The sequence below is a fragment of the Labeo rohita genome, chromosome 12, assembly GCF_022985175.1.
Source record: "Labeo rohita strain BAU-BD-2019 chromosome 12, IGBB_LRoh.1.0, whole genome shotgun sequence".
Classification (NCBI taxonomy): domain Eukaryota; kingdom Metazoa; phylum Chordata; class Actinopteri; order Cypriniformes; family Cyprinidae; genus Labeo; species Labeo rohita.
In genome coordinates, this window is record NC_066880.1 from 30616373 (window position 1) to 30747186 (window position 130814).

General features: G+C 35.3%; 6 protein-coding genes across 9 annotated transcripts; 3 read left to right on the plus strand and 3 right to left on the minus strand.

Moving 5' to 3' along the window:
* The first annotated feature begins 6176 nt into the window (after nt 1-6176).
* lrrc45 (leucine rich repeat containing 45) lies at nt 6177-17727 on the plus strand. Its single transcript, XM_051125142.1, has 18 exons — nt 6177-6291; nt 6806-7069; nt 8873-8934; nt 9029-9099; nt 9334-9512; nt 11880-12008; nt 12090-12202; nt 12281-12339; nt 12416-12493; nt 12579-12714; nt 14203-14280; nt 14356-14467; nt 14572-14642; nt 14720-14812; nt 16374-16466; nt 16556-16729; nt 16812-16959; nt 17109-17727. The coding sequence occupies exons 2-18, from the start codon at nt 6838-6840 to the stop codon at nt 17303-17305; spliced, it is 2025 nt and encodes a 674-aa protein (XP_050981099.1). The 5' UTR covers nt 6177-6291; nt 6806-6837; the 3' UTR covers nt 17306-17727.
* Nucleotides 17728-19164: 1437 nt separating this feature from the next.
* On the plus strand, nt 19165-26718 carry rac3b (Rac family small GTPase 3b). The gene is made up of 6 exons (XM_051124296.1): nt 19165-19344; nt 21395-21466; nt 22056-22173; nt 23574-23636; nt 23740-23899; nt 25792-26718. The coding sequence occupies exons 1-6, from the start codon at nt 19310-19312 to the stop codon at nt 25920-25922; spliced, it is 579 nt and encodes a 192-aa protein (XP_050980253.1). The 5' UTR covers nt 19165-19309; the 3' UTR covers nt 25923-26718.
* A 2833-nt stretch (nt 26719-29551) lies between these two features.
* Nucleotides 29552-36960, minus strand: dcxr (dicarbonyl/L-xylulose reductase). Of its 2 annotated transcripts, XM_051124294.1 has the most exons (9): nt 36852-36960; nt 36662-36769; nt 34862-34959; nt 34527-34681; nt 34405-34447; nt 34223-34322; nt 32377-32441; nt 30586-30703; nt 29552-30240 (listed from the first exon to the last, which is right to left on the minus strand). In XM_051124294.1, the coding sequence occupies exons 2-9, from the start codon at nt 36711-36713 to the stop codon at nt 30137-30139; spliced, it is 735 nt and encodes a 244-aa protein (XP_050980251.1). In that variant the 5' UTR covers nt 36714-36769; nt 36852-36960; the 3' UTR covers nt 29552-30136. The 2 variants fall into 2 exon arrangements, with proteins under 2 accessions (XP_050980251.1, XP_050980252.1); XM_051124295.1 differs by lacking the exon at nt 36852-36960 and having other exon boundaries at nt 36662-36845.
* A 657-nt stretch (nt 36961-37617) lies between these two features.
* Nucleotides 37618-54050, minus strand: rfng (RFNG O-fucosylpeptide 3-beta-N-acetylglucosaminyltransferase). Its single transcript, XM_051124584.1, has 9 exons — nt 53630-54050; nt 49284-49795; nt 44380-44428; nt 43977-44079; nt 43119-43272; nt 41488-41573; nt 40831-40996; nt 39266-39351; nt 37618-39184 (listed from the first exon to the last, which is right to left on the minus strand). Exons 2-9 carry the CDS (start codon nt 49707-49709, stop codon nt 39118-39120), a joined length of 1137 nt encoding a protein of 378 aa, XP_050980541.1. The 5' UTR covers nt 49710-49795; nt 53630-54050; the 3' UTR covers nt 37618-39117.
* Nucleotides 54051-55743: 1693 nt separating this feature from the next.
* On the plus strand, nt 55744-62729 carry sgca (sarcoglycan, alpha). Its single transcript, XM_051123589.1, has 9 exons — nt 55744-55854; nt 57090-57218; nt 57298-57452; nt 57591-57660; nt 57747-57945; nt 59741-59903; nt 59976-60184; nt 60282-60308; nt 62083-62729. Exons 1-9 carry the CDS (start codon nt 55818-55820, stop codon nt 62225-62227), a joined length of 1134 nt encoding a protein of 377 aa, XP_050979546.1. The 5' UTR covers nt 55744-55817; the 3' UTR covers nt 62228-62729.
* A 2336-nt stretch (nt 62730-65065) lies between these two features.
* On the minus strand, nt 65066-86627 carry col1a1b (collagen, type I, alpha 1b). Of its 3 annotated transcripts, XM_051124048.1 has the most exons (51): nt 86413-86627; nt 85027-85215; nt 84585-84610; nt 84337-84363; nt 83787-83882; nt 83115-83180; nt 82695-82739; nt 82460-82513; nt 82256-82309; nt 82097-82150; nt 81881-81934; nt 81492-81545; nt 81312-81356; nt 81169-81222; nt 80754-80798; nt 80312-80365; nt 79989-80087; nt 79531-79575; nt 79327-79425; nt 78704-78757; nt 78511-78618; nt 78370-78423; nt 77195-77293; nt 77051-77104; nt 76820-76918; nt 76661-76714; nt 76478-76531; nt 76327-76380; nt 76160-76213; nt 75936-75980; nt 74610-74708; nt 74421-74528; nt 73960-74067; nt 73720-73773; nt 72995-73048; nt 72793-72900; nt 72649-72702; nt 71944-71997; nt 71636-71797; nt 71427-71534; nt 70911-71018; nt 70751-70804; nt 69543-69650; nt 69090-69143; nt 68892-68999; nt 68745-68798; nt 68521-68628; nt 68165-68441; nt 67854-68044; nt 66501-66743; nt 65066-66389 (listed from the first exon to the last, which is right to left on the minus strand). In XM_051124048.1, the coding sequence occupies exons 1-51, from the start codon at nt 86492-86494 to the stop codon at nt 66243-66245; spliced, it is 4332 nt and encodes a 1443-aa protein (XP_050980005.1). In that variant the 5' UTR covers nt 86495-86627; the 3' UTR covers nt 65066-66242. The 3 variants fall into 3 exon arrangements, with proteins under 3 accessions (XP_050980005.1, XP_050980006.1, XP_050980007.1); XM_051124049.1 differs by lacking the exons at nt 72995-73048; nt 73720-73773 and having other exon boundaries at nt 72793-72873; XM_051124050.1 differs by lacking the exons at nt 72649-72702; nt 72793-72900.
* Between the last annotated feature and the right edge of the window lie 44187 nt (nt 86628-130814).

A 130814-nucleotide genomic window follows, 5' to 3' on the forward strand; every position in this document is an offset into this window, starting at 1 on the left:
TTATTTAACTTTTTTATGTAAAACTCTAATTGAGACTACAAGATATTAGGGGAAAAAAATGAATAGCCATTGGCGATGAAGAGCTATAAGGGGAAAAAATGAAGAGCCATTGGTACGTGACAGGACCTGGGCTGGCTTTGACCGGGAACATGGCCACTATATAACAGTTTTCTCCATATCTGTGCCCTGAAACAAGCAAAAATAGTTTTTATTATTGCTACATTTAGACATGGAAACTTCCTGGAGTGTCTTCATACTGTATTAAAATCTTAATTATTTATATAAATCACAAAATATTTTTAGTTCAGTACCTTAAACCATTCATGGCACAGAATTTTGCCCAAATCAAGTCTCTTCGTTGGCTCACGCTGCAGGCAGGAGCAGATCAGTTGGCAGCACTCTGTGGAGAAAGACACGAGACAAACTGATTATTACCTTTAACTTCATACCGTCATTAATCTAAACTCTACGACATTACTGGAGTTAAAAGTCTGAAAATTCCTGCATTGTTTACACTTTTCTATTTCCAGTCTTGTTTGTCCTCTGTGATTTAGAATTACAATTATCTTTGTTGTCATGAAGAACTCACCTTGTGACAAGCCAGCGATGAACCATCGGTTCAGATCGATCATTAACAGGTCGTGTTTGTCTGGAAATCCCCCGCATACTAGCGAGAACAAGAGCACTCCCAGAGAATATACTGTCGCTGGCTCCCCGTGGTACTTGCCCTCCGCTACAAACTCGGGTGGAGAGTACACTGGTGTGCCTGTAAGAAAGGGATTTTGTTATGTGCATTGCATCTCCACAGCATATTGTCTAGGTGTCCATTAGCTGATACTTGAGTGATCTCTGTTCTACGACTTCATCACATACCCATGAATGTAGTGTAGGCCGTGCTCCGAAGGAGGTCGCCGCACCCAAAGTCAATCAGTTTGACCTCTAGGGTGTTTTTATTGATCAGGAGGTTTTCCAGTTTGATGTCCCGGTGCAGCACTCCACGTTGGCAGCTCACGAGAGCGGCTTGAGTCGCCTGCCGCACGATAACCCGAGCCGTCTTCTCGTCGATTCGGCCTCCGTCACGCTGCACGAAATCAAACACGTCCTCGCAGGGAATGAGCCGCTCCAGAACCATGATGTAGTATTTACCCACATCCATCCAGTCCAGCAGCTGGATTATCTGGGGAACTCTGGAGCCTGCATTCGCCATGATCAAAAGAGCGACCTCTAGTGGAAGAGGTTCAGGCTAACAGAGAGTTTTTATGATGGTTAGATGGAGGTGAGTTCCTAAATACTGAATACAGTGACCACAATAAAGCATAGTCTACTTACAAAGTTGATGTATCTGGTATCCTCTGATTTCTTGACAAACTTCACTGCCACCTGATCAACAAAAGAAAGAACAAACATGTATATTTGAGAGTTTGAAAAGGTCAACTGCTCTAAACACTGGACATAAGATACATTAGAACAACAAATGCAAAGAAATGAAGATAAGAAATTACTAGATGAGTAAAAAATAAATAAAATGATGATACCTCAAGGCCGTCCTTCACACGCCTCCCTTCGTAGACGGCTCCAAATCCTCCTTGACCCAGCTTGTTGCCAACTTCATAGTAGGAAAAGATGTCTGTAAAAGATAAATAAGAGCATTTTATATTAAAAATCAATATATACGCATGCATTTTTATGAAGTCAAATTTGTTGAAATTCATTTGGATATTTTTGTGAGAAGTAAAAATTATCAAAATGTTAGGGTAATTCTTCAAATTGCAAATTAAAGAGCGCTTCATACCTGGGCAAGGATCAAATAAGGACTTGGTGTGGCCTGGAGCTTGGAAGGCCTCAGCACTCCAAACAGACTCAGGGTGGGCTGGAGCTTTAAAGGCATCCCCATTCAAGTCAGACTCAGGGTGGACTGGCATTTGGAAGGCATCAACAGCCCACTCGAACAAGCTGCCGACTGGAGTTCGGAAGGCATCGTTGACACTCCAGTCGGACATGCTGCAGTTTGGAGTTAGGAAGGCATCGTCGCTCCAGTCGGACTCAGCACGGACTGGAACTTCAAAGGTATCACCATTCAAGTCGGACTCGGGGTGGACTGGATCTTGGGAGGCTTCATCGCACTTGTGGCTGACGGTGCTGGCTGGATCTTGGAGGGCGTCCACAGTCTGGTCGGCCACGTGGCAAGCTGGAGTTTGGAGGGCTTTTTGACTAGGTCTCTTATGGCCAAAAAGCACCTTCCAGACCGACTTTTTCTTTTTACATTTCTCCTCCTTTTCTTCTCGGTTCGCCCCATCCTCATCACAAGCACCTTGCTGCACTGGAGCTGCACTGGCATCATCATTCAAGTCCAACTCAGCGCAGGCTACAGCTTGGCCTTGGACACTGGAAATCTGGTCTAAAGATGGATGACATCAACCAAAATTATTTAAAAATTAATGTAAATTATATTAACACTGTTTGACATATTAACACTTTATAACAACTCTAATATAACTAGCAAATTGCTTAAAATGCTTAACATATCTATTGCATGTGCCATGTACCAAATAAATAACACACAGTTCAGTTTTTCAGTGCCTGATTGAGAAAATGGATTCTGTACTATGTAATGTGTCCCTAAATTTCATTTTTATTTAGTGCTCAAAAACTAGGTAAGTGTATACTCCTGTATACTGTATACTGTATACTCCTGTGCTTAAGCAAATAAATGCATTATTATATTCTCATAATATGTCATGTAACATACTTTCAGTGTTTCTCCTGGACTGAAGCGCAGCTGCATCAGTGTCCTCATCATCAGCTGAGCTAGTCATCTGGGTGTATTTTTGACTAGCTTTGCTGTGACCAAATAGTGCCTTCCAAAACCTCTTAATCTTTTTACATTTCTTCTTCATTCTTCCTCCTTTCACCTCATCCACATCAATAACCGGCTGGCGTTCAGGTGTCAGAAGTGGATGGGTTTCCACCGCATCGTTGAAAAATTGTGGCATTGTACATTGGTGTAAATCGCACACTTGTCCACAATTTTCAGCTTTTTTGCAGTGTAATTTTAGCAGTCTCATTTTCACTGCTATTCTCTAAACTGCAGATGAGCAAAATTGTAGACTAAAGTTGCAAATGAGCAAAAAGCAATAAGTTGTAAGACGCAATTCACCGAAGACGAGTTGCAAAGTTGCAAATGACCAAGAATAATAAGAAAGCAGAGTTCCAGATTCTAATCCAATTACTGTCACATCATTTTAGAACGCTGCAGCAAGGTAGGTGGCGCTCATTGGTCAGTTTCGCTCTGTGGGCGGGGCCTCCACTCAAGCGTGGATCTCTACACTTGTGTACTTAACATTGAGGATTTATTTGGGAAATCATGCTTGTTTGATGAATAAATGCTTTCTATTCATCTGTGCAATTAAAAATATAAAATATTCAATTGTGTTGATAATCTTTTGCGCAGTAAATAGTGACTATAATGTAAACATACGTATATGTAATTGAAAGCATTAATTAAAATCGCTTTCGATGGCATTCATATTTAAAATAAATCTATTCGTTCTTTTATACACAAATATTCTGTTTATATTGTGCTGTAAGTAATGTCTGTGCTGTAAATTACTAGCAGACTATTTTACTCAAAATAAACACAATAAACGGTTTTTGCGGTTTTGACCACCACCAACGCTAAATTAGACTGAAATTCATTAGTTAACATAACCCAACAAACATGAGACGTCTACCCGACGTGCAGATCATGTCTATATTACGACAAAGACGTTGAAATGACGTCGTTTGGAGGTCGTTTGCTCAGTGGGAATTATCCAACACCATACATACACACCGGTGATGTCTAAAACTTAAGTGCTGTTTGCGGTATTTCGCATGGAATTAAATAAATGATTAAGTGCATCATAATTATTTGTTTTGGTCATTCCACCCTCAATTCTTTATGAAAATAAATGATAGTCTTACCTGTCTGTCTGCGGCATCAAACTTTTCCACAACATTCTCTGCATCAGCTGGAATATTATGAAGTTCAGGGAAAATCAGTCTTTTGTCAGAAACTGTATTTCTGAGAGAATCTTGAGGTAAATGTAAACGGCTGAAGGAGCGCCAACATTTTGGAGGGAAAATCTTGACTTTACGTGACCACGCAAGCTCGTGAAGTGGCGCCAATCGCTATGAAACTTCACAGAAGTGAATTATTATATATATTAATAAATGTGACTGTAATATTTTAATGTTGTGTGAAATTTTGTTCATTCATTGAAGACCGACATTGTACAAAAAAAAAAATGAAAATGGCACTTATGTTAATTTAAAACACATTAAAACATTACACACACACACACACACACACACACACACACACACACACATATATATATATATATATATATATATTATTATTATTATTTTTTTGTACATAAACACCAGCAAAGCAATCAGAATTAAACAAAAAATATCTGGACACTTTTCGGTTGTCAAACATTAGTGGAACTTTATCAAGGTTAAAGTAATGACCTACACCTGTGATGACTGACTGACAGTTTGGTTAAAATGCTGGTTTAAAACAACCAAAACCTTCTACAATAAACTGTGTTTTACAAAGAAGCAAAACTATAGATGACCAGTGCCAATTTAAAAAACAAAAAAGAATCAATTTATCAATGTAATAATTCAAACATAAAAATATTTATTAATAAATCACTTTTTAAATGGACAAATTAACAGACATATTTACAATTGTTTATTTAATTGGTGTTTTTATTTTAATAAAACAATAAATACATATTTTTAATGTATAAATAAATAGCAATTATTATACAAAAAATAGACAAATTCTAAGACAATATTATAAGATAATATATAATAAAAAATAATAGACAATTACAAATAGACAAAACTGCTTATTGTTCATTCAAGGGCTTTTGACATTTTTTTTTTTAATTTTATAATTAATTGAATAATTGAACTTTAATGAAAACAACTACAAATACAACAAAATATTTTACATAAAAGAGCACATATATCCTTGCATGTCAGCGGCAATGCACATATACATGTATAAAAAAATGCAACAAATAAATAAAAGTAAAAAAAGAAATAAATAAAAATAAAAAATAAAATAAACAATAATAATAATAATAATAATACACAAGAAAGGCTTTTTATATATAGAACAACTGTATAGTCTTTTTTGCTTTTAAATTTGTACTTTTTTCTATTGTCTCCAAATGTATTTTAATATCAACTTTAAATTGTTCAAAATTTGGTCATTTATCATTCCATTTGGCTTTATGAATATAGTAACGGGCAATTATAATAATCAAATCAAGAAGGCTTTTGACAATTGTGCATTTCTATATATTTGGGTATCCACCTTTTTCCTATTTTTATAGAAGTAAGCCTATGGGTGAAAATGTAAAACTGTTTTCACTACAAACCAGTGTGTTCATATTTAAGATAATACATTAAAATAACACGATAAGTCACACCAATTTGCAAAATCAAGCAGCAAAACGAGCTCTTTTGCACAGCTAAAAATGGATGCAGATGAAAGCGGAAGCTACACCTATAAAATTTGCAAATGGCCACGCCCACTCTTACGGGAAAAATGAGGTAAAAGGGGGTGATTTGCTGTTTTTAAAGTCACGTGTTCCTTATGTGCCTTATAGTAATTAACCCCATGTAAGACATCAAGTCAGAAGAAGATCTTCTGTGACATATATCTTGATATTATTTATCACTTCACCATCATAACACAATTTATTCTGTATTGTACAGTAGATACAATACTTTGCTTATTTTGATTTATTTTGTTTAGTCTTGTGGTAACTGCTTAGTACTATATCAATTAAAACGGTAATCATTTTCTCATGAAGCTACTGTACTTGCTAATATTTGCATCAGGTATGTTGAAAATGAATGAAGAAACATTTCAGCTTGTCAACCAGAATCTTAACTACATCCGAATAACAAACGTTTATTTTATTTATCTACATTTAACAGTGTTAAACAGTGTTAAATGTAGACACTTGTAATATAGCTTATATTTTCTCTTGTTGTGATACACGGAAATCTTGCTAATTTGCCTTGTTTCTTGTCAGAGAAATTTAACGCAGTATGTGACTCCTCTAAAACTACATATCCCACAATTCCGTTGTTTCAAACCGGAAGTCGTTGTACTTCCTGGATACTTTAAACTGTCAAACGAAACAATAGTGAAGACAAGAGGCTGAACAACATCTGCTGCCAAAACCCTGAATAAAGTCATGAAATTTAACGGCAGAAAAAAAGGTTAGTTGTCATTTTATGACCCTTCATTTAGTGTAAACCGAGTGTTGGCAGTAAATGAGTTTTGCGCGTCAGTTTCAAATTCAGTCGGATCTTCAGCTCTTCTGCACTCGATTGTAATTGTAGACAAACAGCGTATTTCTGCTTTAAGTTTCATCTTTTTTTACATGCATATAATGTAATCTGAAAAAAAATAAATCATTCACGTTTTTGTTTTATAATTTAGCATTTTAGGAGCAGACAGTAGCAGTGTTCCACTACTTTGTAGTACTTCTCTTTTTTAGCTGTGATTAATTTTTGTCATAAATGTAAAAAGTCAGAGAGTGGATTTAACTGCCTGCATTTGATCTGAATCATGCAATAAGAATATTATAATGGTTTGCATGCAAACACAGTATAAGTCAGAGACTGTTTTCAGTGCAGATTGTGATTCCACTCATTCTTTCTGTTTTGATGACACTTGCTATTCCAACCATACTGTCCCCTTTGTCTGTTGTATGTTTTGTTTCCTCTACAGGCCAGTGAGAGGTGACGGCGCTGCAGACGGTCATGGAGGATTTCAGGAGGTCGTACCTGAGGCTGTGTAAGGAGGGAGGAGTAGACACTCAGGAATCGGTGCTGGCTCAACTGCACGACACGAGAGCGGCGACAGGCAGCTGCAGACTGGACCTGAGCGGGCAGAGCATCACCACAGACACCTGCAGCGTGCTGGGAAGAGTTCTGCAGAACGACACTGTCTTCACGGAGATCGTCCTCAGCGACTGCATGCTCAGTGAGGAAGGTGGGTGCTGTAAACTAAGGAAACTCACAGACTAATCAAAAGAATGAACTGTCATATTTTATGACAAAAAAAAATAAACTTAAAAAAAAAAGTTGATTTGTAGGACCTTTTTTGCATTGTGACATTCTTTTCAAAAAAATAAATTTAAGGCATTTAACGTATTAACATGATTGATACATTTTTTACATTTTTTTTTGCATCACAAAAATGAGAATTTATGCAGAAAATGTGCATAATCACTATGAAAATAATGTCACAATGCAATTCAACATGAAAATAGAAAGAAAATCTGAAACTTTGAAGTCTTGCATTGGGATGTTATATTCATAAGAATACATTTTTGGCAGTTTGTAAAAATTACTGTCACACAAGACTTCAGAAAAATCAGAGTATATTAACATGATTAATGTTAATATTGATTACATAAAATAAAAAAAAAAGTCATTTTGACATTATTTTCATAAGAAATAATTTTTTGGACAGAAATAATTTAGTTTTTTGGGGGATATTTGTGGGTACAATGCATATAATTGCCATTTAAATAATGTTATAAAAAATGTAAACTTTTTATTGCATAAACAAAAAGGTCCATTTGCAGGACCATTTTTGTTATTTTCATAAGAAATAATTTTTTGCAGTTCATAAAAAATACTGTCATACAAGACTTAAAAATCAGCATAAATTACAGGCAGTGCAAGAAATATTAACATGATTAACATGATTAATACAGATTAACATGAAAATCCAAAGAATTAAAATCTAAACAAAAAAGTCCATTTGTAGGACCGTTTTTTGCATTGTGACATTCTTTTCATAAAAAGAAATTTAAGACATTTAACATTTTAACATGATTAATAAATCTCTTACAGATTTTTGCATTACAAAAATGAGAATTTATACATAAAATGTGCATAGTCGCTATGAAAATAATGTCACAATGCAAAACAACATGAAAATTGAAAGAAAATTAGAAACTTAAAAGTCAGTTTGTAGTTATTTTCATAAGAAATCATTTTTGGCCTAAACACTAATGTCATACAAGACTTCAGCATTAGCATAAATTACAGGCAGTGACCTTTGCAGATTTTTGCAAAAATCTGGAAAATCCAGAGAAAGAAAATATTGCATAAATTTTGTTAAGTTTGTTGAAGCATTTTTACACTGAGACATTATTTTCATTAAAAAGAATGTTATGGCAGTTGTAAAAATTACTGTTATATAAGATGTATTAACATGTACAAATAAATCTTTAGCAGTTGTTTTGCAATAGGAATGGGTAAAATGTGCATAATTACCATGAAATATAATAACATGATTAATACATCTTTTGAAAGTTTTTGCATCACATAAATGAGACTAGGTAAAATGTGCTGGTTGGCATGAAAATAATATCAAATAAACATGAAAATTAGAATTAGAAATAAATCAGTTTGACAGTGCAACAAATATTAACAAGATTAGTAAATCATTTACAATATGCAAATGCAATGCAAAATAAACAAATGAATATAATTAATTGTAAATCTGTGTATGAAATTTATAAAACTACTTTTTAAAGATAATACAAAATGTAATATTTAAAGTCTTGGGTTTAAGGGTGAAATTAAAAAAAAATTTGAACAATTTTGTGAGATTTGCTGAAATGTTCCTGAAAACATAACATGAATCTTTTAGTTGAGGGCATAATTATGACACTGATGTTTGCATGAGCTGATTAAGTTATTACTAATTTATTACAGTATTTTTCTACAAGTACTTTTGTGTAGTTGACACTCAAAACCACTCATATTATTCCATCTACAGGTGCCAAGCTGCTATTAAATGGGCTTTGCTCCAACACCACAGTGAAAGTTTTGGATCTGAAGGTACATTTTATATATGTTTTATAATATATACTTATTTTCACTTCTATTTTTACTCGGTCTGTAATACAGCACCTAAAAATGCATTTCTTTTCAGGGGAACAACATGAGAGGAACAGGTGCTGAGGCTTTGGGACAGTTATTAGTGAGGAACAAGATGCTGCGCAGGTAAGGGATTTTTTCTTTTTTTTTTTTTTTTTTTTTTTTTTTTTTAAGAGTAATCTGTGTATGGACACCTAAATGCCGCTTCAGAAGAGCTTCTATGCCACCTTTGCAGTCTAAAAGTTGCATTAGATAATCGCATTGTTTGGCACCCTCTTCGAGGATTAGGTTCTGTTTGAAAGTAAAAAGTATCAATGAAATATTGCAAATGTCAAACTATCGTTTGTGTTTTGCTTGGAGACTTGTGCTGGAATGGAACGCTCTGGGAATGTGGGAGGAAGGATTTGCTGTATTCTGTGAAGGTCTGGCCTCCAGCACCTCTCTGACCCAGCTTGACCTGCGCAATAATCAAATCAACCACCAGGGAGCGGCGGAGCTCTGCATCGCACTCAAGAGGAACTCGACTCTGCTAGAGCTGGGTGAGCACAGGAACACATTCCACAATCACTGTCTGTCAACAAGCACTGTGTTGTTGTGCTGTTGTCCCAGTTATTTTGAGGTTGATGATGTAAATGTTTAGCAAAATAACACATGCTTTTCCTTTAAGCCTCATTTGCTTGCACTGCACTACTGCAGTATTTATATTGCAGTCTTTGTGAGATATTCACACTGGCTCACTGTCTCTGTGTACATCAATATTAATAAATCTGTGCAATCATTTAAATATTTAATACCACTTTTATGTTTCTTAACACATCTGTTTAACTTAAAAATATCAGTCACTGATAAAGAAAGATCACATGGGATGGTTTATGCATGGCCTATACTTGGTCTGGTAGTGTATAGATTTTTTTTAGTCTCACCAAGGTTGCATTTATTTGATCGGAAATGTAGCAAAAAAGTCAAATATTATTACAGTTTAAAGTAGCTGTTTTCTATGTAAATCTCTGTTAAATTAATTTATTCCTGTGATCAAAGCTGAATTTCCAGTTTTCAATGTCACATGATCCTTCAGAAATCATTCTGATATGGTGATTTGCTGCTCAACAAACATTTCTGATTATTAGCAATGTTGAAAACAGTTGTGCTGCACAATCATTTGGTGGAAACTAATATATATTTTATTTCTAAATAAATAAATAAATAAGCATTTGTGATAAATAGAAATATTTAGTAACATTATAAACGTCTTTACTGGTACTTTTCATCAATTTAATGCATCCTTGCTGAATAAAAGTATTAATTTTAGGGCTGTCAAATGATTAATCGCATTTAATCACATACAAATTAAAAGTTTGAGTTTGCCTAATATATGTGTGTGTACTGTGTGTAATTATTATGTAGATATAAATACAAACACATTTATGTATATATTTAAGAAATACAAGTATATGTATTTATTATATTTTTTTATATAATTTATATAATGTATAAATAAAAATATTTTGTACATAAATAACATATTTCTCTTAAATATATACATTAATTTGTGTGTATTTATATATACATAATAATTAAACACAGTACACACACACATATTAGGCAAACTCAAACTTTTATTTTGTATGTGATTAAATGCAATGAATCGTTTTACAGCCCTAATTAATTTTTTTTTAAATGACCCCAAACTTCTGAACGATAGTCTATTTTTCTATTCGGGATGCACGGAAATGAAAATTCTGGGCCGAAACCCAAAATTCTGGATGCACTTGGCTGAATACTGAAACTGAAATCATAAATTCTTTTTAAAAAATAATTTACTATTTTTGTAAATAATATAAAGTAATTTTGTAAGATTTTTTTTTACAATTGAATTCAATCATTTTAATGATACTAAATTTTAAAAACACAAGCCAATAAAATAAACACACTTTTACTGAAAATAACACAATAAAATTGGACAGAAAATATAATAATATTAAATATCAATATATTATTTTTATTTAGATCTATGCGACAGAATCAGATATAACTTTTAACTAATTATCCAAATGTGACCCAGAACCACAAAACCAGTCATAAGGGTAAATTTTTTGAAATTGAGATTTATACATCGTCTGAAAGCTGAATAAATAAGCTTTTTCTTGATGTATTTGTTATGATAGGACAACATTTGGCCGAGATACAACTATTTGAAAATCTGGAATCTGAGGGTGCAAAAAATCCAAATATTGAGAAAATCACCTTTAAAGTTGTTTAAATGAAGTTCTTAGCAATGCATATTACTAATCAAAAATTAAGTTTTGATATATTTACGGCAGGAAATGTACAAAATATCTTCATGGAACATGATTTTTACTTGATATCCTAATGATTTTTGGCATAAAAGAAAAATCCATAATTTTGACCCATACAATGTATTTTTGTCCATTGCTACAAATATACTCCAAATATACTCATGATACTTAAGACTGGTTTTGTGCTCCAGGGTCACAAATAATGTATAGTCCTACAAAGCTATTATTATCAGAGCATGTGAGCAGATCAGAGGATGATATATATTAAACATATATTTTCAGCTCATATTTTTGGACATTTTTCTCGTAAATGCCATTTCGGATGATAATTTTCAGCGACCAGAAATTTGGTGCATCCCTAATATCTATATGAATTTAAATCATTACAGCAGTTTGTGTAACTTAATTATAAATATATACCATAAAATAAAATCTATAAATTAATTTTTTTTTACATCTTGAAAATTTGTGGGAATTTTAAAATGATGCTTTCTGACCTAAAAAAATATGATTACATTTTAACAAGTCATAAACACCACATTATTTATTCTCTACAATAATTATTGTCTAGAAATGTTTCATTTTGAGTGCAGTATTTGACGTGTTTAGATCTCAGATGGAACAACATCGGGCTGCTGGGCGGCCGATCTGTGCTGGAGGCGATGCAGCAGAACCGAACGCTGACCAAACTAGAGATGGCTGGAAACAACATTCCCAGCGACACGCTCCGAGCCATCGGTGAGACCGACCGCCAACAGCAGCTGCTAAACGCATTTAACACGAGCCTTTCCTTTATTAATCAAGGCTACATATTCCCAGAACAGTCCATGAACCACAACGCGGACCGACAGTCGACGCTTCGAGAGAGCCGGAGCAGGACTCACGTGCTCAGCAAAGAGATCCAGCTCCTCAAGGACGAGAAGAGCCGACAGGTGAGGGTCACTGGGATTGTTTAGTTAAACTGTGGATGGATTGAGAACTAACATCCTTCCTGTACATGTGGCTGGAAGTTTCTTAGTCTGATGGAGACCATTGATAGACAGAAGGACGAGATGGGACGAAGCAGCAGGTTGGTGTCACTAAAAACAGCGACAGACTGATGATAGCACATGATGGACGACTAACAGCTTTTGGGTTTCTCATAGAAATTCATCCATCCGTCTCGGGCAATTACAGGAAGCGTTGAGCGAGCAGAAATCATCTGTGAATTCTCTCACAGCCAAGTAAGCAGCCTTTAAAACTGCCGTGAATGTTTTAGCAACGTGAAAGTTGGGATGTTTTGCGAAGGAAAGTGTTTGTGCTGTTCAGGCTGCAGATGACGGAGGCGGCTCTTGCTCTGTCGGAGCAGAAGGCTCATGACCTCGGCGAACTGCTGACTCGAGTTAAAATGGAGAAAGCCGAGCTCAGAGACAGACAGTCCAGAGAGATCAAGAAAGAGCACGAGGTATTTACTGATTTTACACCATGTTACTGTTTCAGCTTTGTGAATACATTATTAAATCAGAGGGAAAAAATATACACTACCAGTTTTAGTTCTGTTCACCAAGCCTGCATTTATTTGATCCAAAGTACAGAAAAGAGGTACAATTTTGAAATAGTTTTACTATTTAAAATAAACTGTTTTCTAATTGAATATATTTTAAAATGCAATTTATTCCTGTGATTTCACCGCTGAATTTTTAGCATCATAACTCCCGTGATCCTTTCAGAAATCATTCTAATATCTGATTTGCTGCTCAAAAAACATTTATTATTATTATTATTATGTTAAAAACAGCTGAGTAGAGTATTTTTCAGGTTTCTTTGATGAAGAGAAAGTTCAGAAGAACAGCATTTATCTGAAGTAGAAATCTTTTGTAACATTATAAATGTCTTTATCATCACTTTTGATCAATTTAAAGTATCCCTGCACAGTAAAAGTATTAATTTCTATGATTTCTTTCCCCAAAAAAGAAAAAAAAAATTATACTTTCATACTTAAGCTTTTGAATGGTGTAGTGTATAATGTTACAAAAGCTTTTTATTTCAGATAAATCCTGATCTTTAGATCTTTCTATTGTCACCTGTTTAAATATTGATAATAATAATAATAATAAATGTTTGTTGAGCAGCAAATCAGCATATTAGAATGATTTGTGAAGGATCATGTGACACTGAAGACTGGAGTAATGATGCTGAAAATTCAGCTTTGAAATCACAGTAATAAATTACATTTTAACAGATATTCACATAGAAAACAGCTGTTTTAATTTTATGTTTTTTTTCTGTACTGTGGATCAAATAAATGCAGGCTTGGGGAGCAGAAGAGACATTAAAATGTTTCAAAACTTTTGACTGGTAGTGTATACATTTTAATTCAAAACAAAAAATACAGCATTAATCAGTATAAGATGATTGGTTATTATTAATTATAAATAGAAGTGATTATTTTTGCATCTTTTTTGCAATATATATGTTATATATTATTATACATAAGAACTATTGTATAATTTAAAAAGTGTCAGTAATATTGTTTAAAATATTTTTTAATAGTTCTAATCATTAAGGCTGCATTAAATTGATCAAAAGTGACAGTAAAGATATTTATAATGTTACAGTAGATTTCTATTTCAAATAAATGCTGTTCTTTTGAACTTTCTTTTCATCTGTGAATTCTGAAAAATAAAATGTATCTCAGTTTCCACAAAAATATTGTGCAGCACAACTGTTTTCAACATTGATAATGATCAAATCAGCATATTAGAATGATTTGTGAAGGATCATGTGACACTGAAGACTGGAGTAATGATGCTGAAAATTCAGCTGCGCATCACAGGAATAAATTACACTTGAACAGATATTCACACAGAAAACAGCTGTTTTAGATTGTAAAAATATTTCACAATTTTTACTGCTGTAATTCTTGATGATTTAACTTGTTTTTGGTTTGTAGGACAGTGCTCTGAGGGAAGCAAAGCTTTTGAAGGAGGTGAACAGTCTGTCAGAGAAGAACCTCCAGCTCAGGAGTAAGGTACAGAGGTGAAGCATCTCATATGATGAGCAGCGCGGGTGTGTGAGATTTATCCAGTATGTTTAACGCTCACAGCTGGAGGAGACGGAACGCAGATGTAAAACACAACAGGATCAGATCTTCGAGCTGAAGCAGGAGCTCACAAACACCACTGCTGAACTCAAGCTGCGTCTCGTCCAGACTGAAGGTGCCACATCACACGCACAAGTCAGCTACATGACAAAACCCTCCGGTGTCAGATTGTGTTTTAGAGTTTTAGACATTGTAGAAATGTTTTCTTCATTATATTAGAACGGCTGGAAATGGAGAAGAGGAGGTCCAAGCAGGCACTTGAAGACATGGACAGTTTACGACAGAAGGAGGTGAAGATGTGAAACCCACAGAGAGTTTTTACTTTAGGTTTTTGTTTTAGTTCTTACCTCATGTCCTTCTTCTCCAGGTGGATCATCTGACAAGACACCAGGAGGAGAATGAAAGAGCTCTTCAAGAACGCATCCTCAAACTTGAGGGACAGCGGATCCAGTTAGAAGAAGTAGATAAGATTATTCACAAAACTAACCTCAAGATTCAGGAAATATTACATCTGAACACTAAAAATGTGCCTTGTGTTGTTCCAAACCTGTATAGCAGTGTTATTTTACTATCTTTGAAATACTATTATCCATTTTAGTCATATTTTGAATTCGTTTTTATTTTTTCTATTTTAATTTTAATTTTAGGTAAATCTTTAGTAATTTTGTTGCATTTTTGTAATCCCTATTATTATTACAACTATTTTTTTGTATTTTATTTTATACTATACTATTTTATAGTTTTTGTTAGTTTTTAATTCAGTTTTCAGGTACTGGAAATGAGAAATGTTATATATTTAATGAAGTATATTTCAATTTTAAATATTTTGAATTTTTTTTTTAAATCTTATTTCAGTAACAAAAATGTTTTTTTGTTTTGTTTTAGTTAATAACTATCAAAAAAGTTATTATATAACAAGAATGTTATTACTGTTTATTATTATTATTATTATTATTATTACTCTTTTATGTTAATATAGTTTTTGTTCATTTTTAATTCAGTTTTCAGGTACTGGAAATGAGAAATTACAAAAGTACAAAAGTACATTTAAATATTTAAATATTTTTAAAGATTTTATTTTGTTTCAGTTAAAGTTTATTTATACAAGTAATAAAAATGTTATTATTATTATTTTTATTTTATTTTTGTTAATAACCATAAAACAAAAGTTGTTATTATTATTGCTACTACTACGTTGTCTATATAGTTTTTGTTAGTTTTTAATTCAGTTTTCAAGTACTAACTGGAAATGAGAAATAAAATGTTTTAATATTTTATTTTATTTGCCACAATTTAATTTTTTTTTATAATTTTTTTTTTTAGTTAATAACTGTTAAAAAACGTTGTTACTATTATTATTACTATTTTATATCTATTTAGTTTTTGTTAGTTTTTAGTTCAGTTTTCAGGTACTAACTGGAAATGAGAAATGTTCTATATTTAATGAAGTATATTTACATTTTTCAATGTTTTTCAATATTTTATTTTATTTCAATTAAAGTTTATTTATACAAGTAACAAAAATGTTTTGTTTTTTTTTTTTGTTAATAACCGTAAAAAAATATTATTATTACTAATACTACTTTATGTCTATATAGTTTTTCTTAGATTTTAATTCAGTTTTCAAGTACTAACTGAGAAATAATTTTTTTTTATATTTTATTTTATTTGCTTTTTTTTTTTTTTTTTTTTTTTTTTTTTAAGTTAATAACGTAAAAAAAAGGTATTGGAAAAATGAAAATACTTAGAACATAGTGCATAGTGCATTTTAGTTAATTTTATGGTTTTTATGTCCTTGTCAAATTGTGTTCCTTGCAAAAAATTAAATTGAATTAAATTTAAATATATGAATAATTTCAGGTTTGGAATGACATTTTTGGGCGGACTATTCAATGAATTTGAAAACTGATCTTTGCCTTGCTCTCTTTAGGCTTATTGTTGATCTTGGAATGTCATTGTCCTTAATGGTACATAATGAATATTGACAGAACAAAGAATCACATTTGCACTCTTGCGTTTAGGAGCTGAGCAGAGTGAAAGCGTCTCTGGTGACCGAGAGAGCTCAGGCTGAGGAGGAGCTGGGGAAAGTGCGGGCCCAAGTGCGACTGGAGGAGGTATGCCAAACTTGTTGAATTGTTACTACATCACTACCTGCGGTGTTGTCCGTCAAAGCTGCAAGATCCTCCGCTCGTTCCCTCTGCAGCAGCAGCACCTGAGCAGCCTGGAGGAGAAGCTGCGAGCGGTTCGTCAGTCTCGAGATGAATCGCAGAACCACTGCACCCAGCAGAAACAAACCATCGCTGAGCTGCACGCCAGAGTGGGACAGCAGAGCATCGAGATGGACACGCTCCGCCGCAGGATCGACGAGCTGCAGCAGGTACTGACTCCAGCACAGAGATGCAGTCCGCTTCAGGTTCAGTTTGAGTTCTTTTAGTGCATCATGTGTCTTTGAACCAAAGGAGCTTGCAGGAAAAGAGCAGGAGAAAGTGGCAGACGTGACGCGAGTGCGGGTGGAACTACAGGAGCAGATCGGACACCTGCAGGCTGAGAGAACGGCACAGGGCGGCCTGAAAGAGAAGATCGCAGCTCTGGAAAGAGAGATGAAGGGTGCGTATGTGTTACGATTCTTTGTATTTTTTAATTTGGTAGTGCAACTCATTTTACACAGTGAGGACTAAATGCAAGGCTTGTTTTGTGTGTTTGTTATGTAACCCGACGCCTGGCTGACGGCTCTTTGTGTTTGTGTTTTGGATCAGTTCTCAGTGCCGCCCACAGAGAGGCCCTTCTGGACAAAGAGAGCGAGATCTCGTCTCTGCTCGAGCGGTTGCGCATTAGAGAAGGAGAGATCCAGCGCATACGAGAGGACGAGGCCCAGAGAGCCAGCTTCCTCCAGAACGCCATCCTCACGTACGTCCAGGGCTCTCCTCTCCCTCACTTCAGCCCCAAAAAGTGAACTATTCTGTGATACGCTTTCCATCAGGGTGCTTTGCAAGTATGCATAAGAAATCGACTGCATGCAATGCTTTTACACATTTAGGTCGTGTGTTTTTATGAATTTGAGAGAAAAATAAAATATTTTAAGTGCGTATATTTGTTTTGGAAAAGGAGTTTGCCTTGGTGAATGATCAGGGAACGCGTTTTCAAAACATGAATTCTTAATTTTTTAATGATTTTTATTAAAATTGTTGGATCTTTTTCACAAATATATCTTTTAAAAATCCCCAATGTGCCATATAAAGCTCTTATATTATGGCGCTTACAGTTTTAAAATGTTTTCTACGGTTCTTTCATGTTTGTAATGTGTGTTGGCTACTAAATAAAATCTGTTTTGATTAAACTTTGAGCTGTTTGTATGTAATGGAATAATGATCATTCTTAAAGGAATTGTTCTTTTCAAAATAAAAATTCATATTTTGAATTAGTTTTTGTTTTATATTTTCTGTTTTCATTTGCATTTTAATTTTAGGTAAATCTTTAGTCATTTTGTTGCATTTTTGTAATAATAATAATTATTATTATTTAGTTTTAGTTCAGTTCTCAAGTACTAAATGGAAATGAGAAATGTTATACGTTTAATGAAGTATATTTAAATATTTTAGTTTCAGTTCAAGTTTATTTTTACAAGTAACATTTTTTTGTTTTGTTTTAGGTAATAACTGTAAAAAAGTTTTTTTTTTTTTTTTTTTTTTTTTTTTTTTAAATGCAAAGACTTAGAACATAGTACATAAATTATATGCAGCATAGTTCACCTAAAAATAAAAAATCATATTTTGAATTTGTTTTTATTTTTATATTTTCTGTTTTCATTTTCATTTTAAGTAAATCTTTAGTAATTTTGTTGCATTTTTGTAATTATTATTATTACTATTTTTTTGTCTATTAGGTTTCAAGTACTAAATGGAAATGATAAATGTTATATATTTAATGAAGTATATTTCAATTTTCAAATATTTTTTTATTTTAGTTAAAGTTTAATTATACAAATAACAAAAAATTATTTAATTTTTTTTTTTAGTTTTAGTTAAAAACTGTAAAAAAACAGTTATTATTATTATTACTATTTTATGTTTATATAGTTTTGTTTGTTTTTAATTCAGTTTTGAAGTACTAACTGGAAATAAGAGATATTATATATTTAATGAAGTATATTTAAATATTTTTAAATATTTTATTTCAGTTAAAGCTAATTTATGCAAGTAACATTTTTTGTTAATAACTGTAAAAAAGTTATTATTATTTATATATTTATTTATTGAATATTGAATTTATTTATTATTTATATATATATATATATATTGAAAAATGCAATAAATCTTTACCTTGTAACGCGTCCTTGAGCCTTTATGAAATGGAGAAGGAAATGTGCTCACCTTCAGGCCATGCAAGATGTAGATGATTTTCTTCATTAGAACAGAAACAGAGGAAGTGTTATTATAGATTATGGACTCATATTTTAATTAAAAACGTCTTGATGGATTTATTTAATCCTTTGTCTTCGCAAGATGTGAACTGATGGACTGGAGTGGTGTGGTTTACTTGTGGATTATTGTGATGTTTTTATCAGCTGTTTGGACTCTCGTTCTGACGGCACCCATTCACTACAGAGGATCCATTGGTGAGACAGTGACGGAATGACGCATAGATTTTAATGTGCTAAACAATTAAACACAACACAACCATTAATTAAAAAGGTAAAATGACCCTATTTCCAGTATTTAGTGTCCAGTATTCAGTCCTGTATGTAGGCGGTGAGTCGATGCTGTGTGGGCTCCTGTCCCTTTAAATTTCTTCGGCTTTCTCCGGAGAGCGTCGGCGAGGTTCGCTGTCAAAACCGCTGCTGCAAAGAGGGCAGTGACCGTATTTTTGCAGATATCTATCATTTCTCGGGTTAAGTGTGAGCTGTGGCATAATAAAACACGTTTACGGCCGTGAAGCGAAGCAACCTGTGTCTCCACAAATGCAAGCTATTAAATGCGTGGTGGTCGGCGACGGGTGAGTAGTGCTTTTGGGAGCTGATGGAGAGGAGCATCCATGGAAAACCCGTGTGGGCTATTGCAATGCATTCATGCCCAGTTCTGGCCTTTGCAATTGCATTTTTAATTATTTGCTCAGCGTAACATCCTATATTTGATCCAAAGCGCGTGCACGTGTGCGGAATGCATGTAAAGCTGAAATATGATCGGGATCTGTACAGCTATTGTAATGGGCGCATCACAACGTGATACATTAATAATTGTTTCATGTCTTCGTGTGTTATTCTGAATCGTTAATGCATGTGCGGATTGTCAGCATGCTTTGTTTATTGGAGATTAAATGAACAGGCTTTGAACAGAAATGTGTCATTGTCGTTCACTGTGTCAGGGAGTGTGTTTCATAGGGTGTTGTACTACTGACCCATGTTGAATGGCAAAAGCCTGAAGCAGAAACGCTATGGTTACCACTCCCTGTCTCGAGATGCGGAGTCCGAGTCATTCCGCGAATCGGTTCCTTTGAAGAACCGGTTCGGGAACGTGATTCGCAATTATTTTACATCATTGCGTGCAATTAAATGCAGATGTAATTATGATTAAATCAATTTCTAAGAAAAAAAATAAAAGAATAATAAAGAAAAGAGATGTTAAATCGACATCTTGAGAGGTAATTACACATTTTGTGCATTATAAATAAATAAAAAAGAACATATTTAAGGCTTTACAGTAATTTGAAGTATGTTGTTTCTGGTGGTGACCTTTTTCTATTTTAAAATGAGTACATTCTATTTAAAATTAGAGTTTATTGATGCCCATATACATGTGTGGATAATGAATCTTCCGTATGTAATATGCAAACTGATAATGTACACTACCAGTCAAAATTTTTTGACCAAGCCTGCATTTATTTGAAGTACAGCAAAAGCTGTAAAATTTTGAAATAATTTTACTATTTAAAATAACTGTTTTCTGTTGGAATATTTTTTAAAATCTAATTTATTCCTGTGATTTCCAAGCTGATTTAAAAAAAAAAACAAAAAAAAACATTTATTATTATTATGTTGAGAACAGCTGAGAATATTTTTTTCAGGTTTCTTTGATGAATATAAAGTTCAGAAGAACATTACAAATGTCTTTATCATCACTTTTGATAAATTTAAAGCATCCTTACCAAATTTAATTAAATAAATTTCTTTCACCAAAAAAAAAAAAAAAAAATTGGACAAATAATAATGTTACAAAAGCTTTTTATTTTAGATAAATGTGCTTCTAAACTTTCTATTCATGAAAGAAATTTGAAAAAATGTACTCAACTGTTTTCAACATTGCTAATAATCATAAATGTTTGTTGAGCAGCAGATCAGCATATTAGAATGATTTGTGAAGGATCACGTGACACTGAAGACTGGAGTAATGATGCTGAAAATTCAGCTGTGCATCACAGAAATAAATTACAGTTTAACAAATATTCACATAGAAAACAGCTGTTTTAATTAGTAAAAATATTTCACAAAATCACTGCTTTTGCTGTCTTTTGGATCAAATAAATGCAGGCTTTAAAAAACATTACAAATCTCACTGTTCAAAAACTTTTGAAATCGACATTATCATATATCACATCATTTCAGTTTCACTTTTGTGTTCTTTTGAACAAAAACAGCCCAGTTTAAAAAATCAGTCAGGTAGTGATTCGAGAACCGCTTTGTGAACGAGTCATTCACGTGACTCACATGAACGACTCTTATCGGTTAGCGCTCTCTCAGTACACGTTTCATTGGAAATGGAGCTGTGTGTGTGTGTGTGTGTGTGTGTGTGTGTGTGTTGCCCTCGGGCGAGTGTGAATCTGGGACAGGGTCTGTCACTATCTGACATACTAGCACCCACATAAAAAGAGCACACTAGCACTAGCAGCACTAACTACTTTTAGTTGATGCAGCCTTATTCATCATGTGATGTTTTGACCTAGTGCTCTTTTCACCATCATTTCCTCTCTATATATGAGTTTTATATAAATGCACAGTAATGCATGTCAGAAGTACACAGCTTATGCTGTCTGGTGTGTGTTTCCTCAGGGCGGTGGGTAAAACCTGTCTGCTGATCAGCTACACCACAAATGCCTTCCCCGGCGAGTACATCCCTACAGTGTGAGTATATAGCGTGCATCTGCTGTTTACATAAAAATATACAAACTAATTTATTGAAAATTGCATATGTGGTGTGTGTTTGTATCATATTTGATGCATCAGGCTTTAATGATGCATATAGTGAGAACATGATGATTGCATTGTAAATCAATAAGATCTTTATTACATTAATGATCTAAATAAGAGTGGTCGCTCTATATCTCCAGTAATATGTTAGTAAGATGAGATTGAAATGATCCATATAATGCAATGCAATCCAACGCTGATGAACAAATAAATGTTCCTCAAAAGATGTAAGATGTGAGATGTTTTGGAGGCCAGTGCATGTGACGGCATTGATTTGCATTTCAATAAGACAATTAGTTGAGCGATCTATAGTTCTAATGAACTCCGTCCTGATGCTTTATAGGGAGATATTCCAAAAATGTGAGCTGATGCGACTCTGGAATGTGTTTCTGAGGAACTGCTTTATTTGTCGTAGAGATGAATGAGTGTTCAGGAATGCTTCATGGCTCAGAATCGAAGTCAGTTTCTGAACCGCGGTGGCAGTGATTAATTCTGATGTGGTTTGTCTCTGTGCCTTTTTCAGATTTGACAACTACTCCGCCAATGTGATGGTGGATGGGAAACCGGTCAACCTTGGCTTATGGGATACAGCAGGACAGGAAGACTACGATCGCCTCCGTCCCCTCTCGTACCCGCAGACGGTGTGTGACTTTCAGATTCTTGTCATTAAAATGATTGTACTCAGCCCTGCGTCTGGAAATAATTCTGCTGATTTGCAAAAAAATATCCTAATATCACCTAGTTTAATGATACAATAGTGGGATAGTAATATAATTAATACACAACGATTTTAATTATGTATTAAACATACATATATATGTATATATATATAGATATATATATATAGATAGATAAATTTTAATTATTTATTAAACATATAAATATATATATAAATGAATATATGCTGTAATATTTATTAAACCAAAATAAAGGACCTCAAAAGTCAAGGGAATTTTAAGATCCAATACATATTTTACAGCTTTATGGACATTCACCCAAAAGTTTAATTTTATTAAATTAACTCAAAAAAAAAAAAAAAAAAAAAAATTAGTATTAGTTAATTAGTTAATAATTAGTATTTATGTGCCCAAATTATCTCTAACAAAATAATCTTGTTTTCCCCTTTCTGGGCAGGTGTAATTTTTTGCTCTCTCATTTATTTTGTTTTATTTTATTTTATTTTATTTTATTTAACACTGTCATTCAAAATTTTAGGATCAGTACGATTTTTAATGTTTTTTTAGAGAATTCTTTTATGCTCATCAAGGCTGCATTTATTTGTTCAAAACACAGAAAAAAAAGTAAAAATGTAAAGTATTATTGCAGTTTAAAATAATGCATATTTTAATGATTTCATGTGACACTGAAGACTGGAGTAATGATGCTGAAAATCCAACTTTAATCACAGAAATATATTACATTTTATCATATATTCACATAGAAAACAGCTATTTTAAATTGTAATAATATTTCCATTTTTTACTCTATTTTTTTTCTGAATTCTTCCAAAATTCAGCTTTTTCACAGGAATACATTTCGTTTGAAATATGTAAATAGATGTAAATTAAAGTATATTTACATAGAAAAGAGTTCTTTTAAACTGAAATAATATTTTACAATATTACTGGGTTTTTTTATCAGATAAATGCAGCCTTGATGAGCATAACAGATTTCAAAAAAAAAAAAAAAGCTGAGAAAAAAATAACACTTAAAAATACTTTTCACAAAATAAGAATAAAGATTGATTTTAATTAAGATTAGATTTTTCAGGAATCCTGAATCATGTATTTATGGTTTTTCTGCTTATCAAAGAATAATACAATTCTTCTTCCCCTTACAAATGGTGGTTGAAAGCAAAAATGCTATGAAATGCATATTTTGTGAGAAAGTGCTCCAGCAAAACAGACACTAGCTGTGGAATCAGGTCTTCAAAATGAATATGAAACAAGTATTGGATTCATTCAGCAAGTACGATGCAGTGCTGTGTAATCGAGTTGTGAATATCATTATGAACAGCATTTCCCCTCTGTTTTCTTTGCAGGATGTGTTTTTAATATGCTTTTCACTGGTGAGCCCAGCGTCCTTTGAGAACGTCCGTGCGAAGGTTGGTGCATCTCATTTTTCATTTGTTTTTGAAAGCAGAGCATGCAAAACAGACAAAAACACAACACAAGAATGTAATATATGACTGTACGTTTGCGCTGCAGTGGTACCCCGAGGTGCGACATCACTGCCCCAACACACCCATCATCCTGGTGGGCACCAAACTGGACCTGCGAGATGATAAGGACACCATAGAGAGGCTGCGGGACAAGAAGCTGTCGCCCATCACCTACCCGCAGGGTCTGGCCATGGCCCGAGAGATCGGTGCGTACAGACAAAAACACTTGATTAATGAATGAGAGCGGGAAAAGTGTACGTCCGGTAATGCGGTTATGGAGTTGGGCTCTGTGAGTGAGTGGGACGCTGGTTATGTTGTCATATGCTGGAGTGGGACGAAGCACAGAGATGCCCATTGTCTTAGCGCTGGAGGTCCAGCATGAGCCGGCAGCGCGGAGGAGGAAACACAATGGCCGTTCCTCCGTCAGCTGATAGAGAACAGCTCTTTGTGCTGCGGCAACAAGCCTGAGTCTGAATGTTTCTCAAAGCTGCCACAAACAGGAAAAAGCTGACTGATGCAGGAATAACATTTAAACGTTTAAACATTTGAGAGAAGTTAATGATTCTATTCAGCAAGGCTTCATCAAAAGTGACAGTAAAGACATTTATAATGTTGCACAAGATTTTGGTTGTGCAGCACAACTGTTTTTAAAATTGCTAATAATCAGAAGGATCATGTGACACTGAAGACTGGAGTGATGATGCTGAAAATTCAGCTGCGCATCACAGAAATCAATTACATTTGAACACATATTCACATAGAAAACAGTTATTTTAAATTCTAATAATATTTTACAATATTACTGTTTTTACTGTATTTTTAACAATTCAATGCAGCCAATTCAAGCAGAGCTTGAGAAAAAAAAATTGCACACACCCCAAACTTTTGTTTGAAAAATGTCTGAATAGTAGAGAATAGTATGGAAGCTTGTTTCTGCCACTAAATAAAAAAATTAAAAAAGGTTATTGTGACTTTTTATCTCACAATTCTGACTTTATAATGCAATTGCAAGTTAAGAAGTCAGAATTGTGAAATATAAACTTGAAATTCTAAGAACATAGTCTTTTTTTTCTCCCTCAGAAATGGACTTCGTAACTTGCAATTGTGAGTTTATATCACGCAATTCTTAGAAAAAAATCAGAATTGCAAGAAAAAAAGTCAGAATTGTGAGGAAAAAAAGTTAAAATTGTGAAAGTCAGAATTGCAAGTTTGTATCATGCAATTATGAGAAAAAAAAGTCCAAATTGTGAAATAATTATATCAGTATGGCAAAAGAAATTCTAGTAATATTTAAATATTTTTATTTTTATTTTACTTACAACTGCAAAATTACATTGCTAATATTTATGGCTAATATTTATTTATTTTTCAGACAATAAACCATCAACCTTTTATTTTGACAGAAAACTGCAGGGTGATATGGAAGCCCGTTTCCACCGCTGCATAAAAAATAAAAAAAGAATTGACTTTTTTTCTTCGAATTGCATGATATAAGTCTTACAATTGCCAAAAATAAAGTCAGAATTGCAAAATAAAAACACGCAATTCCACAATTCTTTGAATTGTGAAATACAAACAACTGTGAGTTATAAAGTCCAACTTTTAGGGGGAAAAAAGATTATGCAATTTTATATCTCACAATTCTGACTTTGAAGTTGTGTGTTATAAAGTCAGAATTGTGAGATATAAACTTACAATTCTGAGAAAAAAAAGTCACAGTTGTGAGATAAATTAAAAAAAAAGGCAGAATTGCGAGTTTCTATCTTGCAATTCTTACTTCATAACATGCAGTTGCGAATAATAGTCTGAATTGTAAGTCTTTTTTTCATCTTTATTTTAGTTACTTCATTTCTCAGAATTGTGAGACATAAACTTTATAACCTGCAATTGTGTTTAAATCGCACAATTCTGAGAATTGTGAGATAGAAACTTGCAATTACCTTTTTTTTTTTTTCATTTAGTGGCAGAAATGTGCGATCAAAGGGTGTCCTTTAGAGTATATATTTTCACCTTGACTCAAGTAAAATTCTTCCAATTAGAACAAAAAACACATTTTAGCTAAATGTGACGTTCACGTTTTGTTGTGTTTGTGCCGCAGGTGCCGTGAAGTATCTGGAGTGCTCCGCTCTGACTCAGCGCGGTCTAAAGACTGTATTTGACGAGGCCATCCGCGCCGTCCTCTGCCCTCCGCCCGTCAAAAAACGCGGCAAGCGCTGCACCCTCTTCTGAGCGAACGTCACTTCCCGGCCCCCGCACCAAACTACAAGATTTTTAATCAGCCTCTTGGAAAATATATTGTACTCCTCTCACAGGTTCGGTGACAGCCGTCCATGAAGTTCTAATGCACATTACATGTATATGAACCATTGGCTAGACGCGTCCAGTCGGAGGGAAACCTCGCGTAGATGGCTTTTGTTTTCGGCGGCCTCGCGCGCCCAGAGACGTAATATTCCATTTCATATCGTTTCTATGAGAAGTTTTAGTGGTCCAGTGTAATTGTCGACATACTGTAAGGAAGTGTTTCTTGGTGTTGTAAAGGAAGCGTGTCAGAGAAACGGCAAAGTTCTGTTGATTTAGACGGTCTTGTACAAAGCTAACCGTTCGCAGTATTAGCGTCGCGTTAAAGTCAACGTGAAACGGACTTCACGACCCGTTTTACATCTGGAATGAGCGAAACAGGATATTCAGCGTGTACCTCGAAGTTGAGCTTTGTACCCAGCGAACAAAAATTTGTTCCAAGAAAGAATTATTTCGAAATGTTTTCTTAACTTTTTTAAATGTTATTTTAATAACTTTTTAGGTACTGCAAAAGTTAAAGGAACATTCCATTTTATTATTTGAAACATTATGAGAACGTTACTGTTCAATGTTCTTTCAACGTTCAGTTTTTAAAATGTTTATAGACCATAAGGAAACATTTGATTTGATTATTTTGCAAACATTATGAAAACTTTTAAATGTTCTCTAAACATTCTGACAATTGTAACATTTAAAAAACAATGTTTCAAATCAAACATTCCCTGAATGATGTAACATTTTTAATAACTTCGAATGAACATTGTAACAATGTTACAGGAAGAACATTTGTTCAGAATGTCAGTGTTAACATTTTGAGAACATTTAGTGTTTTTTATTTTTTATGTTATACATTAAGGACACATTTATATAATTTTGTGGGAATGTTCATTTGAATCTTTTCTGAACTTTTTGAAATTAGTAACATTTAAAAACATTTTGGGAATGTTACTTTTGAATGTTCTCTGAACATTCTAGTAACATTTAAGAAAAATGTTTAATGAACAAAGTGTAAATGTTTTTGTGCAAACACTAATAAAGAGCAGATCGCTCTGAATGAACACTGTATTAACGTTACTGGAAGAACGTTTCCTGTTAGCTGGGTATATAGTCATTACGTTTTGACGACAGATTGCAAAGATGAAGACTTTGATCTTTGGAATATTGCGCACGACTGAATGACGCGCTATATGACCAGACGCATAAATGAAGAACTCAAACAGGGTGTGTTTGATTTCATGTTGACTTTAAAGCCTGATGCGTTCATGAAGACTAGATGTTCCAAACACTGGAGAAGGAAACTGTGAAACTCGCACGTGGTGTCTCTACTTTCACGTGGATCTGAACTAATTGATGCGGTTAGTGAATACACTGGTTTTGGATTTTCTTTCTTTTCTAGTTTTCTACGTACAGATTAAGCACCGATGAAGGGTTTTATGGTACAGCTTCACGATCCCAAATCTCGGCGCTCTGTCTGAACAAATGCCCATCGATGGCGATGGCGATGGCGATGGCGGCGGCGGCGGCGGGTGTACGAGGGACTTGCATGCCACGACCGGAAGCCTGAAAAGACACGCATGGGCGTTTGTTCTTGATCGTTCCCTTGTTCAGTGGTGTCTGCATGTGGCGTGAGTGTGGCGTTCGTCCGTGACGTGCTTGGCTGTTGGGTTCGAGTCTTCGCGATCGCAGCCGTATCCTGCATCGGTGCTCCAGCACTTCCTTTCTCTCAGCTAACTTTGTAAATAACTCAAAATGGACAAAAAAAGTTGATCTTCACAGCTGCCAAAAGACATTTCCATGATGTAAGATAGTATATTTACACAAATGTTTTAGATGAGGAATGCATTAATTAATAAATCTATTCATGTTTTACCCTTACCGTCACTCTCTGCTTTCATTCATTTGAATAAAAGTATAACAGAATCTAATGCACATGTCTTGTGCAAGTCTTCTGAAGCCAAACAACAGCTTTGTGTGAGAAACAGACCGTAATGGGAGATTTTACGCTCGTTTGCAGAGCTTCAAGTCAATGCATTTCTGCTTGCTTGTTGAGGCCTTTTTACACTGTTGCAAAAAGTTGGATATACAAGCTTTTCTGCAGAAATACAGTATATTCATGTAAAACGGTATTTATTATATGCTATGTTGAAAACCTCAGCTTGATTGTTTATATTGTTGGAAAATGTAAAAGATATTAAAATTCAGCTCTAATCGGCTAAGGCATGATATTATAAACATCAACTTCATGATTTTCTGTAAAGCTGCTTTAAAATAATGTAAAATGCAAAAAGTGGTATATAAATAAATATAACTTGGCTTGGCTTGATTGACTTAAAAGTCCAAAATTTGGTCAGGAAAATCTAGATTTAATTATTACATTGTGGTATTGTGGAACCAGGGTTATAATTGTTAATTAAAACTAAAAACTAAAATCATTAAAAAAAAAAAAAAAAAATATATATATATATATATATATATACACACACACACACACACAAAACTACTAAAGCCAACTAAAATTAAAGTGAGCAATAATTAAATCATTTTAAACATTATATAAGACATAGAATAAAATATTGACTTAAAGGTCCAAAATTAGTTCAGGAAAATCTGGATTTAATTATTATATTGTGGAATAATGCAAGACTCAGATCAGAGTCAGAGTTACTATTGTTAACTAAAGGTAAAACTAAAAACTAAAATCATTAAAAAAAAAAAATCATTACTTGAAATGGAAAAAAAAATATTAGCAAGAATAAATGTAACATTTTTTCACCTAATTTTTTTTTTTTAATATTAAACTTTTATTTTATTTCATTTAGATGCCAATGCATCATTTCTCATTTTCTTTTAGTTTAACTACAATTTTATAAATGTATTAATACAATTTAATAGTAACTATTTAGACAAGATTAATTTGAAAAAATTGAATTGAAATCTGGATTTAATTATTACAGTGTAGAATAATGCAAGACTATGAATCAGGGTTATAATTGTTAAATAAAAGGAAAACCAAAAACTATTTTATCATTTAAAAAAAAATCATTACTTGAAATGAAAAAATATATTAATAAGAATAAACATAATATTAATAATATTACAAATGTAACATTTTACAAATGTTAATTTTTCATTTTTAATATATTAAACTTATTTTATTTCATCTAGATGCCAAGGCATCATTTCTTATTTTCTTTTAGTTTAACTAAAATGTCATAAAATTGAATAGTACCTATTTAGACGTATGTGACTCTGGAGCATAAGTATCACGGGTGTATTTGTAGCGATAGACAACAATACACTGTATGGGTCAAAATTATTGATTTTTCTTTTATGCCAAGAATCATTAAGATATTAAGTAAAGATCATGTTCCATCAAGATATTTTGTAAAATTCCTACTGTAAATATATCAAAACTTATTTTTCGATTAGTAATAACTTCATTTGGACAACTTTAAAGGTGATTTTCTCAATATTTTGATTTTTTTTTTGCACCCTCAGATTCCAGATTTTCAAATAGTTGTGTCTCGAGCAAATATTGTCCTCTCCTAACAAACCAGACATCAATGAAAATCTTATTTATTCAACCTTGAGACAATGTATAAATCTCAATTTCGAAAAATTGACCCTTATGACCACGGTCCATGTTCACATGTTAAGGAATTAATTTGAAAAAACAAATGATAAAATTATTTTAAAAATTCTATAAGACAGAATAGAATAGAACAGAACAGAATAGAAATAAAAATCATGTGATTGCTGATCTCTACAGGCCGTAGATGATACTACAGGACATAAAATCTACTGTATTGTCATGGCAACTGGAAGCAGAGACCTTCAGGCTCTCATGAGGAGCATATGAGCTCATTAGAGCAACAGCTGTTAAACGCTTCACTTCAGTTTAATGTCCTGCTCATTATGCAGGCTGCTCTAGTGTGTTACACTAAGAGAAAACATTCACACAAAAACACCATTTATGTTATTTACTCACACTCAGAATCCCACAGTGGACTGTCTTTTTTGTGTGACACAAAAGGAGATATTCAGCAGAATGTTCATGCTGCTCTTTCGAATACAATGAAAATGACTTGTCACAGGTAAAAGGCATCCAATCACCTTCATTCACCTGTGTGTGATTATATTCATTCTTAGCAAGCCAGAAAACCTCCGTCCACGGGCAGGATGACGCCGTTGGTCATGGCGCTCTTATCGCTGAGGAGGAAGAGGATGGAGTTCACCACATCCTCCACTTCTAAACAACACCAGAGAAAAGATGTTTAGTGTGCCGAGCAAACAGAAACACTCTAAAAAAAAAACTCAATCACTAGAGACTGAGGCTGTTGACATTCTGGTGTTTCATAAGCGTCACATAAGTTTCACAATCTGCCTCTGATGTCACTAAATCACACTTGCACAATCTTTGCTGAAGCCCAAATGCAACACATTCACTGCACTGCCAATGTGAGTCACCGTACAGAACTGTGTTCTCATAATCAATGAGATTTATCAGCGTAGTCACCTTGATTATTGAAACAACTGGGGCAAACACGATTTGACTTTCATAGTGTGTTACGGTGACCCACAAACACACACTCACCTGCAAACTTCCCCAGCGGGATGCGTGACGTCATGCTTTTGGCTTTTTCTGGGTCACTCCATCCAATCTTCCCCATATCTGTCATCACCACGGTCGGATTCACAGAGTTCACTCGGATCTGTCCAGGACACATTACATCACGTCAGCAATGAATACAGTTACCTAACACACACTTTCAGTCCAATATAGAGAAAACTCACAAAGATTAGTTTTGTTTTAATTTAACTGCAATAACAATAATAATAATAATAATAATATAATAAAATAAATAATAGTTGTTGTAATAAATATACATGTTGTTATTATTTTTATTATTATTAAAATGCATTTATGGTAAATATGTTTACCAATAACTACAACATTTGGTCTTAAAAAAAAAAGTAAATAAATATTAAAATAATATTGATTTAAAAACAGAAAATACACCATCATGGGTAACCATGTTACCAATTTTGGTGTATCTGCTGTTATATTATTTATATAAAATCTAATAATCATCATAATTTTTAAACAAATTAAAAGAAAAAAAAAAAAAAAAAAATATATATATATATATATATATAAATAAAATATTCATATTTTAAAAAAATGTATAAAAACAGAATACACATCAAAATGTGTAACTAAATCTGCAACCATTTTGGTGTATTTGCTGTTTTATATTTTAAATATTATAAATGTATAATATTTATATTAAAACATCATAATCATAACATCATAATCATAAAAAATAATATTTTAATATCATATAAACACAGCAAATACACCAATACCCACTTTTAAGTATTTGCTGTTTTTATATTTTTAATATTATTCATTTATTATTATTATGATAATTATTATTATATGATTACAACTATTAATAATAATAATAATCATCATAACCATAATAAATGTAAATAGTATTTTCAAAATATTGAAAAAAGCAAGTACACCATGTATTTGCTGTTTTTATATTTTTAATATTACTAATTTATTATTATTATTATTTTACAGATAATATTAACAATAATAATAATCATCATCATAATCATAATTTATAATATATATTTTTAAAGATATAAAAACAGAAAATACACCAGAAAAGGTAAGAGGGTTCATGTAAATTCGGATGTCACTCAGCAGGGTTACTAAATATTTTAATCATCATATTTCACTATTCATGGAAGAAGTTACTACAGTGTTCGGCCATGTCCACATTGTTCATTAATGATCCCATTTAGCTCTCAAGAAAAGAAAAATGGATTAAAGATGTTCTGTCCTCATAATGACAGGCATTATAGTTTATAGTTTAATTAATTTGACATTCCTAGAACAAACCAGTTTGTCTGCTCCATAACACATGAGCGTGCCAAGAGTGTCTACCAGTCGGGATCTATAGTCTGCTGTATAATCTGCTGTTTGTTCAGTCAGGAAGAAAAACATGATGGTGAATATTAACAAATCCCCACCATCCAACCCAAAACTGCGGGCCAGAAACAAACAACTCCACCATAAATATGCATTATCAGCTGTCAGCAATTCCTTCCACTTCTCCACATAATTACAGAGCGGTTAGCGATACACACCCCGATATTTAATCGCCCATTTGAGACGATTAGCAAACAGATTCACAGATTTAAGAGGGTGTTTGTTGACTGATGAAAAGTCTGTTCACCGCAATGCACGATTCATTTTCTCAAAGCTGTAAACAACAGACAATGAGCTCAGTGTTTGACAAATCCCATTAACATGATCTGACAAAACTCATAAACTGCACTTTAAATCAGGATTTAATAAGCAGTGATGAACCTGATACGGGCCCAACTCCAGCGCCATCACTCTGGTCAGCATGTCCAGCGCTCCTTTAGTGGCGCCTGCGCAAAACACACTCAGCTCATTACTATTTTAAATGTGCACTTCAGTATAACATTATAGGATTTGGATTAACATCTGAAATATGTGACCCTGGACCACAGAAACAGTCATAAGAGTCAAATTTATACAACATTTATACATCAATAAATAAGCTTTCCATTGGTGTATGGTTTGTTAGGATCAGACGATATTTGAAAATAATTTAAAGTTGTCCAAATGAAGCTCTTAGCAATGCATATTACTAGTCAAAAATTAACTTTGATATTTACGGTAGGAAATGTACAAAATATCTTCATGGAACATGATCTTTCCTTAATATCCTAATGATTTTTTGGCATAAAAAAATTGGTCAGTCACTCAATTCTGTGGTCAAAATTTTTTATATAATGACCCTTAACCGTGCTGTAATAAAACTCTAATCAGCTTTTCACATCCATGCATTTAGTTTAATTGTCTCAGGGCTCTTTTCTTTGTATTATCTGACCCTCACATAAAAATCTCCCATCATTGCATATTTTATGCACATGCATGAATGCGGCCTCATTAATAGTAATGTTTACATGCACCAAAATAATCTGATAATAATCAGAAAGCCTTCACATGATTATAGACCTGAAATAATCTCATCAACGGGAAAAAATTAAGCAAGTAAACAGGGAAAAAAAAACATGCAAGTTTACATGAGTTTTCGTTTTATGATCTAACGTCCTCGTAAAAAGTCTCTTCTGCTCATCAAGGCTGCATTCATTTGATCAAAAATAGAGTAAAAATTGTGAAATATTATTACAGTGTAAAATAGCTGATTTCCATGTAAAAAATCTGTTAAACTGTAATTTATTTCTGTGATGCGCAGCTGAATTTTCAGCATCAGTACTCCAGTCTTCAGTGTCACATGATCCTTCACAAATCATTCTAATATTAATTATTATTCTGGCTCAATTATTAATGATGGTTCTTACTTAATAACAATGCTGACAAAGTTTTTGCCGCTTAATATTTTATAAATATTTTAGATTTTATTTAGGGCTGTCAAACAATAAACCGCATACAAAATAAAAGTTTGAGTTTGCCATATATATATACAAATTAATGTACATATTTAAGAGAAATACGTTATTTATGTACAAAATATTTATATATATACACAATACAAATTATATAAAAGATTATAATAAATACATATACTTGTAAATATTTCTTAAATACATACATTAACTTGTGTGTATTTATATATACATAATAATTACACACAGTACACACACATATATTAGGCAAACTCAAACTTTTATTTTGTATGTGATTAATCATGATTAATTATTTGACAGCCCTCATCTTATTTTATAAATATCTTTACTGTCACTTTATGCATTCTTGATTATTGTATTTTATTTTATTTTACCCTAAACTTTTGAATGGTAATATATATTACAATGTAATGTTTTCACAAAAAATTCTGCTTTGATCACAGAAATAAATTACATTTGAACAGACATTTACATAGAAACAGCTAGTTTACATTGTAATAATATTTCACAATTTTTGATCAAATAAATGCAGCTACGGAGAGCAGAATCATAATTATTCCAAGCTTTTGACCAATAGTGCACAATCATATAAACAGAATTAGAAATGGGATTTGATTCATTCTGGCTGTAGAAAATTGTGTATGGAAACAAAATCTTTCTCTCCGGGCCCAATAAATAGGCCTGGGACAGTGATTCCAGTTGCATGAATTTGATAAATACGATTAGACGTTTGAGTTGCGGGTCAGTGCACTCACAGTAAACGGCGTGATCTCTCAGAGCGCTCTGTGAGGCTTGACTCGAGATGTTCACAATGGATCCTCCACTTCCTCTGGCCTTCATTCCTCGAGCCACGATCTGCAGCGAACGCACGCAACACCATTACAAACGTAGACAGCATTTATAAAACTCCTCCAGCATAGGTTTGGTCTCTTCTTACTTGAGCAACATGAAGTGCAGCCTTCACGTTGACATTGAAAGACCTGCGAAGGCAATCACAAATGCACTCAGCCTATTTAAACACACAAACGACAGCGTGTGAGTGATATTTCAAAGCCGTACGTGTCAAACTGATCTGGCGTGACTTCCAGGAAGGGCTGAAGTTTAGCGCAGGCCGCATTGTTCACCAGCAGATCCACCGGACCCACGTCTTTCAGCGCCTGCTCTGTGGCGTCCCAGTCCGACAGATCCACGCACACCGGCTTAATGGAGGGACACTGCGGATCAAAAGCAGCCTGTATTACAAAGAGGCCGTGCATTGTCAGAGTCTGGCTGAATGAGAGCTAGAAAGCATAAAGGAGCAGCGGGAGAACGCTAGAACGCCGATGCGCCGGGAGACAATGGATCGGTGGGCTTTTGTCTCGGGATGAGCCGGACCGTGACCGAGGGGTCGTTACCTCCTGCACCAGGCTCTCCAGGTCAGCCTTAGTGCGTGTGACAGCCGTGACCTCTGACCCACAGCGTGCCAGAGCCAGTGCCGTGGCCCGTCCGATCCCTGGGAGGCATTGAGGAAAAGTCAACGATCTGACGTATCGTTATACTCAACAACACTCATTTAGAGAGTTCAAAGCATGCATACTATGTGCTTATTATGCAAATGTGATTATGCACTTTTAAAGGGACAGTTCACAAAAACATGTGACATGTCTGACTTTATTTCTTCTGTGGAACACAAAAGATAATGGTTTTAAAGAAGTCTCTTCTGCTCACCAAGCCTGTATTTATTTGATCCAAAGTACAGCAAAAACAGTAAAATTGTGAAATATTTTTACTATTTAAAATCTCTGCTTTCTATGTGAATATCTGTTCAAATGTAATTTATTTCTGTGATGCGCAGCTGAATTTTCAGCATCATTACTCATGTGACTTCAGTGTCACATGATCCTTCACAAATCATTCTAATATGCTGATTTGCTGCTCAACAAACATTTATGATTATTAGCAATGTTGAAAACAGTTCGGTACATTTTCTCAGGATTCTATGCTGATAAATGCTGTTCTTTGGAACTTTCTATTCATCAAAGAAACCTGAAAAAAATCTTCTCCGCTGTTTTCAACATAACAGTAATAATACAAATAATAATAAATGTTTTTTGAGCAGCAAATCAGAATATTAGAATGATTTCTGAAGGATCATGTGACACTGAAGCCTGGAGTAATGATGCTAAAAATTAAACTTTGAAATCACAGGAATAAATTACATTTTAAAATATATTTAAATCGAAAACAATTATTTTAAATAGTAAAAATATTTTAACATTTTACTGTTTTTGCTGCACTTTGGATCAAATAAATGCAGGCTTGGTGAGCAGAAGAGACTTCTTTAAAAAAACATAAAAAAAATTGCAGCTGCTTGATTGCTTGTATCATTGCAAATATTATTATAAATATTAATTTTATGATTTTTCACTTCAAGTTTGAAACAATGTGTATGGAAGGCCATAATACAATTGTGACTTATCTGACAGATCTGACTTTTTGTCTCTTAATTCTGAAAAAAATAAAAAAATCTGAATTCTGAGAGACACAGAATTCTCACCTTTTTCTTTTACTTTTTTTTTTTTTTTACATCTTGCAGTTGTTGTTTTTTTAAATCTCACAATTTCAGCTTTTCTTCTCAGAATTGCACATTTATAGCTTGCAATTCAGACCTTTCTCAAAAAAAAAAAAAAAAAAAAAGGGCCAGAATTGTGAGATATAAACTCAGAACTGCAAGAAAAAAAAAAAAAAGAATTGGGAGATAGAAGTCACAATTACCTTTTTTTTTTTTTTTTTTAAGTTTTATTTATTTTCAAAAATGCTTTTTTGTACATATCATTTTTGGGTCTCATAATATTTTCTATAATGTTATATATTTTCAGATTGAATGCTAATGGAATAATTCACATACATACATACACAGATTTAATTGGTGGCAAATTCGAAATTGCTGCTTGTCTCATGAACTCTCCAAAATAAGTCTGTTCCTTATAAAAGCCTTATGGTATGACAAACAAATGGTATGGCAAATCACTGAACACGACTAATATAAATCATTTATATTATACTGTTATGTTGATTTTTGTTTTGAGGCATGGCATGTTAGTAAATGAATGGAAAAGAGTGACATGGACTGTCTTAAATATTTCTCCTTTTGTGTTCCACGAAAAACAGCAGAAATGTTTGTGTGAACTGTCCCTTTAAGCATTAAAGCTTACCTTTGCCAGCTCCAGTCACAAGAGCACGCTTTCCACTAAATGAAATCTCCATACTTGCTTTTTCCAGCCCACAAATCACTCTAGTGCTGGCGTCACGTTGCTAAAACACTGCAGAAGGATTGTTTAAACGAAACCGATGAGTTTAACAGCGTAGCAACGTTGTATCAAAGCTTTACCATTCTTCACGTACCTCTGTTCGATCGGATGTTTGTTTGACTGAGCGAAGTTCACTCGAGTGCAGCACACTGAACAGGAAGGACGTGAAAGCTCAACAAGTTCGTCTGTATTTGTCACATGATCTGCTCACATAACGCGTTTTTGCTGTGAAGACCACCCTCCACCAAAGAAGTTACTTCTTTAAATGAGGGTGCCATCGATCGGTCACACTAACACCTCTGCCTTCACTATCTACTTCTTCTGCATTTTTTTTGTTTGCATTTTGCCTTTATTAGGATAGGACCGATCAAAACTGACAGAAAGGGAAGTGGGAGAGATAGGGTGCGGGATCGGAAAAGGTCCTCTAGTCGGGATTCGAACTCGGGACGCCCGTAGCGCAACAGCGCTGTATGTTGGCTACAATAATTGGTTGAATTTTTAATAAGACTACGAGTAAACAATCAGAAGGCACTCTTATTTAAACCAGTTTATCTTCTTTGTTGCTCCTCCCACGTAAATGTTTTGTTGAGGCCCAAACATAGACTTTGAATAAACTGAAATCATTTATATACATTTCAATGAACTTTTGAAAATATGTTAGAATAACATGAATTTAAGAAGAGACAGAGTTCATTAACACTAAAAATCAGTGGTCTCAAGTGAAAAAAAATAATAGAATAGTAATAATCATCATCATCATAGAATATTCATAAAATAATAAATGGTCTTTTTAAGGACAACAGCAGATGTATTGCAGTAACAAGCCTCCTGTTCAAATCAGTCACGCATACACTGGCACATGCATAATAAATAAATTTATTAAAATGAAAATCATACTTTACATCAAAAACAGTTCATCAGATTAAAAAAAAACAAGAGGTGCAAAACAGAGTCAGCTGCAACAGCATTTGGTGCTGTCAACGGAGAGCAAAACATTTGTTACTGTTAGAGAAAGAGAAACCATAGAGTAGTTTTGGCATGTTTACGCAAACCACTGGCCTGCAGTGAGGAACGTGTTTGTGCAAATATCAGAAGGATCACGTGAACGGCTTATTAAACAACACTGAATCACCACACTCACACCTGCCGTTTCGACGGAAATAATTCAATGCTGTTTTCCTGCGTTAAACGATGACTGGATAAATTGATTACAAGTTGCTTTTTGGTCTGTATATACACATCCAACTGCTCAAGCGTGTTTGAATGCAGGTCTAGAGACAAAATGAGTGCAACTGCAATTCAAAAATGGAGAAGAGCAAGCTGAAAAGCATTGGCAGAAGATGAGCCGGGCTGCGAAATCTGGAAAACGCAATACTATAAAATGACATCAATACTGTTTTTCTCGTCCGTAGAGGCATTTTGCACAAGGCTTGCGTGGGCATATTTACGGCCCAGAGGAAAAAGACGACTCTATAAAGATGACGTCAAAGCCACAGAAATGTGTCTTGAATTATTTGAATAAAAAAATCCCCCAGTAAATCGGAGAGACAGCGCAATCCTGTCAAAACGCTCTTACCACTGGGACTCAATGTGTGTAAATCACCTGGCAATTTTCAACAAACCCAAATATGTCAGAACAAAAATGTGTTTTAATAAATTACAGCCACCCTGTTTAACCATACAAATGTAGAAAGTACTAAACAAAGACTATGTGTTGAAGGAATAGCTCAACCATAAATGAACACGTGCTGAAAATGTGCTCAAACTCAGGTCATCCAAGACAGATGAGTTTCTTCACTGGAACAAAAATTGGCTCACCAACGGATCCTCTGCAGTGAACGGGTGCCGTCAGAATGAGAGTCCAATAAGATGGTAAAAACATCACAATAATCCACAAGTTATCCACACCACTCCAGTCCGACAAAAGTTCAAAGAAATCTAGTGTGAAGACATTTTTATCTTCCAACCAAAAATATAAGTTATCTCATCTGAATCAGGAGAGAAATATGCACAGATCAAACACAGTTCACAAGCCAAAACAGTCCAAAATTGATTTGTTGTGCAGATTACTTGTGGATTATTGTGATGTTTTTATTAGCTGTTTGGACTCTCGTTCTGACGGCACCCATTCACTGCAGAGGATCCGTTGCCGAGACAGTGATGGAATGACACATTTCTACAAACCTGACAAAACAAACTCATCCTAACTTTGGTGCACATATTTTCAGCCGACTTTCATTATTGGGTCAACCATTCTTTTAACTGCATTTACACGCATATTATTTTGGTTTGAAGAGTTTGATGGAGAGCTGTGCTTGTGCAGGTCTGTGCTCTGTATTGAGGCATTCGTATCCCAGCGGTCAGTGACGAGTCTTGCGTGGGCACCACTCTGTGTCCGGATAGAGCAGGCAGTGAACTGTTTTAAACCTGAAGAGATAATGGTTGCAAATTATTCTGAAGTAATAAAAAAGCAATGTGGTTCACGACTGCATGCGTGTGTCTGTGTACCGTGTAGGGTCTTCAGCCAATGAGAACGCTCCTCCAACACTGACCACATTCCTCCTGTTCTCGAATCCACCATAACTGAGGGTCACCTATGGAGGACAGAAACACACAAACTGTGAGGATCTCTGGAGCAGGCAGGTTTTATGTAAGTGGGATATCTGTTTTCACAGATGGGGTGAATTAGGTGTGTGGGAACAATCTTGGGTCAAAGACAGATCCTGCTGCACAGGACACTAACAGACACTGCTTTATACACTAGAAGTGTATGTTAGTTTTGACAACCATGGTGATACAATATGAACCAGTCTCACTAGAATTTCACATTTTTTGGTGATTTTATTTTTTGTGATCAAATTCACAAATTTATAGTGGAAATTTGTTATTTTTAGTAATATTTACCATATTATGTATGACACTAGATGCACAATAATCATGCAAAAGAAAAGTCATGAATGAAAAAAACAGATATAAATGAAATAATATGCTGCTTTAGTTTTTTTAGGTAAAAAAAAAAAAAAAAAACGTATAGAAATTTTAATTTAAAATAAAATGCAAAATAAAAAAACAAAAATACTGCAGTTTTCACTATATGAATTAAATGGTATATGATCATTTATAAAACTACTAGTATTGAATAATTCCATATAAATGTCAACCTTACCATGAAAAAAAAGTTTTTACCAAAGGTTTTTACTATACTGATAGCACAGATGTCAACACTTGTGGTTCAAATACCCATGTGAGAAAGTTTTTAAAGCATTTTTGTTTTGTTTTTTTAGCACACTATTTTCAGGCTTGTCATATCCATAACAGCACATATTCCTCATAAACAGACACATCAAAATTAAAATAAAGTAACAATTATATTTCTGTGAAGAACCGTCGCTTCTCTATTTGTTGGGTGTTACTGCGTTTTGTTTGTGCATTTTAATTCACAGAAATTCTACAAAGTATGTCGTCTCTCAACAACGGTGTCCTTTTTTTGCCACACATGCAAAACACATGATTATTTCCCTTTTTTAAACACAGAAAACTCGTGCATAGGCATATTTTTCTGATGTTTATACTCTATTAACAAGGGTTTATTAAGATATAAACAGATGGTTTGGTATAGTGGTAACACATACATTCTCTAAGCATTGATATGTCACATCCATAACACTGGAATTGCCATTTTACAGAAAGAGCAGTGAGATTTTGATTCTTTTTGTTGTTATTATAAAATAAAAGAGGACGATCCAATATATTTTCTCACAAATGTTTACATGTAACATAACTGATGCATTTAATGTGTATTTGACTGTTCAAGCATGTGTTTATTAACTCATTCACTCATGCTTTCTAAAAGTAATTATTTTTGTGCTTAAATGGCAAATGACACCATATTGCACAAAAACCCCAAAGTTCTGCACTGTGTTTGCGATCGCAGAATCACAAAAAACTGGAGGGACTGATCAACAATATACAAGCGTAACTGTTGAAAACACTTGCAGTGTCTTTTATAGATTATACTGAACATCTGGAAAAGTCTCCACTGTTTTAGCGTATGGCCGGTTCAGTGATCTGACCTGCTGGAGTATGTTGTCTGTCGGGAGTCTCTGCAGGTTCTCCAGGTGTGAGTGAAACAGGCCCGTGTGAGTCAGAGGAACTTCCAGCAGAGCCTCGATGATGTAACCGATCGTACAGTCGTCCGGGAGGCGGATCTTCTCTGCAGTCGTAATGAAGTTTCCAAGACTGTGAGAGAAAAAGAAAGAGGAAAATACATTTTAAATAGCAACTTATACAAGGAATTTAATTCAATGTGAAAATGATGTCTTACATGTATGCCAAAAACGGTGATAACTAATAAAAGACAGTTTACTGATTTGCATGTAAACCTGTTTTAGAAGCCTATATGCAAACAGACAAACTGACAATAGGAAAAGCAGTTTACGCATGATTTCGAAATTAATGTCTTGAATATGTAATTACACATTGTTGATGTCAAAATGGTTGCACAGTCATGAGCATTGCGGACAACGCTGACAATAATGCTGAATGATGTGTTTACGTGCACAGTGGATTTTGGGTAACAGACAGAGATGTATGCATGTCAGTGAAGCTTTGCTTAAACAGTTTATGTCAATTTAAACCAAGAAATAACACAGTTTACAGCATCTCTATGAGCTTACACAATTTCTGACAGGATAATTGGTGTGAGATCACAGAGCAAAGTGTGAATTTACCTCGCCCATGGACTCATTTTGAGCGCTAAACCTCGGCTGATGCAGAATCCAGCTCCTCCGGTAGCAAACCAGAATTTCACCGAGACCTGCAGAAGATATTCAACATTAACTACTGCTTCTTTCTTCTGCAAGGATGCATTAAAGTGATCAAAAGTAACAGCAAAGACATTTACAATGTTACATAAGATTTCCATTTCACATAAATGCGGTTCTTTTAAACTTTCTATTCATCTGTGAATGTTGAAAAATAAAATGTATCACAGCTTGCGCATAAAATTGTGCAGCACAACTGTTTTCAGCATCGCTAATAATCATAAATGTTTGTTGAGCAGCAAATCAGTATATTAGAATTATTTGTGAAGGATCATGTGACACTGAAAACTGGAGTAATGATGCTGAAAATTCAGCTGCGCATCACAGCAATAAATTACATTTTAACAGATATTCACATAGAAATTTTAAATAGTAAAAATATTTCACAATTTTATTGTTTTTGCTGTACTTTAGATCAAATAAATGCAGCCTTGGTGAGCAGAAGAGACTTATATATAAAAAAAAAAAAGTAAAATATTACTGACTGGTCGTGTAAGCATTTTAATTCAAAACAAAAATATAACATTAATCAGTATAAGATGACTGGTTATTATTCATTATAAATGGACATGATAATTTCTGCATCTTTTTTGCATTATATGCGTTATATATTATTATACATATAACTACTGTACCATTTAAAAAGTTTGAGGTCAGTAATATTGTTTAAAAGAATCAAATTAAATGTTTTTAATAGTTTTATTCATTAAGGCTACATTAAATTGATCAAAAGTGACAGTAAAGACATGTATAATGTTACAAAAGTTACAATCTATTTCAAATAAATGCTGTTTTATTTATCAAAAAATCCTGAAAAAAAAAAAAAAAAAAAAAAAAAAAAAAAAAAAGTATGGCGGTTTCCACAAAAATATTGTGCAGCACAACTGTTTTTAACATTGCTAATAATCAGAAATTTTTGTTGAGCAGCAAATCAGCATATTAGAATTATTTCTGAAGGATCATGTGACACTGAAGACTGGAGTAATGATGCTGAAAATTCAGCTGCGCATCACAGAAATCAATTTCATTTTAACAGAAATTCACACAGAAAAAAGCTGTTTTAAATTGTAATAATATTTCACAATATTACTGTCTCTACTGTATATCTAACACAAATCCAGCCTTCGGTAAGCTTAAAAATGTTATATGACAAACATGTTTCCCAACAGTAACTTAAAATATTTAGACTGAGAACACTTTATCATAACATTAAATTTAATTTAAAAAATCTAAAATATTACGATAATTGTAAAAGTGGTGTATCAAATTCCCTCTTTATTTGGCAACAGTTCTTTAAGTTGTCAGACTTAAAAAAGACACAAAAAACCCTTTTTGCAAAAATAATTTTTGCAGAGAAAATGTTTCTGTGATACAAGTCTCACTTGTCTTTTTTCAGGCAGACTTTTCTCACCATATTCTGACTATTTCTTCTATGTGGCTTGTTTGTGGTTGAACAAATTGACTAAAGTTGCCTTGTTGCTGCCCTGCTCTCCTCCACTGAACCCTTTCATTTAAGCCAAAAGGCAAGACAGGCTCACCGATCCGTCGCTCTTGACCCTCTCGGCGGCCTCTATGGGATGATCCAGACTGGGTCTGCCCAGATACACATCCTGTGTGTGAGAGTAGGACGACAGCAGCTCCAGCAAACTGGACAGGATCACATAGTTATCATCATCCACGTGACAGAACCACCTGACAGAAACAGAGAAAACACATGAAACACAGACTCACTGCCGCTCAATAATTACCATGTTTTTGATAATCTCTCATGCTCAGCAAAGCATATAAAAATATGGTAAAATTGTGAAATATTATTACAATTTCAAATAGAAGTTTTCTATGTGAATATCTGTTAAAATATAATTTATTTCTGTGACCAAACTTGAATTTTCAGCATCATTACTCCAGTCTTCAGTGTCACATGATCCTTCAGAAATCATTCTAATATGCTGATTTGATTATTATCAATGTTGAAAACAGTTGTGCTGCACAATATTTTAGTGGAAACCAGCACACATTTTATTTTTGAATAGAATAGATGGATAGAAAGCAAAAAAATGCATTTATTTGAATTTTTTTGCAACATTATAAATGTCTTTATTGTCACTTTTTGTAATGCATCCTCGATGAATAAAAGTATTAATTTCTTTTCTTAAAATCTTATATACCCAATCGTGGCTTCCACAGAAATATTAAGCAGCAAAAAAAAAAAAAAAATCACCCTCATTCTCAACTTTTGACCGTAAGTGACTGAAAACGACTGACACGTCGGCTGATAGAGGAAAGTGCTGTATGATGAGTGATTGTACACTATGATTCAATGCTCTACATGTCCATTAATAGCTCTTGCATGTAGCAGCATGACAATGTAACGTTAGATGAAAGATGAACTCAACTTTTTCTGTGACTCGATGAACTTGTCATACTCCACAGACATCTTGCAGCACAGGGCCTGACGCGTATGAGCCGCCGAGCAGTTGGTGTTGATGATGTTCAGGCCTTGAGGACACAATGACATGACAATGACAGAGCACTTATGATTGATATGACATGAAATTATTTCACATGACAGTCCATGTCATGATGAAATGAAGCATGAATATGTGGATTTTCTACCTAGGCATGGCTCAGGATGGTCGGCTAGTCCATTAGAGAGATTCTGCAATTGTATCTAGATTTTATTTTCCTCTTCACTTAAAGCTTTAAAATGATTTTAAAACAAAATCTGCTTAGAGCAGGTTTAAGTGTCCTGACAACTTTCTAAGACCACAGCCCATCTTGAAGTCTCACCAATCTTACCTGCTTTCTGTCTGAGCTCCTTATCCTCGCTATCAGTGAAGATGAATGTCTGAAACAGACAAAGTCAAAGTTCACCGCTACATGAAAACACAGCGTTCACTCGAAAACTGTCTGTAGACACAAGAACTGTAAAGACGTGTAAGGTTGAAATCATGTTTACATCTCTTGGTCAGGCATTTACAAACCTTTTTGTAAGCTGAACCTGTTTGACATAAAATATTTACTTCAAGTACCTGCAGAGACTCAGTTATTAAATTTCAACAATTTAATGACAGGTTTGCATGTTCACAGTTCTCTGATAATGGTCTCATGACATGCAGGAAAACTGTTATTTCAGTATCATTAAAACGCTATTATAGTTTTGCTTTTTAATATTTTGATCTTTTTTGTCTTTGTACCTTCCATTTTCATTTTCATTTTAATTACAGTTTTAGTAATTTTGTTGGCCATTTTTTAAATGTCTATACAATTTTGTCTTTTATATTTATTTCAGTTTTAGTTATTTTAATACAATTAACTATTTTTTCATTTTTATTTCAAGCAACACCATTTTTATGATTTTATTTTCTAAATATATAAATACATAATTTAATTTAATTTAATATTTAATTTCATTTCATTTGTTCATTCACAAATCCAATTTGGTTTCCAGCTTGTATGCATATGCACACATACCCAAGTTTATTATGCAGGATGCATACGAGTATCTGAATGTATATCAGGTATTTCAGCAATGAAAATGCTGACTGCTCTGTGCATCCTGACCCTATGTTCCCGCAAAATGTCCAAAACAATCTGTAACCTGCACAGGCCACAAGCGTCTGGAGCCGAGCACCGTCCCTCATGAAACGCCTGCGAGGGACAGAGAATCTGTGTATCCAGCACTGGCTGACTCATGATGATTCTGGCACACAGCATGTTTGAACAGGTCCTCTTCAAAACAGGGAAAACACAAAATACCACTTTGTCCTGCCATTATTGGATATAAAAACCCTGCCATTATTTATTTACCCTCATTTCACTCCAAACAGATATTCTAATGAATATTTTGTTCCATATAAGAGCAATTTTTGAAGAAGTATATCTTGAATGCATCATGAAAGTGAATGAGGAGTAAGGAATCTAAAAAAAAAGGATGCAAAAGCATCATAGAAGTATCATAAAACATTTTTCTTTCCTCACACAAAGCTATCATATGACTTTAAAGGACTTAAAACAAAATGTTTGTAATTTTTTACAGATAAACCTGAAAAATGCTGCAAAAACTTATATGGCGAACATTTGTAAATAGATGAACATTGGAATGTGTTTAAAAATATACTCTAAAATATACAAAATTCAAAATGACGGTTTCTAGAGGTAAAAACTATGAATTACCACATAATCACAGTTAAAAAAAAAAAAAAACTGTAAATGGACATTCCCAGAAATCCCTGAGTGACATTAAATATGATTATATTTATATCAGTATGTTTGTTTCTTCTTATTTATCAGTACTATACAATAAAGTGTTGATGCTACATTAGACATTTAGTAAAGGTTTCTTGCATTATTTTAGTGTTTTGTGTAACCTTTTACTGTACAAGCAGTATTATCATGCTTATTAAAGTTTTTACAGAGGGATTTGTTCATATATAATTTACTTGATTATATACAACATTTCATTCCCCCCAAAATGGTTAAAACATATTGTTTTCTGTCTGTATTTTCTGAATTATTATTGAGTGACAAAATGAGATACCCAAAATTCCCTCTGTAAAACATTTGACTCCAATGTCAAAAAAATTAAATTGACTTCATCCAGTGTTTAGATTTGTGTACTATATGCAGATTAGCACACATTTCGTTAAATAATGCCACATTTGCATATTTAAACATTTTAGAAAACTTGCAATACAAACGATTAAAATAGAATCCAGAAAATTAATGGAAAACAGATTCACAAACAAAACTGAATTTGAGAAAAATAATAAAAAGTATTTCACAGGGCCTTAAAAACCATGTCATTTCTGTTAAACTTTTAATAAATTGCTGTTAAATTCTGCAAGTTTCATGATTTCAATTAATCAGACATGCTTTTTGTTAATTTTTTATGTGACCACTAAAATAGAGTCTAGAAAAATTAAAATGAAATTTAGGATAAAAAATAAAACAGATTTCATAGGGCCCTCTTTATTTCATTTGTGTCTTCTATTATTAATAACAAAGCTAAAATAACAAGAAATGACGATGTCATGATATAAATTGTTGTTGTGAAATAAAATGACTATATCATGAAATCAGATTTGGCTTTATCCTTTAAGTTAACTTACCAATACCACACTTACCAATGATCTCCACATACCTGTAGACTCGCTGGTTGTTCACCATAATCCTGTGTAGTGGCACTGGCATGTAATTTTGTTCAAGTGGGGATGAAATGCTTTGTTTTAATAGATAAAATAACTATGATCATCTATTATTCAATTAATTTTCTATGTTTTTTTCGTAGCATCGGTTCAGTAGTAGTATCGTGATATTTTAGTCAGGTATCGTATCGAAGTCAAAATTTTGGTATTGTGTTTTTGCCACCAGCGTACCATCCGGTAATACCTGAAACACTGTCACCATATGTTTTATTATGGTGAAACAGCCGTCAGTTTTTAAATTTAACAGGACTTTTTTTTCCTCCAGGCTCCAGCACTGGAAATGAAAGGCAATCCTAATATTTTCCAACACTTGGGACATCTGAGTTACTCTTTGGAAAACTGAACAAAGCCACTTTGAGAATGTTTAGGACTGTTTTTGCCAGCGTTGAGGATTAAAGCTTTCCATGAGGACAAAATCATGCATTTATTATCTGTAGACGCTCACTGGACTGTTTTCAGAAAACGCAACTACAAAAAAAAATCTCTCAAAGTAGAAAGTCATATAAGGAAAAAGGCTGGTGGACTTTGTCACAAAATCTGAGCAGTGCAAAACTAACAGGGGAAGAATGTTTCTTCTGGCATGAGTTGGCATTTAATACTGGAGCTGTTTTTACCAAACACAATCTCGCTTTATGAGCGAAGCGGAGTGCTTGAAATTTCTCCTGGGCATTTGGCTCCGTTGTGCAACGGCAAAACAATGGCGCTGCGCTGTTTCACAGGTTAAGTCAATCTCGGGGCCCCTTTGGGCCCCACGCTCGGCGCTCCGGAGAGGCCTCGGGAAGGGGGGGGGGGGCGTCTGCCGCCCGGCGCCTCCGGCAGTCAAGTGAAAGTTCTTGGATGAAAGCAAACACACGCGGTCTTGTGTCTGTGGTTCTCAGGTTGCTGAGGAACTTCCTCTTCCAAGGGGGCCCGAGGGGCACCGGGACCAAACCCCCCGTTAAACAGCACACTGTTAATGCAGCAGGCACACGGCCAGAGAACAGCTGACACACACTTCCTGATCACACTGTGTGTATTCACACCCTTAAACACAGCACCGATCAACCGCAACACGCTCCAAAATCACTGATCTGGACACCAACAACCGATGAGTCAAACCAAGCCCTCTACACATTCACTTTTACTTTTAAAGACGGAAGCAAAGATTGTTTAATGTTTATGTTTCTTCATGGAAGCAAATATTATTTACTTAGGATTCATTAAGGCTTTGAAACATTCCAAAATATCCTGAAAATGTTGCACTACATATCAGTACTATATTGGTTATCAAATGATAGTAGATTTTTTTTTTTTTCAACATTTAGTGGAGTTGTTAAAAACGTTTCATATTAATTAAATTTTAATTAATGAATTAATTGTTCATGCTCATTTCTCTTATTTTACATTCAAATGATCTTTGCCACAGCTACGGATTTAAAAAAAAAAAAAAGTAAAAAAATATTTTGCTTTTTTGTAAAGCTACAAAATGTATCCAAAATTTTGTGATAGTATAGCAATATGTCTATACAAATAACAATAATAATAAAATAATTACTATAAATATATATTTTTTGTTTAATTGTTATTTTTATTATTACTAAATAAAAGCAACATTAAAAAAGCAAATAAGGACACTATTATAATATTTCACTGAAGAATTAAAGTTTTTTTTATATATTTCTTATATATATTTTTATAAGTTTTATAATTAATCAAGCAGCCCTACTTTGCCTAATTTTTTAATCTAAATGTTTTTAAAGTTAATTTAATAAGAGTGTAATCTAATAGCAAATCTCAAAACAAAATATATTTTTTCGTACTTTATATTTTAATGTTGTGATACCTACATTCACTTCCAGCATTTAAAGTAACTGGTTTTAATTTTTTTTTAATTTTATTTCTTATTTATTTACACAAAATAGTACAGATTTTACCCATACCATGAAAATACATATTGGTATCTTAACCTACTGTAAAAAACAAAAAAAAACAACAACAACAAAAAAACATATTTCCAAACCTGTAAGACCTTTGTTTATTTTCAGAACACAAATTAAGATATTTTTGATGAAATCTGAGAGCTTTCTGACCCTGCATAGACAGCAACACAACTACCACATTCAAGGACGAGAAGAAATTGTTGAATAAAGTTGATATTTTTTGTTCTCGTTGCACACAAAAAGCATTCTTGTAGCTTCATAACATTACAGCTGAACAGTGATGTCACATGGACTATTTTAACGATGTCCTTACTACCTTTTTGGGCCTTAAATGTAGTAGTTGTGTTGCTGTATATGCAGGGTCAAAAAACTCCTGGATTTCATCAAAAATATCTTCATTTGGGTTCCGAAGATCTTACAAGTTCGAAACAACATGAGGGTGAGGTGAGTAAGTAATGATAATTTTCATTTTTGGGTGTACTATCCCTTTAAGAAGATTAAAAAAGACTGCATTTACCTCCAGCGAATGACAGAATAATTGACTATTTACACGCAGATGATTTAAACACTTCCCTACCTGTTCCTTGGCTCTGGACACCCAAGTCTGGGACAGGAGCTGCAGTCTGGACTTGTGGTATTTCCTGGTGGTCTTAACAGCAATAAAAATGTCTCTCAACTCCAAAGAGTCTTTAGAACGGGAGCCAGGGGAGCTGGCGCGTGCAGCCTCTCTCTCTGACATCCTCTGCGGGTCCTCGGGTCGGCCTGCGGGAGGAAGCGGGTGAATGAAACCACCGTCCTTGGCATCGTCGCTTCCTTGGCCGGGGTTCCCGTAGAGGTCGTGTCGACGTCCGGCTCCGGCGGGCTTGGCACGGGGCCGGGGTTGGGGCAGATCCGTCTGACGCTGAGGAGGTTGTAATGAGGGAATAAGGAGCACCAGTAGGGCGCAGAATGCCAGGGAAAGCAGGAAGCAGATTTTGTTGGTGCCGACATGAGATAAGTGCATTCTTCCTGTGCTCAACGCCAGCTCAACCGCCCGCGTCTGCCTGACTCGCCACAACAGCGCCCATCCTCACTGCATCACTGCGGACCCTGCGTAAACAAAACCACATGTGCATCGCAACACATTAAGTGTCATTATCTTATAGGATGAGTTTGTTTCTTCATCAGATTTGTAGAAATGTGTCATTCCGTCACGTGCTCATCAGTGGATCCTCTGCAGTGAATGGGTGCCGTCAGAATGAGGGTCCAAACAGCTGATAAAAACATCACGATAATAATCCACACCACTCCAGTCCATCAGTTCACATCTTAAGATTTAGAGGAGTTTTTACATTTTTTGTTTTATTGTTGTGATCAATGTTTTTATGACTGTTCTACTTCCTTTTTTGTGATTACTGTTTTTATTATTGTTTTAATATAATATTGTTTTTTATGATTATTCTACTTCCTTTTATGTAAAGCACTTTGAATTACCTTTGTGTATGAAATGTGCTATATAAATAAACTTGCCTTGCCTTGCCTAAGACAAAAGCTTTAAAGTATTGGACTTGGTGCTTGATCTTTGCAGATTTCTCTCCTGATTCAAACCAGACCACTTTTTCACAAGTGTTATTATGGATTAAGACTCGGATTTTAGTTAAAAATGTCTTCATGATGGATTTGTTTCAGCTTTCGTCTTCTCAAGATGTGAACTGATGGACTGGAGTGGTGTGGTTTATTATGGTGATGTCTTTATCAGCTGTTTGGACTCTCATTCTGACGGCACCCATTCACTGCAGAGGATCCATTGGTGAGACAGTGATGAAACTCATCTATATCTTGGATGGCCTGAGGGTGAGCGCATTTTCAGCACATTTTAATAAATTCATATAATTAACCTTAAATGAATCATTATCCGAACATGCACATTGTGAAAACAGCCAAATGTGCCAGGCTCTTTAAATGTTCAAACACAGTTTCTTTTATTCCCCCCCAAAGCGCATTGTGCAATCCAAAGCAAGCATATGCGTTCGGTTTCACTCTGGCACTGGCGAGCATCTGTCAACCCTAATAACAGCCTCAGCCATCAATGCGAGCCATTTCCTGTCTTCTATTTTCAGAGTCAAAATGATACCTCAAGCAGTCACAGATGTGGAGGCTGAAGGCTGCAGCGTCAGCATGAAATCATAGTCATACTCAAGACCTGCAGAAAACTCTCCTGAATGTCACGCAACTTACTGAAAATATTTAACGCTTAATATTTCTATTTATATAACAGGTAACGCTGGTGTTTTAATGTGATTGGTATCGCAAAAGTGCTGATTTAACGGTCCAACAGCAGTGGGATGCACCAGTGTTTGTATGATTCGGCTCATCTGTGTTGAACTGCAAGATGTTTTTCCACAATTCTAAAAAGAAAAGTCTGAATTGGTAGATAATTTCTCACAACTGTGAGAAAAAAAATTACAATTGTGAAATAAAAAGTTACAGTTGTGGGATAAAGCTATAACTGTGGGAAAAAGTTACAACTATGAGAAAAATGTTACAATTGTGAGAAAAATGTTACAACTGTGAGAAAAGTGTTACAATTGTAGAATAAAAAGTTACAGTTGTAGGATAAAGCTACAACTGTGAGAAAAAAAGTTACAATTGTGAGAAGAAGCTAAAATTGTGAGGAAAAGTTACAACTGTGAGATGAAAAAAGTTACAATTGTGAGATAAAGAGTCAGAATTTTGAGATATAAAGTTACAAGTATCTTTTTATTCCATGGCAAAAATAAGTTTTCATGCTAAGGCTCATTTCACAGCTACATATTCTGAACACACAAATAATATTTTCATTCATTTAGCATAATTTAACACAATTACAGCTTGATTGGACAGTACTTTTGGTGCAAAAATTGTACAGGATGATGAACGATGCCAAAAAATGTACATAAAATCATCACATAATAAATACTGAAATGGTTTATGATCATTTTACTCTTTGTTTGTTTTTTTCATGTTTTAAGATTGAAAATCTGCACCTGGGGCTAAAACCTTATTGACTTCACTCTTACTCGTGGTTACTGTTAAAAAATGCAATGCTTATAAATTATACGTTACATTATACCTACTACTATTATTTTTATTATTACTAAATAAAAGCAACAGTAAAAAAGCAAATAAGGACACTATTATAATATTTCACTGAAGAATTTAATTTTTTTATATATATTTTTTTTATAAGTTTTATCATAATTAATCAAGCAGCCCTACTTTGCCTAATTTAAAATAAAATCTAAATGTTATTAAAGTTAATTTAATAAGAGTTAAGTGTAATCTAATAGCAAATCTCAAAACAGAATATATTTTTTCGTACTTCATATTTTAATGTTGTGATACATTCACTTTTAGCATTTAAAGTAACTGGTTTTAATTTTTTAATTAAGTTTTTATTTTGTTTTAAGCTTTATTTCTTATTTATTGACACAATATAGTATAGATTTTACCCATACCATGAAAATACATATTGGTATCTTAACCTACCTTAACCTATTTTTGATGAAATCTGAGAGCTTTGTGACCCTGCATAGATTATAATAATTAATATTTCTGCAATCATTTTTCATGTTTTAAGATTGAAAATCCACACCTGGGGCTAAAACCTTATTGACTTCACTCTTACTCGTGGTTACTGTTAAAAAATGCAATGCTTATGAATTATACATGTTACATTATACCTACTATTAGTCACATACACTACCGTTCAAAAGTTTGGGGTCAGTACATTTTTATTGTTTCTTTTCTTTTTTTTTTTTTTAAGAAATTAATACTTTTATTCACCAAGGATGTATTAAGTTAATAATTAAAAGTTTATTAAAAGTTAATAATACATAATTTACATTGTTATAAAATATTTATATTTTGAATAAACACTGTACTTTTTAAACTTGTTATTCATGAAAGAATCCTGAAAAAAAAAAAAAAAAAAAAAATCACAGGTTCCAAAAAATATTTGGCAGCACAACTGTTGATATTATCCAACATTGATCATTCTAATAATAAATCCGCATATTAGAATGATTTCTGAAGGATCATGTGACACTTAAGACTGAAGTAACAGCTGATAAAAATTCAGCTTTTCATCACAGGAATAAATTCTATTTTAAAGTATGTTAAAATAAAAAACATTATTTTATATTGTAAAAACATTTTGCAATATTACTGTTTTTTCTTCTATATTTTTAATCAAATAAATGCAGCCTTGATGAGCATAAGAGACTTCTTTAAAGACTATTACAAGTCTTCCTGACCCCAAACTTTTGAACGGTAGTGTATATGGATTTATTCTTTCCTAACTATGACACTATGAACTGTGCTTAGTAAATCAAACAAAACTGAACTGACAAGGGGTTTAAAACAGTCTGCATCTGCACACGCATGTAAAATATTCATATGATGAATATAAACATAATATGACTGCAACAAATGTTCATGTTTTAAGACTGAAAAGGTGACTGGGGCAAGTTAAAACAAAAGCTTTAAGGTGACACATAGATAAAAAGGTTAAAATAGAAATAATCGGTATAGTAACATGAATAACACTTCGAAAAGTAAACCATAGTGAATGAATGATTACTGTATCCAAATACCTCCTTATTTACATGAAACTTAAATTAGTTTAAAAAAATATTACAATGTATCATGATGTCCAGGACACAACAGTGTATTGCCATTGTACCCTGTCCAAAAATCACTTCTCACAAAGTCATTTTGGGCTGAAGTGAGACGCCATAGAAAACACCTCAAACCATCAAAGACGTTTACACACGGTTTTCTTTCACTGAACGGAACTAAAAGTTCACACAAACCGCACAGAGGTCAAGTAAAGCCGCACCACTTACACGGAGTTCGTAAAACAATAAATCGCGTTTTCGTGAATGAGTGAGTGAAGCGTCTTACCGAGAGCGATCGGACGGTCGGACGGGTTTCGTGCGCTCGTCATCCTCGACACTTTAACCGAATAAACCCGTCAGATCAGCGACGCTCATCGCAGGCTGCAGTAACGCGAAAGCGAGCGCTCGGTCGGTGGTCGGTGATCGGTGATCGGTGTCGCTGCTCGTCCAGTGTAAGTCAGCGCGACTCATCCACATTCAGCTCCTTATTGTTCCTGCTTTGACTTCTTCGCTTGATGCTTCCTTATTTTAGAAACAGGCAATAAGAGCCATTTATTACAAAGTTCCTCCCACGGCGCCGATTGCAGCAGTTCAGCTCTGAATCATCGCTGCTGTGTCGTGTTGTTACTAATAACCTCCTCCGTGCCAAAGATACATTCTAACAACTACATTGTGCTTCTGTAGATGCCGAAGGCGCGTGTTTTGATATCAGCGCCCTCTGGCGGAAATGACGCGCGGCGCAACGCTGTCGTCACACGGTCCTTGTGCTCCAATTGTTGTTTTTGTACCGACTACTCATATTCCTTTGTATTGTAATATGCATGAATGTTATTCTTGGTTTTATACATTATGAGAGAGAAGAGTCGGGTGTGTTTATTTAATCAGTCTTGTTTTTTTTTTTTTTTTTTTTTTTTTTTTTTTTTTTTGTACGAGCATTTCTTTAACCTTTTCCTGAAGACTTCAAATACTGTATGTATCTGCTTTCTAACTTTTTCTAATAAGAGATCTGGGAAAAGCATACATTTAAACAAAGTGCATTCTGATTAATTTGGTTTATTTATGCATGCATGCTTTTTGGCATATATGACATAATATACGTTTTTTAGTCTTACTTAAAAAAAAACATTAAGACTAATGTTTTGACTTTTAGCTAATGTTTTTAATGTTTAATTAGATTTTTAAAAATTACTGTTAGTCTTTTTACGTTTTAGGCAATAGAAACATGTGGATTTATTCATTTATATAACTTTTGCACTGACATTGATTTGAAGTGTGTTTTCTGTAAAGAGAAAAATGAGAGTATTGTCCATTTGTTTATACAAAATTATTATTATTATTATTATTATTATTTATTTATTTTTTTGGTTAAACCAAGTACTAATATTGAATTGCAACTCAAAGAAAATGATATTTTATTTTATTATTTTTAGTATACCGTTGACTTTGGTATATTGTGAATTTAATCATTATATATGGAAAGTTCTTTATTCACAAATGTAAATGGGCAGTGGAAAAAACTACTTTTACTAATTTTAAAATAGAAATAGATCACTACCTGTATATGTTAAAAGAAACAAGAAATAACAAAGCAAAAAAACAGTAAATTAATTTAAAGCCTTATAATTATTTTTTGTTAGAATTGTAATTTGTAATTATTTGTACTTGTTTACGGACATGTGACTTTCTTATTGTTTTCCCTATTTTATTTTTTTATAGTTATTTGTTTATTGTATTTGTTTTGATGTAATTTATATGTTATTGCCTTTGTATGTTCTTTTAAAAACTGCAAATTTAATAAACTGAAAATGAAACTCAACTGAAATGGCTTTTAAAACAGGCTACATCTGCATAAGTATTTTTTTTTTGGCAAAAATATAAATAAAACATGTAAAAACATAAAAATATTGTAATATACATGCTAAAGACTATTTATTTATCTATTTATTTATTTATTTTTTTCCTACTTGTCTTTTATCAAGACAAATAGCAAAAGATGTCTGCTGCCCTCATGTGTCTTTAAGATGAAACACAGCCATTTCTCACTACTCAACCTAAGTAATCTTAGAAGTAAACTTGCACATATCTATGATAATATTGTAGTCCTGGAAAAGAAAAGAAAAGAAAAGAAAAGACAGCATTTGAATTAAAAATCTATTTACTTTAGGGAAATGACATTGGAGTTTTCACCATATTTATGTGTCATCTGACCTTTGGTGACATCAGGTGGTTTGTTTGAGAAATGCAGCTAAAATTTTCCTTATGCAAACCTACTGTAAAATTATTTTCATATGACTTCACACTTGATTTTCAGTAGCTGTAATCACACACACATTCACACACAAACACACACATACAGAAGAGGAAGTGGCGGGTGACGTGAAGGGTAAATTTAGCCCTCACTGTATTTAGGCGGGCGCTTGGGTGGGTTTCTGCTCTCTTGACCAAGTGCTTCTGTCAATCAAGGCTTGAACAAGATGGCAGACAAAGGGAGCTGGGCTTTGGCAATAACAGGCAAGTTCACTGTCTTTCTTTTGGACTCTTCAAAAAGATTTCTGAGATTTAAAACCTGGAACAAACATTACAGAAGTAGGTTTGAGTGTTTCTTTGTTTTGCCACACTGCAGTGTACTAAACGTATGGAAGTGAAAATACAAGAACTATAAATAACTGCAGGTACACTAAAAGTCAACAGTTTGTGAACAATAAGATTTTTAAGGTTTTTTTTTAAAGAAGTCTCTTCTGCTAACCAAGCCTGCGTTTATTTGATCTAAAGTACAGTAAAAACAGCAAAATTGTGAAATATTTTTACTATTTAAAATAACTGTTTTCTATATGAATATATTTTAAAATGTAATTTATTTCTGTGATGCGCAGCTGAATTTTCAGCATCATTACTCCAGTCTTCAGTGTCACATGATCCTTCAGAAATCTTTCTAATATGCTGATTTGCATATTTCATTTAATTTGCATAATACATATTTATTATTATTGTTAGCAATATTTAAAACAGTTGAGTAATTTGTCTGAGAATTCTTTGATGAACAGAAAGATCCAAAGATCAGCATTTATCTAAAATAAAAAAGAATTTGTAATATTATACACCATACCATTTAAAAGCTTGGAGGCAGTATTTATTTTTATTTTTTGGGGGGGGAAAGAAATTATAGGAATTAATACTTTTATTTAGCAAGGATGCTTTAAATTGATCAAAAGTGATGATAAAGACATTTATAATTTCTATTTCAGATAAATGCTGTTCTTCTGAACTTTCTATTCATCAAAGAAAATCTGAAAAAAAAAAAAAAAAATTCTACTCAGCTGTTTTTGACATAAATCAGCATACTGGAATGATTTCTGAAGGATCATGTGACACTGAAGACTGGAGTAACAGCTGATGAAAATTCAGATTTGATCACAGAAATTAATTACATTTTAACAGATATTCACATTGAAAACAGTGATTTTAAATAGTAAAAATATTTCAAAATGTACTGCTTTTGCTGTACTTTAGATCAAATAAATGCAGCCTTGGTGAACAGAAGAGACTTAAAACTGTTACTGTTTAACCACTTTTGACCGGTAATTTTTTCATGCTAAAAACTACAAATCTGTCAGATAATCTACACTTACTCGAAAAAAAAAAAGTTTAAAACAAAGGTTTAATTACTATATAAAACACTCATGTTTATAATAAATCATCTGAATGTAATTTCTTGAACGTGAATGGTTTGCGTTGATGTTTTTTAGTCTGCGCGGCCGGTTTTCTGCTGGTGCGGGCCGACATTCCCAAAAAAACTCCGGCAGGTCAGCTGTTTGTCTATGAGCTGCACAGAGACGTTTTCCAGAGTGAATTCGAGCCGCTTCATAAATTCTACGGTACGTCAGAATAAATATGTTAAAGCTGTTGAGCATAAGAGTGTGTTTGACAGTCGACGTGTCCCGTCCTGATCCGTAGGTCGTGTTTATAATGACCCCATGGTGTTCAAATGCAATAAGGAGCGATTCCCAGATCTGCCCCGCTGGCTCCGCTTCACCCAGAGAGACCCGTATGAGAACGGATTCCTGTACGGGACGCCGCTGCCGCAGGACCAGGGCATAAACACCATAGAGGTCAACCACGACCTTATCACTGACATTCAAAACAGATAGTACTCATTAGATTTCTAAGGGCTTGAAATGATCAACATGATCAAACTTTGCTGAGAAACCTGTCTCACATGCAATCTGCTGTTCTGAATTGTCTATCAGATTTTCGTGATCAACAAGCGGAGTTACGACACGTTTAAAGAGAGGCTGGTGATAAACGTGGGTCCTGCAGGTATGATATTGTTCCTTATAAGACTACTGCTGGATCAGTAACTCTGCATGTGTGAGATTCACAAACACGGTTTCTGTTCCTCCCAGAAAAGCAGATGCCGTACCAGGCCGAGTTCTTCATAGAGCGCAGAGAGATTGAGAAAGTGCTGCCCGCTGATGTTCAGGAGGAGATCAGACTGGACATTCAGAACCTGTGGGGAACCGGCAGACTGGAGTTCGTCAACATCACCTCTGCTCTGGACAGGGGCGGCCGCGTCCCCCTGCCTCTGCCAGGATATTTTGAGGGGTGACGATGCAGAGCAACTCTTCATAGCTATTATTATTATTATGATGATGATGATGTTGTTGTCGTCTATAATATTATTATAGAATATAATATTTTACTATATTATAGCATTATATTATTGTATTGTATTATTATAGTATATTACATATATTATATAGTGTATAATAGTATATAATAGTATATATTATTCTATACTAAATAATAATAAGCCATTGTTAAAAATATTTTCATCAATTATAAGTATTATACTATAATAATTATTTATATTATTATTATTATTATTGTTTAAAGTTGGTTTTAAATTATTAGTTTTTACCTAATATATATATGTTTTACACTTTAATAATCAAATATATTAATATTATTATTATCATATTATGATTGTTGTTAAATTATTACAGTTTCTTCTGCTCACCAAGCCAACATTTATTTGATCCAAAATACAGCAAAAGCATTAATATTGTAAACTATTTTTACTATTTAAAATAACTGCTTTCTATATAAATATATTTTAAAATATAATTTATTTCTGCGATCAAATCTGAATTTTCAGCATCATTACTCCAGTCTTCAGTGTCACATGATCCTTCAGAAATCATTCTAATATGCTGCTTTGCTGCTAAAAAACATTTGTATTATTATTATGTTGACAACAGCTGAGTAGAATTATTTTTCTGATTTCTTTGATCTACTTCAGTATTTATCTGAAACACAAATCTTTTATAATATTATAAATGTCTTTATTGTTACTTTTGATGAATTTAAAGCATCCTTGCTAAAAAAAAAAATAAAAAGTATTAATTTCTATAATTTCTATACCTTTCTATACAAAAAATGATATGGACTCCAAGCTTTTGAACGGTGTAGTGTATAATATTACAAAAGCTTTTTATTTCAGATAAATGCTGATCTTTGGATCTTTCTATTCATCAAAGATTCCTGAAAAAAATGTAGCTCAGCTGTTTTAAATATTGATAATAATAATAATAATAATAATTCTTAAACAGATCAGCATGTTAGAATGATTTCTGAAGGATCATGTGACACTGAAGACTGGAGTAATGATGCTGAAAATAATTCAGCTTTGAAATCACAGTAATAAATTACATTTTAAAATATATTCACATAGAAAACAGTTATTTGAAATCGTAAAAATATTTCAAAATTCAGAAGAGGCTTCTTTAAAAAACATTAAAATCTTACCGTTCAAAACCTTATAAAATAGCATAATATTACTATATTGTACTAAAAACATTTTTCTTAACCAGTTATAAGTATTATATCATAATAAAATATTAATATTACTTTTATATCATGTTGTTTTTGCTAAATTCTTAGGTTTTACCAATTATTGCTAGTGTGTATATTTTACTATTAGTATATAATATTACTGTAAACTAAATAATAATGATAAAGATAATAGTAATATTATTATTATTTTAATTTAACAAATTTTTGCTTAATAGTCAGGATTTTATTTTAAAATATTTTTTGGTCTTGTTTTCCAGTAAATGTATCTAAATATTCTTTTCTTGAGATGCAACATTTCATAAGATATTAAGATACTATTGTTTTCAGAGAGTATGTCTTGAATTAAAAGCGTTTTTCTTACCCCACCGGCATATTGTGTGGTTTATGATTTAAACCAGACAAAATATAAAGTTATTTATATTTAATTTTGCTTCTCAAAGTCTATCTTGGTTTAAAACATTTTTACTGTAAAAGGTTTAATAAGACATATTTTGTGTTGAATTATTGACCACACACTAATCCCATATTTTGTGATGTGTCTCAGTGTGTATGTGAAACTGGGGTCAGACCGTCCTTTTTCCAAATGTATGCTGCGACTGGAGACGGCGGAGCATCAGAGAGAGTGTGAGTCTGGAGGGAAGATCAGCGGAGACTGCAGCACCTGCACCAACCCCATCAACTGCATCACCTGGTGCAGATCTGCCCTGGTGAGACACGACACAGCAGCGTTTGCGTGATGCATACTTCACCTCCACCCTTACACGTCTTCCATCCCACAGTTTGATCTGTCCAAGCCCACTCCTCCAGCTCCAATCCCTACCGTGGGCTCGGGCGTCCTGGCGTGGGGTGGGGAGTTCAGTCCTCCGGAGTCTCCTCCTGACAGAGATTTCTTCCCTGATTACATTGTCACCATCATCGTTCCCTTGGCTCTGGTCCTGATCCTCTGCCTCATCCTGGCCTACATCATGTGCTGCAGGAGAGAGGGAGTGTACGTACTGTACAACAGATTCACCTTTTCGAAAAACAAACATTTAATGCTGTTTGAATGAGCATTCTCAGTTTTCTTTTCTCTTTCTTATTTACAGTGTGAAACGAAATGCCAAGACTCCTGAGTAAGTACCATATACACTCTCACCTCACACTGTTTTGAACATTTTTAACACTGCAGGCAAAACCTTTGTTTTTATGAGATTTAATGTGTGTTGTCAGTGTATGTACAAATCTACCCTATAATGATAAAAATCCATGCAGTGGTTTTTAATTAATCTGTAAAAATAATATCCTCTTTTTCAAATCGAGCCATGTGGTGTGGCGTCACATGACAGAGGCCACTCCCACCATAGTTGATTGACATGAGCGTCTTACCTCAGATCAGCTGTAACAGTCCAACCTCTTTGTTTCAATGCCGGAGCAGGGATGTAAGTTAGACAAGAATATCTCCGATTGAGCGATTGAGGTGTTGTGTTGCTGGATGTAATAATGAACATAGTGGTCGTCATTTACTCCCGACATCTGAGCCGCTGAAGATGCAGTGGATTACGTTTGTTTGTGAAGGGAATGCGCCTCCCGATCTACATATATCCGTCTATGTTCACGCGAATCATTCATGATCCAGCTTCACTTACAGCAGAAGTGAGTATAAGCGTTTTTTATGAATCTTTGCGATCACTTTTCCTTATAACGTGGTAGTTTGGAAATTTAGCGGCTAGACGCGGCTAAAGTAAACAAGATCGTCACTCCACAGACAGAAGAGAGGGGCGGGGCGAGCAGAGCTCATTTGCATTTAAAAGAACAACCCCTTAGAATGAGATGATTTTTGCAGAGCTGATTTTAGCAAGGTAAAAAGGGTGAGAAGAGAATTTTTAATCAAAGTATATTAGAGACTTTTCATTAAGACCCTAAAGAATCATCAACTTGTGGAAAATGGGCATCCGATGACCCCTTTAAAGAATAATGGAAAGAAAACTTACTTATATAATACTTATTGTAAAATACGCAGATTTTCTGAATGAAATTCAATACTTGTTTCCAATTCATTTTGATGAGCTGATTCCAAAAATCTGTTTTGCTTGAGCATGTCACACTTTCCCACAAAATATTATACATTTTGCAGCATTTTTGCTTTCAAACATCATCTGTAAGGCGAATAGAGTCTTGTATTCTCCTTTAATCAGCAGAAAACTCCCATAAACACAAGATTTCTGTCTGAATTAACGCCAGTTTAGAGCTATTTGTTCACTTGTCAGCCCATTTTCATACATATGACATGATTTTATGCCTAATTCTGATTTCAGTTATAGAATTGTGGCAAATGAGTCAAATGAACATATTTTAAATTATTTAATTCATTAATATTATTATTATTATTTATTTTATTGATATATCTAAACTCAGCATCATCAAATTAGGTAATGATAGGCCAGTTTTTATTTTCAAGATGCAGCGCTGTGTTATTGTTGCATTTATAGATTTCAATTACAGTACATATCTTTAAGACCATTTTCTTAAAATTATTTTTTTTCTGCTCTTCAACAACACTTACAAGCGCCAAACTTTACAGTTTTATTCCAGTCGAAATTCTGAAGGTTTTTGCAGAGGGGTTTGTTGATGTATCATTCACCTGATTTTTTCCCGGGATATTTAACAATATTTACTGATTTATCGAGTGATAAAAAGAGAAATTCAAGAATTATGATCCTGGCTGTATCCACTGTTCAGATTTCTGTTCTGGAATTGTATGCAAATCAGTGCATATTTAATTAAATTCAATTTGCACTTGTAATCCTAACTCAGAAAACATTTCTCAGTGTACTGTGAGTAATCACCTGTGGAAGTATGGTGAGATGTATTAGTTCTTACCCTACTGACCTGTTGTTGTGGTCTCAGTCTGCAGCTGTATCATCACCACACCATCCAGGATAACGCCAGCGAGCTGCGCAGGATGGCCGGCGGCGACAGGCGCACCGTGGACCGTCCTCGTCAGTGTTTACAGCCGCTCCTGATGGCGGAGCAGGCGATGGCGGAGAGCTGAGGGACATCAGAGCCGTTCTAACAGCCACCGCCGGTGGAAATATGGTTAAAGTTCACTGTTTGTGTCTTGCTTTGCGTGTCTTTGAGGAATACTTCACAAAAAAAGAAAACACCTAATAATTCACTCAAAAATGCTGTTCCAAAACCATGTGCTTTTTTTGTGAAACACAAGATTGTTTTGAAGAATCTTCACACAGCTTCTTTCCATTCAACATCAGTACACATGTTGTTAAGCTCTAGAAACAAAGACAAAAACACTATTAAACCATTAGTCCATATGAGTCGTGCTGCTGTGCAGTATATTTTTGGGTGGTTTTAAGTCGTTGTGTGATGAACTAAATGAATCTGTTAGTCACACAAAGCTTTGCTTCATAAGTCATATGGATTACTTTTAGTAAGGACCATGAGTATCACTGTCAGTGTGCACCGGTCAAATCTGACTAATTTACCCTTCTGTATAACCTTCAGTCATTTGATCACACCAGAACATTTAGATTTTTTTTTTAAACAAATAAAAATGGACATTATTTAAAAAAAAAAAGGGTGAATAGAAAATTAAATATAAATATTAATATTTTTTGGTAGTACAAAAAAACAAAACAAAAAAAAAGAGTATTGGTGCTAATACCAATCCAGAACCAGTTCATCCTACTCCAGACAATGGGAACATGATCTTTCATTGGAGTTTGTATCAGTATTCTGGATGTCTGTCACTCTTATATAAACTTTAAGATTGTATGCACTGTGATGTGTGGTTTGATGTGGAAAAATGTGTATCCTGATTAACTTTATCTGCATTTAACATTAAATACTTACACTGGTCTGTTAAAGGTGCGTTCAGTAGTTCTTTGTGTTCTCTAAGCATCGATAATACCATAATGGTGTTCAACGCTGCACTGCCATCAATCGACGTTGATTTTTACATAAATTACACTGCTAGTAGTTTTAGAGAGCTGTCCACACAATTAATCCCCTTACCTGCGTCGAACCATTCACCGTCTTTAAGACCATTTCTGCTTGTTCGGTTGTACTGGTACTATTTCACCCGTTGTCTCCACTGATAAATCACGATAATGAGTGTTTTTCATAGCCTAATTTGAGCTCTTGGCGTCAGCAAACTACACTACGTGACTAACGTAATGAGTTGGTGATTCAACGCGAGTGACGTAAACATGGCGACACACTGAGCGGCGACCCGCACCATGTAGAATTAAAACACTGTTTTATAGAAAACTACTGAGAGGAGAGTTTCAATCTCGAGTACATGTGTTTAAAAACTTTTGAAACTAAAACCAGCTTGCTGAATGGACCTTTAAAGTTATATATCCACCTTATTTTTCAATGCTGAAGTAAAACGTTTTTTGTGAATGTGTGAGACTTCCGGTTCATTAGTCACTGTATAGGAAAATATCGAGAAGAATAACAAAGTGCAGTAAATGGTAAAACGGTTTGCACTACAAAGCAGTGTGGTTTACATACATTAAAATAATATGGTAAGATCAGTGTTGTCAACTAATTTTCAGGGGAAGTTACTAAAGTTGCTAAATGATGTTGTAATGTTATTGCACGAGGACTTCATTATGTAATCACGACGCAAATTTGTGGCACTGCATCAAATCTCACCAAACTATATACATATATGTGAATTCAGATTTGTTTGTAAAATAATGTAAATGGATAAATAGTATTAAAATATAAATAACCATTAAATTATTATACACTTACACATTTTTTTTTAACACTTTAAACCAATAAAACTATACATTCTGGGCAATTATAGTTTTAAGGAGTGTATTAGTAGTTAGTTAGTGTGCTACACTCCAAGTCTGTAAACATAGGGCACAATCTAGTATGTGAATATGAAGGAATTTTTCCATATTGTGTTTTTACAGGATTTTTACCTGCATTTTAAATTACTCATTGTATTTTGTGTTTTCGGGTTACACGGTTACAGCGAATAATGATTAACGGACAATGTTACTAGTAACTTTTCTTTTTTTCTAGATATTTTTTTCTTACAGTGTACTAACTGATCAACAAGCTACTAACAAGGTGTATCATAAATGAACAATTATTTAATTATTATTTAACTTAATGTGATATGTGTACTGCTAGGCTGGTTTCCTCTTTTTGTGTAATTTAGACAGAAAACGTGTGCCTTTTTGTCATTTGAGTCACTTGTCAAGATGCTTTTGGAAGAAAAAGTTGCTAGGGTAGTCTGTAAAGTTGCTAAATTTAGCAACAAAATTGCGAAGCTGGCAACACTGGGTAACCAGTTTGCAATGTCAAGCTGCAAAACAAGCCGTTTGTACAGCTACACGTAGCTGGAAGCCAATGATACAGAAACTAGACCCATTAAATTCATAAATGGCCGCGCCTGCTCGTACAGGAAAGAAATAGGGTGGACAGGGGTCGGGAATCACACTTACAGTGTTGTGTCACTGTCTGAAATACTTTTATGAGACCCAGTTATGACGAATCAGGTCAGCAGGAGTGGAAAATTAAAATTTGGTTTGACTAGGGACATTTTTTGCTAGACTGTAATGGAAGAAGAGTCCACTAGGGGCCTCACGTCATCCTTTATAGAATATTCAACAGTATTCAAATTTGCATTGAAGATCTACTGTAGGTCTACTTTTGTTTTAAAATAGATGATTTTTTATTTTTTCCAGATATTTGACCATTCCCTCCCGGTCATCCGCATGCATCCCAAGCACAACCCCCTGGAAATAAAGTAGAAATTAAGATGAAGTTGAGTGAAAGCATTGTGGTTTGTTTAATTCATGCTTAGAGAAAGGCATCGAGGCCATGGCAAGAAGATAACATATCCAGCATCCAGTTGACCACATAAACATGCTTTATTTCAACATCCAAAATAATTAAAAACATCTCGAAATACTATACATGTACAAAATAAGTACAGATCCTTTGTTGGAACCATTGGAGGGTTTATTTCTTCTGTTTTTTTTTTCTCTTTTGCCGCCTCAGTTCAGTTTTTGTGATAAACCTTTCACTGAAAACAAATCAAACAAACGAAAACAAAAATAGAGAAGAGATGTGCATTGCATTTGGAAAGTAGAAATAAAATCTGGAAACGGGGGGAGCGGCATGTACAGACAAAAATAAGACTTCTCTAGAAACGGGAAACGGAAATGAGACGAACTGGCAATCAGTCCATCCACCTAACCTACATCAGATGAAGTGCAAATCTACAGTAACCAACCTATCCAGCTGTTTTACTCTCCTCGCCTGCTGACACTTGGATAAGAGCAATTGCATCACATTGACATCAAGACATTCTGTTGACATTTAGCACCAAAACGGCCCTGCGAGTGACAGTATTAAAAAAAAAAAGAAGAACGCTTTCGTTTTCTGGACACAAACACACACAGGACCCGGAGAGGAAGTAGCACCTTTTCATACCGGTTACTAATCGCTCGCCCTCGTTTTCCCCCCCAAAATCTTCGTACATGCACTTTTTTGTCCTGAGGTAGCCTTTATATCAAGATGACGTTGTACCATTGAGCTAACCCTGTTCCCTGTGTGATGTTTAGTGAGGTTTTCTCACGTTCGCTCGGAAGGAACAAGACACTCGGCTGTCGTTTGTCATATTTATTCAACACCAGAGAATGGTACATTAGCATTTGCTTGTTTCTCATTGTCCTTTTGCAGTGGTCACAAAAACGGCACAAAAAGTCACCAGGTGGTCGTTTCTCTTTGGACTCCGGGGGCGGGGCGTTTTACAAGGATATATATTATTTTCTTGTTGTCAGCTGACGCAAACGATTCTCACTAAGTGTCCATGATGGTGGTGATGCTGGCTGATGTAGTGGTCCTCAATTTGGGTTCGAGAACGTTTCTCGAGATGGGAATCGCACCGTCCTCAGAAAATTCAGGTTTAAGCGCATGGACCGATTGCAGCCGAATGAGAGTTCGGGCTTTTTTTTATGAACAGGAAAAGATTTGAAGATGACTGCTAGAAAAAAAACAGCAAAGTCATGTCCAGATTTTTCTTTTTACAAGAAGCAGACTGGGCCAACTTCTACGCCGAATTCCTGATCGGGAGCACCAATGTCCATAGGAGCGATATCAATGATTGGCAGACGAGATGTTTTCGTTGTCTTATAGTCAATGACTGTCTTGCCCCATGTGCCAGTGTGTGACTGTGGAGAAGAACAAACGAGAAGAAGGTTATTTGAAAGAAGAGCCCTATATAAATGACAGGAATATGGCAGAAAACGATGAAGCAGATGCAAAGATGCCGCGCCGCTCACCGTGCAGCCGTCCTCGCTGACTCTGTATGTGAAGCGGCTGTTGCCCTCCGCTCTGATCTCGATGTCGTTGGAGCCCTGCAGGAGCAGAGCCTTCTTCAGGTTGCCTGAGGCCTCGTCCATGTAGGCGATGCTGTTCTTGCAGTGGTAGGTGATGTTCTGAGAGGCCTCGTTGGACATCAGGCGCATGAAGGTCAGCTGGATGTTAACATCCTCTGGATCAGAGCCATCGCTGCCATACTGGAACTATACGGACGACACAGCAGAACGTTACTTCCTGTGCTCACCGGCGAAGACCATGCCACATTTCTAGACCACACTTTTGTATTTTTATGTTTCAAAGAGAGAAAATCTTTGTCCGTCTTTTTAATTTACTGTTATATTATTTGATTAATTACTACATTTTCCTTTCATATTAAGCCATATTCATACTTCTGAATAATCAAATTGTTAAATAATCAAAATTTGAATTCAATTATTTTTCAATAAAACAAAATGTTTTAATAAAAATCCTACAAATTTACTTTTGAATATATAGACATAAACATGCATTATTGTATACAATAGAATGTATGTTATAAAATGAAAGAAATATTTTAAATTCTGCACTACCTCTAGCTCATTAATCAAAGTTTTACATACTTAACAGTTAACTGACAATTGATTTCTTCATTTTTTTTAAAAATTAAAAATCCAAAAACAATCCATTTAGTGTGGTATTATTTATATTATATTATATTATATTATTTATTTATTTATGACCCTGGACCACAAAACCAGTCATAAGGCTCATGCTACAAATATACCCGTGCTACTTAAGACTGGTTTTGTGGTCACATTTATGGTTTGCTGGAACTAGTTTTAGACTTTTGATGCAACTGAAAATCTATATGTGCACATAAACATGTATTTTAGAGATTGTAATGTATTTCAAAATAAAGTATTTTGAATGCCGAACTATTTCTAAATGTTTTCATAAAATTCACAAAAAACTTCCTACAACATTTATTTATAGTTTGCTGGAACTGGTTTCAGACTTTTATTCTGACTGAATATGTATTTTAAACAATGTAATGAACAAATTTTAGCTTGTGGTCTTTTCTCAGACTGCATCTCTGCGTATCATATAAGATCCTGACCAGGTTTGCCAGGTTTTTACAACAAAACCCACCTAATTGCTACTTAAAACTAGCCCAGTCGCATTTCGAGGGGGATCCCCTGTTAAAAATTTCATTCCAGGGGATAAAATACATGTTTTTGGTTGGGCTTCCCCTGGTAAATTCATATTTCAGGGGCTAACAACCCACGGCAACAGTGTTAAAGTAGCCCAATTTGGCAACACTGGTCCTGACGTACCTGGAAGCCATTGGGCATGGACTCTCCGAACCAGACGTGCTTCTTCTCTCTGATGTTCTTGCTAGTGTACCAGTTCTTCATGGGAATGGTGTTCTGAGATGGGCTGACGCAGGTCTCACCAGTCTCCATGTTGCAGAAGACCTTGATGGCATCCAGAGGAGAGCCCTGGTTGGGATCCACCCAGTAGGAACCTTGCAGAAAACAGTTTCAAATGAATTTCAAAGCTTCAGAATGCATGCATCTAAACACCAGGACTGGCACAAATTTCAAAGCTCGAACAAGTTTCTTGCTTAAAGCGAGTCCACGCTTACCGCTCTTCCATTCGGGGTGGCACATCCTGAGGTCGCGGCACATGCGGGCGGGGTTGGCCTGGGTTCCTTCGGGGCTGCGGATGTTCTCAATCTTCTGGCTCAGAGATTTCAGGGTGGTGTCCACCTCAGCGTCGCGGTCGCGAACGCTAGCGTCGTCGGCTCTGTAGCCTCCGCGCAGAGGATCTGGACCCTTCTCGCCCTGGGGCATGGGAAGGAAGGGCTCGCCGATGCCGGCGGGTCCAGGAGGACCTGGGGGTCCAGGAAGACCAGGAGCACCCTAGTGAAGAGAGAAAAACCACATGAGTACATCCAATAACAGAGATTTAGCAGTAAAACGGTGATGATTTCATACTTACAGCAGGTCCCATTTCTCCAGAGCGACCACGGGGTCCAGGAGGTCCGACGGGTCCAGGCAAACCATTCATACCATCCTTACCAGGGAGGCCATTGGAGCCAGCAGATCCCTATCAGCAGAAAGAAACCGTCAGGAGTGTTAAAACGCATGTGTGCAGAAGCGTGCAGTTTCTCATGTGTGTTTTCATAGACTTGATATAAAATTCATCATCCATGTGTTACTTACACGAGGTCCAGCAGGGCCAGATGGTCCGGCGGGTCCTTGGTCACCATGGGCTCCCTAAAAGCAAGCATCAACAAAACGGGTCAGTTTATACCCTAGCTTGAGGAATCCACTACGATTGTGAGATTTTGGATATTAGGATTGACTTACGGGAGGTCCAGGAACTCCAGCCATTCCAGTGAAGCCACGGTGTCCCTTCATGCCTCTCTCTCCAGCCTCTCCAGCCTCACCCTTGTCTCCACGTGGACCAGCGGGACCCTGCATGTACAGAGACCAGAACGATCAGCCTGCTGATGAACTACTCAAAAATGAACAGCTGAATAACCGATGAAAATGAGAAAGTCATACTTGGGCACCACGAGCACCGGCAGGACCGGAAACACCAGCGGGACCAGCGGGACCCTGGGAGGAAGTGGGAGAACAAACAAACAAACAGGAAAATATTGAACATCCACAGGATCATGCTATGAGATAATTCAGCATAATATGTGTCATGTGTCATCATAGTGCAATAAAATATAGTTGCCAAGGCAATAATTCTCATTATCTTTAAGCTTTCATTTAAGTTCAAGATGAATAAACAAACTAAAAGACTATATGGATGTAAAACACACAACAATTACTAAAACTTTAAAATGAAAATAAAAACAAAATATAGTAGTATAGAATCAATACTAAGCGCTGATATGGTGCCACCTGTTGGCATGGATTATTTGTTCATTTAGATTCAAATATATATATAAAAAAAATGCAAACAGGTGGCCATTCCCTTAGAACATTTTTTTGCATATAAAAACGTACAGCCTCTCCACGATCACCAGTCTTGCCAGATGGACCAACGGGGCCAGGAGCTCCAGGAGCACCAGGGGCGCCAGGAGGACCAGAGTTGCCAGTCTCACCACGATCTCCCTACAGCAAACAGAGGAATGAAGACAAGTGTTCTTTTATACTGGAAGCACTCTCACATATTTACATATATTCAATCATTACATATGGGATAATAAATTAACCCAGATAGGGTTAGTTAATCACTTTTAACTCTTTTTAAAATCTTTATTTATTTAGATTTTTATTAGGTGTCAAAACAAGTACAGTGTACTTGTGTTGAAGTTGCATTGCTTCTTTTTACCTATTGCGGTGGGATACAGGTATGGTTAGGTTTAAGAGTGGTTTAAGAGGTAATTATTGACTACTGACATGTATTTACATGCACATATTTTTATAGACATAGTATAACATAACATGCATGTACACAATTAGTGCACTGTATCAAATTATTAATTTGAAAGTTATTACATAGTATTTTTCTCATTCATTTTGTAATTTAATGCATGCAGCTTTTATGATCTTATTAGTGACCCTGGACCCTGATCTTACAAGGGTAAATTTTATGAAACTGAGATACATCAGCTGTAAGCTGACTAAATAAGCTTTCCACTAATGTATGGTTTGTTAGGATAGGACAATATTGAGAAAATCGCCTTCAAAGTTCTTAGCAATGCATACTACTAATCAAAAATTAAGTTTTGATATATTTACGGTAAGAAATTTACAATATGTTCATGGAACATGATCTTTACTTAATATCCTAATGATTTTTGGCATAAAAGGAAAATCTATAATTCTGACCCATACAATGTGTTTTTGGCTATTGCTATAAGTATACCTGTGATACTTAAGACTGGTTTTGTGCTCCAGGGTCGCAATTGTACTTTGCACTTTTAAAAAAATAATATACAAAACATGTAATACAACATATAATATAATAGTGCATCCCTTGAGTTCACTATTATTATATTGATTATTTTAAATGGTCGTGCAATGAGATAAATTACTTTTTAAAAAGTTCAAATATTTCTATTTTCATTAACTAAACAAAGGTCAAAAGCTACATTGCAAAATTAATAAGAAAACATTGTTTTGGTTGTAGTCGTATTTTTTCATACATATTTATTTATGTATTTTTTAATGAAGGATGCCTAGGTAAGAGTGTGTGTGAGTGCGCTCACCTTTGGTCCAGGTGGACCATCACGGCCAGGAGCGCCATCATGTCCAGCGTTACCCTGCAGAGATGAGTGACATAATGAAAATGACTCCATCACACTGCACAGATTTTGGTAGCTTAAGTCTGGTTCAACGAAACTTTCGAACTCAGTCCAGTTTGCTCACCTCACGTCCAGCCTCACCAGGAGCTCCACCCAGTCCAGGAGGTCCCATGGGTCCAGGAGGTCCACGCTCACCTACAGGCCCAGTGGGTCCCTGCTTTCCTGGCTCTCCCTGAGGTGATGGGCAGATGAATTAGTATTGTGAAGAATGGCAACCGAAGTCAACACTTTGTCTGATTGACCTGCCATCGTACGTTATGATTGCATCACATTTGCTGAATGCAATCCAATGCTTGTTTCATACTAATTTTGATAAGCTAATTGCAAAAATCTGTTTTGCAGCATTTTGTAGCATTTTTGCTTTTGACAACCATTTGACTGCCACAAAGATATGATTTCTGTCTTTTTTTGTGTAATTCTCAGCCTATTTTCTCATGTATCACAGTTTTAGGCCTAATCCTGCTTTCAAGCTCATCAGGAATGCACATTAGGCTAGTAAATGGGCTCAATTCTGATTTAAAGTTGACTTCAACATTGATGTCAATATTTTAAAACGGCAAATATGGATAAAAGCACTTACAGAAGGTCCGGGGAGACCGCCGAAACCTCTCTCTCCTCTTTGTCCGGGAAGACCAACAATACCACGGGCTCCAATAACACCAGGAGGTCCAGGAGAACCAGCGGGACCCTAAAGACCAGACAGCAGAGCGAAGTGAATATTCATTTGCAGCTCACAGAGTCAGTTTGTAGCTGCGGTGATGCAGGTATATTTGTGGCATGATTACTTACAGCAGGGCCGTCGGGACCGACGCTACCCTTCTCTCCGGAGGGTCCTGGGGGTCCGGCGGCACCGGCCTCTCCAGGGCGACCAGCGGGTCCTCTCTCACCACGGGCACCTCTCTGTCCTTCTTTGCCGGCAACACCGGTTGGGCCGGGGGGTCCGCCAGCACCCTGAGGGAAATCAGAAGACATGCAATGAAATTAAATGTTCAGGCTTGTGACAAGAAATTTTGAGTTAATATTTGAATAATATTTCCATTAAGTCCATTAATGTTCACAACATGCTTTAGAGTTGGTTTAGAATGTAGATTACTTACAGAAGGACCTGGGGGTCCGACTCTACCAGCAGCACCAGGGAAACCAGTAGCACCCTATTAAAAAACAAAGACCATTAAACCATAAAACACTGCAGTATTGTACTGGAGAAAGAACATACACTGGCACCAAAAAGTATTGCTACATATTAAAAAATATGACTGTCAGAAATTTACATAAAATATCAAACAAATTTTAATTTTAATTTTTGATAGGGGTTAAATGACTTTACACTGAATAAACAGAAATAAATATAAAAATATAAATATGTATGTATATGTGTGCGTGTTAATTTGCAGAGTTTTAATATATTTTGCAATGACAATTTTGCATTTTAAGTGGCATATTTGTTTAAATATGTTTTGAGTTTCTGAATAAGTCCAGAGTGTTAAACAGAATGAAACATTTAATTAAAAATAAAACCGTAAACAAAATTTAAGTTACTTTTAATTTAAACATTAAAAAATAAAAAACTAAAATAAAAACCCTTGATAAAATTGAAACCCGTGATATAATAGAAACTACATAGGCTTATTAAAAAGAAAACTAAAATTAGGTAAATAAATTCATTAAAAATATAAAAATACAGTGCACCTGATATCAAACAGCTTTGTATTGAACATATAGATAATATGGTTATGACTTTGCATTGTCGAATTTCTTTCTTTCTTCTTTTTTTTAAATGTACTGATAGCATTGACTCTTACAGGAGGTCCAGCACCACCACGAGCACCCTTAGGTCCAGTAGCACCAGCAGGTCCCTGTCAAAGACAACAACAGACTATAAGTGAACAATATTTATATATTTATTTACAGCAGAGTATGTCCAGTGCTGCTGTCGATAATCTTACCTGTGGGCCAGCGGCTCCGACGGGTCCAGCGGGTCCAGGAGCTCCAGCGTCACCCTTGGGTCCGCTGTCACCAGTCTCTCCCTTAGCACCAGGTTGTCCGTTGGCACCCTGCATTGAGAACAGAGGAACTTGAGCTCAGTGGTTGTAAATATCACATGATGGGAACTGATTGACACATGTGGGATGAGACTGATTTACTCACAGGAGGTCCAGCAAAACCAGCAGGTCCGGGAGGACCGACCTCACCACGCTCACCCTGGGAAGACACGACACGAACAGTTATTGCCATTAAATCGCTGTCATATAATTCGAATGCAATCTTCCAAACTCCATTAAAAATAACAACACACTCTAAAATGTAACCGAAACTGAAAACAAAAGTGCTAAAATACTATTTTAGTTTTTCTACTTCAATGTGTTTCTCTAATTCAGTGTGTTAGATGCCCTTTCTTTGTAATTATTTGTGAAATGTACCAGCTATTTCTAATTGAAAATTGATTTAAGAAAATACTAGGTTCAGTTTTCTACTTCAGATAGTGTTGCAGTTTTTAAGTATTTGTGAAATTTACTAGCAATTTATGACTGAAAATTAATTGAACAAAAAGTACTATTTTTAGATTTTCTACTTCAAAATTGAACTATTAATTCAATGTGTTACTTGCTTTTTCTTTGTAATTATTTTATGCAATCGACTAGCAATTTCTGATTGAAAACTGATACAACTAGAAAATACTTTTTCGTCTTTCTACTTTCATGTTTTCATGTTTAATTGAGTTTAACCTGTGAAATCCCACACCATTTTTTCAGTGCAGTTAGAGAGCACTTCTCATTTAGATTATAAAAGTGCAATTGCATGCAATTTAGCATTTATTTTTGGTCTTTATATGCATGTTTCATGAGGTTTTTGATATCATCCTGATAACTTACAGGGGCACCACGAGGACCAGTCAGTCCTGGAGGTCCAATAGCACCAGTCTCTCCCTAAAACACAATCAAATACAACACTGATTTACTGTAGTTCTTTTAGTGACAAAAGCACATAATTCTGCATAAGCTACTGTACATAAAAGTGGGTTTTACTTCAAAACATGCAAATAGAAAAATGATTTGGAGCTAGTTTACAACAGGTAAAGCATAAATATCTTTCAATGCTACTTATCTGTTTACCTTCTCACCAGGAGCACCAGAAGGTCCAGAAGGTCCAGTAGGGCCAGTCAATCCACGCAGACCATCCTTACCAGGAGCTCCATCGGGGCCCTTGGGTCCAGCATCACCCTAAAGAGGAAGGACAACTGTTGTGAACATGCAGCAGGATATGACATCATCACCACTACAGCCCTTGTCAACATCATTTAGATTTGGCGTCCTTGTAAAAAAGAAGTGTGCTTTATCATATTAAATGTGCCCTTAGAGTGTACTTCCAATCTTAGAAGTATATACTTTTTAAAAACTACTTATTGGTGACATAAAAGGTCACTTAAGACAGTACACTTTCATGTTTCTTACACTTTTAAAAAGCATACTTTGTGTAATGTCAAATGTAATGTGGAAGTTTTACATTACAGAACATTTGAAGTTCAATAAACGCTTTAAATGTGAGTGTAAATCAGTGTTGTTGTGAGTCTTACTCTGTCTCCTCTGGCTCCAGGCATACCGCCGGCGCCGCGCTCTCCAGGCATACCCTGCAGTCCAGCGGGACCAACGCCACCAGGGGCTCCTGCAGCACCAGGCTCTCCCTAAACACAGACACAGTTCAGTGTCAGACTTCTCAAATATCACCATTTTGAGGCATAATGATATCGAACTAGGATTCTTACCTTAGCACCATCATTACCAGCAGAGCCAGGAGCTCCACGAGGACCGGTCGGGCCAGCGGGTCCAGGGCTGCCGCGCTCACCGGGGAAACCTCTGTCACCCTGCACGAGACATTCACAAATATCATTCGGATGTATTACAATCTGTACTCTAGAGCAGTGAGGTAGAGTGGGAAGAGGAAAAGCCACTATATTTAAAAGACAGATTAAATACAGATGAAATATGTGTTTTTACACTCACACACGTATATAAATATATATATACACACATATATAAATATATATAATTGTTACATATATATTGTTTCATATTAAATTATATTTAATTTATAATTTCATTTCTAACATTTTCCAAGCAGTAGTAAACATCAAAATACATTTTTTACAAATCGTGTTTTAAGAATAAGAAATGGGGTAAACTGTATCAAATCAAGCAATTAATTAATTGTCTGAATTGTGTAATTTGCACTTTAATTTATTAAATGGCTTTAATAGTAGTATGTTTTTATTTAATGCCATGTCAGCATCTTAAACTCAATAAAATAAATAAAAACCAGCAAACAAACAAATACAAGTTATACTACACAAGATTTTTTACATTAACATGATAAAAATTCGTTTTTTGGCAAAATTATACTAAATAACTCTTTAAGTGCGTTCACTTCATAAAAGAGTTTTCTACATACATTAAAAGCAGGACAATCCAGTAATGTATGTTTGATAGAAAGAGAAATAAATGGCTTTAATGAATAAACCAGACTTTTCTGGTCTCCTAAATTAGTTGGAAAACTAATTCTCAGTGGTTTTGACATAAAAATATACAGATTTTTGCATACATTTTATTAGTGTAAGTGTAAAAAATGTATGACTGGTGTGGTTGGAAATGAGACCAAGTTCATAAAATTGTGAATTACACAATTTATGCAATCATTTAGCGGACTGCTTAATATGATCTTATAGGTCTCCTACAAAATGTACACATGGACAGTTTTTATTCTTAAGATTTGCAAGAATTCTCTATTATCTTGATATTGAGTGAACCATAACAATGCATAACAAATTTGAATAAATAAAAATAAAAGTAGATCAAATAAAGATATCACGCAAAACATTATTTTTTTTTCATCTAAAAAAAGACATTAAAATATATTGTTGTGATAAATGCACATTTTGCTTCTTAAGTAATAATAATAAAAATATTTATTTTTTAAGCATTATAGTATAAAAACAAACTATGAGATTATTCTTAATGGGTGCAGTGGAGTTTGGGTGGCTACTGAGGATGTAGCTCATCTGTGGGTTTTTATATTTTTATAAGGAGATACTCACTCTTGAACCAGAAGGACCAGAAGGACCAGCTTCACCAGGAGCTCCCTGTTGAACAGCAAACATCATAAACAACACAGAAATAAACACTGCACTGAGTAGTGAGTAGTAGGTGAGGGTGGTTTTACACAACATACTGTATGTCATATTGTTTACAATATGTCTGGTTACTTTAAATTAATGTAGACAGAATACGTAACATAATTATGTGCAATAACCGCACTTACCTGGTCACCAGGTTTGCCAGTCTCACCAGTAGCACCCTGAGGACCTGGCAGACCCTGTAAGAGAATAAACATGGATGGCTTAACTTCCCTCAAACGACTAAACCAAAGTTAATCAGGCACTGATCTTAACTCGAACGATGAGGATGTGCACACAGATAAAAACACACCTGGAATCCAGGAGGACCAGCGGATCCCTGCTCTCCCTTCTCTCCAGCTGGGCCCTAAAAGATGACAGACCAGGAAAAAAATCAGCAAGAGTTCACACTGTCGTGGCAGATTTGTATGGTAGCAATCTTTCAGATGTTCAAGCACACATACAGCAGGTCCAGGAGCACCAGGAGCACCAACATCACCATCCTTGCCAGGAGCGCCCTACAGAAACACAGAAACCAGCACTGCATCATGTCTGAAGTTTACACTGTTTTTTAAGAGAGACTAAGTGTTTAAAGAAATGCTCAAAAGCTCATAAGCCGCTTCAAATCTGTGCGATTCGGTACGTACCAAAGCACCGGGAGGTCCAGCAACACCTCTCTCGCCAGCCTTACCAGCCTCACCCTAAGAGGAATACAACAACGTGTAAGAAAAAAATACACTAAAATGCTTTTTACTTTCAAATATGCGCATTCAAATATGATTCATAAATGTATGGGAGTAACCTACATCAGCTCCCTTTGGACCAGGGAATCCCATCACACCAGGGGCACCACGAGATCCAGCAGGTCCAGGGGGTCCGGGACGACCATCTTGTCCAGGTACACCCTATGAGTTAAAGAGAATCATGCACACATTACTTTAATGCAAGATTTAATATCTCATATGAGTCTTATATTGCATGCAAACTAAAACAAAGCTGTGAATTATTAAAAACAAACCAAAAAAAATTCAACTTACAGAAGGTCCAGCTTTGCCATCAGGTCCAGGGCTTCCAGGGGCACCAGTCATACCCTACAACAGTCATCATGTTTGGTTAAAATACAGATTCTTTAGGCGACAAACCAATGGTTTGTTTCTACAAACCATGAACCTATTTCTCACCTTGGATCCGGGCAATCCTGGCTCTCCTGAGCGACCAGACTCTCCGGTGGCTCCTTGAGGTCCCATTGGTCCGTTAGCACCGCGCTCACCAGGGGCGCCCTGAAATGTGATTTACATGGACGACTTTAGTGATTCAGCAACAGAAATACAGCTACAGGACCCTGGACAGCTCCTTCACAATGGAGTAATGACACTACTGCGAGCAGGACTAGACTGAATGCTGTGATCTCAAAAACAATTTATATAAAATACATCAGTTTGGATTTTGATATATGGGTTAAATGTACACTGGGTACACTGTGAGAAGAACGTTTACAGATGTAACCTTCAAACCTATGTAAACCTGGCCCATTAAAAATGCAACGTAATATTTTTACCTAAAATAAGACTATTGGCAACTTCACTACTGACCAATGAAATGAAATCATTAAGATTTAATATGATTTAATTTTTTGACATTTACACAAATCTCTTGCTTTTTTTTTTTTAATCAAAAATAGGGTAAAAACAGATTTTTAAGTCTTAATTTCTTCTTTGTAGCTCTTTAAATCTTGCTTACACCAACCTTTTAAATGGTAATGTATCATAGTTTTCACAAAAAACTGTTTTCAACATTGCTAATAATCAGAAATGAGCAGCAAATCAGCATATATTAGAATGATTTCTGAAGGATCACGTGACTGAAGACTGGAGTAATGATGCTGACAATTCAGCTGCACATCACAGAAATAAATTACAGTTTAACAGATATTCACATAGAAAACAGCAGTTTTACACTGTAATAATATTTCACAATATTAATGTTTTCACTGTATTTTTTGAACAAATGAACGATTCCAAAATGATTTCAAACTTTTGACTGGTTATATAAAGCACATTAATAAGTTAGCAGACAAAACCTTTACTGGGTTGTTCAGAGAGCAAGTTAAGAGTATATTTGAAATGTTCAAAAATCATGTGTTTTATGATGTTATTGTTTTTATTGTGTTTTATTGTGTTAGTTAGCCGTATTGTTTTTAGTTAGTTTGTTTTACTGCAGTTTGACTGAGATTAACTGAAATGCACAATGAAAAAACACATGATTTCTGAAATCTGTTTTTGCAAATGAACTCTTCAAGTACAGTCTAGCTAGATTTACAGCTTTGATTCGTGATGTGCCGGTTCAGTAATCTTACCCCGGGTCCGGGAGCTCCATCACTACCAGGAAGACCACGGTTGCCAGGGGCACCCTTTTGAAAGAAGCAAAAAGACAAAAAATAAGAGCCAAACAGAAAAAAGCATGCCTGAATCAGGCTGAACAGGTAAGTTAAACCTACACGGGCTCCAGGGGGTCCGACAGGTCCAGCACCACCGGGCTCACCACGAGCTCCTCTCTTTCCTTCCTCACCAGAAGGTCCGGCGAGACCCTGGGGTCCAACTGGGCCCTTGGATAGAAAATAGCAACTATTACTATTACAGTGGAGGTTTATGTGAATATTAGGAAATGATCTTTGCTTCAAAGAGACTTACAGGTTCTCCCTTAGGACCGGCATCTCCCTTAGGGCCTTGGAGACCAGGATCACCCTGGAAATGGAGCAGAAAAGATCTGATCTTAGTATGTGATGCTTTATTCTTCAGATTCTTTAATGCAACTAAGGAGTTAATTAAAAAATCCTGTCACACTTTAATCACCCTCATGTGGTTCCAAACCTGTATGCATTTCTTTCTTCAATGAACACACACACAAAAGAAGATACTTTGAAGAATGCTGATAAGCAAACAGTCCCATTTCTTTATCACTTCCATTGTACTTTTTGTCCATGTAAATGGAAATCAATGGGAACCGAAACTGTTAGGTTACCAACATTATCTTTTTTTGTGTAGATACAGGTTTTGAATGACACATGAGTGAGTAAACAATGGGTGAATTTTCATTTTTGGGTGATCTATTCCTTTAAAGTGCATTTGTAAGACAGGAAAGCGGTTCAGTTTCTTGTTTAAAGGCACAAAGACTATTATTTTTGAATTGCTACTACATCACACCTCCTGTAAACTCAATTTCCATTCAACTAAAGGTTGCAAAATGACATCCTGAAAGTACTGAAGTACAACTACACTTTTCACGCATGCATAATAAAATGCAGTGTACGTACGTTGTTTCCCTTGGGGCCAGGAGCACCAGAAGGACCAGGGGGTCCCGCGGGTCCACGGGCACCTGGGAAACCAGGAGCGCCAGCAATACCAGCAGCACCCTACAAAACATCATCGCAAATCAATCAAATCACAGTCTGTTGAGATTAAAACAACAGCATAAAAAAGAGATTGGCGTGAATTATAAATATATCTAAAATACTTACAGGAGATCCTTTGGCACCAGGGGCACCATCAGCACCAGGAGCTCCCTGTGCAATGAGAAAAAGATTCACAGTTAAAGCTAATGATTCTGCACACCTCCTTTGAATTAACCTGTTACATCATTGCCTTTTTATGCATTTACATCAATCTCAAGCTTCCTTTCTTCTTTTATCTCTAAAGTCAAATTTACTTGTATAGTGCTTTTCACAATACTTTTTTTTTCGAAGCAGCTTAATACCTTAATATCTTCATGTCTTACAGTCTAATTTAGTAGATAATATAGATAATATAGTTTGCACATCTCAGCTTTTCTAATAATGACTATACTTTAAATATACCACTATTCTGTTTCTGCTATGCAAGCACAGATGTTTCCTTTAGAAATGTGGATCATTTAAAATGTTTCTGGCAATGAACAGCTGTGTGATTTGAGATGGTGTTTTGTGATGTAAATACTCACAGCAGGACCGGCAGCACCAGCAGGTCCGGGGTTACCAGGCTCACCACGGGCTCCCTGAGGTCCCTCTGAACCACGACCTCCAGCAGGGCCGGTTTCTCCCTACAGAAGACAAAATTTTATTTATGGGAGGCCGACTCCAACTGGTTTCATTTATTCATTTAGATCTGATGTCTATTATGTTGGTATACTGTATGTATAACACAGCGGGCAAGGAACAAATAATTCAAATAATTTTTGCTTTGCTTTTATGAACATGTCAGCTGCAGCTGCACCAATCTATGACCATAAAAACTGAATTATAATTCATTAAGGTGTGTTTGTACCTTAGCACCAGCACCACCAGGGAAACCAGGAGCACCAGCAGGGCCAGTGGGTCCCTAATGAAGGAGAGAAATAATAAGAGAATTAAACACATTATAATAGATAAAAACAATTAACAAGACTCATCCTGCTCTGATCAAAACTGTAGTACAAAAACTAAAACATCACTAATGTCACACCATAAAAGAATAATCCTCACAATTAGCTATAACAACTTAAAATAGTGCTAGAAAAACTTCAACTTCAGATTTCAAGCAGTGGAAACATTTTGAAACACCTATTTTTTAAATCAACTCAACTGCTTGATTTTCACATCTGTCGCTGAGTACTACAGACATTAACTAGTGTTAAGTATCAATATTGAATAGAAATTCTTGAATCTGCAATCCATTATTCTAATAAATGACTGCCATATTACCAGAATGTTGATTTTATGAGACTTACGGGTGGTCCAGCAGCACCAGTGTTGCCATCATTACCGCGGGCGCCCTGCAGAAAACAAGAAAAGATTCTAATCAGCCGTATTTATGAGCCAGTGATGACACCGAATGACGCTCTTGAACGCTGCAGGAAGATTCTGTCTTTGAACAAGTCACTTTCATGTTTGCACTTGCCATTGGCAGACAGATTCAATTAGTTTTGATTATGTTAGGTTTGTGGTGCATTCTCATTTTGACATTTATGCAGGTTTACTTATGGTGAATCAATTTCAGAGTTGCACTGCACTGAATAAGCTGAATGGTACTATAGTAAAAATGTCTGCTTAGAACAGAGGCCGAGGGTGGTTTTCTAGTTTCTAGTGCAGAAGATGAAACAAAGTAGGAGCTTGGGATCAATAAGGCATGGATGTGACACTTACAGCAGGGCCGGGAGGACCAGGGCGACCTCTCTCACCGGGCAAACCACGAGGACCCTGAAAGAAGCAGATGGGAAAATGTGAGAAGAATGACATCATTTTGATGAACTTCACATGGACTTCAAATTCCGTCCGGAGTCACTCACCATGACACCAGCAACACCGCTCTCACCAGGAACACCAGGCTCTCCCTGCGATCAGAGAGGAGACACAATCAACACACGCATATGTGGAATCACATTAGCGAGTTCACATACTAAAATCTGTGAAAAATTATATTTGCATATATGAGAGCATACAAATGAAAGGAAAATGGAAAATCTAACCTTAGGTCCAGCAGGTCCAGTGTCTCCCTTAGCTCCATCTAGACCGGGGAAACCCTGTAAGACGTAACAGGAAACAAAACATTACATTACCACTAAAAATGATATTCTTTCCACACAAATAAAAAACATAGGTGGCCAATATTAATGCAGAAATAGATAAAACATGTAATAAAATGCTAAATAAAATGTATTTTAAATTTATTTTTAATAAATTAATTTGAAGCACAATACAATATGAAAAATAAAAACACATAAAAATGAATAAAATGTATTAATAAATAGATAAATATAAAACTATTTTATAATTAATGTTTGGTAATTAATATTCCTAATTTAATGATTTAAAAATACAATAAAACGGTGGAGTTATGTGCTGCTGTCATACTCACTCTGTGTCCCTTGATGCCGGGGAGTCCAGGGGTTCCTGGGAATCCACGAGCACCCTGTGAAATAAGCAAGGGAATATAATTATGATGATGGAAATAATGAGTGACGTTTAAAATGTTTTCATTCCAGTGAGAAAGCATCACATCTTATTTTACTCTGTGCAGTATGATAACAGCTTGTGCGTATAAGTGATGAAACCACGTATGAGCAAAACGCACCTGAGGCCCAGCGGCACCGCGCTCACCGGGACGACCGGCTTTGCCAGCTTCACCCTGAGGAAGAGCAGGAAAGTTGTGAAGAAGAGGCTCAAAACTGTATTATCTGACTCTGACTCATCTGATGGTCTGATTAAATGCAGCGAGGGAAATTAAACTCACATCCTCTCCATTCTTTCCAGGAGGGCCAGGAGGACCGCGAGAACCCAATGGACCCTGCGAGCAACAACGGCAGAAGAAAAATCACAAACTGCCAGTAAAATATTCCTGTTTTTGATGTAGCATGTTTCTGACTGGTTTCATAATGTCATATTGTGTCACACTGACACCAAACTTCAAAAGTAAAAGGAAGCAGAAGATACTCACAGGAGCACCGGGCTCACCAGGCTCGCCTGGGGGGCCAGTGAATCCCTGAGGGCCCTGTGAAAAATACAGATAAATACAGTTATATATCAGACACTGCATGTGTGATAGACCACATGAGGTTTATAGAAAATAAGAAATAAAACAAATAACTGTCTAAAAAGAATTGGCTATTTATTTGTTCTAACAAATCAACAATGTTTTGCAGTGTATGGTAAAATACTAGAAACAGACGTACAGGTGAACCTGGAGGTCCAGCGGAGCCACGGGGACCCATGGGGCCCTAAAAGCAAGAAAACACTACGTTAGAATAGAGAAAGAACAAATATAGACATTAAAAACCAGCATAAAACAAGTATAGTACTCAGTATATACTATATCATGCAAGCTGTGAAGATGCATTAAATACACTAGTTTTTGAATGAAAGATCCAGGGTGGTTGATCACAGATATAATGCAGGTAAATACATAATAAAAGTGAGTTATAATAAACGAGATGTACACAAAAGTGCTGAATATTTGCTGTTTAAATGTGAGGGGTCACTGAGGGCAGATTGCACGTGGCCCATTTTGTTTTACAAAATGCGTTTCTGTCTATTCAGTGTGAGTTCATAAAGGAAACTAGGAAGACAGATTATTAAATGAGAAGCTGACTTACAGGTGGTCCGGGGAGAGCAGGGCCGCTGGATTTCTCACTGCCGTAAGCCATCTGGGAAAGGAAAGACTGTGGGGGACGACAAAAACGAAAGAGTGAGGATTTGAGGTTTGTTCTGTGATCATTTTCATTGAATCATTTACTACTGAACTACTAAAGATGACTACTAAAGACTGAAGATAATCGACTCTAAGCTAATGCACATGCTATGAAATCACCTTCGTGACATGCCACATACACCTAAGTTCTGCCAAACCCTTGAAATGCAGCAGATTTTGCTTTTATAGAGCGCATTTCATTCCTGGCAACCCACAATCCTCAATGGTGGGAATGACAGGAGCTGTTCACTCAAGCTGGTACTGAACTACAGAAAAATAGAGGCTACATGCACCTCTTGTCCAGTTTAATCTGAAATTATCTGTAATTATTTTTATGAGTAATTATTTTATTATTTTAAATTGTTTTATTATAACTTTTTATTTCTGTTTTAATTATTTTATTTTTATTTCTTTTTTGAATTCCAAATAAATGGAGAAGCAGAACATAACATGAAGACTACAGAATGATTTATGTTTCTGAATACGGGCCATCTTGACAAGATTCTCTCAGATTTAATCTTGATGACATCACAAATGCAGATTCACAGTTTTATAAGATCAAAATCGGGCTGCTTACTCCGCCACCGAGGCCAGAGGTTCCAGGAGGACCAGGAGGTCCAGGGAGTCCGTTCTCTCCAGGAATACCGTCTCTGCCGGGAGGCCCTGGAGGACCCTGTCAGACAAACAGCGGAAATCCATGAGCGCCACACAATCACATCAGGAAAGCTGCACTATCTTTGCAAACTCCACACGCTGATCTATTTAAATGCAATCCGCAGAAATGCAATGCTCTGGTACACAACGTATGCCACATAAAGACTAAAACTGTAATATGTGAGACCAAACAAAACTTTAATCTGCAACTTCTCTCTTGTTAAGTTCACAGAGGTCAAAGGTCAGAGGGCCAAATAGAGGTCAGCAGGTTAAAAGCCTCCAGTGTCCTATAAATCACCCTAATTATTTCCATGTGCAACAGACTTTCATATCAATGCAAATTTGAAAACAAATGTGAAATTGGTCTTTTTTCAGTTGTACTAGACTAAGCCAGATGATACAAAACTAGAAAAATATAAATGAGTACAATGATAATGATAAGCAGCTTGTTCAAAAAGAAATAATGTACTCACTGGGTCTCCAGGTGGACCAACAGGACCCTAAAAATTAAAAAATGAGAAATATTAAGATACAAGTGTGAAATGTATATTTATATATGGTTTGATAAAAGTAACTGAAGTGATTAATAAATAACTCACTTTATTATATATAATAATTGAAGTTAAATAAACACACATGTATTAAACAATAACATATAAGTATATATACACACATATAATGTGAGGTGCATTAGAAAAAATCTAAATAAATTCACACTAACCACATCTGGAGGTGTAGGTTCAGGTTCTATGGAATACAATACAAATATGTTTCAGAATCTTAAAGCAGATCAAGTAAATCAAGCAGAGGTATATATAAGCTCAGAGGACTGATTCAGAAGCTACTTTCATTAATACGGTTGCATTGGTGCATTCATTACTATATATTCATATTTGAATGCACAGGGGCAAAATGCAGTATCTGAAAGTGCTTCAACATTTCAGCCAAAAAGCAAAAACATCCTTAATCCCTCAGTCCCATGTAAAAGCATCAGAGGTGACAGAGAATCCACATGTTTGCGCTTCTCAGGTCTCCGACATGACATCAGGCCAATGAGAGCTATTTCCCAGAGCGTGTGGTTAAGCGTTTGCACGCTTGAGGGCGACAGAGCTAGCGTGACCTCAAGGTGTACAGTATGACTGGAGCAAAGGTGGAGAGTGTACCGTCGGGGCAGATGGGGCAGCATTCTCCGTCGGGAATCTCTGGATTGGCACAGTCTGATGTATCCTCGCAGATCACCTCGTCGCACATGACCGTCCCGCTGTCGCAGACGCAGATCTGGCAGGGCTCGGGTTTCCATACATCCTTGTCGTTGTAATTCTGACCGTCCAATGTGCAGCTACCGAATGAGACTGCGAGGACAACAAACGTGAATTAGCACAGTAGAGTCATCACTGAGCTAGTCAAACGAACGGTGGGAATGATTCGAGGGGCCCACAGGTCCAACGGGGCCACAGTGATTTAAAAATGTTCATTGTAAAAGACTAAAGACACAGAAATCCTAGATGTGAACTGCCAACTAAACTAAATTAATTTAAACTAACTAAATGCTGGGAAATGGTCCTATCAGAAGTTTAAACTGACCATTTAAGTGCTTTCTGGTGACAAAAAAAAATAAGGCTTTTTATCATCTGAAGACAAAATAAGAACAATTATGATAGAGCTTCACTCTTGCATATGCAAAAAGTATTAAACTAAACAGTAAAGATGATTGCAACCCACTACAATCAGGCATACGGATCTGATGATATGCTATATTCATTATTTACTTACTTTTTAATTCATATTTTATAAAAAGTAATTAAACGAAGCTAAAGATGGCCTAATGGGGCGTGGTGCACACTGATGATGAGCATGAAGGAAAGGCCTGCATCCTCTCATCATGTTTCAGAGCCGCGCAGTACATAAATCCACCGCTTGGTGGCGCAACAGGCTTGCAAAAGCACAGTCACGCCCCGATCATTCCTAATTAATGTACGCACAATTGAAATGAAAACCAGAGGTTTTCCCTATCAAACAGAATGCTTTTTGCTTTTGCAGTTCTAAAAGGCTAAATTCTGTTGTTACATTTTAGCAGCCTTGTAAGCTGAAATTGTCAAAACTTCTATTACGCTAAATCAGTGTAATCCAAAGATAAGCGTTCAGATCCACTTATTACAAAGTATGAGAAGAGAACGAGAGGACACGTGACATTTAAACCACTGTCGTTCTCTCTTTCTCTCATCCGTGTCGCGTTTTTCCTTCAGCGCATCCTTCGCTTCAGGACGGTCTTAAAGAACATGTATGTGCACGCGCGCCGCAAACAAGCGCTCGGGGACGCAACAGAATTCCTAGTGCGCAGGCAGGATGGAAAAATTACAATTTCTAGAAGATTTAAAAAATGCTGCTGAGGATAAAAAGGTGGTTTTTTCCTCCTCAAGTCATTCCCGACAATTTTAGGTGGCAGGTCACTTGTAAGCAAGACAGCTGCAAATCCCCCTGTTGACTTCTCCAATCTCCTGAGTCAAGCATCAGTGCATCAAAAGCAGGAGTAAAAATCATATACTCACTATCATCCTCTCCTTGTCCTCTCACAACGAGGACCGCTGCGGCGAGCAGCAGCCCTAACCGGATATCCACAAAGCTGAACATGTCTAAATATTAGACATGTAGACTCTTTGAGGCAAGGAGAATCCTGTTTTTGTCCTCGATCATACACGTAGGGTCCGGTCTGTGTAACTCCAATCCAGACCCTAGCAGAAACTCCCTACTGCCTAAACAAATGTTTGACCCTGGCTTTTATATGCCAAAGTTTTGGGGAGGTGCTGAGTGCGCAAGATATCTGCTGCATGTTCAAGTCGAAGCGAGTCCCTCCTTCAGCCAAGACGAAGGGCCGCCTTCGAACATGTCAAACTATTTGGAGTCCTCATTACAACGTGGACATTTTCAAACATGGAGAAGAAGTGTGTCAGGGATGATGTCGCCATGAAAAGGAGCCCAGTTGTGTTTTGTCAGGTCCCGTTAGTGGATGGGATCATTTCATCGCTTTTTCTTACTAATAAGCATTTGTTTTAGCTGCCAAACGATGATCATATTCTGTAGTTTCATTATATGACTTGAGTTTCATTTCATTGAAATGATGGTTTGAGAGACATTGATGGAGTGAGAATGCAATGAAGCATTAGAAAGAAGGGCTTTTGCTTTTTCTAAATGTCCAAACACGGAAGTCCAGTCATCATTTATTCGTCCTCATGTCATTCCAAACTTTTAGGGAACGCAAAAAAGTAGTAGATGTTTTGAAAAATGTCTGTTTTCATTGTGAAAGTCAACTTGTTTTGGATCCCATTTTATGTGTGCATTCCACACATAAAAAGGAAGTGATTAAGTGAGTAAATGATGACAAAAAGTTCGTTTTTGAGTGAACGTGCCCTTAAACATCACATGTGTTCACACAGTGAAAATCAACCTGTTTTGGACTTGAACGTGCGTCAAGTTCATCTTCTGCATTTCACAGATATAAGAAAGTCATTAAGCAAGCAAATGATGACAAATTGTCATTTTTGGGTGAAATATTCCTTAGGCCATATAGGCCTAACTGGACCTTTCTGGATTGAAGTTTATTTGCTACACAATTTCAAGTATAAAATACATTTTCATATTAGTCCATTATGGTAAAGAATCTCAGAAAGATGATGAATAATAATAATAAGTTAATAACCAAGACTTTTTTATTTATTCGTTTTTAATAATAGTCTCAGGATTATAATTGTTATTAAAAAAAGATAATAAAACTTTTTCATTACTTGAAAAAATATATTTAATTTTAATCTATTATTATTTTTTTTTTTACATTTTAATTTTTGCTACTAACCAAGGTAACATTCTCAAGTTGAAGTACTAAAACAATTGAAAAATAAACTGAAACTTAAAAGCTACATATACATAAAAAATACAAACACAAAAAGTTACTAAAACTTCAACTAAAATTAAAATGTAAACAAACTGTTTGTCCTCTTCACAGAGGCTTCCCTTAACAGCAGTACACAAACAGCACAGCTAGTGCCATAGTTGTTATAAAATGATGTTTAATGTTATAGCCATAGACCGAACAACATAACATGAATATTTGTGCAAATGTCCACCGCATGCCTGAACATATGAGCAAAGCTGAGAGCCATTAGCTTATCCATATGCAACATGTTAAGCAGGGAAAAGACAGAGACAAACAGAGAGCGAGTGAGAGTGAGAGAGAGACAGAAGAACATCTGGCATCATATCAAACCATACTCATTGCTCTGTGGACACGTTGCAACTTCAAGAGCCATGGCCCTGTCTGACCTCCTTTCTTTATGTTTAAACATTTACTGCATGCTCACTATCATTTTTTTTTTTTTTTTTAATGCAATAGGTATGCTTAATGTAAAGACTTTGCTAATAATAACATTAGATAAAGACAAAAACATGTCTGTAACATGTAATGAGTTGAAACCAGCTGTAACAGGTACAGTCTACAGCTGTAATTTCTTTCAGTGTGCTTATTTTTTAATTCCAATTTCTCTGCATTCACAGTATGGCTTGTTGAATTATTGCACTTAAGGACACATGCACACGCCTGAGGATTGTCTTCAAATGCCCCAGGATGTTTGACTGGCTCACACGTTAGCAAAGACTTCTATCATCTTTTATTGTGTGGCTGGATATAGCAGAGTAGATGGATCCTATCCCAGGAAAACCATATGCCGATGCTGGTTTTATACAGTCAGGCTGTAATCTGAAACCTTAGTTACATCCTTATCAAAGCTGAGATTGCTTTTCAAAACCTCCTTTTTTATGCCATCACCATTCCAAAACAGAAAAGGCATATTATTGAATGGAACAATGAAATTTTACAGTCATCTCATGTTTCCATATTGTGACAGCCAGTGTTGGGGAAAGTTACTTTGAAAAGTGATGCGATTCAATTTTGCGTGACTCCCTGAAAAAGTAACTAATTATGTTACTTAGTTACTTTTTATGGAAAGTAATGTGTTACGTTACTTTTGTGTTACTTTTTAAATCTGGGCAGGGCTTGCTTCTTTGTTTTTAATATAAAACAATTCTAATGTAAAAGCCCTTTTACACCAAAAGTGAAATGAATTCACCTCATGCTGAAAGAAAAGTTCATTTATGCAGGAGATCACTCATCAGATATAAAAAAATAAAACACAAATGTAATTTTTGCATATTAGTATGGTTGAATTGCATCACCGAAGGTCAGCAGCAAAGACACTGGTTAATAAAATGGGATTAAATACATAAAAGATATTTGTTTTATTTAACATATTTAATTATTGCAGGGTTGCATCATATTCTGAATTTGCATTTCACTGTTTTTATTCAATTTGAGAAATACTGAATCTGTTTTGAGTGAGATGAATTACTGCATGTTCACATTTAGTCTAGAATACAGGAACATCATGTTTACAATCAATAAATGGGGAAAAAATAACTGCCGTTACTTATTTGAAAAAGTAACTCAAAATTCAAAAGTAATGCGTTACTTTACCAGTTACTTGAAAAAGTAATATTACTTTACTCGCGTTACTTGTAACGCGTTTCCCCCAACACCGGTGACAGCCAGTGTCTTTCTGTGTACTTTTTTATGGTCAGATAGCTACACTCCAAATTCCAGTAAATTATGTTCAGAATCAAATTTAAGACTCTACTGGGCACAATCAGCACTGTTCTGTCTTTCAAGATTGTGGTCCTTTGGTACTAATGTCAACACTGAGTGTTTTGTATGTGATTCGGAGGAGGCTGTTACTGATGATAGACATCTCAGATCAGACACTTATTGCCCATGTAGGCAGCAGACGGTGAGTGAGCTTGTTCGGTTTTAAGACACAGCTGTAATTTTGTCCTTCTGGATGAACACTTGTAAAGCAGATGCTTCATAGATCGACTGACTGACACGTTCAAGTGTCTCACCCTCTAAATGGCCTACTATATTCAAGCCAAGGAAACTATTTTTATATAAAAGAATCATAAAAGCTGTGAATATAAAAGCTGAATTTTCAGCATCATTACTCCAGTCTTCAGTGTCACATGATCCTTCACAAATCATTCTAATATGCTGATTTGCTGCTCAAGAAACATTTACAATTATTAGCAATTTGAAAACCATGATATATTTTATATAAATCAAAACCTCAAAAGAACATCATTTACAGTCACTTTTAATCAACTGAATGCTTCCTTGTTGAATACAAATATTCAACTAAATCTTACTGACCTCAAACTTTAAACTCCAAACTAAAAGCGCAGCCTAATATATTGTGGTACCTCTTTATAGTCTTTAATAAAATCCACTGACAACATCAACTGCATTGGTGACATGTTATTGTACTTGTTCCCCAACATTTATTTTAATTGTTTTTTATTTAACTATACACTAATTAACTCTAATAAGGTTGCCATTATAGCTTTTTTAACGATAGCAAAGAAACAAGCCATTTTATTTTATTAACAATGTGGTACGAATGAGAAAATGCTGCCTTTTTATTAATTTATTTACTTACTTGGTTTTAGTATTATTTTGTGCTTTTATACATGTATACCAAGCACGCGCCAGGCTGGCATCAGCATCGTTGTTGTTATTATTATTATTGTCATTTAATTCTAAGCCCAATCATTCCATCCCTGTACAACAACAATCACTTTCCCCTCTTTAAACCGTATTAACTAGCTTTCTTGATAGTGAGAAGGTTTTCTTATTGACAGATGGGAAAGACAGTGCCGATGGGGCAGGGCGAGGTTTAAATAGAAGTGGTAATTTTCAGTGTTTTTGTTTTACAGGAGCTGCAGTAATATGCGCCTCTGTGGCGAGTGTCTGGCAGAAATCAGACCGGCGGTCGGGATGGAGAATATACAAAGCCAGCACAGTCAGATAGCCCTCTCTGAACCAGGTGTCGCAGCTTTCACCCCTGATACAGCTGCATTTCCTCTCAATAATCTCAGTGTTTGTCCTCATTCATCAGAGACCAAACAAGACTTCACAATACTGCCACTCAAACGCTGATCACGTCGAGCCAAAACACACTTTTAGACCAAATTTGAATAACAAAGACACAAGCAAGCAAACAGCTACCAATAACAATATACAAACAGCTACACCAGTCAATAGTCAGAGAAATCTGAAACACATTTCTTTGTCTCCGGGCTTGTACGCTTATCTTGACAAAGTCTATTTATATTTGTATAGAACATACGCAATTCATCTGCTGTATCAGAACTGTACAACAAAAAGTGGATCAATCTGAAATTAAGAATGTTTACATGTGCAACAAAATGCTGATAACTGACAGGAAAAAAAAAAACATAAACAAAATCACAGATGTACATGTTTAAAATCATCCAGGCAGTTTGCTACAGACTGACTCCAACAATATTTAGGTTGGATTTCCTTTACAAATGACAGAGAAATAAACATACTGATAATTAAAATGAAAGTGAACAATGAAAACATAATCTTTCGAAATGTTCTGTTTAATAAACATACAAGATACTGGTATAAAAACAACAGCTATTGCAGATTTGCCCAAAAGTCTTAAAGATTTGACTGGAACTTGACTAGTTTACAAGCTAAACAAGCTTAGGTAGACCAGTAGACTACCTAAACTAGCAGAATACTGAAAATGTTTTCAACTGCATATCTGCAGTTTCACATGAAGCATAATTTACTGATATCCTGAACGACAGCATAATCACAAGTGTTACTGATTTCAATAAACCACAATTCAACAAACAATTAGGTAAATATTGAGCAACTTTAGTTTTGAAACACAGTACCAGTCTGTTTCCTTTTGTCAGTTCAGACTTTTGTAGTGGATTTTAAATGAGTCACTATAAGCCGTACCAAACTGAGCATGTGTTTACACAACACTGCTTTTAACTAAAAGCTGAAAACTTTTTAAACGTTTGGCCATTCGTTTACATTACATTACACTTTGTGGGTCTAAAAATTAACATTTCTGAAAACAGGTTTCAAAGCGGAAGTTTTTGAAAATGACGACGTTATCATGACGACGTAAAGTACATAAATGCAAATTTGCATGCGCATTACGTGTTTAATCTATAGGAATGCATATGTCAGCGTTGCCAGGTTTTCACGACAAAACATGCCCAATTGCTACTCAAAACTAGCCCAATAGCATTTAAAGAGGGGTACCCTGGCAGTGTTCCCCTGGACTAAATATCATGTTACTGGGGTCACTACAACCCGCGGCAGCAGTATTAAAATAGCCCAATTCTGCATTAAAATCACAGACTTGGCAACACTGGCGTATTTGTGCAGAAGTGTAGTATTTCCTTACAAAGGGGCATTGCTATCGACCAGCCTGACCTGCATAATACAGCATTTTTAGTCATTTTCATGGATCTGTGTGAATGGGGATCATTTTGAAGTTAAAGAGATTTACTAACAGCTTGCACCAGCGCAAACTGTCTTTTGTTGAAATAGTACAGTCAGGATTTACGAAAGACGCACAGTGAAACATTAAATACATGTTTTTTGGCAGGTTCCCCTGGTAAATTTAGCATTTCATGGCCTAAATATCACATTATTGGGGTCACATCAACCCGTGAATATGAAAAACAACCTCTGGCAACAGTATTAAAATATCCCAATTCCGCTGTAAAATTGTGGACTTGGCAACCCTGGTAAATAGAATGCAGAATTTTCCCCTCCCATCAGCGCTTTTATGGCGCTCTAATGCTAATTTTAGTAAATCTGTATGTATGTAAAACTTTTCAAAAATGCAACCACTATTCCATTTTAAGTGCATTATTGTTGTGTAAACATATATAAATAAACACAATTAATGATTTTCAAACAGGTTTCCTGAACACTCCCCCTGTTTGCCATTGGCCAACAAAAGTCAGCTCCGCCCCAAACTCACACCATTGGCTGCTGTGTCAGTTTGATCAGAACAGTCAATCAAACAGAGTGATTTTAGTGGCAGTTTAACATTGATAAAATGACACAGCCTTAAGTAAAAATGGAGTAAATGTTAAAATTATGCTCTAGATGTGACATGCAGTATGTTCTGATAGGAAATGGTATTTTTGGATAGTGTTTAGGACACAGGGAGGTGCTGGGGATTCCTCAGCCATTCTCTTTTACAAGCACAGCCATGAAACACATGAAACACATGTTTCTACTTGCTGCAGCTGAAGCGCTGAGAGAGACCGTCCACTCCAAACCCTGCCTCCTTTCTTTATTCAGTCTCTCTTCATCTTTACTTTCCCTCACTTTGCTGTTCCAAATGTCCAGTCAATCGCCCTCTAAGGGCCTCAGACAGATCTAAAGGTTTAAGCGCACGTCACAGCTCGCAAGACCGCGACAGAATAGTTTAGCGCTTGCACGGTTGTTCAGAAAATTGCTGCTGGATTACGAATGCCGTGACTTTTGATCCATATAGCGGATGTTAGGCACCGAACGAGCATTTAAGTTGAACTCCACAGACTGACAATGCATTGCCTATAAGACATAAAAATATAAAAGTCAAGTTTAAAACGTGGACTCTATAATCAGACGTCTCCGCTGGTGATGCTAGAGCAAGGTCTGTGTCTGACTAATGCTTTCCTGATACGTGTCCAACTTTTGTTTGCAAAACGTTCAACCCCACTCTGAAGCATTCCAGAAACTCTGCAAGTTATTCTAACATGCTGCATACTTTCAAAAAAATGTTTTATCATGTTCGAATTTGGCATGGCCTTTGCTACATAAGAATTAACTTAGTGTTTTGTTTGAATTTAGTGTTTTGTACAGTAAAACATTTTTTACAAGCTTGTTAAAAGAAGCACACTTTGTACAGAAATAATATACTTTAAAACTGTTTTCGACACCTAACTGCATGTTATTTACAATGTAAATGTGTTATAATTTCATTTTATATTAAATGCAATTAGTTGAACATAAAGAGTGTTTTTGACCCACTTAAGTAGGACCTAAGTACACTAAAATAGTTGTAAATAATACAAAGATGCATTTTTTAGTCTTTAAACTTAATGTTACTTGTCAGTTTTTTGCATCTGTTTCTGAAATTTACTAATTTCTACATCTTTATATATAATTTCATAATTGCATCTGTTGTCTTTGAAATATGGTTAAAGTACTGCTGAATGTACTGACAAGCATTAATGGTACACTAAAACACACTTTAATGCCATTTATTGAAATTTGCATGTTACGGGAACTGAACATATTTGTAATTAAGTACACATTTACTTTAAAATGTAATATCAAATAACACACTACAGTTAAAGCACATTGCATGTGTTTTAATATGTTAGCCAACACATCAAAATAAGTCCTTTATAGAAGTACACAACAACGATTTAAGTTGTACTTTTAAGAAAGACGTCATAAAGTGCACTTTTTTTAAAGTGTGTACTCTCTTTAAGTGACTTTTTATTTCATTAATACGATGTTATCTGCAAGTACATGTTTTTAAAAATATACTTTTAAGATTTGAAGTACACTGCAAGTGCACACTGAATACACTTAAGCACATCTATTTTTCACAAGAGCAATTCTGTAGTACAAAAGTTCTCTGTTAAAAGAAACACTAAACACACGGAATCCTCTGAGAGCAACTATTTTTACACTTCAGTATTTCTAATTTTGCATTCTGTGTATTTTTCAATTGTTCACTGATGTCAACAAGGTAATTTACCCTGATCCACCCACTCTCTCTTTTTCCCCTCCTGTTCGCCACCCCTTCACTCCCCAAGAAGTGTTCTGTATCCTCAGGCTGTAATCGTGAGATAGACAGGCTAAAGGTTACGCAGCCGGGAATCTGGGAGATCAGATTCCAACAGGTCGTCATTTACTGCTTTAGGCTTAGATGCTTTGCTTAAAATGTCTAAACAGCTTGACCAGTCTTAGTCCTGATAGTCAACAATTTTGTGGAAATCTAGGGCTAATTTAGAATCGCCCTTGAAGACGTGGACTGATAAAGAGAAGTTAATCTTAGACAAACACCTGAGGGCAAACTCTACCTGGCAAATATCTCCTCCAACAAGTGTCTTCATGCTGCCACCTTCAGTTCATTGCAACTTTAAAGTAGTCCATGTGATATGCAATAAGCTATGCACTGAATCAAAAAAACATTAAGTTGATTACAGGGTGGAAGGCCTTCTTCTGACTGCTTGGCAGTCTTGCACTTTGGAAGGCTGGAATCATTGTGATATGTAGTCATTTTGTAATCACACGGCTTTCACTGCCTCTGTCTTTAGACAGACTGTAAGCCCAACGCAGCCCCTTCATTTCATCTCTCTGGCCCGTATTTTACTGTCTCAGCGTTAGCGGTGGAATTTCGGTGATGCCGTTACGGTCAAAAGCATCTCTTGCTTCGTTCAAATGTGATTCCTTCTGCATCTGAGAATCTTCCCCATTGCCAAAAGTGACAGGAAGCTGACGGTTAATGAAAGGCTGTGTGAAATTAATTCAAAACCGGCCCACGACAACTCAGATTAGCATCGACCTCATTGCCAGGTCACTGCACGCTTCTCTCAAACCACGTCACCAGCAGAAGAACTGTGAAAAAAAAGTGCAATGGGGAGGAGGAGAAAACAGAGCTCATGGATGGTGTCACAAGGCCCTCCTCCGACCCCACCCAAACTCAGACCACCAAAGCACAGATCGTAAAGATGTTTTCTCGTTTTGTTCAAACGTCCAGCACTGCACCATCAGTGCATGAAAAGCTACATTGTGAAGTATTTAGTAAAACAGAGAGTAAAATAGTATAAAAATATTTATGGTAACTTTTTTTTTGTAAAGATAAGAATGTAGAGACTGGGGCTAGTTGCCTAAAGGCCTTTGTGTCAGTTACCACTGTCATATATTCATACAAGTAAAGTGTTATGAAATACATGACTGACTTTTTAAAAACAGTTTGTGGGCAGACATATGGAAGGTAATTGCAACATTTAAACTCACAATTTTGACTTTTTTTTTAAGAACTGTGAAATACAAACTTGCAATTTCAAGTTCTAAAGCTAGAATTGCATGATATAAAGAAACTGGATTTTATAGCTTGCAATGGTGAGTTTCTCAATTCCAAATCAGAATTGTAAAGTCGCAATTGCAAGAAAAAAGACAGAACTGTGCAAGTAAAAAGTTAGAATTGTGAGATTTTATCTCTCACAATTCTTTTCTCAGAATTGGGAAATATAAACCTGCAATCGACTATTTTCTTACAATTGTGAGTTTATATCTTTATATCATGCAATTTTGACTTTATAACTCTCAAATCCAATCAGTTCTGACAGAAAAGAAAAGACTTTTTACATTTGCAGGTTCACTGCAAAAAAGTCAGGGTAACACTTTAGTTGAGGGACCAATTCTCACTATTAACTGGCATGTGTATTTTACTAGTATATTGGCTGTTTATTAGTACTTCTAAAGCACATATTAATGCCTTATTCTGCATGAGCATATTCTAGATACCTTGATACTTAAAGGAGAAGTTCACTTTCAGAACAAAAACTGAAATGTAATGTACTCACCCCCTTGTCATCCAAGATGCCTTTCTTTCTTCAGTTGATAAGGAATTATTATAATTTTGGGGGAAAACATTTCAGGATTCCTCTCCATATAGTGGACTTCTGTGGTGCCCGAAAGTTTGAACATCCAAAGTGTAGTTCAAATGCGGCTTCAAACGATCCCAACTGAGGAAGAAGGGTCTTATCTAGAGAAACGATTGGTTATTTTCATCAAACAATTTATATACATTTTAATGTCAAACGCTCGTCTTGTCTTGTTCTGCCTGGACTCTGTTTTACCTTTTTTGTTAAGGGTGTTTGATCTTCTTTGCATGTTCACTTTGTAAAGACTGTGTCGGTACTTCTGCAGTGATGTAGGATGATTTTGAAATGATTTTTGAAGTTGAGGGAGAAAATACGATCTGAGTTTTGACATACCCGAACTGTCTTGAACCAGAATACACAAAGTTCAGGGAGAGAAAGACAAGACGAGCGTTTGAGATTAAAAAGTATATAAATTGTATTTTTTTAATGAAAATAATTCGTTTAGAGCCTTTTGAAGCCGCATTTAAACTGCATTTTGGAAGTTCAAACTCGGGGCACCATATCAGTCCATTATATGGAGAAAAATGCTGAAATGTTTCCCTCAAAAAACATAATTTCTGTACGACTGAAGAAAGAAAGAAAGGGGGTGAGTACATTATATGTGAATCTTTGTTTTGGAAATGCACTTCTTTAACAGCTACTTTACTAACTCATAACTCATACAGACAGGTTGAGAGCAGGGATGTTCAATCCTGTGCCTGGAGAACCAATGTCCTGCAGAGTTTATCTTCAGCACACTTGCCTGGAAAAGTCTGAAGACCTTGATTAGTTGGTTTAGGATCGGTGCTAAACTCAGTTGCTGCCTTCATGTGCTATCAAAATAATCATAAATACAAGTTTCCTAGCTGGAAATTGGACATGAACAGCCTCTCAGATAGTATTTACAACCGGGAAACTCAGCGATAATTTTCAGACCTGAGTTTTTGGGCCATAAACTTTAAAGATGGCAGAGGAGAGAAACATAACTATAGTACGGATAAGTTTTATCTTGCTTTCTCTTGCCATTACAGTCATGTATATGTACATATTTAAATAACCCTTTGATGCATATTTTATGAATTGAGATGAACTCCCAAAATCTACTGCTCTGCAGATTCTGGAAGACGAATTCTTCAAACAGTGGTACGAAAGGAAATGGAGCCGGTCCCTCAAGAGTCACTCTTAACCTGTCTGTCTATAAAGCCATTAAAAAAGTCTGTCTTGTATTTTACAACACTTTAGCTTGAGATTCATATTAAGTGGAACTTGTGTTTCAGGTTTCATTACTTTAGCACAGTCTCTGAGAACACCTTGTACTTCTGGAGACTCCAGGTTCACAGTTTTGGAAAGTGGTTTCACACCTAATCTTTCACCCTAAGTCTTAAAGTAATATCTTTTCTTCTCAACCAGAGACTTCTGCCCCAATGAGCATTGCTTGTCCAATGCCCTGCATTAATTTAGCAATTTCTATAGCATTGCATCTTTCTCATGAACATTTAATAATTTGTGACTTTTCAGTGTTAAAAACCTGCTTAAAAATACAGTACATTAGTAATATTGTGAAATATTTTCACAATTAAAACAGCTGTTTTCTATGTGAATATCTGTTCAAATGTAATTTATTTCTGTGATCAAAAAGCTGAATTTTCAGCATCATTACTCCAGTCTTCAGTGTCACGTGATCCTTCAGAAATCATTCTAATATGCTGATTTGCTGCTCAACAAAGATTTATGATTATTAGCAATGTTGATACCATGAAACATTGTTTCAGGATTCTTTGATGAATAAACCAGCATTTATTTGAAAAAGAAATTTTTCGTAACATTATAAATGTCTTTACTGTCATTTTCGACCAATTTAACGCATCCTCGCTGAATAGAAGCATTAATTAATGTACTAACATTGGTGTTTACATGACATCCTGATTTCTCAGAGTCCATCTTCTTCTCATTAATGGCTGAGTTTAGTCTCTGTAGACACACCTACTTAGTCTTGCTCTCCTCCTCCGAGTTCAATCCCTCCTTCATCCCTACTGAGAGAGAGAATGAGACAAAACAAGAAAGAAACAGAATGGAAAATATGACTGAATTCTACCCAGACTACAGATAATGTGCAAACGGCAGCTGGAACTCATGACACAAACCTGCTGAAGGGAAAAGGCACTGAGGGTCTGAGTCTTTGGAAATAAAAACAGACTCAAACAGAAAGAAAACAGAATGCAGAAAAGCACTGAATTTGGTGATTATTAGATGTACTGAATGTGCTAACACAATGTTTGAAAACACTTCTGTCTGAATTGTTCACTACATCAGTCTGAACACAGATGTGTTTTTTCAGGGCTATTCTTCAGTCTTATCCAGACACAAGCTCCAGTCGCTTTGGCAGACGTTTTCAACATCGGAAACCTCTGCCCAGAGAAACATCTGAAAAAGAGCTTTTCCATTTCTGCTCGAATACATTGTTCAACACTCCCTGGCTAAACGGTCTTGTTTTGTCCTGCTTCTTGTTTGTCGTCCAGTAAGCATTAATTCCTTTTAGTAGCAAACAAACGGAGGCTTCTCTTTTGTGGGTTTTTGTGTGTGTTCATAGTAACTCAATTGGTAAAGTGCAGCGCTTACAATACCAAATGGCTAAACGAGATTCCTATCAGAGGAAAAGCTTTTTTTAAACTGGGCCACGTGTCTAAACATCTGCTGTGATTCAGAGGCATAAGATAAATAGACATTTCATGCACTTTGAAGAGGTTTCAGACAACTCGACCCAGTTAGGACACATAATCAAAACAAAAAAAATTAATTAAAAATAATAAATAAAAAAAGAAAGCAAAAGAAAACAAGTGGATCAAATTGGAAAAGTCATTTTAAAAAGTTATAAAAATCATGAAACAAAGTTTTTGTTATTAATCTCAATACTATAACAAGACGATATTATTAAATAGTTATTAAAATTAAAATTAAATAATATTTTGTTATAAATATAATAAAATTAACAAAATTAATGTCATTTTAATATATATTTGAATTGAATTCAGTGCTCTGAATGCAACAGAAAGTGTCAATAACTTTTTATTTTTATTTTTTCTTATAATTAAATATTACATCTATATTGTATATTAACATATATAATTTAAGTGTGTTCAAAAATGTTGTGCATATATTGTTATATAATTGTTAATAATGAATAACTGCTTTCAATTATTCAATTATATTATTAAAGTGTGTTATAATATTAATATCATAATAATAATTATGATATTTTATAAATTATATGAATTACACAAATTTTTCCACATGAGGACTATTTTGTTTGACTGGCAGCTCAACTCTTTTTAATTTTTTTCATTTTCAAATTTCACATTTTTTAAAGTACATGTATGCATTTAAGCAGAAATTCCTGTAGTTCAAACAGTAACATGAATGCATGAATGTAAGTTACTTTGGATAAAAGCATCTGCTAATTTCATAAGATGCACAATTCCAGATAAATGTAAATGCCATCACAATCTGGCAGTGGCATTCCTGAAATCTGCCTGTGGGCAGGCGAGGAGAATCCCCTTTTTTTTGGTATTTCTGAGTTAGGAGGCCTTGAGAGAGCTGAGTGAGTCTGAAATGAGAGTGAGGGAAATGAGCTCAGCGCTGCGTCTGGAAAGCTCATCATTCCTTGACGCCACCGCACAAGCACTCATAAATACTGCTGCATGCACTTAGAGAAATGGAAGGGGGGAAAAAAGCAGTCACAGAGATGTCGGGGAGACAAGAAAAGGCCAAATGACAAAGGACGGAGCTGAGAGAGAGAGAGAGATCGGTGGGAGAATCTGAAAAAAGAAAAGTGGTGTAGAAACAATTCTCAATCAGAAATTGACAGTTAATTTCGCACACATACAAAGAAGCAGTGAGTAACTAAGTAGAACAGTGGTAAGTAAAAGTAGTTCACCTTGGAAAAATCTCTTTTACAGTGTAGTTTGTATGTGCACAGAATAAAGAGAGTTGCTTGGCACACAGATGCGGGCGAGCGCCTCGTGAAGCATCTGGAAAATCCTGAACAGGAAGAGAAGCAGAATGTGTGTGAGTCAGACAGACAGACTGCAGCCCATCACCCACTAATCTCACACTCGCTAAGAAACAGCCTTACACGCCTCTGAACGCTGGACTCCAAACGCTTTCTGACGTGTTCAACAGATGGGATGAACTTTAGTTCATGCACTGATCTCCTGCGTGTTCAATGTATGTTTAATGTTCATTTAAAGATTCATACACTCTACACAAGTGTTTCCAGCACCAAAAACAGAAGGTTAAGACTCTGCTACTGCTGCTTTAAGACTTAACTGACCTCTGAAATGATTGGCTAATCACTGTCGTTCCGGGCGGACGGATTTGCTGAATGGGAATTGAGATGTGATGAGAATATGGTTATGATTTCTAAATGACCCAATTTTTGCATCCTATTTCCCATAAACTCGGTGAATAGTCTCGGTGTACTAAAAAATCAGCTTTGAATTGTAAAAGGTAGACACTTTTTTAAATAAAGTGCATTAGTGCCTGTCCACTTTTTCAGCTGTCCTGGTGTTGGAATATTTTTTTCTTTCCATTTTTCCCCACAGGGCTTTTTACGATGTCTTTGTTTAGGAGTTATAAGCTTTGAACCAAACCAACCAGCTATAAGATGAATCACAACATTACACAATTTAATTTGAAGCAAAAAAGTATTTGAAATCAGACAAAAACACAAGGGTTCAACACTGTGAACTTAACTGATTTAATGAGGGAAAGAACTACAAGCCCATGAAGGATTGCAAATTAATAAAAACAAAACAAAACAGAGAAATTATATATATATGAAGTTTATTTGCAAAAACAGATAACTCCATTTTTTTTTTCAAAATTCATGTTTTTTTTTTGTTATCATGTTTTTTATTATGTTAGCTGTATTTTTTTAATTATTTTGACTATTTTCACTATATTTTTATATCAAAATAACCCAACTGCAGTTTGATTGAGATTAATTGAAATGCACAAAGAAAAACATTTTTTTTTTATTATATATATATATATATATACACACACATATACACATATTGGAATGATTTGCTTGTTTCAGTTCTCTGATTGGTGGTGTTTTCTTTGCAGAATCATGGGTAATGTAGTTTTCCACCAGAAATTTGATCGTTAAACAGAAAAATAAGCTGAAATGAATGCAACAGCTTCAACTAAACCATACACCATTGATTAATTACCTTGTAGCTCACAGTACTTTTGTGATGGGGTTTTTCAAAAAATATTGTTCTCTAGATTAAGTATGCTTTACAATATTATTATTTATCATATTAAATTCAATTTGTAATTATTTGTGAAACTGTATTAATAATGTATTATTTGTTTTGTATGTGTTCAGTTTTTCTGCTTAAGAATGTGCTGTTTAATTCAATGTGTACTTGAATTTCTTTAGTATACACCATGATGTGACAAATAATTGATCAAACTTCAATTGTCTAGAGTAGATTCCTTCACCTGGATGACCTGAAACAGGTGTCTTGAGCAGGAGCTCAAGACTCCTAAGGGATGATTTGATTTGGCAGCTGTTTTGTGTAACTTTGTAAGTAATACCTTACAAGAGAGAAGTTCCCTGAACACAGCCAAGTGCTGTTGCTGTGTTGATGCACTGTGAAAGGCGAGCCAGCACCTCTCCGTTCCTCAAACACACAACCTGCCAGAGAGCCACACTAAAAGTAATCTACGCTTCCTCCTCTCTGTCCCCGTTCCCAGTCGCTGTCTGCGTTCATGACTGATCTCTTCTGTTCCCTTCAGCACATCAGGTACATCCATCTGTCCCTCTGGCTGCCGCCGCTACACCGCACCGACGAACCGGCCAATCAAAACACGGGCGCAGCTGCCGTGCCCCGCCCACTCCGCTTCACACAGCCTGACCTGTTCTGACAATATGAAGAAGAACAGCATCACTTAATCCATGGGAGTTGATCCAGGAAACTCTTCTAGACTTTATGAGAGGAAATTATGTCAGATAAAGCAGCATATACTAAAGAATATTTCAAATGCAGAGTTTTCCTTTTACTTTTTGTGATACTCCACAAGAAAAAAAAAAAAGTAGGTTCAATGATATAATACTCTTTTTTTTTTTGTGCATCTGGATTGATCAGTTAATTCAAATATGTGTTAAAATGCATATTTCTTTTATGAATATATATTTTTTTAATTAGTCAAAAAGGGTGCTGGAACTGTTTTGGGATTGTAATACATTTGAATAATATTATTACATTTCACAATTTAATATTTCTCTACAACAGTGGTAAATGATTTTGCCTGCCAAAGCAAACATTTACCTGCAAAATCAAAGTTAGTGTGCTATTAATAACATGGATTAAGCTATTTTGCCAAGTGGAAATACATATTGTATGTGACCCTGGACCACAAAAAACAGTCTTAAGTAGCACAGGAATATTTATAGAAATAGCCAACAATACATTGTATGGGTCAAAATTATTGATTTTTCTTTTATGCCAAAAATCATTAGGATATTAAGTAAAGATCATGTTCCATGAAGATATTTTGTACATTTTCTATCGTACATATAACAAAACATAATTTTTGATTAGTAATATGCATTGCTAAGAACTTCATTTGGACAAATTTAAAGGTGATTTTCTCAATATTCTGATGTTTTTGCACCCTCAGATTCCAGATTTTCAAATAGTTGTATCTCAGCCAAATATTGTCATATCCTAACAAATTTATTCAGCTTTTAGATAATCAAAAAATATTGACCCTTATGGCTGGGTTACATACATGTTTTATATATGTTGTTGAAATGTATTTTTCCCATTCATTTGCTTTAAAAAGTCATCTTTTAAGAGTAATAATAAGCCAAGGAGAATAACAAGATTATAAACTTTGATTTGAAGCAAAATATATCTGAAATACATCTGAAAATGAAAGAATTTAAATGAGTAGTCCACTTCCAGAACAAAAATTTACAGATAATGTACTCACCCCCTTGTCATCCAAGATGTTCATGTCTTTCTTTCTTCAGTCATAAATAAATTATGTTTTTTAAGGAAAACATTTCAGGATTTTTCTCCATATAATGGACTGATATGGTGCCCCGAGTTTGAACTTCCAAAATGTAGTTTAAATGCAGCTTCAAACGATCACAAATGTGGTTGTAAACGATCCCAGCTGAGGAAGAAGGGTCTTATCTAGTGAAACAACCAGTTATTTTCATTAAAACAATACAATTTCTATACTTTTTAATGTCAAACGCTCGTCTTGTCTTACTCTGCCTGGACTGTTGTTGTTCTGGTTCATGTCAGTTAGTGTATGTGGAAAAACTCCCATCTCATGTTCTCCCTCAACTTCAAAATCGTCCTGTATCACTGTTTTACCTTTTTTGTTAAGGGTGTTTGATCTTCTTTGCATGTTCACTTTGCAAACACTGTGTCTGTTCTTCTGCAGCGATGTAGAATGATTTTGAAATGATTTTTGAAGTTGAGGGAGAAAATACGATTGGCGTTTTTCAACATACCCTAACTGTCTTGAGTCAGAATACACAGAGTTCAGGGAGAGTAGATTGAAGAAAGAAAGACATGAACATCTTGGAAGACAAGGGGGTGAGTACATTATCTGTACATTTTTGTTCTTTTTGTAATTGAGTTACAGTTAAACCCATAGTAAGCGCTGAGGTTATTGTGCTTTAACTACAAATACCACAGTAAAACTACAGTTATTGCGGTAAATCCAAAGTAAGCGTTGAGGTTATTGTGATTTAACTACAAATACCACAGTAAAACTACAGTTATTGCAGTAAACCCATAGTAAGCATTGAGGTTATTGTGCTTTAACTACAAATACCACAGTAAAACTACAGTTATTGCGGTAAATCCAAAGTAAGCGTTGAGGTTATTGTGATTTAACTACAAATACCACAGTAAAGTACAGTCACTGTAGTAAAAACATAGTAAGAATCAAGGTAATTGTGCTTTTACTACAATTACCACAGTAAAACTACAGTTACTGAGGTAAACCCATAGTAAGCATTGAGGTTACTGTGTTTTAACTACAAATACCACAGTAAAGTACAGTCACTGAAGTAAAAACATAGTAAGAATCAAGGTTGTTGTGCTTTTACTACAAGTACCACAGTAAAACTACGGTTACGGTGATAAAAGCATGGTATGTTTATCTGAATACACATGATGTGTTCGAACGACAGTTACTATAGTAAAAATACGGTAAACGTGTGGACTTGTTACATGACCCCTTTCCCACCATAGGCAAATTTTAAATGAATAATTTCATTCATAAATACAGAACGATCGACTATTTTACGAGACGGTACCTGTATGTGTCTTGATGTCATCTAAAATCCGTCTTTTAATGCACTAAATCTCTGGTCATTGGTCCGCGTGGAGTTGATGGCGTTGGGGAAACGATCGCCCCTGCTGGTCCGCCAGTGGTAATTGCACTGTCATACTTGTGTGCGGTGATTAACCATTTGGATGGACGATAACAGCCTTCTGAGCCTACCAGTAGGTGCAGCAGGCCCCTTCTGGCCCATATCAATGAGCTGATAATCACTGATAACGCCCATTCAATCGAGTGATAACATCCGAAGCGGGTGTCTGGAAGTGGACTTCGTTAAAGTGACCCTAACAGCTTTAATAAGGGAAAATAGTTAAAGTAAGTTTGAGAGCATATACAGTTTTACATTTTAACTGAATTTGTTTTTACTAGTACTACAGCATAAATTGTTTTTTTTTTTTGATAAATAAATCAAAGATATCCAGAGTATATTTTACAAGAACATACTTCAGTCCATACTTTGAAATTTGTTCAATTGTTTCTAAACCAAACTTTTTGTTCAGTGTAGTATAAAACTATTCACTGGGTACTGAATACAATGAAAAAAGTTGCTCGGTTAAAAACAGTAACCTTAATAAATGATCTCTTACAAGAGTTGTGCAGCATAAACACACTGTCCATCTCTGTCTTCTAGCAAGAAGGAAAGAAGAGGAGGAGACTGACCCACTCGTACTGCCGTCAAACTACATAACTGATTCGTGATGCACTAAAGGCATGATGGGTAGCTCTGTTATTCTTCATCACATCTATTCAGAAGTTTATGCACAAACACGTTTGTTTCTCTGTAAAGGTTGGATGTGATTCAAGCACAGATGCTTTAAATGATCTAAATATTTCTGTTCACCTTCACTCAAACACTCGTCACAGTCAACGACAGCTTCAATACTGTCAATACCTCAATCTACTTCAAGATCTAAGTTTTTAGAGCCGCTGCATCCAGATCTGCTGAACACAGATTCAGACAAACTCCTGCATCTGCTCCGGCCTCACTGAGCACTTGAGAATAGAGCAGAAACAGTGACTTCAATGGAAAAGAATGTACAGCGCTCTCTTCACCCTCCCCAAAGTCAGGCAGTGTGTTCTCTTTCTCTCCCTCACTTTCACAAACCCACAGTTTTGCGGTGAATAGGAAGGACTGTAATGTGCAGTGATGACCACAGCCTTCCCTTAACTTTTCCTCTCGCTCGCTTTTTTAGTGTTGCCACGTCTGATGCGCTGTAAGTAACGGGTTGAGTTCACTAACCTTAAGAAATGACAGTGATGAGCGTGTGCATGTTTGCACCGTCTTCATATCAAAAAGTTTGCAGGGTCAGGAGAGCTCAAACGTTTTCGTAGCTCTCCATCACACATCATAATGTCCAACCATGAAAAATCATAATATGTTTTCTTTTTAGACACATGCACCATATTAAGCGCTGGTTTATTTCCCATCTTGAGTTTTAATCCAGTTTTTGGAATAGCCGCACACTCACAGAGAGAGAGAGAGAGAGAGAGAGAGAGACCGGTGCACACCATATGTTCTGATGTGGGCCATGACAAAGAATTTATTTTCATCACCATGGAAACATTTGGTAACCACTTTCAGATGTCCACAGGGTGCAACTAGTGACTCGCTGCTTCATCATGTCGACCCAGGTAGCAATAATATACCCATTAAACACAATGACTAGTTCTCCAATCCCTTTTTTGTGGAAAACAAATTCTAAACCATTGAACAACATCACAGTATGACAGAATAGCTTAGTTAAAATGTTCTAAATGTTTAACATGAGTGATTTAATGAAATTTAAAGTGATTAAAACAAGCGTTTAATCTAAATTATTTGAGAATAAAAGCATTTAACAGTTTACTAAAAGCTTTGAACTCATTTCTTTTTGAAATGTTGCTTATTTGTCCATTTTTTTTTTCTTTAATTGTGGATATTTTTGCAAAATATATTATACTAAGCTAGAAATTGAGATGACAAATGACTATGAAAATCCATTTCCTCCTCACAGTTGAAAAAAAAAAAAGTTAAAAATAAGAAAGTCACATTGTAGCATAACATTACAATTAATAAGGTTGCAAATTAACATGCTGTTCTTGAAAATGTTTTTTTAAGGGGAAAATAATATGAAATATTACAGGTTTGATAGCTCCTTAGTGTCCATAAATGGCCTTTTGTAAGTCTTGTAAATCTGCTATCACTTATGCTTTGAACTGAAATTTACTCAAAGGATTTATTTAGCAGAAATAGAAAGATCAGAGAGAAATAATAAAAGAATAACCAGTAACCTGTCTGAACGTGTATAAAGGAACAAAAGGGAACTTTTAAAACCTACTGACATAAAGACAGTGTTCTGTCTCAGAGTCAGAAAATTATAATAGTGATAAGTGTAAGAAAAAAACAGTCACATTGTGAAATCTAAAGTTGAAAACCTCACAATAGATAAGGTTGCAAATTATAAGAAATTACAAGAGTCGCAACTGCAAAATATTAGAAATATCACAGTTGCAATTACTAAATACAGTCCCAATTATGAGAACCAAAGTTGCACCTACAAAATATAAAGTCGCAATTACGATAACCAAAGATGCAATTACAAGATGCAAAGTCGCAACTGCAAAACATAAAGTCGCAACTGGAAAGTATAAAGTCCCAAATACGATAACCATAGTTGCAATTCCAAGACGCAAAGTTGCAGCTGCAATTACAAGAACCAAAGTTGCAAATGCAAAATAGTCACAATTACGAGAACGAAGCTGAAACTGCAAAGCATAAAGTTGCAATTGCAAAATATAGTTGCAGTTATGATAACCATAGTTGCAATTCGAAATGCAAAGCTGCAGCTGAAAAATATAAAGTCTCAATTACCAATTACTCAATAACCATAGTCACAAATACGAGATGCAAAGTCGTTGCCGTTACAAGAACCAGTGTTGCAATTACAAGAACCAAAGTCTCAATTGCAAAATATGGAGCCACAATTACGATAAGCAAAGTTGAAACTGCAAAATATAAAGTTACATTTGCAAAATATAGTTGCAGATACGATAACCAAAGTCACAATTACGGGACGCAAAGTTGCAACTGCAAAAAAATAACGTTGCAACTACAATAAACAAAGTTAAAACTGCAAAATATAAAGTTGCAATTACGATAACCAGTCACAATTACAAGATGCAAATTCGCAACTGTTAAATATAATCACAATTATGATAATCAAAGTCGCAGCTATGAAACCAAAGTCGCAACTACAAAATTTAGTCACAATTACAGTATGAGATGCAAAGTCGCAATTGCAAAATATAAAGTTAAAATTGCAAAATATAGTTGCAATTACAATAACCAAAGTCGTAATTATGAGAACCAAAGTTGCAACTACAAAATATAAAGCTGCAATTGCAAAATATAACTCCAATTAAGCGAAACGAAGTCACGACTACAAAATATGTTGTAATTATGAGAAATGAAGTTCCAATGGCAAAATACAGTTACAATTACAAGAAACAGTCACCACTACAAAAAAAAAAAAAACGTAATTATGAGAAATAAAGACACAACTGCAAAATATGAAGTTGCATTTGTGAAAAAGTTGCAATTAACTTTCCAATGGACTTTTTTTTTGTACTCTGAGGCAGAAACGGGTTTCCATAAATGACACTTTTAATGCGCTCATGGATTTGATCTTAATGTTTTAACAGTCGTTGTAGCTGACTTACAAATCACATGCAGCCACATAAACACATGAGAATTGACTGTCTTTTTCATGGGAGAGTGAAACTGTGAATCACAGGAGAACACATGAACACTATAATACAATGAAACCGTGAGGGTTTAAATTATAGGTCAGTCATGGTCAGCAAAGGTCCCAGACACACACACTGCCACAGAGAAAGTGACGGGGCACAGAAAATATCACTGCGGACTCACTGGGCACTCGGTTAAGGCTCAGTAAACTGCTTAAAATATACGACCAAAATGAGAGGCTGTTAAACCAAACAGGGAAAAAAGTGGCAAAGCAGCTCTTTAAATGTTGAGAGGGATGTGTCTGTCCCACACACCCACGGAGGGGATCGACTCGCAGAGGTTTCGTTTCTGGAAGACATCCAGTCAGTCCACTGAGCGAGAAGACAATTGATTCTCCTTTTGTTTTTCACTGGACTTAAAACCTCACCACAGTTGATTTCTCAAAACTTTGTCTACAAATGAATGCACCTTTCTAAAATTTCTACCCAGCCTGTCAGACTTTATGCTCTTTAATTATTTGCAGATTAAAACTAAGGACAAATACAGGCATGAAGAAAAAGAGAAGACGTAAGAGGAGGAGGGGAGGAGTCTCAAGGAGAGATAGGAGGAGAGAAACAGAGAGAGAGAGAGAGAGAGATCTGGGTGGCATAAATCACACATGAACCTTTGAACCTTCGCAGAACCTTAAGGAAAACACATTTCATTATCAAAATCCTGAGAAATGAATTTTTCTCAAACAAGTGAGAAAAAGGACCTGACCAAAATTAGATATTACAAAGTTTGAGGCGTAGTTTCTGATCTTCTGAGACGTCTGCCAGGTTAAATGCTTTTCACAGGCCACCGTCTCATGAGAGAATTCACTGACGTTTAACTCTCAGAGATGTTTTAAAACCCAGCGATGATTCCAGATGGTTTCAGGCTGTTATAACGAGCGTGAACATTGCCAGTGGAAAAACATCCTAGTTTCTTTTGGAAACTCACCAAGACGTGCAGCCTTACCTGAGTGAACCTCCAGACTTGTTCAAAAAAGTAGAAGACTTTCACTTTTTCCTTTGCACTTTGACCTTTTAGTAAAATTCTGCCATGTCATTTTAATTCAAAGGCATTTTGAGATATCTGTAAATATTATTACACTGGAAAAAGTTGGAAGAGAATTTATTTTCAATTTCACAAATAATTACAAGATAGAAAAACTGATATTCTGAATTCTGATCTGACATCTTGCATACTGTATCTATGGAAGCCTCTTTCTGTCACAGAATAAAAAAATATAAAAGTTTATTGCAACTTTTTATCTCGCAATTCTGACATTTTATTTAAAAATTGCAAGTTCGCATTTGCAATTTTGACTTTTGTCTTTCTAAATTCTGAAAATCGAAACAATTCTTTGTGATTACTTTTTTGCAATTCCAATGTCCCATCTCACAACATCTGACTTTTTTCTCTGAATTGTTTTGAGTTTATATCTTACAATTTAGTTTTCCACCATACCAAAAAGGATAATTGTGAATTTTTATCTCACAATTCAGACTTTTAGTCTTAAAATTGCAAAATTATATCTTACATTTCAAACTTTTCTTCTCAGAATTGTGGAATCTCACAATTCTGCATTTATATCTTACAATTTTTTGTTCATATCATTGAGAATCATGAGAAGTCCCAACTGTGAGATTAAAAGGTCACAATCACCTTTTTATTTAATTTTATTTATTTTTCTTTTTAAATCTTGTGATGGAAACAAACTTCCATAAGTAACACACTGAATTAAACTTTTTTTTCCAAGTAGAAAAGATTGAAATCAGCTTCAATAAGCTTCAACAAAATCATGGTTTTACAGTGTAGATATTAAAATTAAAGGAGAAGTTCACTTCCAGAACAACAATTCACAGATAATGTACTCACCCCCTTGTCATCCAAGATGTTCATGTCTTTCTTTCTTCAGTCGTAAAGAAATGATGTTTTTTGAGGAAAACATTTCAGGATTTTTCTCCATATAATGGACTGATATGGTGCCCCGAGTTTGAACCTCCAAAATACAGTTTAAATGCAGCTTCAAACGATCACAAATGCAGTTGTAAATGATCCCAGACAAGGAAGAAGAGTCTTATCTAGCGAAATGATCTTCTATTTTTTTCGGAAAATACAAATTTGTATGCTTTTTAAAGCACAAAAGCTGGTGTAGCACAGGCTCTGGGATGCGTGTTCATGTACTATTGAATCACGTCGAAAGGTCATGCGGAACGTAGGCGGAACCACAGACCCAGTGTTTACAAAGAGTTTTTCGACATACTCTACCTTTTTGAGCCAGAGTACACAGATGATGAACTTAGTGGTGATTCAAAGACGTGATTTGTAGTAGTAATGCGAAGTTCGGATCACTTTACCGACTCTGACCTTCGAGTCTCATTCAGTAAAATGAACGAATCTTTGTTCAAGTCATTTCGTTAATTTGAGCAAAATCAGCATCACGTGACGCCCCATAAGATGAATGAATGACTCGAAAAACCCGAAGACTTGAAACAGGTGAACTAATTCCAGTACAGAACCTAATAGAATGTTGCGCATGTGCGACTGAACGAATCACTTCGAATTAAAGATTCGTTCAAAACGAACAAATCGCTTAAGAACGTGCATCCCAGAGCCTGTGCTACACAAGCTTTTGTGCTTAAAAAAGTATACACATTTTTATTTTTCAAAAAAAAAAATGGCACATCGTTTATGGGATTATTTTTGTGCCAATAAGAATGAACGTAACTTTATAAAACTGAACGTAACTTTCCAAGAAACTATCAAAAATATGCCACTGCAAAAGAAGAAAAACACAATGAGAATGAAAAAATGAACTCAGTCGCACGAATTTAACATGCTCTTCAAATATGCTTCATTCTTTGTTAATGATTTTCAAAGAATCGTTTTCGCGAATCATGGATTCTGAATGCGTCGCCACAGCTTTCACTTGCGCTTCTCAAATTTTCGTTTGCTGTTTTGGCACAAACCTCTCGTGGGGGCGGGCTTAACAGCGATCTACTCTGATTGGCTAATGAGCTTTTGATGGACAGTTGCTCTCTGACCTGGAATCACAGACGGTGACGTCAGTGGCGCACATATTGGAAAGTTGTTGCGGTGTGCAATACGTCGTGCTTTGTTTATATTAAGTATTAATGTTATTAGTATTTCACCTACGGTCGTCTCTTAGTTTCTAAAGATGAGCTCCCAGGAGAGACACAGAGCGGCATCATCTTCCACCTCAGCTTGTCCCTCAGGGCAGCTTGAAGTAAGTTCGTGTTGCTAAAGTAACGTCAATCAATAACATCGATAAAAGTTTTATTCATGTACAGTGTGCAACAGTTCTGATAGGTTCTATAAACAAAGCACGACGTATTGCACACCGCAACAACTTTCCAATATGTGCGCCACTGACGTCACCGTCTGTGATTCCAGGTCAGAGAGCAACTGTCCATCAAAAGCTCATTAGCCAATCAGAGTAGATCGCTGTTAAGCCCGCCCCCACGAGAGGTTTGTGCCAAAACAGCAAACGAAAATTTGGGAAGCGCAAGTGAAAGCTGTGGCGACGCATTCAGAATCCATGATTCGCGAAAACGATTCTTTGAAAATCATTAACAAAGAATGAAGCATATTTGAAGAGCATGTTAAATTCGTGCGACTGAGTTCATTTTTTCATTTTCATTGTGTTTTTCTACTTTTGCAGTGGCATATTTTTGATCGTTTCTTGGAAAGTTACGTTCAGTTTTATAAAGTTACGTTCATTCTTATTGGCACAAAAAAAATCCCATAATCGTTTCGCTAGATAAGAGCCTTCTTTCTCGGCTGGGATCGTTTAGAACTCTTTGAAGCTGCATTTAAACTACATTTTGGAAGTTCAAAATCGGGGGCCCCATATCAGTCCATTATATGGAGAAAAATCCTGAAATGTTTTCCTCAAAAAACATCATTTCTTTACGACTGAAGAAAGAAAGACATGAACATCTTGGATGACAAGGGGGTGACTACATTATCTGTAAATTGTTGTTCTGGAAGTGAACTTCTCCTTTAAATACCAATTCTTGTCTTCAGAATCTGTGAGCAAAGAACAGGGACTCCTTTACTGGAAAACATTATTCCCTGATCAAATTCATTTATGTCAACAGATGCACCTTATGTCCGTAGCATTAGATGCATGTTGAAAACTATCATATTCTATACGGTTGAACCAAGAATGAAAGCCAAATGATTTTCATTAAACTATGTCTGAAGGTCATATAAAGTCTCTCCCAGCAGGTTTACAGTAGTTCCCTGTAGGCAGTAGTCTATAAAGATGCCTGTCGAGTGAGCGAGTAATTAGGACCACACATCTCAGCATATATTAACAATATAAGATTTTACATTATCAAGCATTTTCCTAAATCCTAAGATAATTGATTATTTTCTTATTTGACTTTAATGTTCACATTGTTTCTGTGCTCTCTCCAAAGTGTCCTGTGATACTGTGATCGACAGCAGCACTTTATACATCTGGGATAACGGGCGCAGATGCAGCCCCAGACAGGATCATTTGAGGAAACATTTGGAAGCACAAAATAAACGTGAGCCTCGGGTGGTAAAATGAGTCTGGCTTTCTACCAGAGACTTGCCAGGACTGCTAACCACCAGTGAACGATTCCCATCACTGCGAGACGCCTTCTGTTGGTCAGAGGAAGAAGCACAGCTTTGATCGACAGCCTTAGAAGTGGAGAAAGGAGGAGCCTTCGGGAACGACAGACATGACTGAGAAAACAAATGTGTGTGAGAGGGAAGTTTTAATTGCTTTTTGCATCATTCATTTCAGCTCAAACACAGTTTTAAATAGAGTTGAAAAAAAAAATCAGCATAGCTGCAATGCTTGATCAAAATCCATCTTTTTTATATATAAATAAATGCATTTTTAAACTTTCTAATTATCAAGGAATTTTGAAAACAACAACAATAAAAAGTATGACAGTTTCCACAACTGTTTTCAACATTGCCAATAATCATAAATGTTTGCTGAGCAGCAAATCAGCATATCAGAATGAAGTAACGATGCTGAAAATGCAGCTTTGATCACAGAAATAAATTACATTTTAACAGATATTCACATAGAAAACAGCTGTTTTAAATTGTACAAATATTTCACAATTTCTACCTTTTTTTAATCAAATAAAAAGTTTAAAAAAAAAATTCTAACTCAAACTTTTGAACTTTAGAAAGTATTAAAAAAAAGTTTATTTTGGAAAATAAAATCTTTTTAAATCTTGCTAGATTTATGTTAAGCTAAGGTTAGAAAACATAATTCGCTATATTTTATCTGTATTCTTAATATTTTATGTAGCTTATTTATCAGTGATGTTTGCAGCAGAAGCCAGTGTCGTATCTCCAGGCGATGTTTCTGTGATTTTAAACAGACAGGTGGTGCATATACTAAAACTCTCGCATTTTCACAACCTCATAAACAGGAGACAACAGGTTAGGAGTGCAAAAGCCCTCGAAATTAGCCAGCAGGTCAAAGCATTTCACTGACACGCCTCCAGTGATTTACGGCCCTTCTGAACTCAGCACATACAGATGGGAAGCAGAAATCTGTGTCGTCAGATATCTCGCAGGAAATACCAGGAAGGAAACACAGAAGGGTCTGGATGGAAACTGGAAAAAGCCAAGACACTTGTGTAGGACTGAACAAGATACTGTGAGAGAACATGCGTTCTGAAGAGCCTTTATCAAAACAAGACAGAGGCATGATATTTACATGGATGTTTTGCCCCACGTTTCTAATTATATGCACCAGCCAACAGCGATTACTGAAGGTCACGTGAACTTCAACGGTTTCTGCTTCGTGTCTGTACTTCATTTTCTACATCGTCACGCTTGCCCAGAAAAATAAGACAAAGACAAGGAGGAAAAGTACATGCGCTAATATGGGGTGGGCGGAGCTAATGCAAACCCCCTCTGATTGGCCAAGTGCAGATGGCCATATTTAGTTGAGTCATTTCTCAGACCACAGCATGGTTGTGTTTTTGGTCTTTTTCTTCTGCCTGTCACATCATGGAAAGTCTGGCCAAGTACTCAGACCCCTCCTCCGATATACTGGCTCTGTAGAGTGCAGTTTTCACCATTTCACACAACATAAGGATATCTCACAGAACAACAAAGCTCTGTATGAGTTGGTCATTTTGACAATAAAATGCTACAGTGAAAAGCTGTTACAGAAATAGTTCACCCCCTCAGACCATACAAGAGTTTGTTTGTTCAGATTTGTACAAATGTGTCATTCCATCACTGTCTCACCAATGGATGTGAATGGGTGCCGTCAGAATGAGAGTCCAAACGGCTGATAAAAGCATCATAATAATCCACAAGTAATCCACACCACTCACTTAACATCTTGAGAAGACTAAAACTGAAACAAATCCATCGAAGACACTTTTAACTAAAATACAAGCCCATAATCCATAATAACAATTCCTCCAGTGAAAAAGTCCATCTCCTGTTGTCACATTAAAATGCAGCCACATATTTTTTAGAGCTGTTTTGGCTTTGGTGCTTGATCTGAGCAGACCACTACAGAAAGTAATATCATGGATAGCATCCTGTCTTATTACAGTGGTTATCAATATGTGATAATGTATACCATATTAACATTATATATTATATTATTTTGTACTGTAAATTCGATGGTTTTACCTTTTACAATTTCACACTATTTTATAAAGACTCTAAGGACTGGAAAGTACAGAAGATTGTGTCTGAGTCATGCAACTTAAGTGTTCAGTATCTGCTTCTCATTAGTATCTCACATTTTCCCATTTGTCTCTGAGGCCAAACTCATCTCTACGTGCATGAATCCAGTCTGTCTGAAAGAGAAGTTCAGATCTACCCGGACCTCAGCTGTTCACAGAGGTTCAGAAAAGAGATCTGGATCATGCAGAGCTGACGGTGTCTTTGTTTGATGTGTGGAGCTCGCTGCATGTAGGTTAAAACAACGTTAAGGAAAAGGAGAAAGGGATGAACTGTGATGCCTCTTTTCTTCTGAAGTTTGCAAACACAAAAACTATGCAACATCATTTGTCAGGCCTGCCACATCATCATCATCGTTGGGAGGGAGAATTGGCCAGAAATACACAATGGCTCTGGTCCCAAACATACGAGAGCTGCTCGCTTGTCCTGCGCAGACAGCATCCAAAATGTAAGAGAACCTCACAAATCACCAATTAGGAACATTTTTAGTCAGCAAGTCATGGAGATCAAGGGTCAGTCGACTAACAATGAATCTTAATAGAATTTGAAAATACTGAGTAAAGTACACTTGTAACAAGACTGATTTATAAACCAATTCATGATACTGAATGAACTGTTAGCTTTAGTATCAGTACATTTATCTCTCAATGACTAAAAAATGGTGCCCTCTAGGTTTGGAACAAAGCCAGTGTGCTTGTGCAAGATTATACATGCCTCTATAAAATATTACAATGTGGCAAATACTTTTTTATAAATATATACGTATACACACACACATACATTTTTTACATACATTTTTTTTTAAATTTCTATTTACTCAAAAATCTTTAAAAAAAATGTATTTTGTGGTTTTCACTAAAATATAAAAATAGTTGCATATTAAGATTATATATTAATATTTTAATATATAATAGTATAATATAATCCTAAAAATACTATTTTTTAAATAATTTTTATAATTTGTTTTATAATTTTTTCATATAAATATATATATGTACACACACATACACATACATTTTTACAAGCTTTTTTTAATTTCCTATTTATTAAAAAAATCTTGAAAAAATGTATTTTGTGGTTTTCACAAAAATATTAAAATAGTTGCATATTAAGATTATATATTAATATTTTTATACATAATAGTATAATATAATCCCCAAACTACAATTTTTTTTATTAATTTTTATTATTTTTTACATTTACATTTATTTTATTATTTATTAATATTTTTAATAGATAATAGTATAATATAATCCTAAAAATATTATTATTATTATTATTTTTTAATATTAATTTATTATTAATTAAATATTACTATTTAAATATATATAATGTTATTTATTTATTTATTTATTTATTTTACAATATTACGGTTTTTACATTAATGCAGCCTTGGTGAGCAAAAGAGACTTCTTTCAAAAATTTTCAGACGCCAAACATTTAAATGGTTGTGTATATTTTTAAATAGAATTTTTTTTTAAAACATTTGTAAAAATCTCTGATAAGACAAATATGAAAAATAAACAAATATGCATGTTAAAGGTTAAGGAAATAATAAATTTTTCACTAGAAAATGTGAGAACTGGTTGGTGGTCTGAACTGTTTGCAACATACTGTGTGAATAAAAGACTGTGGCATGAAGGAGCATTACAGCATACTAATAAAAGGTTATAAAATCACAAAAGCCAAGAAGAAACCTTTAAATAAGGATGAAACACAGGCTTGCGAGCACAGCATAATCATCATGCCCACCTCTTTAATGTCAACAAAAGCTCAATGGCGCTGCACAAATCTCACCGCTTAAGAACTCTCTATCTATTTTTAGGGCGACATCATGACTGTTTACATCGTGAGCAACTTCTTGACCCCATGCGACGGGTAGACATTGAGGTTAGCTACCCGACACCGGCGTCCCTCCCCCTGCTCACAACCGAACATGTCGAGACGATGAGCAGGCAGCATTCCTATATCACAGTATTCATTCAACCTTAGTCATTAGCACTCATAGGAATCCTGATAGGAACAAATGCATTCAATGTAAATGAAAGCAAATGATGCTCTGAGCATTTGGTTTTGTGCACAAGAAGTGTGTGTGTGTTTATATGTATATATTTATCTCTGTGTTTGGCTTGGTTGTGATGCTAAAGCCAAGTATGTGGCTCCCCACACTGCCACATCCTCAAAAACTCAACTTGGAAAGGCAAACTGAAAGAAACCAGTCCATCCATCTCTCTCTCTCTCTGTCACCAACACGCCGTCCATGTCTTTTTTTGCCTGTCTCCACCTGCCCGAGTCCTCCATCTAGGCTGGTTTACGTCCGCTCCCTTCTGAAACCCCCCAATCACTTATCTCAACCCCCCTTCAATCATAGAGGAGCCTCAGCTCAGACACACCCAGAGCTCCTCAACAACACACTCGCTTTTCTTAAAGGGACAGTAAATAATATGCATTTACAGACGCTATCATGATCTGAAATGACTTGCATACTTGCAAAGGGATAGTTCACCCAAAGATGAAAACTCTGTTATTATTTTCTCACACTCAAGTTGTTTCAAAAATGTAAGAGCACAAAAAAAGATATTTGAAGAATGTTGGTAACCAAACAGTGGATTGTAGACATTAACTCGAAAAATACTATGGAAGGCAATGGCTACCATCAATTGTTTGAATAGCCACATCCCCAAAATTATATCATAGCTTTGTTTGATGAACAGACCATAAAGTTAAATGATCACAGAAGTTTGTTCTACTACATACTAAGTACATGTAACACACATGGTGTTTTTAGCATCTGTTACCTCACTTAAAGGAGAAGACAACATCCAAAACAAAGATTCACAGATAATGTAGTCACCCCCTTGTCATCCAAGATGTTCATGTCTTTCTTTCTTCAGTCGTAAAGAAATTATGTTTTTTGAGGGAAACATTTCTGTATTTTTCTCCATATAATGGACTGATATGGTGCCCCGAGATTGAACTTCCAAAAGTCAGTTTAAACGCAGCTTCAAACGATCACAAATGCGGTTGTAAACGATCCCAGCTGAGGAAGAAGGGTCTTATCTAGTTGTCTTGCTCTCCCTGAACGTTTACAACCACATTTGTGATCGTTTGAAGCCGCATTTAAATTACATTTTGGAAGTTCAATCTCAGCACCATATCAGTCTATTATATGGAGGAAAATCCCGAAATGTTTCCCTCAAAAAACATAATTTCTTTACGATTGAAGAAAGAAAGACATGAACATCTTGGATGACAAGGGGGTGACTACATTATCTGTGATTCTTTGTTTTGGAAGTGGACTTCTCCTTTAATAGTTAATTCATTAACATTTCACAATTTCATTTGATAATTTGAAGACAGAAACTAACAGGTGTTCAACAAATCTCACCAAAATAAATGCTTTGTTTAACTTATGACAGAAATACATTATTGTACAGTAGAATGTATTTCTTAAAAAGTAATTTGACAGAATGTGATTTTTATGGTGTCTAAATGCCACTGGGCTACTTTTGGGCTTGTTTTGAGTAGCAATTGGGCAGGATTTGTTGTGAAAACCTGGCAACCCTGGTAGTAATGTCTGCTGTGGAGCATTTTATTTGCCTAAAAAATGAAAGAAATTGTGCAAAATTTATTTGATTAGAACTCTGAAAGAATTATTGATTTCTTAAAGCTTTATGCATTCATTGATTACCAATGTTTTTCATAGAACATTTGCATTAAACAAAAACGTACACAGAAAAAAAAAATCATAGGCTAGTTAATTTTGCTAGTACATTAAATTAATACATTTTCTAAATTGGTTTTTAAAGTATGGCTTAAATTTATTAGCCATCCTTTTTAATAATAAAATTTAATTGAAACATTAAAATGGAATGTACAGACAAAATTAGGGATTTTAAATGCTTTTATTATATTTTTTGCCACTTTTTCAGCTCAGCTGCACAAATACCCATTCAGATTCATTGCATGAAAAAGAGCAACAACTTTTGCGTTGTGCAGAAGAGAGAAAATCATAAAATGAGTGTGAAAAAAGGATGATTAAACCTGCATTTTGTGTGAGTATTCTTTCTTTAAGTTATCAATAATAAAATCTTTAGTAATTAACCAATATATTTTTGTGAGTAGTTCTTCAAAAGATCAGAGACTGACTAAAACATCTTGAGCTGTGGGAAAATGTTATAATTTCACTGCAAGTAAAACAGCAGGTATAATTAACAATGATTTAAACACCAGATCCTCAATTCCACCTCAGCCCCATAAAATAAATTAATCAATAAATCAATAGCCTGTGTATTTTCTCATTGGCCAATTGTGAAAGGGAATATCAAACAGCCACCATTTCTCTGCAAATGAAAGTCTCTTTTTTCAAGACTATTCAAAAGTAAGTCTTAGTTTTTCCATGCCCTCATGCGAAACCCGATCCCTTCCCTTTCTCCCGCAAAGAAGTCGACTCCTTTGGAAATGTTGGTCTGAGACCTGGTCTATTCTTGAACTCTTTCTTCCCAGACACAAAGACAGTGGTGAAAAACAATGCATTTTTTAATAGATTATCTTTGTTAATAATCATTCGCTTGATCGCAAATGTTTTTAGCCAAAGCAGGGAAGGGAAGGCCAGGAAACATTGTTTCCTCACATAAGCGTTTGGGTTTTAGAACATCTTGAAGCGCTTAAGCAGATGGAGACTTCAGGCACTGGTCGTCGGTGTGAAACACAGTTTTGATAACAAAACATTTACAGCAGGACACCATGACTAAAAACTGAGGCAAGATGGCTGCTTGACAACATATACAAATGCTTTAAAACACATTATTTTGGCACACAAGCAAAACAAAACAAATCGGTGATGGAAACAGCCACACAACATGCACTCCCAGAGGGTAGACCTTAAAACAACTTTGTGGTGAAAGACGCCTCAATGAACATCTCACTGCTATATTTGTTTTAATGCAGAGCACATTATTCATGTATAATGATGAAGCTATTGTATGCCTGCTGGATTTCTTGCTTTGAGAGGTACAGTAATTGTCTGGTTCGAAGTCTCAGAACCGCAGCCTGCGAGTATGGACAGGACACCACGTCTCCGCTTCGCTCCCCGCCCTGCTTTCTTCTCACACACAAAGACACTCAACTCCAGAGAACTGACCATGTGACCATGTGGTCTCTTGTGAAGATGAAACAAAGATGGTGGCTTAGTCTATCGTTTCCCACAGGAAACTTTGTATTGCTCAATTCTGGGAAGACTTACACTGTAAAAAAACAAAAAAATACAATTTGTTGAGTCAACTTAAAGTCATTTGTTACCCTGCTGCCTTAAATTTTTAAGTTCATTCAACTCAAATAAGTTTAGTCAACTTGAAATGTTAAGTTGTACTAAGTGACAACTTAGACATTTGAGTTGACTAAACAAAAAATTGGTTTGTTAACTTAAAAGCTAGGCTTGTTTCCAGCTGCCTTAAAATTTTCAACTCAAATGTCTAAGTTGTCACTTAGTACAACTTAACAAGTTGACTAAACTTTTTTGAGTTGACTGAACTTAGTTGAATTTTAAGGCAGACGGGTAACAACTTATTTTAAGTTGACTCAACAAATTATTTTTTACAGTGTTATGTTTTATATGCAAAAAGAGACAACCAATTAGAGAACTGCAATGCAAAACTAATGAGGATTGCAGTTAGTCGTGGGAGAATTATAAGAAAAGTTCTTGAAATTTGCTGATTTGGGTGTTCTGGTAAATCGGAGCACACTGTTGACACTGAAATCTCTTCAGAAACTCTAGAGCAGACAAATGTGAGATAAACTTGGATTTTTAATCTTTTAAGCTAATCTTTTAAAAGAATCTTCATTAATATATTAAAATAATAAAATGCATTAATTAGCCCAATAGTTCATACCTCGTGCACTGTAAAAAAACAATTTGTTGAGTCAACTTAGAATGATTTGTTGCCTGGCTGCCTTAAAATTGTAGGTTCAGTCAATTCAAAAAAAGTTTATTCAGCTTGAAATGTTAAATTATACTAAATGACAACTTAGATATTTGAGTTGATTCAACTTAAAATGTTAAGGCAGCTGGGTTACTTACCCATCTGTTAAGTTTAACAAACACAAATATCTAAGTTTTTACTTAGTACAACATTTCAAGTTGAATAAACTTATTTGAGTTGACTGAACTTAAAATTGTAAGCCAGCAGGGTAACAAATTATTTTAAGTTGACTCAACAAATTTCGTTTTTTTGTTTTTTACAGTGTGGAGCCTGTACACTCTTAAAAATAAAGGTCTGCATTGGCATTGCATGGTTTCATGAAGAACCTTTAACATCCACACTGTAAAAAACAATTTATTGAGTCAACTTAAAATAATTTGTTACCCTGCTGCCTTAAAAGTTCAGTCAACTCAAAAAAGTTTAGTCAACTTGTTAAGTTATACTAAGTGACAACTTAGATATTTGAGTTGATTCATGCCCAGCTTTTAAGTTTAACAAACCAAATTTTTTGTCAACTCAAATATCAAAATATCTAAGTTGTCACTTAGTACAACTTAAAAGGGTCATCGGATGCAAACTTCACTTTTTTACTGTTTGAACATTGTGTTGTGTCAGTGTATGTACAAATCTACCCTATAATGATAAAAATCCATGCAGTGGTTTTTAAATAATCCGTAAAAATAATATTCCCTTTTTCAAATCGAGCCGTTCTCAGATGCCTGTCATTGTGGCGTCACACCAACAGAGGCCACTCCCATCATAGTTGATTGACATGAGCGTCTTACCTCAGATCAGCTGTAACAGTCAGACCTCTTTGTTTTGATGCTGGAGCAGGGATGTAAGTTAGACAAGAATATCTCCGATTGAGCGATTGAGGTGTTGTGTTGCTGGATGTAATAATGAACATAGTGGTCGTCATTTACTCCCGACATCTGAGCCGCTGAAGATGCAGTAGATTACGGTTGTTTGTGAAGGGAATGCGCCTCCCGATCTACATATATCCGTCTATGTTCCCGCGAATCATTCATGATCCAGCTGCACTTACAGCAGAAGTGAGTAAAAGGTTTTTTTTTTATAAATCTTTGCAATCGCCTTTCCTAATAATGTGCTAGTTAGCAAGTTTAGCGGCTAGACGCGGCTAAAGTAAACAGGCTCGTCACTCCACAGAGAGAAGAGAGGGGCGGGGCGAGCAGAGCTCATTTGCATTTAAAGCAGCCTCGACCAGAATGAGATGATTTTTGCAGAGCTGATTTTGACAAGGTAAAAAGGGCTTGTTTTACAAAACCATTGAGAATTTTTAACCAAAGTATATTATAGATTTTTCATTAAGACCCTAAAGAATCATATCAACTTGTGGAAAATGGGCATCCGATGACCCCTTTAACATTTCAAGTTGACTAAACTTTTTTGAGTTGACTGGACTTACAACTCAAGACGGGTAACAACTTATTTTAAGTTGACTCAACAAATTGTTTTTTACAGTGTAGAGTTATGTTTTATAGGAAAAACTGACAACCAATTAGTGAACAATAATGTAAAATGAATGAGGATTGCACAGCTTAGATAACTTGGTTGTGGGAGAATTACAAGAAAAGTTCTTGAAGTTTGCTGATTTGAGTGTTTTGGTAAATCGGAGCACATTGTTTGACACTGAAATCTCTTCAGAAACTCTAGAGGAGACAAATGTAAGATAAACTGGGATTTTAAATTTTAAGCTAATCTTTTCAAAAGAATCTCCATTAATATATTAAAATAATAAAATGCATTAATTAGCCCAATAGTTCATACCTCGTGGAGCCTGTAAACTCTTAAAAATAAAGGTCTGCATTGGCATTGATGGTTTCATGAAGAACCTTTAACATCCACACTGTACAAAACAATTTGTTGAGTCAACTTAAAATAATTTGTTACCTGGCTGCCTTAAAAGTTCAGTCAACTCAAAATAGTTTAGTCAACTTGTTAAGTTGTGTTTGGGTTGATTAAACTTACAATTTTAAGGCAGCTGGGTAACAAGCCCAGCTTTTAAGTTTAACAAACCAAATTTTTTGTTTAGTCAAGCCAAATGTCTAAGTTGTCACTTAGTAAAACTTAACATTTCAAGTTAACTAAACTATTTGAGTTGAATGAACTTAAAATTTTAAGGCAGCAGGGTAACAAGTTATTTTAAGTTGACTTTGTTTTTTTACAGTGCACAGAATCGTTCCATTGCTCAAAATGTTCTTTAGAACATTAAGATGTTGTTTACATGAAGAAAAAAAATGGTTCTTTTAAGAACAATTTAATGAAAGGTACTTTGGGAAACCATCGCTGCAAAAAAACAACAACAAAAAAAGCCTTTGTTTTTAAGATTGTGGATGATTGCATTGGTCAGAAGGAAACTTTTGGGAAAGATTTTGAGAGCAATGAATGTCACTTAAGTTCTTACAGATCCGTAATGAAGATGCACTATTATAAAAAGGGATGTGGTGAGGATGCACAGGTGAACTAAACTAAACAGCTGGAAACAAGAATAAGTGGTTTTATACCCAATTTCAATCTCAAATACCAGGCTTTCTGAAGTGTTTCAAAAACATTACTAATACTTATCATTGCTAATGGTGGGATTCACTACGCTTCAACATGTTTTCAATATGTGCACACCTAAAATTTTCCATCTGCAGAGAAGAGTTGCAAACGACAGCTCCAGATGGTTTCACTAGCAGATGCCGCCTCTCTCACCGCCTCTCTATCGCCCTCTGTTGTCTAGAAAGTGCCAGAATCAGAACAAGCTCTAAATCTGGTACGAATAGAGCTCAGCCCCAGAATAAACTCACTTTAAACTCACTTCCTCTTGAGGCGTTTGGATTCAATTACATTACAAATTCATTACAAACTGAAAACTAAAACAAAGACCATTTTTCTTTTTAGTGTATGATACAAGTTCTCAAACACACAATAGTCCATTCTTAAAAATAAAGGTGCTTCTGCACAGCGCTGCCATAGAAGAACCATTTTTGGTTCTACAAAGAACCATTCAGAGTTCTTGTCTTTTCATAATCTGAAGAACCTTCTTTCGCCACAAAGAACAGAAACAGAATGGTTCTTGAGATGTTAAAGGTTCTTTATGGAACCATTTAGACAAAAAAGGTTCTTCTACGGCATTGTGAAGTGTAGTCACATAAGGTCAATGTGTGTGTGATCTTTTTCATGCGCAATAACAGCGAAATGCTTACTAGTTTATTATAGTCAAGACTTCATGGTATGTCTGTACAGAAATTCACTAGTTTGCGTGTGCATCTAATCCTTGTAAGTACAGACTGGTAAAGAGTCTGTAGTCTCAGAATAACACAAGCACAGACATGCATGTGAATCGTTGCAGGTTAAACAGACAATGATTCTGAAAGCCTTTGATTTGTGTGTATGACACCTAATATCAGCTCAGTAACGAGCAGAGCACATTTAAGGCTGTGCATTGGATAATAATGACACTGGAAAATTTTTCAACAAAATATTTAGCACGCACTAACATTAATCACCTTTATAACTTTCAGACGGCAAAGACAGATTTTCAGACAGACCTGTATAAGACCTTTTGACAATGATTTACTGGCTTTGTGGAAATTCAACATTGTGTTCAGTTATTTACGAGAGGCTGTTGGGTGATTTACGGTGGTCTGGCGTTGGTCATGTCTTCAGATGTGAACTACAGACAGAGTCTGTCTAAATCTCAACTACTTTCAGTGCCTACTCTCCAAACCTACATGAAATGCTCTGTGCTAATAGACACTAAAGAATTTCATGCACAACAATACATTTTTTTTTACGTTGTAATATTTCCATAATTTAAAAGATAAAAAGCAAAACACATGATTTGATTTATCAGTACCTACGCTAACATTCAAAATGTTTAATGTTTTAATGTTTTTGAAGGAAGTCGCTTCTGCTCATCAGTGCTGCATTTATTTACTCAAAAATGCTGTAAAATTGTGAAATATTATTATAATTCAAAATAGCTGTTTTCTATGTGAATATCTTTTAAAATGTAATTTATTGCTGTGATGCGCAGCTGAATTTTCAGCATCATTACTCCAGTCTTCAGTGTCACATGATCTCTCAGAAATCATTCTAATATGCTGATTTGCTGCTCAACAAACATTTCTGGTTATTATCAATGTTGAAAACACTTGTGCTACACAATATTTTTGTGGAAACAGTCATACATTTTATTTTTCAGGATTCACAGATGAATAGAAAGTTCAACAGAACAGCATTTACTTGAAATAGAAATCTTTTGAAACATTATAAATGTCTTTGCTGTCACTTATGCTCCATTTAAAGCTTGCTGAATAAATAAATCAATGTCTGTATAGACAATTTCTATGTTATTTGAATAGATCTATCTTATATTTTAAAGGGAATATTAGTTACCCTGTGAGAAAAAGACGGAGATCTTCTATAAGGTTTGACTGTTTCGAAGGACGCAGGCAACAAATGACAGAGCGACTGAACGTTCGCTGAGGAAAGAGTGAATCATGACTCAAAAATAAGCAGAGGTTAAATGCAGCTCAACCATAATCCTCTCTGCCTTTAAACAGTCTCTTCTGCAAGCCATAAAAACCTTTTTTTCCGGTAAACTCTGGTGTAAGTGTTATTATGCGCAGACAGATGTAAAGCTCTTCAGTGAAGTGTTATTGTTTCTAAGATAATACGCCGTATTTATTACTATCAGAACAGATCTGTTTTGCTTCTATGTAGAAGCTACATTGGGTGTCAAACAGAAAATTTTGCTTAAGAACAAAAATGTGGAACAGGATTTTTTTCTCTCACACAAACAGCGTTTTTGGACAATGCTTCAGTATAAACATTTTTAGGCAAGCCTCCCCTCTGAGTGCAAGCTGTAAGACCTCCTCCATTACGCCTCAGACACTGAAGTGTGTCCAGAGAAAACACTTCACACACCACACACACACTCACATCCAAGTCCTACTGGGACGACACACTCAGCACTGCACAGAGGAGTCGACAGAGACCGGATACAGAGACACGTTCATACATGCGACCCCCACTGACTAAATAAACCTGACTGCATACACTAACAATAATGGATTTCCCTCTGAAATATATAAACATCTTAATGTTTGGTTGAATTATTTTGTCATTATTCTAAAATGAGAGCAAAGGCACTGACAGTTTTCTTCCACATCTTTCGAAAACACAAACACAGCATTCTCCTTTCTGAAAGAAAAGTTATTCTGTGCTCTACATGGAATCATTTAATGAAGTGCACCCGCTTTTTAAGTGGCTTTGGTGTTGGAAGTGTTTTTCCTCTTCATTTTTCCTCATAAGGATTTTTAAAAAGCCTTCGCTTACAAGCCATGAACCAAACCAACCAGCGAAATCACAACATTACAAGCTATGAGGTCAGTCAAGCTCAAATCAATTTTTGTCAGATAAAGATGCCAATGTAAAAAAAAAAAAAAATGAATGTTTAATATAAAATGCATCACAGTTTTTTCATGCACCTGTCAAGTTTGAAATGTTGGGCTTTTTAGTTCTTCATAAAGTGTTTTTTCAGACAAGAAAACATCCAAAAGACACTGTTAAGTGTTTGTTTTATAGCACTTTATCTATTTGTGTCAATAGATTTCAATTACAACACATATTTTTAAAGGCCGCTTTCTCAAAATGAGTTTTTTTCTCCTACACTGAGCCATAAATCTTTTTATTTATTCATACATAATTTCCTTGATTATTTGCAACATTTTATTCCCCCCCCAAAATTGTGAAAATATATTGTTTTCTGTCTGTATTTTCTGAATTATGGAGTGACAAAAATGAGATACCCAAAATTCCCTCTAGAAACACATTTGACTGAAATATGTCAAAAAACTTAAACAAGAATTTTGAAACTGACTTCAACCAGTGTTTAGATTTGTGTACTAGAAATGTATACAAACTAGCACATATTTCATTAAATAATGCCTCATTTGCATACTGGAAATGAGAACTTTTTAGAAAACGTGTAATATAAAAAAATGTTTGCAATTATCAATGTAATCAATCAACGGGGTAAGACAATAAATATTCTTCTTTTTACCCTATTCACCTGCAGAGTCTCGCCTGTTAAATGTTTTTATTCACTTTCTGAAAGTGTTGTAAACTGAATTGTTATATATTTTGTATGGTTATTGTACAGTAGCCTACTATCCTATTTTGTATATGCAAGGCTTTGTACAGTATGTGCCCTTCAAGTGACATACCGTAACTATAAGTTGTTAGCACAGGAATACAGACTAATGTTGTATTCACTACAAGTTAGAAACTCAAAAATCTCAATGATACACAGTTTGCTGAACTGTTACTCCGGAAGCGGTGTGCTGATTTGAAACATGGTGGAAACACCGATAATATAAACAATATAAAAGATAATCTACATATGGAGATCAGCCCTGGTGAAAAAACCAGCATATGCTGGTAGGTATGTTTTGATGCTGGTTTATGCTGGTCCTTGACCAGCAACATGACCAGCAAAAACCAGCAAAGGACCAGCTTAAACCAGCATCAAAACCTACCTAACCAGCATATGCTGTTTTTTTCACCAGGGTGAGAGCAGAAAACAAGTCTGTAGTGAAAGTTAATCATGCGTCTTTTGCTCAGTGGTTTTCTTTATGTAACAGAAGCATTCTGTTGTAATTTGGATTTATTATAATTCCTTTGTTTACATATGACGTGTCTTATTAAGAAACGCCAAACTAAGTACAATTATTCCAGCTGCAATTGAAAGCAGCAGCGAAAAAGTGTTGGTGTGTTTTCATTTGTGATTTCAGTAACTTACAGAGATGGAGTTGTGTGTCAGTTGAAGATTACTGATCCAGAACTGTGTTTTACTGGTTCTGCTGCCTTCTGCTGTCTTTCCACTGTTGATAAACGCTGGCTGTGTCAACGTATATCCAGTCTGTCTTCCGGTCACATCCGTCCGACATGAGGTGGCGACAAAGTGCAGGTCTTTGTGAGTGAGTTATTGAATCAATCACTCAACCGATTCGTTCAAAACAATGATTCATTTAGGAACAAATCGCCACTACGAGGCAAACTGCTGTGGCTTCATAACTGACAATATTTTGAAATGTTGTAGAAGAATAAAATCACACTCAAACTTGTGCAGTCAATCTAAACATCGTAATTGTGATGTTTCTAAAGTTGATCAGACAGATGTGACCCTGGAGCACAAAACCAGTCATAAGTATCACGGGTGTATTTGTAGCAATAGCCAACAATACATTGTATGGGTCAAAATGATACATTTTTCTTTTATGCCAAAATCATTAGGATATTAAGTAAAGATCATGTTCCATCAAGATATTTTGTAATTTTCCTACCGTAAATATATCAAAAACTTTTTTTGTTTAGTAATATGCATTGCTAAGAACTTAATTTGGACAATTTTAAAGGCGTTTTTTTTTTTTGGACCCTCAGATTCCAGATTTCAAATAGTTGTATCTTGATTCAGAATGTTTACATGGCATATGGTGTAGTTGATCAAATACTCTTTTTATCCCTTATTTATAGTCTTTTAATAGCAGTGAATGGAGCGATTGCAGTTCCCACCCAAACCGTTTCAGTACAATTATGTGATAATGCAGAGAAGGCTTAAGTGAGGCTGGCTGTCAGCGGGTGCTTATTTCGTTAAAGTATAGGGGCTGTGTGTGTTTAGAGAGGGTAGTTAGAGTGATGGGAGTCTGCAGAAGATTAGTGTGTGACAGCAGGGGTGTGTGTGTGTGTGTGTGTGTGTGTGTGTGTATTCTGCCTCAAGCTTTACTGTCTTTACCTTGTAACATTTCAACCATGCAAAGTAATAAATGCACTGTGGGGGCAATTAAATCTTTTCAACATCAAGATTTTATATGAAGAATGTACTGCACTATATGTATTTGTGTGTATTTGTATGTGTATGCAGTGTATTTGTAGGCAGGTTCACTGGTGAAATTAATTATTTTTGAAGTACAGTTATTCAATATATGTGAATGGATCAAATGTATCAATATTCTGAATGCAATGTAAGTCCAATGCCAAATGCATCAGATCAGTGCATCTACCTGGGCATTAGTTTGCTGTTTATTGGCAATTTTGCAATATCATTGCAAAAAGAAATGGCAAAAAATACATATAAATCAGAAATTATTTTAAAATCATACATATGGTGTTTATCTCTGGCTCAGCACACTAGTACAGCCTGTTTCTTGGCTATGGCAAAGAAAAAATTCAAATGTTGTGAAAAGCGTAGATGGATGTTTGAAATGAAACACCGGTACTTTGCAATTAACCTTGGAGTATGTTGTTTTACTGATAAGCCTTTAAAACCACCTTATCATCCCTGTTCCTGGTTTTTCTAACCCCAAATGAAACTGATCTCGAAACCAAAATCAGTTTTTAAATCAAAATTGAAATCTTTTTCCTCTACAGCTTAGTTGAGTTGTTATACCTGATTTCCAGTGAAACCTCTTCATGTACTGTTATTTGATTCCCAAAAATATACTTTGTGCTGGTTAAAAAAAAACAATAAGGGGGATGTAATAGGGTCATTCCACGAAATTGGTGGAATTAGGGAGTCCCTAAGAAATAATCAAACATAGATTTAATATAACAACAAATAAATGTGCAATTTAAAAACATAACAACACTAATTACAATATGCTTTAAGCAATATTACATAAAAAAGTCAATTAAATATTATTTTAAATAATTTAAAGAGCATTTATGCTGGTAAGGGTAAGGTTTTTGGCCTGTTTTTTTTCAGCAGGACTTTTCATTTGCAAAATGAAGCCAAAATGTAATATATATATATATATATATATATATATATATATATATATAGTCTCATTGTTAAGCAATGTTTTTGCCATAAGTATGCATTTTTTCTATAAAATATAAATCATTTTATTGGTGTCCCCTGATTTCATGTCAGCCCTGTTACCCTCATCAAAATACACTTGTAAAATAATGTACATTCAAGTGACATTATTTCTAGGAGTCTATGTCATTTCTCAACCAGGATTCTAACACTTAAAACACAAGCATGCTTCTCTCACTCCTCTATAATGTTCTATTTTTGATGATTTATGAGGCTTGACTGAGGGGGTCCATCATGCAGTGTCAATCCTGTTACCATTTCTAAAATGTAAATTCAAACAATGATTTATTACATTTAATATTATCAATATCTACAAGTTAAATCCTTTCAAAGTGTACAGTATGTGCTTTTGTGAACTTGACTATTAGCTAGCAATTAGCACATTTGTTTGAAATATTCAAACCTGTTACTGTCAACCTGTTACGTTTTAGAGTAACAGGTTTTGAGATGTGGTTAACAGGGATGGCACTGATAAGTTTGACCCTGTTTTTAAAGACATTTTAAAGGTCATTCTCAGTATATTAATGAGCTAATGCCTATAGTATATAGGCATTACTATACTATAGTATTTAGCAACACTTGTGTCGGTAACAGGGTTGACAAAAATACTAAAACATGAGGTAGAAAAAAGTATTAAAG

Bases quoted from the DNA above. Each gene is read 5' to 3' on its own strand.
- lrrc45 (XM_051125142.1), top strand. From the start codon at position 6,838: ATGGAGGATTTCAGGAGGTCGTACCTGAGGCTGTGTAAGGAGGGAGGA. The intron at 16,730-16,811 runs GTACTGACTCCA...TTTGAACCAAAG, and splicing joins GGATCGACGAGCTGCAGCAG to GAGCTTGCAGGAAAAGAGCA. The intron at 16,960-17,108 runs GTGCGTATGTGT...GTTTTGGATCAG, and splicing joins TCTGGAAAGAGAGATGAAGG to TTCTCAGTGCCGCCCACAGA.
- rfng (XM_051124584.1), bottom strand. From the start codon at position 49,709: ATGCACTTATCTCATGTCGGCACCAACAAAATCTGCTTCCTGCTTTCC. The intron at 44,429-49,283 runs GTAGGGAAGTGT...TGTCTGTTTCAG, and splicing joins TGTCCAGAGCCAAGGAACAG to ACATTCATCTTCACTGATAG. The intron at 44,080-44,379 runs GTAAGATTGGTG...TGTGTCCTCAAG, and splicing joins GGAGCTCAGACAGAAAGCAG to GCCTGAACATCATCAACACC.
- sgca (XM_051123589.1), top strand. From the start codon at position 55,818: ATGGCAGACAAAGGGAGCTGGGCTTTGGCAATAACAG. The intron at 55,855-57,089 runs GCAAGTTCACTG...GATGTTTTTTAG, and splicing joins CTGGGCTTTGGCAATAACAG to TCTGCGCGGCCGGTTTTCTG. The intron at 57,661-57,746 runs GTATGATATTGT...TGTTCCTCCCAG, and splicing joins GATAAACGTGGGTCCTGCAG to AAAAGCAGATGCCGTACCAG.
- rac3b (XM_051124296.1), top strand. From the start codon at position 19,310: ATGCAAGCTATTAAATGCGTGGTGGTCGGCGACGG. The intron at 19,345-21,394 runs GTGAGTAGTGCT...GTGTTTCCTCAG, and splicing joins TGCGTGGTGGTCGGCGACGG to GGCGGTGGGTAAAACCTGTC. The intron at 22,174-23,573 runs GTGTGTGACTTT...TTTTCTTTGCAG, and splicing joins CCCTCTCGTACCCGCAGACG to GATGTGTTTTTAATATGCTT.
- col1a1b (XM_051124048.1), bottom strand. From the start codon at position 86,494: ATGTTCAGCTTTGTGGATATCCGGTTAGGGCTGCTGCTCGCCGCAGCG. The intron at 85,216-86,412 runs GTGAGTATATGA...TTGTCCTCGCAG, and splicing joins AGGACAAGGAGAGGATGATA to TCTCATTCGGTAGCTGCACA. The intron at 66,390-66,500 runs GTGAGCGGCGCG...TCTTCTCCACAG, and splicing joins TCAGCGAGGACGGCTGCACG to TCACACACTGGCACATGGGG.
- dcxr (XM_051124294.1), bottom strand. From the start codon at position 36,713: ATGGAGATTTCATTTAGTGGAAAGCGTGCTCTTGTGACTGGAGCTGGC. The intron at 34,682-34,861 runs GTAACGACCCCT...TTTGATCCGCAG, and splicing joins TGGAGAGCCTGGTGCAGGAG to TGTCCCTCCATTAAGCCGGT. The intron at 32,442-34,222 runs GTGAGTGCACTG...TGTTTTGCGCAG, and splicing joins GAGAGATCACGCCGTTTACT to GCGCCACTAAAGGAGCGCTG.